Source organism: Antechinus flavipes, chromosome X (assembly GCF_016432865.1).
Source record: "Antechinus flavipes isolate AdamAnt ecotype Samford, QLD, Australia chromosome X, AdamAnt_v2, whole genome shotgun sequence".
Classification (NCBI taxonomy): Eukaryota; Metazoa; Chordata; class Mammalia; order Dasyuromorphia; family Dasyuridae; genus Antechinus; species Antechinus flavipes.
The window spans coordinates 82837809-82975745 of NC_067404.1; the positions used below are offsets into that span (position 1 = coordinate 82837809).

At 51.9% G+C, this 137937-nt stretch overlaps 6 protein-coding genes across 16 annotated transcripts; 3 read left to right on the top strand and 3 right to left on the bottom strand.

Moving 5' to 3' along the window:
- Positions 1 to 1295: 1295 nt before the first annotated feature.
- On the bottom strand, positions 1296 to 21282 carry NLGN3 (neuroligin 3). 4 transcript variants are annotated; one of them, XM_051967973.1, is made up of 9 exons: positions 21128 to 21282; positions 18606 to 19258; positions 16901 to 16960; positions 13836 to 13895; positions 12065 to 12214; positions 8437 to 8622; positions 5534 to 6323; positions 2541 to 4959; positions 1296 to 1513 (listed from the first exon to the last, which is right to left on the bottom strand). In XM_051967973.1, exons 2-8 carry the CDS (start codon positions 19060 to 19062, stop codon positions 4113 to 4115), a joined length of 2550 nt encoding a protein of 849 aa, XP_051823933.1. In that variant the 5' UTR covers positions 19063 to 19258; positions 21128 to 21282; the 3' UTR covers positions 1296 to 1513; positions 2541 to 4112. The 4 variants fall into 4 exon arrangements, with proteins under 4 accessions (XP_051823933.1, XP_051823934.1, XP_051823935.1 ...); XM_051967974.1 differs by lacking the exon at positions 21128 to 21282 and adding an exon at positions 20467 to 20716; XM_051967975.1 differs by lacking the exon at positions 16901 to 16960.
- A 1999-nt stretch (positions 21283 to 23281) lies between these two features.
- MED12 (mediator complex subunit 12) lies at positions 23282 to 47365 on the bottom strand. 8 transcript variants are annotated; one of them, XM_051969357.1, is made up of 44 exons: positions 47186 to 47365; positions 46733 to 46837; positions 45496 to 45687; positions 44831 to 44990; positions 44539 to 44711; positions 44334 to 44444; positions 43957 to 44211; positions 43504 to 43650; positions 43271 to 43370; positions 43045 to 43181; positions 42497 to 42628; positions 42087 to 42213; positions 41239 to 41468; positions 41034 to 41114; positions 40742 to 40912; positions 40448 to 40592; positions 37667 to 37785; positions 37339 to 37482; positions 36636 to 36799; positions 36386 to 36517; positions 36037 to 36267; positions 35781 to 35925; positions 35510 to 35630; positions 35195 to 35296; positions 34397 to 34510; positions 33833 to 33999; positions 33523 to 33702; positions 32301 to 32372; positions 31792 to 31928; positions 31477 to 31638; positions 31126 to 31237; positions 30891 to 30980; positions 30402 to 30511; positions 29949 to 30084; positions 29663 to 29824; positions 28778 to 29152; positions 28493 to 28640; positions 28061 to 28266; positions 27799 to 27876; positions 27496 to 27713; positions 24497 to 24728; positions 23992 to 24156; positions 23765 to 23846; positions 23282 to 23507 (listed from the first exon to the last, which is right to left on the bottom strand). In XM_051969357.1, exons 1-44 carry the CDS (start codon positions 47282 to 47284, stop codon positions 23464 to 23466), a joined length of 6513 nt encoding a protein of 2170 aa, XP_051825317.1. In that variant the 5' UTR covers positions 47285 to 47365; the 3' UTR covers positions 23282 to 23463. The 8 variants fall into 8 exon arrangements, with proteins under 8 accessions (XP_051825317.1, XP_051825316.1, XP_051825315.1 ...); XM_051969356.1 differs by having other exon boundaries at positions 24055 to 24159; XM_051969355.1 differs by having other exon boundaries at positions 23992 to 24159.
- Positions 47366 to 57203: 9838 nt separating this feature from the next.
- Positions 57204 to 60432, top strand: IL2RG (interleukin 2 receptor subunit gamma). The gene is made up of 8 exons (XM_051968379.1): positions 57204 to 57359; positions 57585 to 57696; positions 57865 to 58028; positions 58221 to 58360; positions 58996 to 59158; positions 59364 to 59460; positions 59630 to 59711; positions 60021 to 60432. The coding sequence occupies exons 1-8, from the start codon at positions 57230 to 57232 to the stop codon at positions 60207 to 60209; spliced, it is 1077 nt and encodes a 358-aa protein (XP_051824339.1). The 5' UTR covers positions 57204 to 57229; the 3' UTR covers positions 60210 to 60432.
- Positions 60433 to 60778: 346 nt separating this feature from the next.
- On the top strand, positions 60779 to 63544 carry CXHXorf65 (chromosome X CXorf65 homolog). Its single transcript, XM_051968704.1, has 6 exons — positions 60779 to 60966; positions 61391 to 61477; positions 61629 to 61763; positions 62225 to 62293; positions 62991 to 63097; positions 63293 to 63544. Exons 1-6 carry the CDS (start codon positions 60942 to 60944, stop codon positions 63416 to 63418), a joined length of 549 nt encoding a protein of 182 aa, XP_051824664.1. The 5' UTR covers positions 60779 to 60941; the 3' UTR covers positions 63419 to 63544.
- Positions 63545 to 64245: 701 nt separating this feature from the next.
- Positions 64246 to 74113, bottom strand: FOXO4 (forkhead box O4). Its single transcript, XM_051967880.1, has 4 exons — positions 73497 to 74113; positions 73142 to 73262; positions 66102 to 67245; positions 64246 to 65829 (listed from the first exon to the last, which is right to left on the bottom strand). Exons 1-3 carry the CDS (start codon positions 73673 to 73675, stop codon positions 66112 to 66114), a joined length of 1434 nt encoding a protein of 477 aa, XP_051823840.1. The 5' UTR covers positions 73676 to 74113; the 3' UTR covers positions 64246 to 65829; positions 66102 to 66111.
- A 26471-nt stretch (positions 74114 to 100584) lies between these two features.
- On the top strand, positions 100585 to 109543 carry SNX12 (sorting nexin 12). Its single transcript, XM_051967900.1, has 5 exons — positions 100585 to 100835; positions 101793 to 102086; positions 106031 to 106126; positions 106572 to 106696; positions 107792 to 109543. Exons 2-5 carry the CDS (start codon positions 101922 to 101924, stop codon positions 107892 to 107894), a joined length of 489 nt encoding a protein of 162 aa, XP_051823860.1. The 5' UTR covers positions 100585 to 100835; positions 101793 to 101921; the 3' UTR covers positions 107895 to 109543.
- The last annotated feature ends 28394 nt before the right edge of the window (positions 109544 to 137937 follow it).

Genomic DNA, 137937 nt, shown 5'->3' on the forward strand with positions numbered 1-137937 from the left:
CAGCTCCGGTCTCTCCCAGAGCCAGGCTACTTTGCACACCGACATCAGAGCAACCTTCCTAAAGGCAGCAAGGCTCTGATCCAATAAGAGAACATCTGTAAAGCACTCAGTGTGGGACTGGGCACACATAGTAGGTGCTCAGGAAGCCCTTGTCTCTCACGTTTCCCCTCTCCCGGGCCCCATCCCCTGCCACTAGATGAAACCTGGACTCCTTAGCATGACCTTCAAGGCAGCAGGCCTCCATTTCTTTTTCAGGCCCATCCTTCACTGTTGTGAAACATGACCTCCCACTCTCAAGGAGAGCAGGTGGGGAGGCTGTGACCTCCTCCCCTCCATCTCTATGCTCCTGCTGACTCCCTAACTGGTGTTCTCCTCTTTTATCTCCACTGACCTGAATCTGATCCATTGTTCAATTCAATTCCGGGATGGCTGGATTGCCCAAGGGCCCTCCCAGCTCCCGGATACTGCCATTCGGTGACTGCCAGCTCAGCTCCTGCCTGGGCCCAGGAAGAGCTCAGGAGGGCGGGGTCAGCCCCGTTTGAGGGATTAGGAAACTGAGGCTCGTAAGGTCCATGAGTACACACGCAGACACAACACACACACAAAGACACACAGGCGTGTGTGTGTATACAGTGATACAGATAGACACAGAAACAGACGCACAACACACACACAGACACTGAGACAAACACACAGAGCCTAACACACACAGAGACACACATGTATACACATAGATACAGACACACAGAGACACAGACACACAAACACTAAGATACAGACACACTCAGACAACAATACAGACACACAGACACTAACACACATATATACACACAGACGCATACACAGACACTGAGACATATATACACACAGAGACACACACATACACTAAGACACCTTTCTACACAATAGAGACACAAGATACACACAGAGGCACATACACACACACACACACACACACACACACACACACACAGACGCACACACACACAGCACATGACAACCAGGGGCTCCTTAGCTGGCTCTCAGAGCCTCAAGCATCATTTAAACCAGCCTGTTTCACAGCTCTGGTCTCTGATTCTGCTGCTAGCGTGGCCGTGGCCAGCGCCTCCCGGCATCAAATGAATTCTGGGACGGCAGACTTGGTCTAGGCCATCCAGTGGCACTAAGGTCACACTTCTCAAGTGCAGCCTCTTGCAATTTCCAACAGCCATATGGGCCATCCCTCTGCCTCCAGGCAAGCAAATATCTTTGCCTTTTTGGTCTACCCCAAAGACTCATCCCTCTCAACATCAGCAAATGGTTTGTTTTCTTTTATTGTTTGTTTTTTGTATCCCCAGCTTCCATCTGTCCCCTGAGAGACCTCAGTTCCGGCCTTACACAGAGAACCAGAATGAACAAAAGGGGTTAATGACATCCTGGCCCTTTTTTCCTTCGGTCCTGGCTCCTCCTCTTCTCTGGCCCCTCCTTCCTTCGAGTCTTTCTTACAAGGAGATGACCAAGAGTAGCTGAAACACTTAAAAAAAATATAAAACCGGTATCAGATATGGTGGGGTGGCTTGTATGAGACATCTGAGAAAAGGTCTGACCTCCAGGGTCTCGAGCCCTGGGGCTCAAGCCTTGTACCCAGCGGCTGAAGGAAGCGCCTTCCCCACTCTGGGATTCGGCTTCCTGCTCTAGAACACGAGAGCGTTAGGGGTGCAGGCGGCTAAAGTGCAGAAGGACGGACCCCACCGAGGCAGGACGGACCCCACCGAGGCAGAACACCGCGTACGTTAGCAGGGAGCTCCCTCTATCAAGGGTTCCTCCTTAACTCTTTTTCTTTGCTCTAAAAGCAAGCTGGATTGTGACACAGAGCCCAGAAATGATTGCTAGACCCCTCAGAGGCGCCAGAACCCTCTTTCAGATAACCGATGGGGGTTAGAGTAGCTGAGTTCCGGAACTCCCCTTGAATTCCGACAACATCCCACGGGGCTTTCCAGGCTCCCACCATGGTCCTATTCCTCTAACCCCACAGCCATCCAAGGTCTCTGTGGGAATAAAGTCATGGACAGTCGCTACCAGCGCCTTCCACACGCGGCCTGTTCTAACAACAGATTCGAATGTGGCACTTAGTACGGTGCCTGACACAGAATGGGTCTTTCTCACTCGCCTGGTTCCACGTGTGCCAGCGTGTCTTTTATGGCCTTGGCCCAGATAGATGGAGACAGATTTGGGTCCCCGGCCCTTTTGCCACCTTCTGTTTCTACCCACGAGGTGTTTGGACCCGAAGGTCCATTCTCTGGGCTTGTTGAGTCACTTGACCCAGTGTCAGGGGTAGAGTCAGAGTGTCGCCAGAATTCTCTTCCTAGTTTTGAGGAGGGGAAGTAACTAGGATAGGCCCTCGGGGCCTTAGGGTACAATCTCTGGGGGCCAAGGCACTTGGGCAATTCCTTCAAATAGGAAGCTGCTAGCTGGACTAGGAGGCCGCCCAGGGATGCTTCCCACAACACACCAACACACACACACACACACACACACACACACACACACCAGGGACGGACCTGGATTCTCTCACGGCTCACTTCAATGATGATCTGAGAGTGCTTTGGGGGTCGCCCATCTTGAGAAGCTTTCAGGAAGCTTGCCTCAGGTGCCACAAAAGCCAAGTCACTAGAGACCCCTGCACCATCCATTCCCCGGGGCCAATGGCTGTTTCAAAGATCATTCCGGGGACCCCCAAACCTTCTCCGATTCAGTTTCCCGGACCAGGGGGCATGTCTGTATGGAAGCCAACAGCCCCCATCCCATCCAGTCTCCCGAGGAGGACTCGCTCTCTGGCTGGGAGCTGCATGGCTATTCTGACCCAACTGTGGCCAGGGGCGAACCTGAGGGCAAGCCAGGGTGCCCAGCTGGGAGGAAGTCAGGTGGTCCCGCCCACCTCCACCAGGGGGGAAGCGTACATGGTTTTGGGTTTTGGTTTTTGCCATTTCAGGGCCCAACACCTGAGGGAATGGCAGTGCCGTGAGGGATCGAACAGTCTGGCGGGAAGGGCAGAGGAGGTCCAAGGCACGGGAGGCCCGGTGCTGGGGGTGAGCTTGGGGGCTGCTGTAGCAGGGCCTGTACAAGGGACACAGGTTGGGAGCGCTAACCGGAGTTTTTATTTTTATATCAAGACACCGTGTTTAAAATCTGTACAAAGAACAAACTCCAGGGGTTTCCATTAGTGTTTTAAGAACTAATTTCTTTTCTTTTTTTTCTTTTTTCTTTTTTTTTTAAAAAGTCTTTTTGAAAGAGAAATGACACAAAAGAGACTCTGAAAAGAAAAAGGGGGCAAGCTCCTAACAGCAGTAGCCCAAGGGTGGGGAAGGGCAGCACCCCAGAGTGCACTCGAGTGGCGGGACGAGCGAAGGTGGGAGGGTGCGGGCAGGCCCTAGCATAGTCACCCGGGGCCTGGTACCAGGGTGAAAGCTGCACCCCCTCCAAGCAGCCCCTTCCCAGCGGCCCCCGGGGCAGGCCTAGGCGAGGGTTGACCTGAACTATGCCAGGGGCCAGGCAACTCATCCCCTTCCCTTCCTCTTTCTGGCCCACGGTATTCGTTGGGTCCCGTTCTGCTTAAAGAACCCTGCTCCCTGGTCTCTGGCTATGTGAGCGATGGGGGATTGAGGGGAAGGAGCCTTTCCTTCCCTTCTCTGCCTTTCCCGGGGAGAAGAAAGCACTTATTCAAAAATGAAAAATAAAAATAAAGACAAAATCCACCAAGATCCAGAACAGCCCCAGTGGGAGGGAGAAGGATCCCAAGTCTGGGGTTGGCTGGGGAGGGGAGAGAGGAAAGCGGGGGGGGAGGGAGGAGGGGGGCCAAGGGCTGGCCAGCACCAGGGACAGGTACCTGCCGCTTCCCACCGCCCCAGGGGTGCTGACTCCCCGGGGCCGCTGAGGGCTTTCTCCTTTGAAGAGTCCATTCGTGTTTCATTCTGGATATGTGTTTGTACATGGGGGTGTCTGCGGTTGTGCATGGGGGGGGGGTCTGCTCTGTGCGCGTGTGTATCTGTGGGGTGGGGTGTATGGGTGTGTGCACAGATGGGGCCTGGGGAGGGGGAAGCAGGGCCGGGCCGGGCAGAAGCTCCGGGGGAGAGCTATACCCGCGTGGTGGAGTGTGAGTGGGGCAACCCGGTGCTGTTGAAGCCAGAAGCGAAGGTGTTATAGGGGTGCAGCGTCTGCAACCCCACCAAGGAGTTGGGGATCATGGTGATGGTGTTGGGAGTCATGAGGGGGATGTCGTCGGGAGAACGTCGCAGTGTCAGGGTATAGTCAGGGAGGGCACTGAGGCGGAGTGGGTCGTGGCTGGGCGGGCCCTCGCACTCATGGTGCGAGGGGCCCAGCTGGAGGGCTGCCAGCTCCTCCTCGGGGGCCGCTCCCATCTCCCCAGGACCCCCGGGGCCCCGCTGGGGACTGGGCTGCCGCAGGGGCTCCTGCCGCCTCTTGTCCTTGCGGTAGTAGAGGGCGGCGAAGGCCAGCACGTTGAGGAAGAGGAGGGAGGCCCCCACGGCGATGGTGACGCTCAGCTCCGTGGAGTAGTCCCGAGGGTTCTCCACCAGAAGCGGCCCTGCGTCCTGGTCCCCGTTCCAGGCCCCCTGGGCGTTCTCGTTGCTGTAGGCCGGGGAGATGGCGGGCCGCTTGGTGCTCCAGGCCTTGCCATTGGGACGCCGGGTGATGTGGGAGCTGTGGGTGGTGTCCGGGGGCGGCACTTTGGTGGTGGTGGACGTGTAGTGGAACATGTCGTGCAGGTTGTACAGGTGGGGCACCAGGTGCTTCCAGAAGGCCACCTTGGTGGCCCGGTAGTGGTCACGGACCCGGGGTTTCAGCCCAATGTGAAGATACAGCTGGTCCCGGGGGTTATACTTGGACCAGGCCACCTCCTCGAAGCGGTTGGCCTTGGTATGGATGAATTTGGTGTCCTGGGGGACGGGCTTGTTGGGGTCCCTGAAATACCGTACGGAAATCGGGGGTCATCGCCCTGCCTTGGGAAGGGGAGTATGGTGGATGAAGGGGGCTCGGCGGCGTCCAACATCCCTCACATCCTCCCGGTGGTTCTTCTTGTCTCCCGGTCCCGGGGCCCCCACTGATGCCAGCTCCTTCCAACATCCCTCGGCCCCATGGCTCTCCTCTCCCCCCCGCCCTCCCCGGCCCTGAGCCCCGGACGGCTGCTGTCCCACCCAGCACTCTGAGACGCCGGAGAGACGTCGCTTTGGTTTTCCCCACGCGGGGATACGCTCACGCACGGCAGTGCCTCGGCAACCCCTGGGTGCGTAGGGGCCCCCCCCCATCCCCACCTCGCCCGGTCCCTAGTTCTGCCGGCCCCCCCTCAAGCCCTCTCGCACCCCCAAGTCAGAGCCACCCCCACACCCCCACAGGCGTCTCTATCAAAAAAAAGGAAATGCCCCCAAATGAGAAGAACAGATGGTGGGCGGGAGTGACTCTGGAGGTGGGAGGAGACAGATGACAGAGGGGAAACATGCTGGGGTCCTAACGGGGCGGGGACCGGACAGCTCCTCACCCGGTCTTGGCAAAGTTGGTCCAGTAGGTCATGACGACGGCACTGAGCATGACGTCGTTCTTGGAGAAGTTGCAGGGGAAGAGGTCCGTGGGGCCCACCATGGGGATGCCGAAGACGTAGGGCACCTCATCCCCGTGGGCCGCGTCGGACCAAGCTGGCTTCATGAGGCTCTGGCAGTGGTGGTAGAAGGCGTAGAAATAGGTGGGCGAGCCGTAGCGGGCGTGCAGGTCGGCCGTCACCACGGAGGGCTCGACCCACTGGTGGTCGGTGAAAAGGGCCACCAGGGTTTTGCGGCGGGTCTCGGGGTTGTCCCGGTCTGCCCAGTCAGTGTACATGAATTTGATGGTCTCCCGAAGGGTATCCTTGCCCTCCGGGTAGCCGTACAGGTTGTCCACAAAGTTGGAGACGGAGTAGTCGAAGTCGGTGCCCGAGACCCCGTCCTCAGGGTCCACCACAGCCTCCACGAACTTGAGTCCCTCTCCCTGGTTGACGCCCAGCATGATGTCATAGTTGAGGAACTCGCCCTGCTCCATAAGGATCTCGGGGTCATCGGGGATCACGTCCCCGTCGATCACGGGACCGAAGGCCACGTGGTAGCGAGCCGGCTGGATGTCCTGTTCCACCAACTCTTTGGCACTCTTCTGGCGTAGGCAATCCACCATGTCCACGGTGTCCAGCACGTTGCACCCCACCTTGTCCGCCAGCAGGCTGGTGTATTTGACTGGCTGGTAGTTGACCGCCCAGCTGGAGAGGGCCGAACCACTCTGGATGATGGCCCTCTGGAAGAGCCCTGCGGGGGACAGGCAGCACGTGGTCAGAGCTTCCCAGCGGGCCGGCCCAGACTACCGAGGCTCTACGTGCTCCCCAGAGCCCCCTCCTCGACCCCACCGTGCCCGCGGGCTCTCGTGCATCGTTATCGTGGCCGGGCCGGCAGCGATGGGGGCACGTGACCGAGACTGTCCTCCATCTACTACGCCAGGAGGCTGCTAGAGCGCTAAGGGCGCATAAGGAACACTTGACCCTCTTCGTCCTCGTGCGGCTGTCTGGTTTTCTCTTCTCTGTCCTCTGGCTGGCCGCATCTCAGGCTGGCCGCGTCTCTGGCTAGCTCGGTCTCGGGCTGGCCGCGTCTCTGGCTAGCTCGGTCTCGGGCTGGCCGCGTCTCTGGCTAGCTCGGTCTCTGGCTATCCCTGTCTCTGGCTGACCGCGTCTCCGGCCGTCCCCGTCTCCGAGGGCGTCCCTGGCCGGCGTCTCTCTGCCTCTGTGTGTCTCCATCCCTATCTCTGGCTGTCTCTGTCTCTCCTCTCCGCCCCCACTCCCCTTGGCTTCCTTCCTCGCTTCCTGCCCAGCTGGGCCCAGCTCTCTGCCAAAGCACCACCAGGGAACTGGCTCTTGCATGACAAAGGGGCCTTTCTCTTGAGAGGCCAGAAACAAGTACTAGGAAAGAAGCACCACATACTCTGGGAGGTTCCAGGAGAGCCTGGTAGGCCCAAAGCCCCGAGGTCACTGGGTCTCCAGAAAACACACCCACCGAGGCTGGAAGACCTCGATGTTGGGAAAAGGACCTTCTGTCCCACTAAAAGGGCCTCATCATGCTCTCTTACACCCAAGAGAAAGGAGACCACGCCCTGCAAAGAAGGCTGATTTGCCCTCTCGGAGCAGGAGGGTGGAATTCCCCCCTCCTCCCCCCGGACCCCAACCCAGGACTTCCCCCAAAAAGGGCTTCCCTGGGTGCAGGGATCTTCCTCGGATCGCTTTCTCTGATTCAGATCCCCTCCCAAAGCCGCATCTCGGGACATAAGTTATCGCTGGGGAGGCCCAAGAGAACGGAAGGCTGTTTCCCAATGCACGGGGAACAGAAAGGGTCACAAGCCCCTCTCTTGTTACCCCTCCACAGCCACAGAGAGCCTGAGACCCGGCTTCCCTCACGGGAGCCCTCCTGGGTTAGAGGCCACAAGAAAGCAGAGCCCCGGAATTCTTAGGTAACGGAAAGAGAGTCCGGTTCCTCTCTCCAAGAGCCAGGCCGGGGAGGTCCATGGACACAGTTGCGGGTGCTGTGCCCCGTTTTCTACCTCAAGGACTTTTGCTGGGGGAGATCGGGCTCCCAGAGACACTGGGGGATGCCCCCAAGTCAGATACAGAAGACTTCCCCCTCTCAGAAATAAGAGATTCTCACTAATGGAACAGCTGGATGGCAGCTGAGAACAGCAGGCCAAGTCCTGCAGGGCTAGGAAGGGAAACTGAGTCGCAGATACATGACCACTATAGCCTTCATCCTTTAAGCAAAGCAACTTTTCCATGATTTCCTACATGTGGGAAAACTCCCAGTGTGGAAACTCCCTCCAATGAGGCAGATCAAAAAAGTCTCTGACTTGTTTTCCTGGAAAGCTGCAAGAGCAATGAGGGGGGAAGAGTTTGCCCTGAGCTGCAGGCGGTAAAGAGCAGACTGGGCCAGCCACCGACCGAGAGAGACCCTGTGACCACTGGGCAACACTGCCAGAGGAAAGGACAGGGGAGGGGAAGGCAAAGGAAAGACTAAAGGAGAGAAATTTACCTCATGGCATCTGACTAGCTCAAGAGAATGTGGGTGTCTGGGGTCTCTGGCCCCCAGTTTGATGGAAAGATCCCACGTCCCCAGAGGATTTCGCTTCAGACGTGAATGACCTCTGATCTCCAGAAGGAGAGTTTCTTCCGCTTCGAAAAGAAGCCCCCTCCACTCCACCTTGAGACTCGTCTCCTCCCAGAGAATGTCTCCCAACCTCTGGGGCTCTCCTCTCCCGCCCGGTGGGACAGGCACTTGTGGCCAAGGCCTCCGGTCTCAGAGGGGCCGTGGGAGCAACTGCCTGTGGAGAAGGCGGGCCTGTGCCCCATCCCCGCATATCCCACACTCCTGAGGAACTACTTACCCTCAGAGTGATGGGACAGCGTCAGGAGGCTGACACAGGAGGCCCCAATGCCGGAACCAAACACAGTGATGCGACGAGGGTCTCCGCCAAAGAAGGCGATGTTCTCACTCACCCAGCGGAGGGCCTGAATCTGGTCCAGGAGCCCATAGTTTCCCTTGGCAGCCTGGTCCCCGGTGCTCAGGAAACCTAGGCCCAACAGAACGGGTGAGAAGAGTGGAGGTCGTCGGCTGGGAGAGCTGGGGCGCGGCCCAAGAGAGCCACACGAGTTCGGCGTCTGGCTCTCCCTCCCTCTCCGACACCCAGAGCGCGGCTCCCTTTTCTCGAGGACTGGCATCATTATGGGAAAGCGGGGGCTGATGTCTCTCACCTGAAATGTCTACCTTACGGCGGGAGCCTCGCTCCCTCCCCGCCCTGGGAGAGCATCCACCTCAGACCCAACTCGGGGCAAGGGACTCAAGTGCCCCGGAGCTCCTGGTGTGAACAGCAGTGGCGGCCATCCCTGGGAGCCTCCCCCCACCACCCTTCGGTCCTTGAGTCTCAGCAGAGCCTCTGGGAGGCAGGGGCCAAACAGCCCCAAGACCTTCCATCTCTGCTCCTACTGTGGATCTCATCCTGAGGGATTTGGTTGAAACCCTCTTGGTCTGATAGAGGAAGGAAAGTGTCATTGCTTTGGAAACCTGTTACCATGGAAACAGGTCTTCCCGCCCACCCACTGGGATTTGCTGCTGAGGAGACATGTCACCATGGAGACCACCTTCCCACCCACCTGCTGGGATTTGCTGCTGTAGAGCCACATTGCCATGGCAACGCCCTTCCCACCCACCTGCCGGCTATCCCAGAGAAAGGACCTACCTAGCCCACTCCCAGCCTTCCCTGCCACTGACCATGGGGCAGCCCTCTGACTGTTTTCCTATTGGGGCCTCTGCCCATCCTTAGCCCTGAGTCCCAGAAGGGGGCCTTGGCCCACGCAAACCACCTGGAAACCATGGGAGGGAGGTGCCTCAACTCCTGAGTGGACCCCAAAGGACTCCCGGAGTCCCTCTCTTTATCCATCCTAAATGGGCCTGGGCAGCTACACAGGGGTCAGCATGTCCTCTACAGAGAGGCTGAGTTCAGCTTCAGGGTGGAGATGGGGAAGACAAGGAATTCTGGGAAACAGGAGGACCTGAGGCCGAAAGAGAGCCCTGGGTCTTTGCCTTGCCCCAGCCCCTCCAATGACCACACCCCCGGCTCCTCCAGTGCTAACCACGGGGTGCTCCTGTCTCTCCCTGCCTGCTCACCTCTGCCACTCAGTCCTCCCCTCTCCCTTTCTCTCATCTGGGCTGCTGTCAGCCACGTCTGCCCTAATGAGCACAAGGAGCCTATCTCGGGTCCTCAAAGGCTGCCCCCCCCCCGGGCCAGCAACAGAGTGGAAGGTCTGTGGACTGGAGCGTTGCTACCCTCTGGCCGATGTCCCCCTGGCTCCCGTGCGACCAACGATTTCTAAAGGAGAGAGCCCCATGAAGGAAAGGTAGGAAAGCCTACCCCAGCCTGTTGTGGACACAAACATACAAACCTGCAGCTTGGGGCAAAAGTCAGCCAGCACAGGGCCAGTGGGTACACCACTAGCCTGGGCAACTCAGCAGCCCAGGGATCAGAGCTGATCCAGCAAGGTTTCGGGAGGAGGGTCAATGTCAAATGTCCTCCGCCCCTGTCCTTCCCGGCCCGAGGCCAAGGCCACAGCCCCTAGGGAGTCGGCCAAGACAGCCGTGGGCATCGAGACTAGGCACCCGTTCTTTATAGGCTCTCTCTTGGCCAAACGGAGTGTTGAGGAGGGGAGGGGAGAGTGTTAGATTCTGACGTTCTGAACAAAAGCCCCCCCCAGAGCAACCTTCACTCAGCGTGTCCTCTACCCTCCTACCGGAGTCCCCCCAATCACCCGGGGACTTGGAAGCTGCCTTTGAGGGCTGCGTCTAAGCCCTGCAGGGCCAAGGAGCAGCTTACGGTGAATCGCTTGCTCGGGCCTAGCGCTCCCTGCCCACCTTGTCCAGCTCCAGAGACGCTACCTGAACCGGCCTAGTGGGCCCTGTGCACCGGCGGAGGTTGGAGGGATGAGGGGTGTGGGGAGCGAGGTTTAGGCCGGACACGGGCAAAGACTCCCTAACCGTTCGAGCTCTGGCACAGAGTCTCCCTTGCCTGTTGTTTCAGGTGACCCCTGTTTGGGCTTTCGAGCAGAGGCTGGAGGATCCCCTGCAGGGTTCAGGGGTCTTGTTCCAGTTCTGCTGGCCCGGATGGCCCTGAGGTTCCAGACATCCCCCACGCTTTCCCCCACAGTTCAGGCCCAAACCAGAGTGGGGATGGAAGGGACAGAGGAGGCGGCGGTGGCAGCGGCGGCAGTGTGTGTGTGGGGGGAAGCCTCTGGCTTCAGGCCCAGATCCAGCCCTTGGCCTGATTTCTTCCAGTCCTCAGGGAAAGATTGTTTCTGGTTACAGTTGATACAGAAACTTCTCCCCCTAGTGGGTTGCTCAGACTATCCCACTCGAGAAAGGAGCCCCTAAACCAGTGTGACAGGGATCCACAGAACCGTTTCTACATGAACCCATGGAACCATTTCTACCATGAACCCATGGAACCGTTTTTACATGAACCCACCGAACCATTTTCAACAGAGGCCCTGACTCGGCAAGAGCGCCTTCTGAAAAAATCCATGTGGCCTGTGCCCCAGGACCTACTCCTTCAAGCAAGTTCCCACAGTGCCTTCCCATATCCAGAGAAAGCCATCTGAGAGCCCCCATTTCAAAGGGAGTGGGGGAGCCAAGGGGGCATTCTCCCTAGGCAGCAGAGCAACTTGGGCCCACTTCAGTCTTTTGTCCTCTCTTTATTCCTACTGGGCCCTCCTGCTCTCTCCTTCCTCAGTTGCCCATGCTGGGAAAAGCAAGGAGAAGAATGGACATCCAGCAGTGACTTCTGAGGTTCTCTCAATTCCGACCGGAGGCCCGGACTTCCGGGGATCCTGCAGGGCCTGTTCTGGTTCCAACCCTTTGATCCTCCCACTTTGCTTTCCCTCCCAATATCCCCCTACTTTGTCTTCCTGCCCCAACTCGACTGGTCACGCTACAGGCTATGGGGCTGAGCTCTGAAGTAGCAGGAGCTCACCATGGGCCCAGGGAGTCGCACACAGGCCTAGGACTAGCAAACCAGGCACTCAAATGAACCAAGATGCTCTGTGCCCTTCTGCCCAGCCCTGGAGCACCGGCACCCGAGGGAGCGGCCCCTCAGACGCTGGGGATGCCCGGAGCAGGGCACTCGCACGCTACCTCCCTTAGCCATGAGGACGGTCACTCCCAGGGGTGAGAGACACAGAGAGAAGCGGACGGGTGACCCGGCGGACGGAACACATACAGTGGAATCCCAGAAGGAAGGAAGCCTGGGGGAAGGGAGCCTCAGCAGGACAGGGCTTGGGACCCCACCCCCAGCTCCATTAACCTGGGACCAGAGATGAGGTACAGAGTTGGCCCCCAGTTTCCCAGGGTCACCAAGGCCCAGAGCGGCCTGGTCCGGTCACGGCACGGCCAACGGCACCACGGGGGTGGTCTCCCACCCCGGCCCACTAGCTCAGACCACTGAGCGTTCACCCCGCTTGCCATACCTAGCACCCCAACCCGGTAGTTGAGGGTGATGACGATCACATTGCCGTAGCTGGCGAGGACGCTGCCATCGATCATGTTGCCTGTGCCCTCCATGTAGGAGCCCCCGTGGATATAGACCATGACTGGCTTGGCCCCGCTGTCCCGGATGTCTGCAAGGAGAAGAGGTGAGACAGAGGCTGGGGGCGTGGGGCCTTCTGCTCGTCCCCCCCCCACCCAGCCCACCATCCCAGGAGAGGCTGGGCAGGGAGAAGGCGGCCAAGCGATCCCAGGTGCCAGGACACCACGGCCATCCCAAGGGCAGGACTCAGGGCTCCGGTGGCAGCCGGAGACGCAAAGACAGCTTGACTCTGGTCTCGGTGGTTTTATGGGAAGGGAAATGAGTTTCCCAAGGGCTCACTTAGTGCTTTCTTGTCGAGGGCTAAAGGCACCACCAGGCACGGATGCCTGGCGGTGGGCTGGGGCAAGGGGTTAGGGCTACAGCCTCCCCTCCATGGAGTCCACACCCTGGCACTCAAGGGTCCTGGGACCTGACACGGCTTTAGGGAGGGTCCGGGGAGCCTCACGACTCCCGAGACCAGACCGGTCACATGGAAACATGTGGCCGCCCCACCCCCCTCCCACCCAGTGCAGACAGAGACAAGTGGGGGAGCACGAGGGGAAAAGAAAGGGGGCTGAGGGGACTGGGGAAGGGGGGAGCTTGCTTCTCTTGGGCCCAGGGCCCCCGTGCCTGCGCACGCGCCCTGGAGGAAGGTGGACAGTCTAGAGGTTGGGACCAAGGGGGAGACACCCGCTCCCGACCCAGCCCAGGCCGTGCTGGTGCCGGTGCCAACGGTGAGCAGCCCCTGCTGAGCTCCAGGCCTCCTTAGCTGCCGCCATCCCTCGGCAAGGAAGGCCACGCCCTTAGGAGGCTGTGGGTGCTCAGGGAGGGCCCCCTGGAGACACGTGAGGGGGTGAGGCGGGGCACTCACCCCAATGGGGAGATGGACCGACTGAGCGACGGGTGGGTAGCGTGTGTCACCCGGGGCACTCTGGTGCGAGGCCCGGGGATCTTGCGTCTCCCAACCCCACCCCCGGCAGACAAGCTCCGAGCCCCGGTCTCAGCCTGCCGTTTAGCTGGCCAGGTTCCGGACCCCATCCGGCCCGCCTCTCTGGCATGGGGAGGCTAGGGAGCAGCGATCCCGGTTCAGCCCATCTCTGGTATCCTTCGGGACCCAACCCGCGACCCTAGAGTCCTCATTGTCCATCTCCTGTGGCTGGCTGCCCAGCCCAGGGCCACTTTCCCTAGAGCCCCTGATCTTGGGGCGACAGCCACTTCGCCAGTCTTTCCCCGTGCCCCTATGTCTCAGATATTCCTGCCGTCTTCCCCGTGGCTCATCAGGGGTGGGGAGTGCCCAGCCCCCACCCGCCCGGCCTCGGGGGGCTGCTGCCCACCTGAGAGAATCCCACAAATCCGTCCCCTTCGGCATCATGGGCACGCCGAGGGGGGCTGTGTTCCGCAGAGCTCTGCTCTCGGTTCCATCCCAAGCGGCTGCCCCTGCTGCCCAGGAGCGCCCCCCAGCCCTGGCCCGGCCGTAGGCCCCTGACGCCACCCGGGGCCCCTGACGGTGATGGGCGAACAGACCAACCGCCTTGTGCAGGAACGGAAAGACCCCAACGGACGAACGGACGGATGGACGGACAGACAGACAGACAGCCGGGGCTTCTCCCCGGCCAGAGGGGGAAGGGCTCTGTGCCATGCACCAGCCTCCGCGCCCTGCAGCCCCCAAATACCTTCGTCTTCGTCCCCTTCATTATCCGCTAAGTCCTCGCCCTGTTTCTTAGCACCGGATCCTGGGGACCAGACACGCACGGGGAGACACAACAGCACAGAACAGAGAACAAAACAGAGAGAGAATTCAAACACAGCACGAGCACCGTGTGGCCCAGCTGGCCGGCTCCGGACCGGGCCCGGGCCAGCGGGAGGGAAGGTGGTACTGGGGGGAGTGGGGAAACTGAGGCCTGATACTCCGCGGGGAGTGGGGGGTGGGGGAAGGCGCTGGCGCAGGTCTCCTCCTCTGTCCTGGGCATCTCCCTGCCCGGCCCCGTCCTCCCATCTCAAGGCCCGAGAAGGAGGGTTACATCCTGGCCTAGGGACAAGCAGAGCCGAGAGGCCCGGGCCCGGGAGCTGGGGACGCTAACGTGAAACACCAATGCCTCGTCCCTGTGCCGCAGAAATGGACTTTGGAGGTGGGACCCCCCGACCAAGCCCTCCTTGAGATTCCACAGCCCTCCTCGGGACCTGGGGGAGCCCATTCCTGGTGACCCCAAGAAGGACTCCTGCTCTCTGGCCATGGCGGTCTCTCAAGAAAGAGCACCCCGGAAGGTACCCCTGGCCAGGGTACAAAATGCTGGGAAGCCTATTCATCGTGGGACAACGGAGGGAATTCTGAGGGCTTCCCCTCTTGTCGGCCCATCCTCACATGCCCTCTCTCCCTCGACCGGCCCCGATTCTGCCGTCTCAACTTTCCCTGTGGCCACTGCTCAGAACGGGGGCTGTGCCCAGTAAGACCTGGGCGAGGAGGCCGAGCCTAGAGGGAGGAGCCACCTCAGGCTGCCCTAGCTGTCCGGCCTCGTAGCACTGACCCAGAGATCCAATGGGAAAAGGGGACTGGCCTGAGCCCCCGAGCAGAGCGTCACCCGGCCAAGGGGAAATGACTGTCAGATGTCGCCCAGACTTGGTGCCTAGGGCTCCGTGGACGGGCGGCCCTTCCCGAGCCAAACGCTCGCCAAGCCCATGAAGGGCCACCCTTCTGCTGCCTGTGTTCCTATGCTTAAGGAAAGGGCCAGGTCCCCACCCACGGAACCCTTCACTGCACCGGCTGAAGCGATCCCCAAGGCCAGAGCTGTTGTAGAGGACCAGCAGGGATGGAGGGATGTCCTCGTGCCGGGCTTTCTCCTGGCACCTGGGGGCCCTCTTGGGATCACTCCTGGGGATGGGCTCCCCCAGAAGCCATAATATTCCTTCTTTGAAAGGGATCTCTTGCCCTTCCCAAATTGTCTTTTCTCCAGCCCTTACGGGGACTGTTCTGGTAAGAACAAAACACCGGCTGAACTTTGGTGCGTGAGAAAATGAGATCTAGAACATCAGTGCCCAGAGTGCCCTTCAGCCTAAGCCAGAGATCCCCCTCCTCATCACTGCTCGGGGCCAACTTCCCCTGGCTCGTCAGAAGCAGCTCGAGGCCAGGGCCTGGACTTTCCAAGGATCAAAATGCTCCCAGAGGGCTTCAGTTAGAGTAGGCCCTGACCTGGACAGAGCCCCCAAACCTGGAGATTGGGGGCGCCTCTCAGGATGGCTCCCAGGTCAGCATCGGGCCCCTGTGAGACAGAGGGCCAGAGCCCAAGCTGCTGCTCTGCCTGCATGGCTGCTACCCGAGGAGGGCAACCTCACTCCTCCTCAAGAATTGGGCTGTGTGGGAAGGATTCAGCTACAGAGCTCAGCAAAGGAGGTTGAGGGGGAGGAGGGAGGCGCAGACCCGAGGAGACAAGGAGCACTGAGGGCTCTGGGGGGGTCAAGGGGCAAGCTGACCAGGAGGGTCACAAATACATTGAGAGCTAGAAAGGGCCTTCGAGGCCATTGCATCCAATGCCCTCGAGACTACTGAGCCCCAGAGAGGTCAATGGGCTGGCCTCAGATCACAAAGCAACTAAGGGCTCAAGGGAATGCTCGTTCCCCTGCATCATGCTGCGGGCTCCAGAGTGCCCATTGTGCCTGGATAGCGGATATCTCTAGAATGCATATTGTGCCCCCCCACCAGCTAGATAAGGAGGGGGCCAGGAGGAACCTCCTCCCAGCACTCAGCCTCTGCCCTTGTTTCCACTCACAGGGGAGAGAGGAGGCAAAGGGTGAGGGTTTGGCCTTATCCTGGGAGAAATCGAGGCCTGCTATATGGAGTGACCCCTGGGGGCTCTGAGGGAGCCCTTGTCCTCTTCTGGATTTCAGTAAAGGAGTGGGTGGACTCCATGGTCATTAAGGGCCCTTCCTGCTGTCAACTCCCCAAGTCTAGCAGGCAGGCCAGCCAGCCCATGGCTCTGGGTGCCCCCCGCTAGTCCTAAGCTCTCTAACTGGCCCGCCTGGAGGCCGCCCTCAAAGCTGCCTGGCGGGGAGAGGGGAAATGAGGAGGGAAGGGAGAGGGAGCCGGGGTTGGGGGACAAGGGGGGCCAGAGATCCCGAGAACAGAATCACCGCCGTGTCGTGGAGAGCACTGCCCTCAGACCACTGGCCAGGAACCAGGAGGCCTGGGTTCTCAGCTGGGCTCGGCCACTTCTTTGCTGTGCGCCTTAGTTTCCTCATTGATAAGTGGGCACGTCACCACCCACCTGACCTCCTTCTGGGAGGTCGTGAGGAGCCGTCTGGATAATGGCGGAGGGAAGAAGGAGCAGGGTTCAGAGGGGAAGAGGGGAGATCTCAGTGGCAAGTTCTCAGAGCAAAGCTGGCCCCTTCCTCACTGACACCCAGAGCTGCCTACCGGACCTGGCTGGGGGTGAGGGGGTCGGGAAGGTGACAGGTTTGAGCCTCCGGCTCCATCCCGCGGCCTGCAAGGAGGCCATAGCCGGGTGGCCACGGGGAGGAGGCGGAGCCACTCCTTCTGCCTGCCATCCCCCGTCAGGCTCCCCGAAGGGCCTCTCCCTGGGAAGCCCCGGACCCCCAGAGAGGCGAGGAAGGTGGAGTGCTCACTTCCCCTGGCAGCCTGGGCCAGGCAGCTTGAAGGCCGGGTCCTTGGGGGCGCGGGCGGGCGGGCGGGCGGCCGGGCCTCCCCATCTCTGTCTCTCTCCCTCCCGGCCGGCTCGCTACCTACCTCCTTTCCTACAAATTTTCTTGTTGGGTTTTCGGGCGCATTCCTTGGAAATCCGCTTTACTGTAAAATGAATAAAAAACTAAAAAATAACAGGAGGCCTCAGGCCGGGGGCATGCACCCCCCACCCCCCCGGAGCCTCTGGGCAGGCGGGCACGCGCCGGCGAGCCTGGCCCGCCGTCTCCTTGGCACTGCCACTTACCTGAGGGTGACCCCGTGAGCCGGGGTGGGGGTCACTTAGTCGGAGGACGCACCTAAGCGCTGCCTGCAGGGGGCCGACCCCCACCCCACTGATACCCCGCCCCCCCAGCCCCAGCCAGTGCCTCTTGGGGCAAATGGGGGGGGGTTGGGGGGAAGGCCTCGGTCGAGCCGGCATCCTCCCGAGGGCGGCCGTCGGTGGTGACCCTTGCTTCCCCGAAGCCCCCCCCCCCCAGCACGGCTCCAGGGCCCAGCCCGGTCACCATTCCCGGGCCCTGGCCAGCCTCCCCCACCCCAGGGCCCTGCCACTCTCCCGCACGAGGGAGCCGGCCGATGCCAAGGGAGGAGGGAGGGGCCGGGGGGAGAAAGGCTGATGAAGGGAAGGAGGAGATGGGGAAGAGAGGAGCGGGACCCAAGCAGTGATGGCGAGAAGCATCTGCACACAGCTAGCGAGTCATGCTGCAGGGCACACACGGGCATGCTGGCCTCCAACACAGAAGGGCGGGTACCCAGGCGGCATGGGAGAGGGCACAAGGGGAGCAGGGATGGGAGGAGGTGGAAGCGGAGGGGGAGGGGGAGGAGGGAGAAAGGGAGAGAGGAGGGAGAGAAGGGAAAGGGAGGGAAGAAGAGGAGGGAGGGTGGAAGGGAGAAGAGGAGTGGGGAGGAAGGGAGAGAGAAAGAGAAAGGGGAGGAGGGAGGGAAAGGAGAGGGGGGAAGAGGAAGAGAGGGAGGGGAGGAGTGGGAAGAGGAGGAGGGAGAAGAGGAAGGGGGAAGAAGGGGAGGGGGGAAGGAGGAAGAGGGAGGAAGGAAAGGAGGAGGGGGAAGAGGGAGAAGGAGGGAGAGAATAAGGAGGGAGGAGGAAGGGGGAGGGAGAGAGGGACAGGGAGGAGGAAGGGGAGGAGGGAGAAAGGCACAGGGAGGGAAGAGGAGGAGGGAAGAGAGGGAGGGGGAGGAAGAAGAGGGGGAGGAGGGGGGAGAAGGGAGAAAGGGAGAGGAAGAGGAGGAAGAATGGGAGGAGAGAGGGAGAGGGAGGAAGGGGAGGAGGGAGAAAGGGAGGGGGGAAGAGGAGGAAGAAGGGGAGGAGAAAGGAGAGAGATGGGGGAAGAGGAAGTGAGGGAGGAGGGAGAGAAGAGGAAGGAGAGAGGAAGGGGGAAGGAAGAAGAGAAGGGAGGACGAGGGAGGGGGAGGAAGAGGAGGGGGGAGAAAGAAGAAGAAAGGGGAGGAGGGAGAGGGCAGGGGAAGAGGAGGAGGAAGAGGAAGAGAAAGAGAAGGAGGGGGAAGAGGGAGAAAAGAAGAGAGGGAGGGGAGGAGAAAAGAGAGATGGGGGAAGAGGAGGAGGAGAAGGAGGAGGGAGAGAAGAGGAAGAGAAGGAGGAGGGAGAAGGAGAGGAAAAGGAGGAGGGAGAGGGCAGGGAGAGGAGAAAGGAAGAAGGAGGGAGAGGAAGAGGAAGTGGAGGAAGAAGGAAGAAGGGGAGGGAGGGGAGAGCAGTGCCAGGGCTGGCCACACTCACCATCCTCTGTGGGCACATAGACGTTCAGATAGAGGCAATCCTCATTGGGTTCCTGGATGTAGGTGGCCACGATGTCGAGATTGGCAGTGAACCACACGGGCAACATGACCTCAGGCACAGCTGTGTGAATGTTCTGAGGGCACACCGGGGGAAAGTGCGTGGCATTCCGGATGCCTGACCAAGATGGGGGCGGCTCAGGGGGCAGGAAGCGTTTCTCGCCAATCGGGGGGGCTGCATAGGGCACCCCCAGGTACTGGTCAACGGGTCCCAGGATCTCACTGGGCAGGGGCACCCGGGAACCCCTCAGCTTCCCAAAGTGGGTATTAACCGTGGGCGCCGGGGCCTGGGCGCCGGCCCTCAGCACCAAGCTGAGGATCCACAAGGCAAGGCACAGGCTCCGGCCGGCTGGGGGCTCGGGGCTCGGGGGCGGCGAGAGTGGACAAAGGCGTAGCCACATGTTCTGGGCAGGGGGGCTGGCGGAGAGCGGCCTCTGGGGTCACGGAACTGGCCCACTAGGCGAGCCCCTCATAGCTGAGCTGCGTGAGCCTCAGAGCTAAGCCCCTGAGGGACACCCCGTGGGTACCAGCACCGAGCAGGCAGGTCCTCCGGGCTCTGCTCCTTCAGAGAGGGGAGACCCTAAGGGCTCGATGAGCCTGTGGAGAGAAGGGGGCGGGAATCAGCCGAGATAAGCTCGGTAGGGCTGGGGGATGGACTCCGTGGACCCACGGGGGCGGGGGCAGCCTCAGAAGGAGCCCTCCCGGGACTGTTCCCAGGCAGCTCCCCAACATCTCCTCCCGACTTGGAGGCCGGGCGTCCCAGGGAACTGAGGCGGGATGATGAAAGCCCTGGCACCCAAAGCAGAGGGATAGCTCCCGCGAGCTACCTGAAGCCATAGAAGGAAGGGCTTGCGGACACTTACATAAGGGGGGGGGGGGGGAGTCTGGTCCCGGCTGGGCATGTCTGTGCACACAAAGCTGTAACTTACGGGATCAGAAGTCCCCAACAGATCTTTGCCCAGCTGAAAAAGGGTGGGATTGTCCAGAGCGCTTCAGGGAAACTGAGGCCCGGGATGTGAGTCTGAGCCGCTGCACTAGACCCCCCCAGCCCCCACCCCCAGTCGGCGGTCCCAGCCCATCTCCCCACCAGAGCCAGCCCCAGGAGGTGGTCACCCACGGCTCCTTCCATGTGTCTCCTGTTAATTCTGTCTCTGCCCCTGTGGGGTGGGCATTTCGTCTCCCGTTTACAGGGAGTGCCAGGGCTGAGCCCGAAAGGCTCCTGCCAAATGCCCTGACGCCCAATCAGTGTAAATCAGCGAGAGGAAAAGGGGCCCTCGCCGTGCCATGTGGCTTGAAGAGACAGGTAGACGAGGGGTGTACGAACCAAGGGAATGGTGGACACAAAGGTAGGGTCGCACACCCCCCAAACACACACACACATATACACACCTCACACCCCCCAAACACACACATACACACACACAAACACACATCCCACACCCCCCAAACACACACACCTTACAAACACACAACTTACACCCCCTGCACACAAACACACACACACACCTTACAAACACACACAACATACTCCCCTATACACAAACACACACACACCTCACACCCCCCAAACACACACACACACACACCTTACAAACACACACAACATACACCCCCTACACACACACCCCACACCCCCCAAACACACACACACTTTGGAGACAGCCCAGCGTGACTGGCACACATCTCTTCCGTACACACAGAGGCGCTCTCTCCCCGGTGACAAACACGCTCAGCCTCCAGCCCACCCGATCCGCGCCGCCCCCCCCCCACCTCCCCAGCTTCTCCCGCCATCCATCCCGGCTTACAGGGGTGGCCCCTTTAAGAGCGAGCCGAAGGGGTACAGAAGGGAGCCTGGGAACGCCCGGCAAGCATCGGCGACGAGAGGGGAATGCGAAAGTGTCTGGGGGGGGGAGAGCGGGCGCTGGCTGACAGGGGGCAGGCAGGCAATGTCATCGAGGGGAGGAGTGCCGGGCCAGGGGCCCGGGCGGGAAGGGAGACCGAGGCACGGGGCACGGGGCAGGAGGAACCGAGCAAGAGGGCGGACAGACGGGCCGGGGGGCGGTTGGGGGGGGGGGGGCGGGCGGCAGCTGAGCTCACACAATCCCCCATTCAGCGTCGCCATGGCAACCTCCGGGCACAGACCGCTCATTCACGCGGCTCCTCCGCCAGGGCGACCCCCATTAACCCCCTCGGCGCCGCGCCCCATCATCGAGGTCCCCCCGCCCTTGGGCGGGCTCCGTTAACCCCCTGGGCGCCGCCACCGACCCGCCCCCAACGAAGTCAGGCGACCCCCAAACGCCCTTTGGGTCCCGGGCCAAGAAAGGGGGATGGAAGCGACGGGGACCCCGAAAGGGGGCTGCGGGATGGGGGGCTGCGGGCCGGGGGGCTGCGGGATGATGGGGGGGGCACCGTGCTGGTGACGGCTCTGCGGGGCGTGGGGGGTGGGGGGGGCCGCAGCAGCCTCACCTCTCGCCCGGGCAGGGCTACACGCGGAGCGGCCATGGCGATCGCCGTGGTGGAGGCGGAGCGGCTGCGGGTGGCTGCTGCAGCGGCGGCGCCGGGGCCTCCGAGGCTGCCGCTTGGGCTCCGCAGCCCAGTCCCCGCCGATCCTTTCGCCGGCAGCCTGGCTGTGCCCGCGCACCGCGGGGGCGCGCGGCGCGTGGGGGCGGGCGGGGGGCGCGCGGCGCTGGGGGGGGGGCGGGGTCCCCGCCATTAACTCCTTGGGTGCCGGGCCGCCTTCCCGCCACGCCCTCCCACCGCGGGAGCGGAGAGAAACTGAGGCCCATCTTGGTGCCCAGAGCAGTCCCCGCTGTTGTCCGCTAGCCCTTTGCCTACTTGGCCCGACGCTCTGTGGCCCGTGGGGGAAGGAAGGAGTGAAGGAACGAATGAAGGCTGGGTCTCCCCTCCTCTGGCTCTGGCCATGTTTCCTGGTGCCCTGGGGAGTCCTGCTCAGTCTCCTGTTCTGTCCCATTATCCATCCATCCCCATCCAGCTATCCCTTGTCCATCCATCCAGCTATCCACCCACCCAGCATCCATCCATCCTCATCCAGCTATCCAGCATCCCTCCCCCTGTCCATCTATCCAGCCAGCCAGCCAGCACCTATCCATCCATGTTCATTCAGCTATCCAGCATCTATCCCCCTGTCCATCTATCCAGCACCCATCCATCCATGCTCATTCAGCTATCCAGCATCCATCCACCCCCCTGTCCATCTATCCATCCATCCATCCATGCTCATTTAGCTATCCAGCATCCATCCATTCCCATCCAGCTATCTAGCATCCATCCACCCCCCTGTCCATCTAACCATCCATCCATCCATGCTCATTTAGCTATCCAGCATCCATCCATTCCCATCCAGCTATCTAGCATCCATCCATCCCCCTGTCCATCTATCCACCCATCCAGCTATCCCTGTACCAAGCATCCATCCATCCAGTTGTCTACCCACTCAGCATCCATCCATCCGCTAGTCAAGATGGAAGTCCTGCTGACCTCCAAATCACTCTGAGCCCACCATTTCCAAGCTGACCTTCCGTCTCCCAACAAGTCCAGGATGTTGGCCCACAACAGGGATGGAAGGCTGTACCCGTTCACAAGTACCTGGTGCTCCAGAGGGCAGACACTACCCCACCCCTCCCACCTTGTGTACACTGCTTTTTTCTGAGATGCTCCCAAAGGGTCATGTGATCTCCATGAGTGACGACTACCGATTCCTAAATCTTGTCTTTTTCAATGATTCCAGTGCGGGATCTGAGTCTTCCCCTCCGGTCACCCAACCCTTCCCATTAGTGTGGGTCGGCTCTGAGATATGGATGGTGTTTGCTCACTCAAGGTCATTTCCCAAAGGTGCCATCAGCCCTAGCCCACCATCCCCGGGCCTTGGGGCTGGCTGGGGACTCATCGGGGAAAGAGGCCGAGATGTGGCAGGCTGGGTGGCTACCATGGCGGCCTGCTTCTGGCCCCATCTAGCTCTCCCCTCGCTTCTGTGCACACAAACCAGGTCTAGCCTCAATGAAGCCGTTAGCCCATGGCCACGGCTCAGGAGGGCATCACAAAACGTGACCATGAGATCCATCCACCAACAGAAGCCAGTCTGCCTCTCATTTGGGGACCGCCACGGCCCCTGCTGGGCCAGGCCTCTCAGAACCTCCTGCCTCGTGGTGGCTCTATAAGACTTGAGCCTTGGGCCCTGTGGGCCTCTGCCCACCCTAGACTTACACAGGGCAGATCTCTACTCCCTTTTAAGAGGTTGTTGGGCAGGCCGAGGGCCATTCCTCAGCTGGGGAAGAACATGGGCTTGGACTTAGTAAGTCCTGGCTCTGAATTCTGCTCCAGACACAGTATGGTTCTGACCAAGTCACTTAACCCTTCTGCCCCTTCCCTCCTCTGAAAAATAAAGAGCTTGGGCTTGCCGGCTCCCTAAGGTTCAGTTTGAAATCTCTGATTCTACGGGCAAGGGAAAGACCCGAACGGGCCAAAGGCCTGGGCGCCGGGCTCAGTGACAACGGCCCCTTGGGGACCAGGTCCCGGGTCGTGTGTTCCGTGACTCTCACGTCTTCTGCGGAGCCCCAGTCCCCCGTCCCGCCCCAACAAACACAGAGCCTGAACACTCCCTTTGCAAAGAGGCGCTGTGTATTGGGTGCTGAGCCAGCCCCGGATGTCTGTATAAATAGCGTACAAAACCTGACAGTGCGGCAGCCTCATCTTAACAAAAATACTAAAAACTCATTAAAAATGGAGGCCGAGGAAGGGGCCAGGGCAGGGCGGGCAGCTCTGGGGGCAGCTCTTCGGATGGCTTAGTAGCGTCCAAACATGTTGGTGTTGGGCTGAGGCTGGGTATCTGCAGAGATGAGAGATGATCGGGGCTGGGGCACTGGGGGGGCACCAAAGGGGGCAGAGGATCAAGGGGGCATGGGGGGCAGAGGCTGAGGGACACAAGCTGGGGGGACACCGAGGGGGGAAAAAACTTGGGGGGCACGGGGGGGGCAGAGGCTCAGGGGACAGCGGGGGGCACCAAGGGGGCGTGCCTGACTTCTCTCCCGCCCCCCCACCAGGGGGCCTGTCCCTATAACCCAAGGCCAGGGTGGGATGGCTTACTGGAGAGCTGCTGCTGCAGTTGTCGGACCAGTGCCGCCGTCTGCTGCTGCTGCTGGGTCTGCTGGAGGCCCTGCCGCTGGAACTGAGGGGCGGCAGAGAGATGCCCATCACGCGAGTCCTCCCCGATCCTCCTGCTGCCCGGCACTTGGCATTCCCCGGCCTCTGGCCCACGCCTCCTCCCGAGCTTCCCCCCCGCTCCTCCCTGGCCCTGTCCCTGTCCCACTCACAATGGGCTGCATGCCCAGCCCGGGCGGCTGTCCCTGAGCCTGGGGCTGTGGCACGGCGGCTACCTGGGGCTGCGGCTGCGGCTGGGGCGGCGGGGGTGCAGCCTGCTGCTGTTGCTGCTGCTGCTGCTGCTGTTGCTGTTGCTGCTGCTGCTGCTGCTGCTGCTGCTGCTACAGGGACAGAGAGAGGAGCCATGATTGACATGGATTTGGGGGCTGAGGGGAGAGGGCCAAGTGAAAGGGAGTAGATGGGGAGCTGGGGAGGAATCTCCATTTGCCCTTCACTGGGGCTTTTGAGAGTGCCTAACGGGTAGTTCCTTGGGGACTCCCTCTTCCCAGAACCCCTAGGGAGCCTAGCCAGGACCTATGGGCCACTCTTTGAGCCTCAAAGCCCTGGCCCTCCTTCATCCTGGGGGGTAGGATGGGGTAGAGATAAGTTGCTAAGATCAAGGTCCCCACAGATTCAGCTGAAAGCCTAGGCCTGAGGCCAGTCCCAGCGCCCACTCACCCTCAGTATCTGCTGCTGCTGCTGCTGCTGCCGAATGTGGTACTGCTGCTGCTGTTGCTGCTGTTGTTGCTGTTGCTGCTGCTGTTGCTGTTGCTGCTGCTGCTGTTGCTGTTGCTGCTGCTGCTGCTCAGGCAGGATGGGGCTGGGCCGGACCCCAGTGGGGACCCCCTGAGCACTCAAGGGGGTCATGGTCCCCATCATAGATGTTTGCTGTAGTGACTGGTGGGCAAACCTGCAGGGTAGAGAGCCAAGGAGAGGAAAAGGCTATGGTCGCCTTAAACCCAAAGGACTTCCAGGGTCAATTTATCCATCCCCCTGTCTCCCAGAAGCAGTCTTTCTGGCCTCAGACAGAGCAGCCTCTTGCTCTTAAGAGACCTCCAGGGGGAGAGAGAGACTGCATTCTGGCACCTCTGCATTGTCTGCCTGCCTTTCCACACAATTCTTCCCAGTGGCCGGCTGCAGCCGGTTTTGTGTCTGAGCTTGGGGGCCTGGGGGGGGGGGGGGGGGGCGGGGACCGGGGAGAGGGGTGAGGAAAGCAGGCCTTGAGAGTAGAGGCTGTGCACACATGGGAAGGGACGTTCATCAAGCCCTTTTCTGGGGGGCCTTTTCCCAACCCCTCCTCCTTCTTCCTCTCTCCTTTCCAGACTAAGGAGCAGGAGGTTTTCACTTCATTTCCAGCCCTCCCATGTATGCTCTTTCTTTGGCTCTTCTTCCTTCTGCCTCTCCTCTGACTGCCCCCCTCCCCACCAGGCCCAGCCATTAGCCTTTTGCTCTTGCCTCCAACCCTTTCTCTCCCTTAGAGGACTCGGCTATTTCCCAGCCTTCAACAGTCATCCCTACAGCGACCAGTCCCGAAATGCCCAGCCCTGCGGCATCAAGCTTGTGCACATACCCCGGTTCTTGCCTCCCGGTTTCCCCCCAAATAACCCCCTATCCCCAACTTATTGGCCGGCCCTTCAGAGGCCTGCCAGTAGAAGCTAGCTCCCTCCTTCCCTCCTCACAGGAGAACGGGGCCAAGCTACAGGACAGCCAGGTTCACTGTTGACCACAGGCCCTCTGGGGGTCCGGGCACTGACGTATGCCGGCAATAGGACTCAGAAGCGTCCAAAATGCTTTGGAAAAGGCAAAGCGAGCTCAATGCAAGCGGTCACTCTCCACCTCCGAGCAGCCGCCGTTTCTGTTAATGGGCCTCCTGGGCCTGAAAGGTCCCGTTCTCCTCAGCTTTCAGCCATCGAAGCCTTGGTGTCCTGTCTAGTTCTCAAAATCAGCTCTCCTTTTTCCATATCCGCCGCTGCCCCAACTAGTCCAGATTGTCACCCTTTCCCTTTGGGCTCAATATGGCAGCTTCCTAGAGCTGCATCCCCCCCCCCCCCCCCAGCCACTGTCATCCTCTTTTTCCCATCAGCCCTCTTATGCGTTACTGCTGGCACATTAATGTTCCTAAATTACTTATTTCTTCAGGTCATCACCCTCATCAAAAACTTCTTATGGCTCCCTTTTTCCTCCTGGATCAGGTCCAAATACTCAAGGATGGCCTTCAAGGCCTTCAATCAAGAGTCTGTCTCTCAACTCTCCCCGAGACAATCCCTACCACCAATTTACAGCCAATTGCTCGCTGCCTACCGCCCCTCTCCCCGCTGTGGCCTCCAGCGGGACGGTCACCATCTCTAGATGATAATGCCCACCATCTTCTCCTCCATGCTGCCCTACTGTCAGCCAGATGCCACCCGTCCTCAGCCCTCCCAGGCTGCTCCAGGCCACATTACTGACACAGCATGGAACACCGGAGAGAGCTCCGGGTCAGGAGGCCCAGGTGGGGTGGCATCCCAACCTCAGTGCCTACCTGCCAGTATGGCCCCGGGCAAGTCCCCTAACATAGCTGGACCTCAATTTCCTCCTCTCCTGGAGGCTTCCCTCTAGCATGTCCTTCATGCCGGATAGCCCCAGTTCCCAGACTCTCGGCTTTTTCCTTCCCTGCACTGGGCCGGGCCCACGAGGTTCCTGGACTTTGTGGCTCCCCACTGGGATCTGGCCACTAGACTTAGTGGGGGCAGAGGGTTCACTTGCTTTCCTGTGTCCAGTGAAGTTGGTCTTCTTGGACTCACTGAGGCTAGGGTCCACTCTGAACCTACTCCTCTCTTTTGAGAGACAGTGTGGTGCAGCATAAGGACCCGAAGGCTTGGAATCAGGCTCCAATCCTGCCATGGTCCTCAGGGAGGCCATGGTTGAGAGGCTTCCTTCCCTTTTGAGGTCCACGCTTTCTTCATCTGAAAAATGGGGCCCGGGATGCCTCCCTCTCTCCCAGATGCTCTGACAGTGATCAATGGGGACGGTCGTGGGCGTCGTTAGATTCCTGCCATCACAGTGGCAGCTTGGACCGGGTGCTGCTGCCCAATCCGAGGGTGACTGGCTCAAGGCCTCCCCACGCCTGTACTCCAGCTGGCCCCCTTTTCCTTTCCCTTTCTGATCCAGAACACCCCCAAGTTCTTGGGGCTGGGGCCCTGCTCCTGGGGAGAGTCCGGGCAACCTTCAAACTCCCCACCCAAAGGCACGTCCAGGTTGGTATCTTTGCCCTAGTCTAGGTGGCATGGCCTCTGAGGGCAGGGACTGGGCCGGAGTTGTGCCCAATCTCATCCCAGTGCTGACCTAGCAGCGTACAGGCCTGGGTGGACACTGGCTCACATGTGTGCGTGCGTGCACACGCACAGGCACACACAAGCACACACACACACACACACACACCCTTCACAGCTCTCTAAGTCAAGAAACTCTTGGGCCATCAGCAGACTGCATGACCCCGGAGGCCCCTTTGAACTCTCAGACCCTGGGGGCGGAGGGCACATGAAGTTTATTGGAACTTTAAGGCCCACGACTGGAAGTCCCGAGACTGCGCATACACACGTTCCTAAGCCAAAAGGACCTCTGCTGTCAGGGGCACCCCCACCTTACCCACTTTTTCCCGGCCCCCGGTTGGGAGCCCCCGTCAATCCCCTAGCTACCTTTGAGTGGTGGGCAGTCCGTGCCCATAGCCTGGGGCCTGCTGGTGCACATAGCCACTGGGCCTCTGCTGGAGGTGGCGGGCAGGGTCCACGAGAGTGGGGTTGGCAGCAGGATGAGGGCTCTGATAGGGCTGGCTGGAGTAGCTGGGGGGCACCATCGTGCCTGCCGGCCCGGTGTGCTGCTGCAGTCCGATGTGGGAACCATAGGGAGTGTACCCCTGGAGAGGAGGGCGAGATGGGTCATGGCCCAGAATACTCCCCTCTCGTTGGTCCCCTGGTCCCTCCTTCCTCTTCCTGCCTTACCTGGGAGGCCTGCAGTGAGCCATAGGAGGAATTCGGGGTCATCTGGCGAACGGGTGGCTGGCCTAACATCCCCTGACTCTGGAAGGGGAAAGAACATGGAGCTTTGACCTGCTGCCCCTTCCCTTTCCCCACTCCAATCCCCTCCTTTCCAAGCTTCTTTACACACGGTTCAACGTCCCGTCTGGATGGAGCTGGGACGGCTCGGGGCCCGTTCCAAAGCCCTCCCCGGCCCACGGACGCCTCCCCCTCACACCCTTCTCACCAGCTTGGCCTGGAGTTGCTGACGTAGGAGTTGGCCCTGCGGCACCGGAGGCTGCTGTTGCCTGTACACAGGTGTCTTGTAGGAAGGGTCGATGCTGATGACCCCAGTTATGGGTGAAGGCAACACCCCCGAGTATGATGGCCGGGTCTGGAGCTTGGGTACTGGCATCCTTACTGGACGATATGTGGTATCCAGGCGAGGGCCCCCTGGCAAGGAGAAGAGCACACAGACGTATGCCCAGGGTTCTACTGGGGGTGGCGCGAGCAAACCGCAGCGGCCGACCACTTGGGCTCTCTGGCCTTTGCCTCCCCTTCTCTTGGGCTCCAGGGCCAGGCAGCTCCCAATTCTACCAAGGGCAGGCAGGGGGCGGCCAGACAGCCCGCCAAAAGGCCCCATTCGGCCAGCTGCCATCGCCCCGAGGCCGGCACTCACCCGCAGGCAGAGGTTGGTTCTGGGTGTAGAGTGTCACGGGTGTCTGAGGGTAGCCAAAGCGAGAGATGGAGCTCCCGGGGGCGTGATGCAGGAGATCAGTAGGTACCGGAACGTAGGAGCCGCTGCGTCCTGGGCCCAGCCCGTAGTCCTGTATGTGGCAGAGGAGAAGAGAGAGGTGGGATGAGGGGATGGAGAAGAGCCTGAAACCACGACACTAGATTGTTTCGTGGTTTAAATGCCTCCCTCGCCTCCCCAAAGATCCTGGCCCTGGGCCCCCAGCCTGACCTCAGTCTTGTTGGCTGCCTGAGGACGCTTCTTGCTCTTGGGGGGCTTCTTCTTGCGCTCCTCTGTGCTGGGGGGAGCCGGCCCAGTCTTGTCAGGCTTGGGGGGCTCAGGGGCCTTCTTGTCTGGCTCCAGGAGGACCGGGGCAGGTGGCTCCTCATCCTCTGGGGGCAGTGGCAATGGCTCCAAGTAGTAGGACCGGGGCCGAGGTCGAAGGTGGGTATGGTAGAGCAAGAGGCGCTGCTGCTCCTCCCCCCTTGCCACCCGCCGGTCCACACGCACTGTCCCGAACCAGCCCCAGGACAGAGGGGCTGAGGGTTTCAGTCCTTCAAAGAGATCCCAGGGTGAGATCTTCTGCTTGGTGGAGACTTGGAGGCCCTGCCCAGACAGAAATACAATGCGGGTGAAACCCCAGAAACCCAGGGCATACCAAGGGGCAGAAAGCCGGTGGCTACGGGAAAGGTGGACACGAGGCTACAGAAGTGGGCGGAAGTGGATGAGAAAACGTGTCTGCCCGTAACAGGAACCTCTTGCTCCGTGGGCACTTAGGAGATGCCTGCTGAATGGAACGTTCCCTTCCATCTTGTGAGATGTGGCCCAGAACCAGGCTGGCAGCCATCCCTGGCCGGCTACGGCGAGGGTTGGGACGCAACTCACCTCGAGCAAGGGAGCTTGTGTGGGCCGCAGAGGGGGATGGACAGAGTGCCCAGATGTGGTGGGGAAAATGGGAGAGCGAGGGCGGGGGTGGGGGTGGGGGTGGGGGTGACTGCCATTCCAAGCAAGCACTGAGGACACTGGGAAAGAGCCGGCAAGAGTGTCCCACGGAGGCCAAGGCCAAGCAGGGGCTCATGGCCAGGGCGGGGGCACATGAAAGGGAGTGGGACGTGCCTCCTTCTTGAAGATGGAATCAAAGCCGGCGATCTTATTGCCTTTGGTGTCAATTAGGGAGCCCTGAGGCTCGCAGGTGATGACGTCCCGCGTTTGCTTGGGCAGCGGCAGGAGCTGGCGGACCTTCTCCAGACTGTCTGACTGGCGTTCCCCCAACTCCTTCTGCAGGCGTGAGAAAAGCCAGAAGGGCACGGGGTCAGGAAGCAACCGGCCCCCGAGAGCCGGACCCAATGGCTTGGGGCGCTGCAGCCGAAGCCCAAGCCCAAGGTTCTGGACCCCCACTCACCCGTAATTTCTTCACCAAATTCATGTATGCCCGTTTGTTTTCCTCCATGCTTCCCTGAGAGATGCTGGACATGTCCGCGGCCAGCGTTCCATTGATCAGCACGCTCAGCATGTCCAGCACGGTGGTGAAGAGCTCGCTGTGGGAGGGGGCAGTACACACACACGCACACGCACACGCACACGCACACGCACACGCACGACACACACACACACAGAGCCAGACAAGGGGGGCACAGGGGCAGGATTAGCACAAGGCCCCTGCCAGAATCGCTGCAGTACCACCGGGGGGTCCCAGGGTCAAGGTGTCCGTGGAAGTCAGAAGGGCCCCTCACTCCCTCCCGGCTCAGCACTGGCACAGAGCAGCAGCTCAGAGGGTGCTTGGGGGCAATCGGGCCCGGCGGGCATCAGACCAGGGCCATTGGGCACAAGGGCCGGGACTGGGGGGAGCTATTACTTGTTGGATTGCATATCCACAGTGCCGCTGATGATGATCTCCAGGAGCAGGACTGCCCACTCAGTTGTCTGCTGGGTGCTTCTCTGGACCGTGTCAAACATGCCCCCGACCTGCCGGGCAAAATCTGATTGAGATGGCGGGCCCTCCCTGGCGGTGGGTTCGAGGCACAACATGTAGTCTTGACTCCGCCCCAGCCTGGCTGTCCCATCTAGAGAATAAGGGAGCGGGGGTGGGGGAGTGGGGGGGAGGGGAACGGACGGGGGGAAGGGCCTAGCAGATGCCTAAGTAGCCTCACTGTGCCCTGCATCACGTGGGCAGCACCCGACCTGGGCTCGAGCCTGCCAGCCCCTGCCAAACTAGCCCAGTATGCCAGCCCACCCTCTGCCCCACTTGGGGGCAGCTCATGTTCCAGTCTGCCAGGGCTCCTGCTCCCTCAGTGTGAGTTCCAGCCCTGAGCCTTGGCCCCAAGCCCTGGCCCCCAGAGCTCACCAGGTTAAGCCTCAGCTTCAGGGCCTCATGCATCAGCTGCTTGGGCTTGCAGTTATCCAAGTATTGGTCATCCCGCCAGTTGTTAACGATCTAGGAAAAAGTCAAGGAGAGCCCCGCCATCGTGGAACAAGCGGGCAGGCAGAGGCCACCCCCGGGAAGCACGCCATGCGCCCCCCTGCCCCTCAAGCCGCCCATGGGCAGCAGGCTTGGGCCCACTCTGGGTCGGCGTGCGTACCTGGTGCACCTGGCTGTAGAGGGAGGTCAGGAGGCCCTCCCGCTGCTCATCTTGCCCTTTCAGACAAGTCAGCACCAGCGACAAGAAGGGCTGCTGGCTCAGCAGAGACATGCTAGTGGAAGAAACAGGGGGGACGAGGGAAGGACAAGGGAACAGAGGCTGCTGATGGGGCCCTGCGGCTCCCGGGGCTCCCTGGCACAGCTCCCTCCTCAGAGCTGCTGGGCCAGGTCCGTCCCCTCATCTCATCCCCGACCCAGCTGCCAGCCCTGGATCAGTTCCCTTTAATCTCCTCCAGCCCAGGGCCATCCCTGGAGCCCCCCACCCCCCTCCCACCCCCGGTCACCCGCTCACCTCTTCTGCTTCTGCCGGTCCCGTTCCTTTCGGGAGGAGGAGCCCAGGTGCTGCCCCTTCTCCAACTCTTCCCCAGCAGCTTTGAGCACGTGGCCTTGCACGGAGGTGGGCAGCTTGGCAATGAGCGGGGCCACTAGCCACACCCCGGAGCGCTCCAGGGAGCTGGGGCGGGGGGAGGAAGGCAGATATGGCTGCGGTGGGTCGGGGCGAGAGGAATGTGGCGCACAGGGCCGGCAGGGATCCCCCTCCCCCCCCCGGGCAGCCGTGCCAGGATCTTCCTGGGGTGGTCTGGGGCCCGAAAGGCTTTTCCCCCACCTGAGTACAGGCTTAGCCTTGTTGTTGCTGGGGGGCACCGTGGTGGCGGGGCCTCCTGCGGCTGCCCCCGTCTCCGCCGACTGCTGGAAAACCTCAATGGTGGCCTTGGCAATGTTCTCCAGGAGGGAGTTCATCTCCTGGGGAGGACGAGGGGGATGGGAGGGCTACATAGCCAGCTGGAGGCGCAGGAGGGCAGATGGTGGGAGGTGATGGCAGGGGTGGAGGAGGAGGAGGGCAGATGGCAGGGTGGGGGACAGGACTCCATTGGAAATCCTGCCCTCCAGCGTGTCCATTTTCTCCACCGCCCCCCCCTGCTCTCAGCCTGGCCTCCCCACCTAGATCACCAGGCCCCAAAGCCAACACGCCTCGGGCCCGAGCCCCACTCGTGCCCATCAGCCCCCCGTTTCTGTCCTCTCCCCTCCCCCTTTACCTCTCCCAGACCAGAAACCCTGGAGTTACCTCCCCCACAGGTGAGGGCAGGAAGGGGGAAACAGTGCTTCATCACTCACATTGTTGGGAGTCTGTTTGATCATGAGCTGCAGCTCCAAGGAGGACTGCCGCATGGTCCACTGGTCCAGATTCTGCAAGACAGGCCCAGGCCCAGCCCCACACCCCGGCCTCATTAGCCTCGGGCCTCCTCCTCCGGAACCCGGGCCTCCCACCAGTCCCTTCCCAGGAGCCTCACCCCCCTTCAGTCACAAACTTCCAAGTCTCAAGGGCAACGTGGGGAGATTGCAATCTGCCTTCGGTACTCACTCAGCTTTGTGAACGCTCGATCTAGCCTCAGTTTCCTCGTCGATGAAATGGGGCCTACATAAAAACTACCAAACCTCACGGGCTTTTACTGAAGTCAGGCTATTATAAAACCCTAAAGTCAGACCCAAATGGCAGCTGGTCTTGGTAAAGGGACCCAGAGGAGTGATCTCTTCTGCTCCTTCAGATAGAACAGCAGTAAACAGACAGATAAACCCAGCAGCGCCATGAGGAGGGACCGAAAGTGGGCCAGGAGACCCAAGCTGCGATCCCCACTCTGACCGGTCACTTGACCTCTACACATCTCAAGTTTCCTCATTTGTAAAGTGGGGATAACACTTGCAGTTCTATCTCGGAGGGGGAACACCGATGAATTGGGTTGGGTCAAACAGTGCATTCACTCTGGGCATCCCGTGGCTGATGAGCTGTGTCAGGCCCAGAGTAGAAGGGGGAGCTGGAAGCGTACTTATCACAGCCCATATTTAAGCCACTGGGGTAGGGGTGGGGGGTCAAGTCCAGGGGACAGTACCAGCCCTGCCTGGACCAGGGACAGCCTGAGGCAGTGTGATCCTGGGCGAGCCACGGTAGCTCTGTGCCCACCTGAGCTTCCTCAATTGGAGAATGGGGACAAAAAGATGAAACAAAATTGGCGCTCACTCGCACAGCTACTGTGTGTGTGTGATCCCTATCAGCCCTGTGTCTGAGGGCGCAAATGGCCTCTGTGTCAGCGTGACATGTGGGATGTAAGGCCACGCCAGAGCCCGCTCACTCGCTGAACACGGTGGTCCCTCATGGAGGATGTGCCGCTGAGCCCTGTCGGGCCCCCTCCCCGGCATGGACGTCCTCCTCAGGCCAGGTGAGCCGCTTGCCCCTCAGCCTTGCTCTGCCCCTCCCCTCAGCCCCCATTGGCCCTTCCGCTCCTTCCAGGGGCACGGCCCGCTCTCCTGGCCCAGCACCTCGGCTGCCCCTCTCCTCTACCTGGAGAATCCGCTTAATGCGTTGCCGCTGGGGGTTGTCCCCGTCCTCGTTGTCCAGAAGCCGATGCGGGTAGCAGATGAGCTGCATGAGGCGCTGGGCCTGGGCGCTGCTCAGCACGGGGTCCTGGAGGTCATTACTGTCTTCACACAGGGATTTGAGGCAGCGTTCTCCTACCCACTCCTGGAGAAGAAAAGTCGGGGGGTGGGGAGTGGGGAAAGAAATGGTCATGGGGGGCGCAGAACCAAACGAAAAAACAATGAGTCAGAGGATGAACCGTCGGATGGGCCAAGGCCTAAAGGGTGGCACTGACCTGCTGGCAGATACTGCGCAGGACGTACTTGGCGTAAACATCCAGACTGGCCGTCTCCACCGAGAAGCTTCGACCCCCGGGCCTCCGGCCACCCCCGCCCTCCTCCTCGGGAAGCTCGTCCGCCCCTCCTGCCAGGGTGAAGCCCGAACCCTTCAGCTCAGCGTCTCCTAGGGACCCGGAGAGAGGAAGGAACAAGGTGGTCAGGCCAGAACACGGGCAAAAAAGGAAGGGATGTCCCCTCCCCTTTACCTGCCCTGGCTCCCCTTCGGCCTCCCCAAAGTGGCTGCCCTGCAGAACAGGCCTCAACCAGGGGCCCCAGCACTAATTTTGGAAAACTTTCTGATGAGCCGATTTCAATCAATGGGACTTGTCTGTAATTCTACAGGTTTCATTTTATGATTTCCAAGAAGGCAAGAAGGCAAGAAGGCGGGTGCATGGCCCACCCCAAACCCGACTGTCTGAGGGGGTCCGTGACGACGTGCTGGGCTCTGGGGGTGCCAAGACCAGCCTCTGAGGCTCAGCTGGGCCCGCAGCCATGCTCCCCATGCCGCCCCTGGCCCCTACCGAGCACAAACACGGCCTTGAGCACGGCAAACACAGCACCATCCACGATGCGGTTCTGGGAGGCCGCCAACAGGTGCCGATCGCAGGAGGAGCGGATCCCGACGGCGGGCTTGTCTGCGGAGAGAAGGCTAGTCAATCTGAGAAGCAGTGACCAACCAAGTGCCCACTGTGTGCCAGGCCTTGAGAATATACAGAAACAAAACCAGGTCCTGTCCTCAAGAACCTTATGGTCTATCAGGGGAGACACCTAAGGGAGGCCAAATATGTGCCAGGGCAGTGGCAGAAGCTGGAGAACACCAACAGGTGGGGAAGGGCCACGCCTTGGGCCTGGCAGAGCTGAGGAGTCCCAGGGCGAGGGGGAAACAGCACATGCCAATGGGGAAATGCACGAAGAGGGGACTAATGGGAAATGGGCCTTGCAAAAGCAGAGTGGAAACTCGAGGGGGTTCACATCAGAGGGATTGTTCAGTTGGTTTCCTGTAACTCTGTGTGACCTCTTATGGGGTTCTCCCAGTAAGACACTGGAGGAGTCTGACATTTTCTTCTCTGGCTCATTTTACAGATGAGGAAACTGAGGCAGACAGGATGAAGTGACTTGACTAGCTAGTAAGTATCTGGGGCCAGATCTGAAAACAGTACTCCCGACTCAAGACACAGCACTCTGTACCTCACACCAGGGAACACCCAGCCGCCCTCATGACGGAACAGGATGGAACAAAGGAACAAAGGCAGTGGGATGCGCCAGGGTGCCATCCCCAAAGCCTTAGCTAGCAAAGCCCAGCAGTCAGGCCCACTTACTGCCATCGGCCTGGCAGGGGTTGAGTTGAGGCGTCTTAAAAAGATGAAGCAGGATTCGGCAGGTGAGGCGGGCACCCGGTTCGGAGTCCTGTTCACTGCAAGCTGGTGGGACAAAGCAACACTGAACTGAGGAAAAGGCCGGAGCACCCCAATTGGAGGGGAGGGCAGGGGCCGCTGGGGCCGCAGGCTGTGGAAGCAGGGCAGGGCAATGAAGGGCACGGGGAATCCAGGAGCCAGGAAGCTAGTTCCCGGGGGTTTGGCAGGAGAGATCTGGCCTCAAAGGCCGTGGGGAGGACCTCTGGGCTGCTTAGTTACCAGCATTGAGCAGTGAGGGGATGGCTGCACAGCGGATGAGGTCCTCTAGGAGCAGGCACTGCCGGGCGATGAGGATGGCAACAAAGGTGGCGAGGGAGTCGTGAAAGGACAGGTCACTGACCTGGGAAAGGAAGGGGAGCTCAGTGACCCAAAGTGACGGAAGAGCCAGGCCTGGCTGGTCACCCCGCTCTGGTCCCTTACCAGGCTTAGCTAATCTCTCTAGGCCCCCACCAGGCTTAGCTAGTTGTCCCCTCTGGCCCCCCAGACTCACATCCACATTGCAGAGGAGGTCATTGAAGCCACAGGTGCCATTATTAGAGGAGCAGCACAAGGCCTTGAGTACCCCGAGCCACTCGGCACTCAGGGCCTTGCAGTAACCGGTCAGTTCGGCACACAGGATGGCAATGTCGTTCACCCTGGGGAAGAGGGATGTTCCTTGAGAAAGGTCGGGGTTCCCCCTTCTTCCCCGAAGCAGCCCCCAAGCTCCCCAGAATGTCTAAACGGGGCACCCCAGGCCCAGGCCATACCGGTCGGGGTCGTGGTGGCCCACGCAGACATGCATGAGAGCATTGCACACAAAGCTGTATCTGTTGGCAGGGTTCTCGCTGAGGCTCTTGCCCAGCCCAGTATAGTAGGTGAAGGTGTGTGCCGCTGGGTTCTCCAGCGTGTCGATCATGAACTCGGGGGCCCACCGCATGTTTGACTCTGAGGGCTCCACGTTGCAGTAGATGGTGTTCTTCACCTTGGAGCAAAAATCACTGGGGGGGTAGGGGACAAGAAGAGGAGGAGAGAGCCAAGGTGAGGGAGACCTGGGAAAGAGAGGGATGGGGCCTGGGCCCAGGAAGCCCACCCCAGGCTGGACAGGTTCTCTCTCACCTGAAGAGCTCCCCAAACTTGCTCTTTAGGTGGCTGCAGGAGGTATAAAGATCATATAGGTAGGCTAGGATGCAGCGCTCTGCAGAGGAGCCATCTGACCGGTTCATGCCGTGCTTCACCACCCCGCAAAGGCTGATGGGAACGAGAGGGGAAAGCAGGGTTAGCTCACGAGAGTGCTCTGGTGTTGCGGCCCGGGGCGAGAGGCGAGGGGGCCCCCGGCCTAAGGACAGTCCCGATCCTCTCGGCTTACCCCTCGAAGACCTGCGCCATCTGGTCCTGGTTGAGGATGAGGCAGGCGTGGTAGTGCCTCAGCACGGCTACGATACACAGGCACAGGCTGGTGGTGTAGCTGCCCACGAGGTCGGAGGACTTGAGAAGCAGTTCTGCCTCCACCACACTCAGTTCGTTCAGCAACTGCCAATACAGGGCAGGGAGGAGTTGAGAGGAAGGCCCCAGCTACCCTGTTGATGCCCTATGCCCTCTCCCCAGACAGAGTCTGACTGGGATCCTGGACTCCTCAGCCCGCGACTGCCATTCCCCAGTGACCGGGGATGCAGGGACCACCTCCAGGGGAGGCTTCTCCCTGGCGACCCTGTCGGGGAGAAGGAGGGGGGCCTTCGGCCCCTCCCTCTCCTCATGTGGGGATCGTCAGCGAGTCACAAAGCACCAGGGGGAGGTGGCGTGGCAGCCTTCGAGCGAGAAGCCCAGGGTCCCAGTCCTGACTCTGCCACTCCCTTCCTAGCTGCTCGACCTCGGCCAGGTCCAGGGCCTGCGATCTGGAGTGAGATCACCACCACCTACCTCAGTCGCTCGGGAGGAAAGCGCTTTGGGAAAGCTAAGAGCTGGGAGGAGCGAGAGCCACCTGGGCTCCCGGCGCTCTCCGTGCCTTGGACCTGGCCAGGCCTGCTGCACGTGACCTCTTGCCCTCCAGCCCGCCCGCCCCAACTCCCCACCTGGATAGCAAAGTCGATGAGGCCACTGATGCTGAGTGAATATTCCATGAGGTCGAAAATGAACTGTACGTGCTGTACCAGGGGCAGGTGGTATGACATGCCAAGGGCAAAGCTTGTGATCTGCTCCAGAACATTCCGGGAGACCTGGGGAGGGCAGGGCAATGAGGCTGAGCGGCTGAGCTGACAAGCACCGGGACACGGGGGGAGGCGCCAGGGAGCTTCGGCTTGCTCGAAAGAAAAGAAAAGAGGCAAAAGGAAGAGCCGGGAGGATGGAAATGAGTGTGAGGAGCAGGCCTCGAGGTGTCGTGGCCCGGCCTGGGGCCCATACCTGCGCCGTGACTTGGTGCTGGTCATAATGGGACAGGTGCTGAAACTTGGAGAAGATGTCCTCCGCTGTGGGGAAGGCTTCGGGCCGACTCCGTCTCCTCTTCTGCCCGTCTTCCCCACCTGGGAGGAGAAGGGACAGACAGTCAAGGGGCAGAACACAGTCCAAGGGAGGCCCTGGGCAGCATCCGGGGCCCGTTTTGGATACGGTGGACACCGGAAACGTTGACGGCCGAGAGGTGGGCGACGGCTTTCAAGGAACGGGTGCTAATGGAAGGACACGAAAGAGGTCACAATGGAAGAAATACGATCGATAGTCATCTTAAAAAAAAAAGAGTTGACTAATCCGAGAACCACAAAGGGTCCTCAAGTACCCCCTCCCATCCCCTGACCAAGCACAGCCAACGGGGCAGAGGTGGGCCAGCTCGTAGTGGGAGGGGCCTCAGGAAGGTGCAATGGCAGAGACTTGATTATCCCGGAAGACAATCAGAGAGTGGGCAAGAGAAACTGCCAACTGACCCATCCCATCATGAATCGAGAGACGGACTTCTGGGGAGGCCCGGAGCGGACAAGTGTCCCATCTGTGACCAGAGGGAGCCACAGACAGACCAGGAGCCACTGAAGGAGAAGTGACCGGGTCACCAGAATGGAATGGAATATACCCATGGGATGAGTGAGAAGGAATGTGGAGAACTCCGAGGCACATGGGAGGATCGGAACAGATCGAGAACAGGGCCAAGAAGGCCGAGGCCAGAGCACATCACGCACCAGGAGAGGGACAAAGTAAAAAGGCAAGCTGCTCCACAACTGCCCCCCCCCCATCCCCAGCAGCCCTCCCCACCAGCTACAGTTGAAGAGTGGCCTCCCACGAATAATATACAATTTAACTATTCCTGCTTTCTCAAAGGGAACTTTGGAAGGGAGCCGAGGAGATGTAGCGACTGGGTCCCAAGAAAATGCAGTGCTCTGCCTTTTGGAGGTTATTTGTTTCTCTAATCACAAGAAAAATGAATAGATAGGGAGGCAACAGCCTCCAGGAAATGTACTCCTCTGAGGGGAACCTTCTGTCCCGAACCTCCCCAAGGACCTAACTGTTCCTCCTAGGGACCCAACAACCTCCCAGATTCCAAACTTCTCCCAGGGACCCAACTGAACCTCTTAGGGACCCAACTGAATCTCCTAGGACCCAGCTTCTCCTCTCAGGGATCCAACTGAACCTCCCAGGGACCCAATTGAACCTCCCAGGGACCAGCTTCTCCTTTCAGGGACTCAACTGAACCTCTTAGGGACTCAACTGAACCTCCCAGGGACCAGCTTCTCCTTTCAGGGACTCAACTGAACCTCTTAGGGACCCAACTGAACCTCCCAGGGACCAACTTCTCCTCTCAGGGACTCAACTGAACCTCCCAGGGACTCAACTGTTCCTTCTAGGGACTCAACTGAACCTCCCAGGGACCAGCTTCTCCTCTCAGGGACCCAACTGAACCACTTAGGGACCCAACTGAACCTCCCAGGAACCAGCTTCTCCTCTCAGGGACTCAACTGAACCTCTTAGGGACCCAACTGAACCTCCCAGGGACTCAACTGTTCCTTCTAGGGACTCAACTGAACCTCCCAGGGACCAGCTTCTCCTCTCAGGGACCCAACTGAACCACTTAGGGACCCAACTGAACCTCCCAGGAACCAGCTTCTCCTCTCAGGGACTCAACTGAACCTCTTAGGGACCCAACTGAACCTCCCAGGGACCAGCTTCTCCTCTCAGGGACTCAACTGAACCTCTTAGGGACCCAACTGAACCTCCCAGGGACCAACTTCTCCTCTCAGGGACTCAACTGAACCTCCCAGGGACTCAACTGTTCCTTCTAGGGACTCAACTGAACCTCCCAGGGACCAGCTTCTCCTCTCAGGGACCCAACTGAACCACTTAGGGACCCAACTGAACCTCCCAGGAACCAGCTTCTCCTCTCAGGGACTCAACTGAACCTCTTAGGGACCCAACTGAACCTCCCAGGGACTCAACTGTTCCTTCTAGGGACTCAACTGAACCTCCCAGGGACCAGCTTCTCCTCTCAGGGACCCAACTGAACCACTTAGGGACCCAACTGAACCTCCCAGGAACCAGCTTCTCCTCTCAGGGACTCAACTGAACCTCTTAGGGACCCAACTGAACCTCCCAGGGACCAGCTTCTCCTCTCAGGGACTCAACTGAACCTCTTAGGGACCCAACTGAACCTCCCAGGGACCAGCTTCTCCTCTCAGGGACCCAACTGAACCTCTTAGGGACCCAAATGAACCTCCCAGGGACCAGCTTCTCCTCTCAGGGACTCAACTGAACCTCCCAGGGACTAGCCTCTCCTCTCAGGGACCCAAATGAACCTCCCAGAGACCCAACTGAACCTCTTAGGGATATAGCTGAACCTGCCAGAGACCAGCTTCTCCTCCCAGGGACCCAACTGAACCTCTTAGGGACCCAAATGAACCTCCCAGGGACCAGCTTCTCCTCTCAAGGACCCAACTGAACCTCTCAGGGCCCCAACTGAACTCTCAGGGACCCAATTGAACCTCTCAGGGACCCAACTGAACCTCCCACGGACCAGCTTCTCCTCCCAGTGACCCAGCTTCTCCTCTCAAGGACCCAGCTAAACAGGGGAATGAGAAGGGATGTTTCAGGGGGCCTGCAGCTCTTCCTGAAGGTTCTTAATCAGGAGCCCTGACTCTTGAGAGGTCCCTGTCTTGGGGAAGATGACAAAGCAAGCTGCTTCAAGGGCCTTGCCGCCTCGCTCACCCGTCTCTGCCGTGCCCTTGCGATTCAGCACTTTCAGGATGTCCTTGGTAATCTTCTTGATGGCATGGCGGGCATCATCTCTCTGCTTTCCCACCCCGAACAGGACCACCAGTCGCTGGTTGCACTCGTGGCTGCATGACTCCTCCTGCACGGTCCCAAAAGTCCAGTCAGACTCACCCAACCCAGCCCTGAGGCCACCCTCGATCACGGTCAAGCAGATGAATTCCGGGCTCTTGCCTACCCAGCCCACCCCCAGGCACATAAGGAGAACAGCAGGAGGTAGCAGGCGGGTACCTGGGGGATGGGGAAGTGGGTAGCATACTGCACGTGGCGTGGCTGCTCATAGAGGACGCCCAAGGTGCCCTCCACTTTCTCCTTTAGTAGTGGTTTCATCTCTTTTTCACCATCTGGTTTCTCAGGGGATGGGCTGCCTTTCCCCTCACAATGCATTGTAGGAGAGAACATCTGAGGAAAGATGAGAGGACACATCTGGAGATGAGGAGGAAGGCCTGGGGAGAGAGAAGAGCCAAGCGTAGGGGAAGAAGAGCGGGGGAGCAGACCCCGCCACGACTGGAGCCCGACTTACTGGGAAGTCGGGCTTCTCCATGTCCTCAAAGAGTGTGCTGGATCCAGGGTCGATGTCCATAGACTCGGAGAGTCCGGGATCCTGAGGACATAAGCGGATGCAGCCCGTGAGGGTGAGCACTTCCTTACCGCCCTGCTTCCAGGGGCACGTGAACAGATTCCAGGGGCAGCAGCCAAGGCCACAAAGCACGCGAGAGCTCACTCACCTCTAGCTTGCTGCTGCTACTGCCTTCGGTGTCCTTCCGCTCAGGGTCATCCGGGGGGTCATCGAAGGGAGAGGGTGGGCGGGGCCCCGGGGCTCCAAAGGCCAGGTCGCCTCGGGAAATGAGGGTGCAGGTGTAGATGTTGTGGGAGAAGACATCATGGCGGATCAGCTCACAGAACAGGAGCACCAGGTTGAAGAACTCCACTCTCTCGCTTTCGCTTCTCGGATCAGCTGCAGAGACATAACAGGGTGAAGAGGAGGAGGCCCAAGGACAGAGGCGATGGGGAAACGAGGCCGGGCAGACAGCACCCAGCCGGCCCTGCCCAATGCTGCCGTTGGATCCACATCCAACAGGCAAAGTTCACCATCACGCAGACAGCTGGCCTTGGTTTCTGGGAGACTCCAAGCATTCCCCTACATGGGTCTTTCTCAAGTGAAATTTCAAATGATAATATGTATCTCCTGAATGCCAGGTACTGCTAAGCACAGCACAAATGTGGTTTTCTCATGATCTCTATTTGACACACAGGGAAACTGAGGCAGACAGAGCTAAAGTCATTTGCCCAGGGTCCCAGAGGACCTGGGATTCCATGGCTAAATATGAATTCGGGTATTCCCAATTTCCAGCCCGGGGCTCTATCCACTGAACCCTCTAGCCACCCCCAAATGCTACCTGCAGACAACACAGCTGTCTTCTCAGGGTTGCCTGTTGCCCTGGCAGCTCGGCTCAGGCCTAGCCAAGATACTCGACGGAGAGGCCGCCAGCCTGGCCCTGGCTCCAGAGGCCTGAGCATCAGCTCTTTGGGGGGGAGGAGAGAGGAGCAGCTGCCAGGGGGCAGCCATTCTTACTCAGCATGGGCGCCTGCGTGTCCAAGAACTGCAGCAGGACATCCTGGAAGATGGGAGCAGTCGGGGCAGACAGGGAGCCTGACGAGATGGAGCCCTTCTCGTCCACCGCCTCGGTCTCTCCACAGCGCTGCCAAGGGGGATGAGAGGGAGGGGATCTCTGGAGCCCCAGTTCTCACCCTCAATTCAGACTCCCCCAACAATTCGCTTCAGCCTCCACCTTGCAGTACTGCTCTCTTCCCCTGGCTCTCTCTGACCTGCATTATTCCTTCATCCTAGACTTCCCCCTCCCTGGGCCCCCCAACTCCAGCTCTGATTAATCTTTGCCCTCTTAGACTTTCACCACTGACTCCAACTTGGGCCCAACTCCCTCGCCCTCAACCAGTTTTGTTGTCTCTTTCCTCCCTTCTGACCTCTGCCTCGATCTCGGCCTGTCTCTTCTCCAAGAGCTTGGCGACGACCATAGCCCGGTGGCGGCCAGAACGCTTGCAGCTGACAGCCCATTCACACAGAAGCGCTACCACAGCATCGTCATCAGGGGAGATCTGGGAACCAGGGAGCCGGAGCCAGAAGAAGGAGAGAAAGAAGCAAGGGAACGCTCATTAAGCACCCGCTAGGCATTGGGCACCATGCTAAGGTCTTCACTGGTTTCCTCACAGGAGCCTCACAACAACCCTAAGCAGTGGGCACTGTGATGACCCTGTTTTACAGTTAAAGAAACTGAGGCAAACCGAGTGACTAGATCACACAGATAGCAGATGGCAGGGAACCAAATTTAGGTCTTCTTGCCTTGAGGCCCCACGCCACCCAGCCACCAGACAGAGAAGAGTCAGTGGTCGGCACCGGCTTGGGCCCGGTAACACCGAGTCTGCAGACAAACAGCAGCCAGTTTCATGGATCACCACTCCATTCATTCCTCTGTGGTCCAGGCCCCCTCGAGCCCCGGCTCCGGGCTGCCTACCTCGTGGCCATCTTTACTGGGCCCTAATCCAAAGATGCGATTACACAAAGAGTCCAGGGAGTTGCTGAAATCGGAACGCTCAAAGCTGTGGCTGTCCAGCACTTCCAAAGTGTGAAGCACACGGCCTATGGTGAACCCTGCAAAGGAGGCGGTAGATTGAAAGGGTGCCCCCCGACACTGTGTGTCCCCACCCACTTGGGCCCCACCCACACATGAAGGGACCTACCTGCCGTCGTCTCTTGGCATTTATCAAAGGACCAGCGAACTTCAACGGCCTGGCCCCGTTCCTTGATCTGCTGTTCGATTTCTCGTAACTTTGCCCGGACCTGCGCCAAGAGAGAGGTGGCGGTGGACATGGAAGCCACGGTTCCCCGGACGGCCAAGAGGAGCAGCACCGGGAGGGGTCACTGGCAGGGAGGGTGGTGTCTCCCCCAGAGCCCGCTCTACCAGTTAGAGTACCTGCTGAGTGAAGGCTGAGTTGCCACCGGGCATAGGCAAGTTGGAGGGAGCGATGGGCAGGTGGTCAAGAGGCGAGCCAGTCTTAATCCTGCTGTCGGTCAGTGAGTAGTGCCAGACGAGGGCGCTGGGGCAGCAGAGTAGGATGCTCTGGGAGACAAGCCGATGGAAAGGGCCAGTTACTGGGAGTCTCTTTTCAAGACAAGCCCAAACCTGTCGGGATCCTGCCTGGCACCAGTCCTGCCACTTCCAATATGGAGAGTGGGCAGTTGAGCAGGGGGAGGCCTCCTTTCCTCCTCTACCTTCCCCTCCCACCCACCCCTGCTACATTCCTTTGGCTTGGGACCCCAGGACACCAATCTGGGCTGGAGGCCTGACTCCTAACCCCAGTGAGTCATGCGCCCTAGCCAACCCCCAGAGGCAGCCCCTAAAGGCTCGCCACGGTTCTGCACTCACCTGAAGGATGCAGCTGAGCCCAAAAACCAGAGGTCGATGCTGGGGACACTGAAGCAATTCCCCAAAAGGTGTGGAGGGTTGGCTGCCAGCTGGGGGTTGAGGAGCAGGAGTCGGGGGCAATGTGCCGCCGGGCTGAGTGGCGAGCACGTGGCCAGGGTGGCCACTCACACCATCCAACTGGAGGGCCAGTCTCCGAGTGCAAAAATAGGCAAGCCGTCGAGAGAGGTACGCAGACTGAACAAACTCCCCTGAGTACTGTGGAGAGGACATGGCACTCAGAACCACCCGAGTCTCGGCCTCTCCCTTCAGCCCGACCCCTCGCACCCAAGGCCTTTAGCTTCCTTCCCACTCCCAAATCTCAGGCTCTGGGGCCTCACCCGCAGCAACAGAGGCAGCAAGAGCTTAAGCAGCTCATCCTCTCCAGGCCGGATTTTCTCAAAACACTCAAGGACCCAAGTCAGGAATTCATGCCGGTCCAGCATCCCGTCCTGAAAGTACGGGGGCAGAAGGAACGTCAGGGCCTGCTAGGTTCAGGCTAGACCCGGGGCCCCCGCACACTCAGTCCATCCCAATTCCTACTACCTGGAACATGAACATGGCCAGCTTCTCATTGTAGTCCCACTGCCGAAGGGCTGTCTCCACCTCGTGGGGGAGGGACCCTGAGGCAGAAACGCAGCTTCCAGGCCCTGGCCGGTAGAACTCGGCCATCTTCTGCAGCTGCTCCCACAGATACTTGGTGATGATCTGGGTCCACTCTGGAAGTGGGATGGATAAAGGGACATTTGGAGTCAAGAAAGCCAGGTGGGGAGGTTGGGGGGAGTTGTCATAAAGGGGCTGGAGGGGGTGCCTGTGCTCTGACTTTGGCATTACTCACCCATGAAGGGGTCAATGACGTGCTTCTTCTTGACCTTGGTCTCAGTGATTGCCGCATAGTAGGCACAAGTCATCTTGATGAGCCAGGCAGCCCTCATCACGGGTACCGTGTACTTGGCCAAATAGCCAAACACTTCCTCCTTCTTCCCAAAGATGGGCACCTATGTGTGAATGCCAAAGCGACCGTGAGAATCCTAATGCTGCTGCCATGGAAGCCATTCTCCAGTCAACTGAATTGAGTCCCTCTGCTCTTGGGACTAGCTACAAAATTGGAGGTTATCCCTCCCTTCAAGGCCTTCCCGTGTTCTCTTAGGGGACACACAATAATAACAGGCTTATCAGAGAAGGGAGCACCAAGAACACACAGAACATGGCCACAGTGTACCCAAGGAGCGGGCTCTGAAGGACACAAGAGATTCCTAGGGAGCACCTCCGGGCCTGGGGAACTGATCACGCATAAAAGGCAGGAAGACAGGAGATAGGTTGACGTGTGGGAGAAAAGGCAGAGGAGGCTAGTTTGGTGGCAACAAAGAGGACAGGAAGGGAAGCAGTGAGAATAGGGGGGGCCCCGAGTCAGCCCGGGACAAGGTGGGAACGGCAAGGGGGGGGGGGGGGAGCCGGCAGCTGGGAGCCAGGCCTACGGGGCCCTAGAAAGCAGGGCCTTACCTTTTTGGCTAAGTGTGTGAGTGGTTTGGTGCCAGCCAAGTCCGTGAACCATGCGTGGATGGCACTCTGGGACCGAGCGGTGACCAGCCAAAAGTTATCTTTCTGATTCACCTGGGGCTTTCGGCGCCCTGTATCCGGGAGAGTATTACAGCGAAGCTTCTCCGCGATGATGCTGCTGAAGTTGGAGCTGATCTGAGGGGGGAGGGAGAAGGAAGCACTTGGTCCAGAGGGCCCCAGCCAGCCCCCTTGGCAGATGGGGCAGCAGGCATACTTCAGTGCAGCCCACTTCTCCCAGGGGCCAGTGTTACCCACCAGCCCGGTTACCACCCCTCCTTTCTTTGGAGGCCAGTGGGAATGGGTTAGAAATCAGCTGGGGAGGTTAGCTGGGAGAGCTGGCTGGTTAAGGGGCGTCCCTGGGAGAAATGGTTAGAGGGGGGGGCTAAATGGTTTGCTGGGGGACTCCCTCTAGGGCTAGAGGCAAGGTGGGGAGGCTAACTGAGAACTTGCCGGAGGAATTAGCTGAGAAGAATTAAGTGGGGGGCCTAGCTGAGGAGAACCCAAGTGGGGGACTAGTTGAAGAGAAATAAGTGGGGGGCCTAGCTGAGGAGAACTAAGGGGGAGACTAGCTGAGGAGAACTAAGTGGGGGGATTAGCTAAGAATTAAGTAGGGGGAATTAGCTGAGGAGAACTAAGTGGGGGACTAGCTGAGAACTAAGTAGGAAGGGAATAGTTGAGGAGAACTAAGTGGGGGGAAATAACTTTGGAGAATTAAGTGGGGGGACTAAGAACTAAGTTGGGGGGGCTAGCTGAATCCTAAGTACTGAGAATTAGCAGAGAAGAACTAAGTGGGAGGAGGAAACTAGTTGAGAACTAGCTGAGAACTAAGTGGAGAGGACAAGTTGAGGAGAACTAAAAGGGATTAGCTGAGGAGAACTAAGTGGGAGGGGACTAATTGGGGAGAATTAAAGAGGAGGACTAGTTGAGAACTAAGTGGGGAGGACTAGTTGGGGAGAACTAAGGGGACTAGCTGAGGAGAACTAAGTGGGAGGGGACTAGTAGAGGAGAATTAAGTGAGGACTAGTTGAGGAGAACTAAGTGGGGAGGGACTAGTTGAGAACTAAGTGGGGGGGGAGGGAACCAGCAGCTGAGAGCTCGCTAGGGGCTGTGGGAGGCAGCGGCGGGAATATGGGCGTGGGGGGGTGGTGCTGATCGAGCCCCTCCCGGCCCCGCGGCTCACCTTGGCCGGATTGAAGTTGACATTCTTGGCGCTGCCGTGCTCATCCCCGGACACGGCAGGCTGGTTGTTAAAGCCTTGCTTCACGTTCAGGGCGGTCAGCTCGTCCTGAGGGAGAAGGGGGGCCCTTGAGCTATCAGCGCTCCGGCTCCGGCGAGGGAGGGGAAGGGGGGGCCTCGCTGACAGTTGGTGACAGTTAACGGCCGGCCGGCCGCCGGTCCCCAACTCTCCTGGGGGAGGGGAGCCCGGCCGGCCAACTTTGGCGGGGCGCCGCGGGCAGGGCCCGCGGCATCCTCCCGGACCCGGCGGACTAGGGACGGCGGGAGGGCCCCCCCCCCATCGCCCTCGAGTCCCCTCCCCTCCTCCTTTCTCCCTCCCTTCCCCTCCCCCTTCCTCTCCTCAGCCCCCTCCCCTCCCCCCCCGCCCCCGGGCCGAGCCGGGCCGGGCCGCGCGCACCTCCTTCTGTTTGGGGTCCTGAGGGTAGACATCGGGCGGGCCCAGCCGCGGCCGCTTCAGTGGCCGGTGCTCGTAGCTCAGGATGCCGAAGGCCGCCATCTTGGCCGGTAGCCCCAAGCAGCAGCGGCGCCGGCTGGGCCCGGCCCGGAGTGAGGAAAGCGAACGAGAGACGACTGAGGGCCGAGAGCGGAAGGGGGCGGGGGTAGGGGCGGGCGAGGGCGGGGAGGGGGCGGGCCCATAGCGGAGGCGGGTCAAGAGGCGGGCCCATGCTCTTGGGGGCGGAGCCGGAAACGGGCCAGCGGTCTGGGCCGGCCAAGCCGGAGAGCAGCTTGGGATCCTGGAGCCACGTGCGCCTGGTCGCCAGCTCCCGGCCCCCGTATCCCCACCCCAGTCGCCTGTACCCCCTTCCCTCAGTTCCTTCGGCCGTCCGGCCGCCCGCCTGTCCGAGGGCACCTACCTGCTCTCCAGCCACTTGCCGTCCCTTCTGCCTCCTGAGCCGCTTCACAATTTCGTCACCTGTCTAATACGGCCCGGGGCGGAGGCCAGGGGAGAGTGCCTCCGGGGCTGCTACGTGCCCGGTTAACCCCGTTACCCAGGAACCCCACTTATGCTATCACTAGTACCACAGGGTCCTCATTGGCTAACGACCCAAGGGACCTCAGAGGTCACTAAGGGCACCGCCTCATTTTACGCATGCTCTTTTCTACTTTCCATTCGAGGAGTCCCTGCTCCGTGCTCAAAGTGCCCCCCCTTCCCACCCCGCCCATCCCCCGTCAGTGCGCCTTCCTAGCTCGACGTACTAAACCGAGCAATAAACAGCCCCTGCCTTCAGGGAGTTTATGATTTAGTAAGACACTGCAGGTGGCTAGAGAAGTATTTGTGAAGCAAGTTAGAAAATGGTTGCAGAGGGAGGGAGTGACCGAAATTTTCCGGAGGAAGGACTCCGGTCTAGCTAGGAAGGTCAAAGAATCCATGCTCGCTCCAGCAGTCCCTAAGCGTACTAAATACGAGGCTGAGTGGCGAACTAAATGCTATGGGGAGCCAGCTCTCCTGGAGGGGAGGGGGGGAGCCACAGAGCCCACCCGAGCTCCGGAGCAGCGCTCCTAGAGGCGACGTCCTCAGATACAAAACAATAGCAACTATCTATAAAGTTTATAGAAAGTATCGATGGCGATCTAATGTAAAGAGACAGGGAGACCTGCCTTCGAGTCTAGCTTCAAACGCTTCCTCAGGCTATGCGACCTTGGGCACGTCATCGCGACCTCTGCCTCCCTCTGTTTCCTCAGCTGTAAAACGGGAATAATAACCCCGCTCCCAAGGTGGTCGTGAGGACCCAGTGCCAGTTGTAAAATGCCTGGCGCATGAAAAGCGCTATATAGAACGGTAATTGCTGCGGGACAGAGGCGCTCAAGCCGCCGCCGGGCTCGGATTTGAGTTCGGAAGGGGCTTAGAGGTTGATTCTGAAAGGCAAAAAGGGAAAGGGAATGGCTTCGGAGCACCGGGGACAGGGGGCAGGCCACGGAAGGTCCGGCCCGATCGTCTAGAAAGGAAGAGGTTTCCAATCTGTCGCGTAGTTTTGTCGAGGGTCCCTCTCCACCCCCACCCCCCACCTTCTCTATTTTGTTCACAGATCCTTTAGGAGGGAGGGAGAGAGGACTTGGGGCCGGGGGGCGGGGAGACGATGGAGCAAGCATCTGCACTTCACGTATATCATCATCTCCTTGGCTCCCTCCAGTCGCCCGGGAGGCGAACGTATCTCGTGTGAAAATAAAATCCGTCCAAAACAATTTCAATAAATCGAAAGAACGTCCTGTGTGAGCAAAGGCGAGTGAGCCAGGCTTCCTGCTCAAAGGCCAGAGCGGGGGACCGGACTTTTGTCTAAAAAGGGAGGCGGGAGGCAGAGAAACAATCTGCCGGCGGCTCAGTGGGCGAGCAGCGGGCAGCACCTTTCGGTGCCCAGCAGGGTGTTAAGCGCTGAGAATGAGACAAAGAAGGGCCAAAACTGCGTTTGCCCTCGAGGAACTCCCCGCTTAAGTTAAAGCCTCCGAAGGGAAGGGAAGGGCTTTCAAAGGCCGCCGAGCCAGGCGCCGTTTTGTTTTTGTTTCTTTCCTAGAGGCAATAGAGACCTACCGGCAGAGCTTGGGGAGAAAGGAAGAGATTTGCTTTAACCCAGGCTTTGGGCCTGAAAATGACTCTGCCAGCTCGGAGCGGGGAGCGAGCAGAGCCTGAAGAAGTCTGGCAGCCTTATTAAGGAAGGCCGCGTCAGCGTGGAGCTGCTGGGAGTGGAGGCTAGGGGGCCGTTTGAAAGCAGCTGGGTGGGGAGGTTTATTTGAACAGACTTGGACGCTAATTATAAATGGACTGGGGCGGGGGGGGGGGGGGGGGGGGGGGGGGGGAAGGGGAACGGGGAAGAGGCAGGCTGACTGAAACTCTAACAATAGCTAACATTTATAGGGCATCGGGGTGGCTAGGTGGCGCTGCTGTTGGGCCAGTGTCGAGAAGACCTCAATTCAAATCTGGTCTCAGACACTTCCTAGCTGCATGCGCTTTATTTAGCCCGTTTGACTCAGTTTCCTCATCTGTGAACTGAGCTGGAAAAAGAAATTCAAAATCAAATCCTGGTTTTAGCAGGAGAATCCCCAAAGGGCTAGAGATGAGTCCGATGCGATTGAAAAGACTCAACAACAAAAACGGGACATAAAAGAAAGTCAGAACCAGAAAGGGATGATTAAAAAAAGAAAGAAAAAAGGACACATAGACTGTACACCTTTCTGGAGAACAATCTGGAACCATACTCAAAGGGCTATGAAATTGTGCATAATCTCAGCCCTCCTAATACTACTACTAGGTCTACATCACAAAGAGATCAAAAAGGGGGGTAAGGACCCATCCATTCAAAAATGTTTAGAGCGACTCTCGGTGGTGGCCAAGAACTGGAAACTGAGGAGATGGCCATTCATTGGGGAATAACTCAACAGGTCGAGGTCTATGATTTCGAAGAGACACTATTTTGCTAGAAGAAATGAGTAGCTTTCTGTTATTGTCTGCTGGCGTTTTTGTTTTTCTTCCCAGGTTATTTTTTACTTTCTTTCTAAATCCAATTTTTCTCCCACAGCAAGACAACTGTATAAACATGTATACATAGATTGTATTTAACATACATGTGAATGGGACTACCTGCCATCTAGGGGAGGGGGAGGGAGGGAAGGAAGGAGGGGAAAAATGGGAACAGAAGGTTTTGCAAGGGTCAATGCTGAAAAATTACCCATGCGTATGTTTTGTCAATAAAAAGCTATTTTAAAAAATGATGAGTAGGATGGCTTCAGGAAAACAGGGGAACATTTCTATGAATTGATACAAAGTTAGGCGAGCAGAGCCAGGAAATACTGTACACAGTCATGGCAATATAGTAACAATCCAACTGTGAATGACTTCGTTAATCTGATTGATAAAATGATCCAAAACGATTCCAAAGGCTACATGGTGGGAAATGCTACCCACTTCCGCACCTACAACTATTGAACTTGGAGACGAGCATATTTTTCTACTTTTTTTTGGCAACATGGCCGATCTAGAAATAGGTTTTGCATTTTCTCACACGTTTAATTGAGCTCACTTTTTTTGTCTTTGAGATGGATGGGGAGGGACAGGAGGAAGGGAAAGAATTTGGAACTCAGGGGGAAAAATTGTTCAAAGTAAATAAATTATAAACAAATTTCAAAAATTGGGGGAAGACATTTCTGGGAAGGGCATGTCAATCAATTGATTTGTGATCTCATTCACTACCCTTGAAATCTCCCAGACCAAACGCGTCCTGGCCATCACTCCTGTATCTCTGGTGTTCCCCTTCCCATTACAACGTAAATTCCTTGAGGGCTGTCTCTTTGGCACTTAGCACAGTACCTGGCGCACAGTAGGTGCTGTACTATAAGTAAAAATACTTATAGTACTTTTTTCATTCCCTCACTCATTTATAAATGTAGATGGGGAATAAGGGGTAAGGGATGTGGGAGTCCCAAGAATTGGGGATGGTTGTGAACAGGTTGAATCTGGAATCCACCAAGGGTAGTGAGGAAAGTAGGTGGGAGCCACATGGTGAATTTACCCATGAATTCTGAGTAAAGAATGGCTTCATTCAGCAAGCTAAGGTCAGCTCCTGAACGTTTCTGAGTAGGGTAAGAAAATGGTCAGATCTGTAAGAAGACTCTCTTGGCAGTCCTGTGGAGACTAGATTGGCCAGGGTGGAGAATGAAAACAGGGAGACCACTTTGGAGACTATTCCGACAATCCAAGAACGAATGGAAAGAAGAGGACAAATGTAAGAGGCGTTAAGGAGGTGGAATTTATAAGCCTCTTAAATAACTGATGGAAGAAGGCAAGATAGGAGGGAAAGAGAATCAAAGTCCAACAGGCATTTTGGTCATGAAGAAATGGCTTGAGAGGGAGCAAAAGGGAGCTGGAGAGATCTGAATTGGGGACTTAGTTGAGCAGGGGTGACACTTGAACTTATGGAAACTGGAACAGTCCACTAACACCACTAAGGGAGGGATAGGGAGCTTGAGGGATCACTCCTTTTTCTAAAAGTCCCAGAAGATCCCTATTGCCACTCAGTAGACCAAAAATAGAAACTGAAAAGGAGCTATATGGTAGAGAGGGTCAGCTCTACCTAAGGCAATGTGGAAGCAAGCTTGCTTGGGAAGAGAGACCATGTGATTTGTTTGGAATAGATAATATAGAAATGTGTTTAAAAGGATCGCACATATTTAACTTAGATTGCTTGCTCTCTTGGGGAGGGAGGAAGTAAGGAAAGGAAGGAGGAAAATTTGGGACACAAAGTTTTACAAAAAATGAATGTTGGCCTGAGTGGCTGCCCATAAGTTGGGGAACGGCTGACTAAGTGATGGTCTATGAATGTTATGGAACATTATTGTTCTGTAAGAAACAACCAGCAGGAGGATTTCAGAGAGGCCTGGAGAGACTTACGTGGACTGATGCTGAGGAAAGTGACCAGAACCGGGAGATCATTATACACGGCAACAAGAAGACTGTATGATGATCAATTCTGAAGGACGTGGCTCTCTTCAACATTGAGATTATTCAAACCAGTTCCTCTTGTTCAGCGATGAAGAGAACCATCTACACCGAAAGAGAGAACCCTGGGAACAGAGGGTGGAACATAGTATAGCATTCTCACTCTCTCTGTTATTATTTGCTCGCATTTTGTTTCTTTTTTCTCAGTTTTTCTTTTTCTTCCTTCTTGATCTGATTTTTCTTGCGCAACCGGATGGCTTTGTGATATGTATACACGTATTGGATCTGGCATGTGTTTTGGCATATTTGGCATGTATTGGATTGCCTGCCAGATGTGGGAGGGGATGGGGGGAAGAAGGGGAAAATTTGCGGCAGGGGATTATGTAGGGGTCAATGTTGGAAAAATTACCCATACGTATGATTTGTGAATAAAAACCCTTAATAAAAAAAAAAAAGAAAGAAAGAAACAATCAGCAGGATGACCTCAGAGAAGCCTAGAGAGAGACTTATATGAACTGATTCTGAGTGAAGTGAGCAGAACCAGGAGATCATTGCCCACGGCAACAAGACTACAATGATCAAGTATGATGGAAGTGGCTCTCTTTAACAATGAGATGATTCAGACCAGTTCCAATGATCTTGTGATAAAAGAGAGCCATTTGCACCAGAAGAGAGGATTGTGGGAAGTGAGTGTGGTTCACAACATAGCATTTCCACTCTTTTTGTTATTTTGCTCACATTTTATTTTCTTTTTCATTCTTTTCTGATCTGATTTGATTTTTCTTGTGCAGCAAGATAATTGTATAAATATGTATGCAGATATTGGATTTCACATATATTTATACCGTGTTTAACATAAAAAATGAATATTGACAACAATCTTTACGGGTATTTGGAAAAAAGAAAATACTATTGTTTGAAATATATAGACTGGAAAGGTTGTCAGCTTTTGTAAATGGGTATGGCCGCTAAGCAGCTGAAAGTTTAAGACTGGAGGGAGCTCGGGGAAAGAGATCAGACAGTTTAGAGATAGCTATTTGGGAACTGACTACACTGAAGAAGGAAATGGCAAACTACTCCAATATCTTAGCCAAGAAAACCCCGAATGGGGTCACAAAGAGTAGGACACTACTCAAAATCAACTGAGCATTTCTATGCAATATGTAGTATGAGCGGCTAGGTGGCACTGCAGTGGATGGAGTGCTGGCAGGCCTGGAGTCAGAAAGGCCTAAATTCAAATTTGACCTCAGATACTTCCTACCTATGTGACCCTGAGCAAATCTCTTCAGCCTGTCTGCCTCAGTTTCCTCATCTGTCCAATGAGCTGGAGAAGGGAATGGCAAACTGCTCTAGGATCTTTGCCGAGAAGACCCCAAATGGGGTCATAAAAAGTCAGACAGGACTGAAATGACTGAAAAACAACATAGGAGAAAGTGCTGCTCTTGGAGTCAAAGGACTTGAATTTGAATCTCAATAACATTGTGGCTTTGGATAAGTCACTTACTTTCACTGGTGTTTAAGCCAGAGGCCACAGGCTTCATCTGTAAAAATGAATTTCGGAGTGCTTATTCTGTGCCCAGCACAGTGCTGGAGACTCCCTCCCCCCCCCCAAAAAAAAAAAAGTTTAAAAATTGATTTAAAAAATGATTCTTTCTCCATCTGTGGAAATATAAGCAGATCCTCTTCCCCAAGCAGTTAACCTAATTCCCTTCTATTTACCAAATTTGGGATTTCTCTTCATCATCTGGTAATTACATTGGAGCTGTTTGCACTGGATATTGCCTTGTTGTCTCAAAAGGCCTGTATTCTTCCCAACTGTAATCCTGATTGCTTTTCTGTTGGTTGATGACATCAGAGTCCTGAATTTGTAAAGTCTCTCTGGCTGTAACCTCAGCTGCTATCATGCCCCACCTGTCCTTTGATTGATACTTTGGAGCTGGGCCTTGCCTCTCCTTCCTCTGGGTCAATATACATTTAGAGGCCCAGTGAAAGCCTTGATTACATTTTGGACATGGGGTTTTGGGTTTTCTCTCACCCTGTCTTCTCACTCTATCTCCATTTCTACATTGGACTCTTAGATGTCCAACTTTTCCACACTGAAAACATCGACGAGTTTCTGTAGAATTCCTTTGCCAAGAAGGACTTTGTCTTTCCATGTTCATCATAGTTTGGGCATAATAGGCATTTGTGCCCACTGTGGCACAGCGTCTATCTCCTCTAAAGAAGCATCTTTGTCTAGCCCCCATATAATTCTTTTGCAAACCTCATTGGCATTTTCCTTAGCCAAATGTCTAGTCATTATTTCTGTGGCAGCATTATCTCCAATGGTTCTTATTACAGCTGTTTGTAAACGTCCCACAAAATCTGCAAAAGGTTCATTGGGACCTTGCTCTATTTTTGTGAAAGCATTATTTCCATCTTTCTGTCCAGGGAGAGAATTCCAAGCTTTTATTGCAGCCTTAGAAATTTGCTCATACACTGGCACAAGAACTAATGGACAATGGATTGCTTATGGACTATTTCTAGGACTTAGGGACATGTGTAAATTTTCAGGTTGATTTATGTTGTTACATTACTACTAGCCTGTGTTATATTGCTATGTGCTTATGTAAATTATGTATAATGCCTCCCATATTGATGGATTTATGTATACCATGTATATCTGTTACAAAGTTCTGGCCCATATTGATGGATTTATGTGTACCCCTTCAGAAACCCACTAATCTGATTTGATTTCCTATTTCCTTTGGTGTTTTCATCTCCCTTCCTGAGATGTCAGGGAAGGCGGGATCACCTTTTAGGTGGGGTTCTCACCTCCTTGAGAAATCAGGGAGGTCATGACCATCCTATGTTCCAAAACAAAAGAAAGGGGGAGATGTTGGAATCCTTACAAACTGCTAACTAATTAGAGTTGATCTAATCTTACAAGAAGATGTTTTGAGCAGAACCTGAAACAAGGTACTAAGTAGAACTAATTAGTACAATGCTTGTGTTTGCACCTTTACTCATTGGAGTTCACAAGTATGCCAGCTTCACAAAGTAAACTTTGTAACTTTGGGAATTCACACCTCCCTTAAAGCTCTTAGGGCCAGAGAGCACTATGGGAGAAAACCCATAATCCCTCTCTCTCGTATCCCACAATTCCTCCCTCTTGTATAAAAGAAACAGACAGAGGCTCTCGATGAGATTTCAGCAGAATTACACCAGAAGCCCTCTCTCCGAGGCAAGAAGGAATATTTTCCACTTGGCCGGCTGGTGGTGGAAGAAGAGTTTTCAGAGGAAGAAGCGACAAGTCGAGAGTTCAGTGGACAACCAGATCTCACACCACTGTGGTAGGTGGCTGGGCACCTGCGCGCCCCCCACTGAGACCAAGCTGGTCTGAAAGACTCACCAGAAACCTAGCCGAGCCCCAAGTGAAGGAGACAAGAGATTCATTCCATCTCTGTGTTGGTTGGAGGCTGAAGAAAGCAGAGGCAGAGGCTGAAGGACAGAACCTTTGGATTTGGCGACATTCGGAGGCAGCTCTTGGAACCAAGCAGAGAGATAGACCTCTAAGCTAACCGGGCTATATTGGAGATAATAAAAGATCTGAACTTTTATCACCTGGCTGTGCTTTGAGAAGAAAAAGCTCACCACACCCTGGGGCAGCTAGGTGGCGCAGTGGATAGAGCACCAGCCCTGAAGTCAGGAGGACCTGAGTTCAAATCTAACATCGGACACTTAACACTTCCTAGCTGTGTGACCCTGGGCAACTTACTTAATCCCAATCGCCTCAGCAAAATAAATAAATAAAAATAAATAAAATGGAAAAAAAATATGGTCCCTGCTGTCAAGGAGCTCACATACTAATAGGGGAGACAGCATGCAAAAAAAAAAAAAAAAATCATACATAATAATACTTCCCATTTATATAATATTTTCTGTGTGTCTAGCATCTGCTAAGCCCTTTACAATTATGATTCATTTGATCCTCACAACAGCCCTGGGAAGTAGGTGCTATTATAATTTCCACTTTAAAGATGAGGAAACTGAGGCAGAAGGAGTGACTTGTGGGGAGGGGGGGTGTCACACAGCTCGAAAGTATCCGAGGTTGGATTTGAACTCCTAACTCCAGGCCCAGCACTGTATCTACTGTGCCACCTCATTTCCCCTTAAGCAAGAGGTAGAGGCAATCTGGCAAGGGGCTAGAAGACTGGAAATAGCCTCCTGCAGAAGATGTAGTTTGAGTTGTCTTGAAGGAAGCTGGGGAAACTAGGAGAAATCCAAGAGGGAGGACATTTCAGGGACAGTGCTCCCCAGGAAAGCTGCACAAAGGGGAGAAGGAATTGACTTGGGGAAAGCCAGCTAATGGGGAAATGCTGAGGAAGTCACTGGCAGATGGATAGCGAGGCTTCCTGAGCAGCAGGGCCCCAAGTGAGATTGTAGCTAGTAGAGAACAACCGCCAAAGGCCTCGACTTCCGAAGCAGGAGGCTTGAGTACCACCTCCGACACCAATCTGATGGCAATCACATCTCTAAATCTTAGTGAGGCGGGGCTAGATAAGGACCATGACAGTTAATCAGGTTTTGAGATGGAGGGGGAGTGGAAGGATGGATGGAACAGAGCCAGAAGTGGCTTAGTGACCTAAAAGGAACAGGTGAGATGAAGGAACATAAGGAACAGGTGAGATCCAAGGACCCAAGTTGCTGTGGAAGGTTTCAGGGTGCCGGCTTCCGCCAGGTCCTTTATCTTTATGGGGTTGGGGGTCCATTCTTCCACAATCCAGCCAGAGACAGGACTGGGTCCCTGACTCCCAAACCAATTCTAGCCTCTCTTTATAGCGTGCCCCGGCCACCTCCTCCCCTCCGACTCTTCCGGGGGAAGGTTTCTGTGACACAGTTCTCTAACTCTGGGTCACTCTGCAGGGTCCTATGGTAGAGGTAAGCCCAGGCCCTCAGGTTATTTCCACCGGAAGCTGTAATAGGAGGAAGTGGGTGGGTGGTGAGGGGCCCTGAGCTTCTGATGAAGAGAGAATGAAAGTGAAGTTCAGATTTCAGTCAAAACAGTCAGCCAGCCCGAGAATGCTCCTGTTCCTGGTACTGCAGGGGGTGGCCGTGGGCTTGGGCACCCCCGCTCCCCAGAGGAGCCAGGACACTCTGGCTGGTGAGGAGGGATGGGACCTGGATGAGGTAGAAGAGAGATGGAAAGAGAAGGGAGGGGAATCAGAGCCAGGTACCCCAACTGGATGGGCCTGTGAGCTTCCAGGGGATGGAGGGGGGAGCAAGATGGGCAGAAAGGAGCCCCTTTCCTCAGACGTTCTCCCACTCCGGCGGTTGCTTGGGTTTCCCCTCTTTGATTTCAACCTCGATTTCTTCCTGATGTCCACAGCCCTCACAACCCTCCCCAAGGTAGAGTGCTGGGTCTTCAATGTGGAATTTATGAATTGTACCTGGGATAGTAGCTCTGGACCCCAGTCTACCAACTTGACCCTCTACTACTGGTATGAAGGGAGATGGGGATGAGAGAGGGAGGCGGGGGAGAAGGGGATGATCCGGGAGCCCGGGGCCTCGTGGGAAACACTGGCGAGCAGCCTCCCAGTTGGCCCAGAGGAGTCCAGTTCGGCCGAGGGGGTTCTGAAGTCCTGAGCCTCTCTCTTGGTTTCCCTCAGGTACAGGGATCCACCCAAGGAGTGTAGCCACTACTTGTTTACCGGGGCCCTCACTTCAGGCTGTTGGTTTGGCAGCAAGGATATTCATATCTATGAAAACTTCAACGTGGAACTCCGGGCTCCTGGTAGACATTTCAAGCAGGAAATGAAACTTCAGGATTTGGGTATGAGGGCAGGGGAGAGGGGGTTTGGACGGAGGCTTGGGGGAGAGTATTTCTTTTTTCCTATAATGCTCTAGGAACTGGCGTGAGAAAGAGAGAGTGGTTCACAAGGGATCAGGGCCAGATATAAGGAGGGACAAGGTCACTAGGGGAATGGGAGGGTAACTTGATCCCATCCACATGCCCTTCCTCCAGTGATCCCTTGGGCTCCTGACAACTTGACAGTGTACAGTGAGAATGACTCACAGCTGGAGCTCCACTGGACCAGCAGTTACAAGGCTACGTGCCTGCAGCACCTGGTACAATATAGGAGTAACATTGACTCCGATTGGATGGTGAGTACAGGGGTTGGTGGGAGGGGGGCTGTGAGGATGGTCATTGAGCCCATTATAGGGGGCTCTGCCCCCGGCGACGCTTGCCTCTCCCCTGCTTCCAGCTCTTCTTCTGTCTGCTCTCAGGCCCCACACCGTGTCTCATAATATGGGAGGTTGAGTCTTGGATGACCATTAGAGGAACCACAGCTAGGGATTAGCCTGGGACAAAGTCATCCGGATGGTGTCACCAGACCCCGGACGGAGAGGGGGGCAAGGAAAGGAAAGTAGGGACCCCGGCACCCAGAGGCTCGAGGTTTCCTAAGGGAGAGAGGGAGGTGGCACGGCGCATGGGAAGGAGCACCAATTCTGGAGGCAGAGGACCTGCCTTCCGATCCTCATCCTCCAGATTTGCGCAAGCCCCTTCCCTTCTCTGCCTTTCGGTTTCTCCGTCAGGAAGACCACAGGGCTGGCCCAGACACCCCACTCAGCTCCTTGACTGTGGCTCTCAATTTCCTGTTCTGGGAGCCTATCACAATAGACTGAGTACAGAGAGAGGGAGCTGAGGAAGGGGCCGCTCACTAGGGGGCATCCTCCCCTTGGCGCTCCTCTCCTTTCTGGCCTCATTTCTCTGGCCTCTTCCTCCAACACCCCCCCAGGAACAATACGTACACCAGAGGCAGCAGTTCGGCTTGCCCAGTGTAGACGAGCACAAACTTTACAAGTTCCGGGTCCGAAGCCGCTTCAGTCCTTACTGTGGCAATGCCCAGCAGTGGAGTCAGTGGAGCCCCACGGTCCTCTGGGGGGGCAGAAGTCCGAGGGGTAAAGCTCTCCCACTCCAAGCTCTCCCTCCCTCTACTCCCTAACCCCTGTCCTCTTCCCTTTGCCACATCATCTGACCTTGTCCTGGGCTGTTCTGACAAATCCCCATGTTGGTGTGGGAGGACGGTACAGAGGGGAGCTGGGGGGGGGGCTCAGGACCCTTGATGAGAGGTGTCCCATGAGCTCCTTTCTTTGGGTGCCTTAGAGCAGCCCTCCCTGCCCATGCTGGAGACCGTGTTGGTGCCCCTCGGCCTTCTGATTGGCTTCATCCTTCTCATCACCATGCTCACGCGGCTGGAGCGGTGAGACTTGGGGAGTGGGGGGAGGAGGGCACAGCCGGAAAGAGGTCCCTGGTAGCTGGGCCGGCTCCTGGAAGGTGGGGGCTTGATGGCACAGGTCCTGCCTGGACTTGTTGCCCAAGGGGCCCTTGCAGGACCTTGACGCTCCCGCCCCTCATCTGTCCCCTCTCAGGGTGTGGGTGATCCTGATGCCCCGAATCCCCAACCTCAAGAGCCTAGATGATTTGTTTACCACGCACCAGGGGAACTTCTCGGTGAGAACATGCACACAGGCTGCTCCTGTGCACATAGAAAACAACTGTGTCTGTGTGTATGTGTATGTGTGTGTTGTATACGTGTGTGCGTGTGTGTGCTGAGGGTGACCGCACTAGCTGGCAAATGTGGCCCAGCTACTAGGGGTGGGGGCCCAGAGGAGCCCAGTGAATCTGGGAGGGGGGACTGGAATAACCTGGAGGCTCCCCGCCCTCCCCTCTTCTCAGCTGTGAGAACCTTCTCTGTGCTCCCCTCACCCCCCACCCCATTCCATAAGCTGACCTCCAACCTCAGCGCCTCTCTGCTCTTAGACTTGGAGCGGTGTGTCCAAGGGGCTGGCCGAAAGTCTGCAGCCAGACTACACTGAGAAGCTCTGTCACGTGAGTGAGCTCCCCCCGAAGGCAGGAGCCCAAGCCGAAGGGCCCGGGGACTCCCCATGCAGCCAGCACAGCCCTTATTGGGCCCCTCCGCCAAGCTACAGCCCGGACCCTGAACCCTGAGGCGGGATTCGCAGACCCCGGCGGTCACCGGCCAGGCTCTGGCCTGGGGAGGATGTTCTTTCCCTCCTCCTGCCGCGTCTCCTCTTTGGGAGCTCCCCTCTCTGTCCTGGCTGTCCTGAACCCTGCCCCCCCCCCAGCTCTTCCTCTAGGGGTTCTACCTCTCTCCTCCCTGCTATTGCCGGATCAATAAAAAAATAATAATAAAGTTTCAGTTCATGAGAAACAGGAATGTTTGTGGTGTACGTGTGGGTGGAGGGGGACATGGGGGGGGGGAGATGCCGACCGGGCCCAGACCAGAGGACAAATTGTGCTCCCAGACAGTGAAGATTAATGGGATGGGGGGTGGGGGGAGCAGGTCCAAAGGGACGCTTCTGTCGGAGCCTTTTCTGGCCACTCTGGGAGCCAGCCTCCAGCGAGCCCGGCCCCTGGCGAGCTCTGATCTCAGCCCCCACCCGAGTTGCTCCCCTGTCAATAGGAGCACAGGAGCACACATGCCCTCTCTCATCATCTCTGCCTGACCTCATAATCACTGGGAACCCTGGGCCCCACCCATGATCCTGCTGCTTAACCACCAGGGCCTCCACTAGCCAGCCCACCTCTGCCCCTGGCCAGTTTTTGGTGTCTATCTGCATCCCGACATTCTGCTCCCTGCCCCTGCCCGTGTTCCGCAGACGTGAGGTTCTGTATGGCTCTTTGACCCCTTGTGGCAGGTGGAAAGTCAGGCTAAAGAGCATGTTCATTTGCATCAAACATGGAGGTAAGGGGTGGGAGCCAGGGGGCGAGCTCCAGGGGCCTGTGAGGAGAGGCCCTGACAGTCCCTTAGCTGGGGCTCGGGGGCCCTGACAGTCCCTTAGCTGGGGCTCGGGGGCCCTGACAGTCCCTTAACTAGAGCTCAGAGGACCCCACAACTTACCCGGGGACTTCCCAGCCATCTGAGCTTCCCCACGACCTTGTATGCTTTCTGTAAGTTAGGGGAGGGCAGCCCGGTCTCACTCCCGTACTCGAGAGGCCTAGTGTCCTGCTGTCCCATGGCTGGCAAAGGGACTTGAGTGTGGGCAGGGCCGAAGTCTCTGAGCTCAGCTCCATCTTCCTCTCACCTCCTGGGCTCGGTCGCCTCCCACCCCCCACCCCCCCATCGCCCCAGGGCTCACATGTCTTTGCCGCTCCTGTGTGTGTTCCAGATAACCAGCAATTTCTGGTCAACACCAACTGCTCAATCTTGCTATTGCTGCATTATATCCGAAATAAAGTGGGTCTGCAGGATACAGGTAAGGGGTCAGCAGCTGGGGCCGGGCACCGGACAGAACCCCTTCAGACCCATCCCCGACACAACCCCGGGCCCCGCAGGGAGCCCCTGTTTGCCCCGGGATGCCCGCTCCTTTGTTCACTCTCTGAAGTCTCCCTGGGATCTTCTCACAGAACTCATTGACCTTTGCGATGAGGCTGGGACTCTGAAACTATTGTTTCTGGTAAAGTTTCCTGGGGAATCAGCCACCAAGTTCCTCCAAGCCAGGAGCGCCTACTACGTTTGCAAAGTGGAACGTGGGTTACCAGGTAGGACCTTAGTGGTAGCCCCTAGACAGATTAAAGTTCCCCTCCCCCCCACTAGGGCCTTCTCTACCATCTGCCCTGGGACCATCCCCCAGAGGCCTAATCCAAAAGGTGGTCCCAGAACCAAAGGAGCTCTGGGTGGAGTTTCCGGTGGGATCTCTGCTGCTCTTGAGCCAGGCCCTCACTGTTCCGGCCCTGTTTCTTCATCGGGATTTAGACTAGATGACCTCAGGACTCCTCCCTGGCTCTCAGCTCAGGGTGGTTTGATGTTTCGGAGGACCTCAAGAGAGGCTAGGGTCCTCCCTACTCCCATTCCAGCCCCCATCTTGAGGAGAAGCCATAAATGTAGGGGAGCTTCTGGACCAAGAGGGAAAAGGGGGAGGGGATTCCAACGGAATCCGAAAGTTTGAGAGCTTGACTGGGCTAGGGCTTCCTTGGGGGGTAGCTCAGACCTCTCTTTGCAGGGACCCGAAATGAAAACGCCTACAGAGCCTTTGTGCCCTTGCTGAAGGAGCCAGAGCAAGAGTTATTGGGTATGAAGCATGATGGGGCGAGGAGGGCAGCACGGGATGATAATCTGAACAGGGGGAAAGAAGGGGGTGTGCTGAGGATGAGGCGAGGGGTTGCATGGGGGGTCCAAGAAGAGGACTAGGGCCAGGCCCCCTGTAGACACAGATGCTCTAAAATACTTGAATAGCCCCCGGACTCCTCCTAAGGGCACCCAGGTCCCAGGGACACAGCTGCAGCTCAGGAAGGGACCCCTGGGCAGGGGGAGTTAGGCCATGCTAAGTGCCTTGAAGGTGGAAGGGGAAGACTGGCCAGAGGAGTTAAGACCGAACCGGCTATTTCTGTGGGTGTTGTGAGCTAGGGCCCATGTGGGCCAGCTTCCCAACCTTTAGCGTTGCCATTTTTTCTCCCTCTCTGTCCCCTTTACATCCCCGTTCTCATGGTTATGGGCAAGGCTACGTCTGACAGTCACTGGGCCGCAGAGTGGGCCTCTGCCCCTGTTCCTTGTGGGTAATTAGAGAAAGCCAGGGTTTAGATATGTTCCCAACAGTTTTTGCTGGCGCTGGACAGTGAGGCTATTGTCCATTCCAGGCCAAGGTGGAGAAGGTCCAATGACAGAGGGCACTGACTAGGCTGGGAAGGGCATCACTGAGTCCTAGTAACCAGAAGGAGGATAGGACATATCATTGAGCGGGGCACTCAAGTTTCATTTCCTGGGCCCAGATGCCCTTAAATCACAGTGTGACTATCTGGAAAAGAGTCGAATAAAGATGCTCCGTGGTCAGGACGCTAAGAAAATCACTCCTATAGACTCTTACATGAACATTCAGGTGAGACTCACTGGCCCCGCTCACTCACAACCCTTCCCCTGAGCCCTGCCCCCGGGGCCTGCTGGCCACGGCCCTTCCGGGCTGCACCTCCTTTCTAAGCTGGGCCCTTCCCTGCACTGCCACAGCCATTTTCTCCAGCTGAGAGCATCCCCCTTCATGGGCAGGCTTAATAACCACTTCCCCCTCCCCATCTAGACTAAAAATATAGGACGGATGGGAGCGCCAGGAACAGTAGAAGAAGAGACAGCCACTCGAAGGGGAGGTTCTTCACTTACCAAGACTAAACCTGAAGCTGCTGGAAAGAAAGATAAACATCGCTAAGTTAATCAATAAAGGGTGGAGTGGAGGGTAGCGTAGGGATGCCTCAGCGGGCCTTCCTTGCTAGCTTGGTACTGGCTGGGCCTGTTACAAGTTTGTGTTCCTGTGGAACTCATGGGGCTCATGGCGGGGCTGTGAGCTCCATAATGCGTCTGATGTGGGAGGTGGGGGCCATGGGAATAGACATCGAATGTACCATACAAAGCAGCCCCAAGTCCCACCCTCCTATGCCCCGGATGAGATCACATTTATAGCAGGCCCGGGTTCAGTTCCGGCAGGCACCCTTTAAAAAGGGCCAGTGGCAATCAATATCTAGAAAGGGAGACCAAGGCAGTCGAGGGACCTGCCATAGCATCCAGGGACCGTGGCCGTGTGACCTTGACGCTGTTGATGTGAGCGTGGATGGAGAATTCACCATTCAGAGGGAGCCGGGGCCTACTGGTAGGGAGCTGCTGTGGGTTCTGAATGAGAAAGCTTTCTAACGTGAACTCGGTCACCCAACTATGGGACAAGGTGCCTTGGGAGGCCTTCCTGCCAGAATTAATGGGTCTTTAAGGTTCTTTCCAACACCTGCTGGGGTCGCGGCCCCCTTGACGGGATGAGGACAGAGTTGGCCCTAGAAGGTAGGGGAGAAGAGGGCCAGCCTCCACGGGTGTCCAAAGATAGAGCGTGAGGGTGAGGCAGCAGAGGCTTGCTCGAGGCCCTGGCGTGTGCCCTGGTCACACTTAGCTCCCCCGGCACAACTCTCCTTTCCTCTCCTGGCCACATTCTGCAGCCATTCCGTCCCAGCTCTCCCAGGTGGGCAAGGAGGCAGCAGAAAGCTGGGCCACTTCTAGATATTTAGCTATTTATTTATTTCTTTATGTTTCCATTTATTTATTTATTTATGTCTCCATTTATTTAATTTAATCATTTGACACACTTTCTCACTTGGATCTAGTACATACATACATTGACACAATCTGGGCAGGACCCAGGACACGATGGGAACCCACAGCAGGGAAGGGCGGGGGACTGTGCTGAGGGAGCTGGGGGAGGAGCTGGCCAGGGCTCTGAGGAGTGAGGTCTCTGGACACCCACCCGAGTCATCCCCCAACTGTCGGTGGTGTTTGGTGTCGGTGGTGGCGTTGGTGGTGGCGGCGGCGGCGGTGGCGGGAGCAGGAGCAGGAGCAGCAGCAACAATGGCGGCGGCGGCAGCAGCAGCAGCAGCAACGGCGGTGGCAGTGCTGAATCCAGTGCCCAGGCCGGAGCTCCCAGGGCTGGAGGCTGCCCCTGGAAGCGGGGCACTTCGGCTCCTTCCTTCTCCAAACACGTGGGGGATCCTTCCCTAAGCCACCACAGGCCTCCCCCCCCCCCCCACAGCCCCCTGGGCCTTCCTGGGATTGGCTTCTCCCCGGGGAGACCAGGCCGGTCCATCTTCCTGCAGTTCCTCTCCCCCTTTTTTCCCTGGGGCTTGCCAGGGACTGCCTCTCCTTCCCTAGCATCCGGATGTGTCTGTCTGTCTGTCTGTCTGCCGTCTGTAGTGTTTGCCTTGTGTCACGATTATAAAGCCTTCACAAAGAAAAGCGATCCCCCCCAATCCCTAGCACCTTGCCTCTCTGTTAAAATCTCTATACTTGTGTTTATATATCGTAAAAAGTTTATAAAAAGCTTTTAGGTTATCTGCAGCTTTCCAAAGAGTTGCCTTGGCCTGGCTGGCTACTCCACGGCTCAGGCTTGGGCCCTCCTCTGTCCCTGCCCCCACCCACCCCCTGTTCGGGGGGTCACTGCATAAAAAAAAAAAAAAAAAACAGGTCCTGGCTGACCGTGGCCGGTCCGGCTCGGCTGAGCGAGTGAGCGGAGCGAGCGAACGAGGGAGGGGCGAGCGAGCTCAGCCCAGCGTAGTGGGGCTCAGCCCGGCTGAATTTAGCTTAGCTCGGTCCGGCCTAGCCCGCCGGTCCAGCCCGGCCCGGCCCAGCCTGCCTGGATAAAGCTCTCTACAAAAGGTCCTGCTCCCAAAGGCAGGGGTAAGGCCACTAGCGGCTTCACATTCCCAGGAGCACTGCCTGCCCCGGCAGCAGCCCCAAAGCCTTTGGGGGAGTGTGTGTGTATATGCGTGGTGAGTGTGTGTGTGTGTGTCGGCGCCCGGGGACGCTCTTATGGGGGGGGCAGGGGGAAGGGAACAGAGGCAGAGGGTGGCTCCTGGGAGGGGGGAGGGGGGCCTTAGCCCCTGTTGGCACAGTGAGAATAACCCCCTCCCTCCCACCCCTCAGATACCCCTTGAAAGCAGTTGGACATGTAGAAGTCCCCCACGCCTGGACCTGAGGGGCTCTGGTCCCGGGGGAGGGACCAAGGGTAGGAAGGAAGAGGGGACATTCTCAGCTCCTTCTTGGGGGTAGGGGCAGGGGAAGGAGCTCCCAGCTCCGGTCGGGGACCTGTTGAAAGAGAGACAAAGACAGAAATGGAAGGGTGAGAGAGAAGGCCACCTGGGGCCCTGTGGACCATGTGGACGAGTACCACTGCCCTCTGGGAGGAGAGAAAGACAGGAAGCCGCCGTTCCCCGCCCCTCCCCCTTCCCCGCCCCTCCCCCTTCCCCTCCCCTCCTGCCCCACCGCCTTCCTCTCCCCACCCCTTCCTTTCCCTACCTCCTCCTCCTTCCCCCCGTCCAAGCTAGTCCCTGCACCAGCTGGCCGTTGGGTTCTCCTACCTGGTCAGACTTAGCTGGGGACCCACGAATGGGTAGAGGGCTGGGAGCTGTTAGGATAACTGGGGGCTCCCGAACCAGGCTCAAAGTTGAAATCCAACCCTTCCCCCCCATCCACTAGGTCGCTGATGATGTGATCCATGTCACACTCCAGGTTCTCTATGTACACGTCGAGGTCCAGGTCCTGGGGCATTTGGTCTTGGTCTGTAGCTTCGTCAGAGAGGGGGGGCCCCGTGGGCTCGGGGGCCTTCGGGACGGGAGTGCTTTCCATGCCCACAGGCGGTGCCATCAAGGCAAGGGCAGGAGGCAGAGGGCCGGGGCCTTGGCTCTCCAAGGGCTTGGGGCCCAGGCTGACTCCTGGGGGCAGTGGGCTGGAAGCAGGCAGCCCCCCGGGCAGAAGAAGGGCTGAGGGTTGGGGCAGGATGGGATCCACTTGGGTCATAAGGATATCGGTGGAGGAGGGGGAGTCAGAGGTGAGCAGGGCCTCCAGAGTCTGGGAGCCGGAGAAGCGCCCTTCCCCAGGTGGCAGAGCCCCCTCGGATGGGCCAAACAGGGGCCCGGTAAAGGCGGCTGGGGGCCCGGAGCCCCCAGCGGACTGCAGGGAGAAGCCCGAGGCGGCACCCTGGGGCAAGAGGGGCCTCGGGGTGGTGAGGTTGAGCCCATCCAGAAGCTCCAGCTCCTCGTTGACTGTGGGGGGCACGTTGCCCGGGTAAGCGAGTGAGGCCAGCACCTCCTCCTCGGCCACCCCTCCTTCGGGCTCGGGTCCCAGTCCTGTCCCCATGGGGGACAGTCGGGCACTGGCCATGCTGGCGTTGGAGCTGCTGCGTGGGCGGAAGGCCGTCCACACCTCGGAATCATCCGGGCTTCTAGGGCTGGGGCTGCCGGGCCATTTGGGGTAGTAGGCCCCAGGGCTGCCGGGGCCCGGGCCCTCGGCCCCCTCGGGCAACGTGGCCGTCTTCTTCTTGGAGGCCTTGACCCGGCCTCGGGTCAGCTTGCTGTTGTTGTCCATGGAGGCCGCCCTCCTGCGTGGGGCCTTCCCACTCCTGCCGCCCTCGGGGTTCAGCATCCACCAAGAGCTCTTGCCCGTGGCCTCGTTGTGGACCTTGATGAACTTGCTGTGCAGGGAGAGATTGTGCCGGATCGAATTCTGTAGGGACACAAAAAGGGGCGGTGGGGGGTGGGGCGGTGGTCAGGAACCAGGCTCCCGAGGCGACTGGCCCGCTCCCAGCTCTGCTGACTGCGATATGATGGGATCCCTGGGGAGGCTGGGAGCTAACCCTAAGATCCTCCCTTCCCGGGCCACCCGGCCAGCTGGCCTGGCCCAGCCCAACCCGGCACAGAATGTTCTCATACCTGGCCCCTAGAAGCTCCAAGTGCTCTCTGCCCCTAATTCCCCTTCCCACGCTCGGGGGCCGAGCGGAACGGGGAAGGCTGATGCAGCACATTAGAGGAGGACACGGAGTTTCTGGACCAGCAGACCGTTCCGCTGGCCCACTCCTCCAGCGCACGTTTCAGGGGACTTTCGGGGGCGAGGACATACCGAGGGGCCAGCGGTGTGCCGAAGCGGAAACTTCGGCAGGCCGCGACCGCTCCCCGGGCGGCTGGCTGATGCCCCTGGGCCTCCGTCACAGCCTCAGTTTCCTCCTCTGTCGAATCGGGAGAATCTTGCCCATGACGTAAGCCCTTAAGGGGCTCGTGCCGGCCCCCAGCATTCTCCTCTCAGACATTCTTCCCCAGATGCTGTGGCAGATGGCGGCAAAGCAGGGTTTGGTGCTCTTGGAAGGAGAATTAACATTCCAAACCAAACAGCTGCTATTTACTAGCTAAGGAGCTTTAAGCGAGTCCCTTCTTTTGGGACCCTGGGGGAGCCGGAGAACGGGTGGGCGGGCCGCCCCCTAAGATCCCATCCACCTCGACATCTTCTCCGGTGACCCGAAGGGTGCCGGGAAGGCAGTGGTGGGCGCGCACCTGAAGCACTGCCGGTCGAGGCGGGATTGGGAAGGGAGGCCTAAGGGTGAATCGGGGTCCAGCTCTGCACATGACCCAGCCGGGTGACCTCCTCTCCCTCAGGCGGAGGCCCAGTCCCCATTCAGAGAAGAGGGGGAATCGTACTTGGGCCCCGGGTTGTCGTTAAGGCCGACGCGCCCATGTCAGCTGCTCTGCCAAGCTGGCACTCAAGTGAGACTGCCTGTCATCACTTTCATTAAAGAAATGAAGGCAGGGAGGGATGAACTTTGAAAAGAAGGGGCAGCTCGGAGGAACAGATACAGGATGGGCCATGCGGCCCATCCCAGCCATGTGACCCTGAGTAGATCACTTCATCTGTCATCGTCCCAGGCAACTCTGAGCCAGATTTACAGATGGCTGGCTGACGAGTTAGTGGAGGGAATGTCTATACCAGGAGAGGAGGAGAAGGAGGAAAGGGGGGAGGAATAGGAGAAGCAAGAGAAGGAGAGAGAGGGGAGGAGGAAGAAAAAGGAGAAATGAGAGGACAGAGGAGGAGGAGGAAGAAAAAGGAGGAGAAACGAGAGAAGGAGAGAGAGGAGGAGGAGGAAGAAAAAGGAGGAGAAATGAGAGAGGGAGGAGGAGGAAAAAAAGGAGGAGAAACAAGAGGAGAGAGGAGGAGGAGGAAGAAAAAGGAGGAGAAATGAGAGAAGGACAGAGGAGGAGAAAGAAAAAGGAGGAGAAATGAGAGAGGGAGGAGGAAGAAAAAGGAGGAGAAATGAGAGAGAGAGAGGAGGAGGAGGAAGAAAAAGGAGGAAGAAAAAGGAGGAGAAACAAGAGGGGAGGAGGAGGAAGAAAAAGGAGGAGAAACGAGAGAAAGAGAGAGAGGAGGAGGAAGAAAAAGGAGGAGAAATGAGAGGAGAGAGGAGGAGGAGGAAGAAAAAGGAGGAGAAATGAGAGGACAGAGGAAGAGGAAAAAAAGGAGGAAGAAAAAGGAAGAGAAATGAAAGAGGGGAGGAGGAGGAAGAAAAAGGAGGAGAAATGAGAGGAGAGGAGGAGGAGGAAGAAAAAGGAGAAACAAGAGGAGAGAGAAGAGGAAGAGGACCCTGGAGAGGGAGGAGGAGGAGGAAGAGAAGCAGCAGCCACTTCCAGAGGGGATGGACACAATCCTACAATCCTACAGCTTTCCAAAAGTCCCATGAAGTACAACATTAATCCCAAGGCTGAGCCAGTTCAATCTTGAGCCTGCTCTCCAAATCAGGATTCAGAACTACCTCAAGCCAGGATCTCATAATCGCTAAGATTTCTAACTCATTCACAGACACCTACTATGTGCCAGGCACTGGGCAAAGCATTTTATAAATTTGCGCTCTCAGATCATCCTCCCAATAACCTTGTACTCCCATTTTACAGAGGAGGAAACGGAGGCAAACAGGGTAAGGTGACCTGCCCAGGGTCACACAGCTACCAAATGGCTGAGGTTCCACTTGAACTCAGGCCTTCCTGCCTCTGGGATCAGGTGGCATCTCTCAGGGCTCTAGTCTACAAGAGCATATTGGGATGGCTAAGCCCCCTGCCAAAGACCTGCTTCTCTTGCCTCCCGTTTCCTCCTGTTTGCCCCTTCCACGTGGCCCTCGGGCCGCCTGGGCCAGTTTCTGTGGCCATCCCAGCCTTTTCCCAGTCTCGCCGTTCTCCTGTGTGTAAAGCTCTGCCTTCTCTCCATGTTTCATCCCAAGGCTCACCTCCTCCTTGAATACCCTCCCTGTGTGTGTGTACTCTGGGGAAGTGACTGCTGGGAGCCCCAAGCCAGCCTTCCAGGCCAGCCGGCCCACACAATTGGGCACTTCATGGCTGCTTGCTGGAGCTTTCCCCTCCAAGGTCGGCCTCCACCTCTCCTGTGTGGATCTGGCATGAATGTGCTCGGTTATTTTCATCGCGTCCGGCTCATCCGCTCCAATTGAAGGCAGAGTCTGCTCTGGCCTTTGGGGGGCCTTTGGGGAGCCCAGCTCGCAGCTCAGGGCCTGGCACACAGTATGCCCCTAATACAGGCTCGTCCACCAATAACCAATCATTCGGTGACTTCCAGGCTTTTGTCCCCAACTAGATAGGAAGCTCCCTGAGGCTGAGCCCTTCCCCTAGTTCTTCCTCCTGGGACTGAGCCCTTCCCCAACTTCTTCCTCCTGGGGCTGGGCCCTTCCCCTAGTTCTTCCTCCCTTTGGTGGGTCTGTCCAGCTGCACATCAAAGGCCAAATGCGAGCCATTTCTCTCATCTCGGCTGATTGGCTAATTTTCTTTTCCTGGGTGATGGGGAGGGGAGAGGAAGAGATCCCTGGGGTTCCATCAGTTTCTAGGTGCCCCATCCCAGCTCTGCCAAGACTGATGTCAAGACTGGGAGTCAAGGAGGGAGAGCCTTTCCACAACCCCTCCCCAAGTCAGTTTCATCCAGGTCTTCTAATCCAATTCTCTCACTTGGCAGTTGGGGAAAGTGAGACAAGTGGGGGGGGAGGGGAGGAGAAGGAACTTGCTTAGTTCCCACTTCACAGACTGAAGAGGCAGCACCAACTGGAACTGAGAGAAGCCTCGAGAGCCCTTCCTGGGAAGGGCATGACCTTGACCTTGACCTGTACCCACAATATTCCACCAGACTTGAACCCCCAACTTGGTCAAGAATCCTAAAGCTCTCGGTGGCTCACTTTCCTCCTCTGTAAAAATCACAGGAGGACTTGCAGAAACTCAGGGGTCCCACGGAGCAGCCTTTTCCTCATCCAACCCTTTCCAAGTAGCCAAAATTAGAGGCTCGATTTTAAAGATAAGGAAACTGAGGCTCAAAGAGGGGGCCCTTTCCCAGGCTTCTAGAGGGAGAAAGCGTCAGAGCTGGACCTTGCGGGCACTCGGGATTAAAACTAGGCAAGTTCCCTCCAGCTCCAAGGATCTGAAATTCTGTTGCCCCAGGACATGGAGACTCTGGGTGTGGGGGAGGGGCCCAGAAGGGCTTCACGCCGGAGCCCTGTTCCCCTAGCCTTCAGCCTGCCTCATGACTGCTTGCTTCACTGATGAGATGGCTTTTTTTTTTTTTTTTTACTTTTTTTCCCATGTTCCTTTTGGGGATACTAGGGTGAGGGCACCAGTGCTGCCATGGCCACCCTGATACTGACTGACGTCATCTGAGAAACCCCCCCCTCCCTCCCCGCACCTCCTCAGCCAGGCTAGGCTCTTAGCAACACGCACCACAAAGCTGAAGATTCTGGGTGAGGGCAGAATGAACCCTGGGCTGGTCACCGGACCCCACGCTCCCTCCAGCCTCTCGGCCCATCCTTTCCTCCCCTCTGGCTCTCCCAAGAGCCAGCTGCCTGAGGAGGCCACGGCCTGACCCTCCCTGTGGCCCCAGAAACACACGTCTCCTCCAAAGTGGGCGCGGGCAGCCTGATCCCCCGGGATCCCATGGGACCCTCCCGGGCTCCAGACTGGGGGAACCTAGTGGTGGGACTGGCCATCCCGGAGTCGGGAAAAGCTGAGCTCCAGCCCCAGGCGACACTTAGCCGGCTGAGTGGGGGCCGATGGCTCGCCCTCCTGGACCTGAGCTTTCTCATGTGTCGGAGAGCCACCACCCCTGGGGTGTCTATGTCACAGAGCTGCTGTGATGTTCACAGGAGCTCATGTTGGTAAGGAGCTCAGGAAATGTCACTTATCCTTATGATCAAATTGGGTGGCAGCCAAAGAAGCCAGTTTCAGCTCCCCCTCCCCATCTGTGCCCCCCCCCGGGGGGGGCTCAGTCTTCCTATGGCAGGTGGGATGGTAGGGCCATCTTGGGCTGGGAGCCCCTCACCCCTCAGCTGGAGAAAGAGGAGAAACCCCTTCAAGCCTGAGCAGTCAGCAACCAGTGGCCCTTCCCAGACTCCACGGCAGGTCATGTGAGAAGAGCAGTGATCTGTTTGGGGGTGCAGACTAGGCTACCTGAGAGGGGGGCTGGTCGGATAAGCCCAGCCTTTCAGTCTACCAGCACTTGCAGCACTGATCAGCCTCGCACTGAGTAGGCCTTCAACCTTAGGGACCGGACCTGAGTCTCTATCTCCTATGCCCAGGAGCTGGTGATTAGCCTGCCCTTTGTGCCAGCTGCAGGTGCAGGCTGCCACAGCTGGTTGGGAAGGGGGGGTATCCAGGCAAACGCCTGTCATGGTGGCAGTGACAGCAGCGGCAGCGGAGGGAACCTTGGAGAAATCCACACCACACCACTACCCCCACTTCCCCTCCACCCCCCTCTTTCAGGGCTGTAGCCCAATTAAGCCTCGGGAGCCTCAGTTTCCAGGCCTTCTCTAGGGAGGCGCCCCCCTCATTCCTTATGAGGAGAAACCCTGCTGCTCAACCCCTTCCCCCCCCATCATTCTGTACTGATGCTAAGATACCGTGCCTCAAGGTAACAACCTAGAATTTGAGACCTAGAAGGGCCCTTCCCCATCATCGCATGGATGAATGGGCGGCGAGCCCCTCCGCTGGCGTGCCCGGGACAGTTCAGGCAAAGGCCCGACCGGGCGGCAGCCCCGGGCACAACAGGTGGTGCCCGCAGTGCCGCCTCCCCAGGGGCTCTCCTCGGCCCCGGAGGGGCTGCGATCTTTGCCTGCCTGGCTTCTCCCCCTCGGGCCCTTCCTCTGCTGAGCCCCCGAACGGATTTCCCTCTCTGCCACCTCCCCCCTCGGCCCCCCCTCTCGGGCCCCCTCCTCACCAGGGCCAAAAGAGCTCTGCAGCAGCACGTCCCCACCGAGGCAGCGGCAACGGCGGCAGCGGCGGCGGCGGCAGAAGGAGGGCAGGGCAGGGCAGGGGAGGGGAGGGGACGGCAGGGGAGGGGACGGCAGGGAAGGAGAGGGGAGGGCAGCGCAGGGCAGCCGTCGCCCCCGTCCGCCCGGCTTTGCCCGCCTGTCCGGGGCTGCGAGGCAGGGGAGGGGATGTAAGGACGCCCTCCCCGTCGGTGCGGTGCGGCACGGGGGCCAGGACTGGGCTGCGGCACACAGCTGGCAGGGGGTGGGGGGGTGAGGTGGGGGGGTAGGGGGGAGAGGAGAGAAGGCGAGGGGAGGAGAAGCTGGGGGGGGGGGGGGACGCACTACCTTCCATCCGGCGGAGCTGTTGCTGTCGCCCTTGTCCTTGAAGTAAGGCACGGAGCGGACCATCCACTCGTAGATCTGGGCCAGTGTCAGCCGCTTCTCGGGGGCGCTCTCAATGGCCTGGCTAATGAGCTCGGCGTACGACTGGTTCCCCCAGGCGTTCCGGCGGGAGCCACCCTTGCGGGGCCCCGTGGCGGCAGCGGCGACGACGGCGGCGGCGGTGGCAGCGGCGGCGGCGGTGGCAGTGGCGGCGACGGCCCCGACGGGGGCCCCTAGGCGGCCGGCGGCTCCGGGACCCCCGCCGGGCTCGGGCAGCGGCGGCCGCGGCGGCGGCGGCGGCGGCGGCAGTAGCAGCAGCGGCGGCAGCGGCGGCCCCGCTTCAGGCCGCCCCTCGCGCCCCAGAGTCGCGGGCTCGGGCCGGGGAAGGGGCCATGTGCACGAGCGGGGCCGGCTCTGGGGCTCAAAATCGGGGTCGACGTCCAGCGCGCGCGCCGTCCCCGGCCCGGGCTCCCCATCCCGCTGGCCGCCGGACTCCATGCGTGGTGGGGCTGGCCTCGCTCGGGGGGCTCAGCACTCCGGGGGGCCGGCCCGGGGGGCGGCAGCAGGGGTGAAGGGGGCCCGGGGCTCCCGGCCCATCCCTCCTCCTCCTCCTGCTCCTGCTCCTGCTCCTGCTCCTCCTCTTCCTCCCCTCGGCGGATCGGTGGCTCCGGCCGGCTGGCCGGCCACGAGGGGGGCGCCTGCTGCCTCTGCTGCCCCGGCTGCCCCTGCTGCCCCGGCTGCCTCTGCTGCTGTGGCGGCGGCGGCGGCGCCCCGGGGGCTCCTCCCCAGACGTGCCTGCAAGGCTGCTAGTCCCTGGAGTCTGCCCGGGCCCGGGCCACTCTCAGCCAGCCTCTCTTCCCACTGCTGCCGCCGCCGCCGCCGCCTCCTCCTCCCCGGGGCACCGAGTCACGCATGGCATGGCTCTTCTTACCCCCTCCCCCGGCCGGCCCCCACTCGCCCCTCCCCCCGCCCGCCCGCGCCGGCCCCCGCCCGGCCCGGCCCTCGGGCCTCGGCCCCTCCGCCCCGGACCCGCGCCCTGAGCACCCCGCGCCCCCCAGCCCGCCTTCCCCTTTTGTTTTGATCCCACAAGCAGCACCCCCAGCCTGACGTCTCTGTTTACCACTCGCCCGAGGGGCCCTTCGCGCATGCTCTCTCCGGGACTCCTCCCGGGTGCTAAGGGCGGTGTACTACAATTCCCAGCGTGCTCCAGGGCCACGGTCCGGCTGGGCCCGCCCCGCCCCGCTCCTCCGCGCCCCTCCCCTCCCTGCCAGTCCTAGCCTAACTGGGCCGGACGGGCAGCTGTGGAGGAGGCCGAAGCTCAGCAGGAAACCTCCTGTGTGCTTGGGCGGCCTCTCCTCCTCCCGACCCCCTTCAGCCTCGCTTCAGAGGTGCGAGAGTTGCCAAGGGTGGACTGGCGAGTTAGGATCCGCGAGTCCATTCCTTTCATTTGGCAGGCAGGGAAACTGAGGCTCCGAGGGCCGAAGCCAGTCTCCCAGAGTCAAGCAGAGGCTCGAGGACTCGTGGGCAGAAGCGGGCTTTGAGCCCAGCGCCCTTGCCTCCAACCCCTGGGCCCTATACCATAAGTGCCAGCTGCCCACGAATGGCCATGCTCTTGCGGCCACTTTGCTGGCACTGGCACGAAGGAGCTTAAAGAAGGCCCTTGGGCATCGTCCAGCCCACTCCTTCAGGGGACTCGAGGGTGAGGTGGGCCCAGAGTCATTCTGTGACTTGCTTGAAAGTGGCAGCTTAGCCACCTGCAAATGCAAAACTCCCTGCTCCAGGAAGCCACCATTGCTTCCGAGCCTTGCCACTCACTGTCTAGGAGCCCTCAGCCAAGTCACCGACTCCCCGGAGCTCGGCTTCTTCCCTCAGACCAGCTGACCTCCGAGGGCTCATCCACTGCCAAATACATCAAGTCTACATTTTGTTAGGACCCAAAAGACATCTCCCAAACCACACAAACCAAACTCGTTCCAAAATCCCATTGTCATTTGTCAATAGTGGACAGAAAGGGGGGCTGGTCTATCTGTCGGCTGGAACCCTTATCTCAGAGGCTTCAGACTGGGCTGCTGAGCTTGGAGAGCGTATATATTGGGTCCCCTGGGCATCCCTTCATCCAAGTCTTCCCATCTTTATTCATGTCCTTGTTACAGTATTTGTCTTCTTGATGGCTCAGACATATTCCAAGATAGTTCTGTCATTCCTCAGTCAATATTTCCTTTCCAGGGTTTTGTTATCCCAAATAACACCCCGGAAAACTTTGGGACGGCCGGGGGTGACAACCCAGTAGCTTTGGTTGCAGAGTTCCAAATGATTTTCCAGAAACAAATGATAGTGTCCAGCTCCTCCATGTTGTGAAACTTCAGGAAGTAGTTTACTTTCTGGGATGCCTTGACTTCTTCACTACTCACTTGGCTTTCAGACCTTCCCATGACCTTATCGTGGTCTCTATAAGGTCCCCAGCAGCCTCTCATTGGACAGATCCCATAGTCTTTGTTCCGGTCTTCATCCTTTTTTGACTTCCCTGTAGCACTTAGCAGTTTCAGTTGTTCCTTCTCCTAGATCTCCTCTCTGACTCTGACTAGGAGCCGCCCCCCCCCCCCCAACTCCTAGTTCACTTCCTATTGCTCCTTCATGGGTTGCCAAGCCTTCCAAGCCTTTAAGTTGGTTCTTCCCCAAGAGTCTTCTCCTCTCTTGATTCTTCCTCCTGGGTGACCTCCTTCACTTCCATGAGCCTGCAGCAATACCCTGATCTCACTTCAGATTCAGAACTTCATCTCCAGCTACCCAAAGCTGGAGCCATGTCTACCTGGATGTCCCACCTATAGCGCAAATTTAGCACCCCTGAGACCAGGCTGAGCATCTTTCCTCAGACACCTATGGCTACTCAATATATTTTTTTTATGGGAGCCATCCATATTCAAACTATTATACAGGTTGGCATCCAGCAATGCTCGTTGCCAACCACTTGTATTTATCCATTCACAGAGACTCTCGGTGGTGGAAGAGACCTCAGAAGCTGTCGAGTCCCATGTTGTCACCAAGAACCTACAATCTGACCTTCAAGTGGTCATCCAGCCTCTGCTTGAAGAGTCCCAGGGAAAGGGGGGCTCCATCAGCTCCTGAGACAGCCACCCACTTGGGGATAGCATTGATTGGGAGGGAGTTTCTCCTAACCTCCAGCCTAAATCGCTTCTTCTCAACTTCCCCATTGCTCCCCCTCTGTCCACCGGGCCAAGGAGAACAAAACCGATCCCTCTTCCGCATGAGAGCCCTTCAGATACTTGAAGAGAGCTCCCATGTTGCCTCTGAGACTTCTCCAGGCCAATATATCCTTTTTGTTTGTTCAGTCGCATTCAGTCATGTGGCCCCATTTGAATTTTCCTGGGTAAGATACTGAAGTGCTTAGCCATTCCCTTCACCTCATTTTACAGATGAGGAAACTGAGGTAAACAGAGTTAACTGACTTGCCCATAGTAATAAACATCCAAGTGTCTTACTTACTGAGTGAGTGTCTTACTCCATTGTAGTGTCTGAGACCAATCAGATTTGAACTCATGAAGATGAGTCTTCCTGATTCCAAACCCAGTTCTCGATCCACCACGCGACCACCTAGCTGCCCCAGTTCCTTCTACCAATACAGCGTGGACTCAAGGTCCTTCCCCATCCTGGTTGTTCTCCTCAAAAAACTTGCCGGCTTATCAATGTCCTACCTAAAACATAGTACCCAGAACCGAAGACTTGAACGACTCCATTTGGGGGCCAGCCAGAGCACTCTGTCATCCAGTGTTCTAGCTTTGTGACATCTGCAAATTTGATGAGCCTGCCATCTGTGCCTTTATCAAGAAGAATAAAACACAGAGAGCCCTCCATGGAACACTCAACTGTAGATCTCTCTCCATAACATATAGCCATTAATAATAACTGTTCTTTGCCTCTGGCTACTCAACTAGCTCCCAAATTCAAGTCTCACGTAGCCCACTTATCTCCCTTTTCCCCTGGAAATAGCATGAGAAAGTTGGTCAAGTGCTCTGCTGAAATATAGGCAATTATATCGGCCCCCATTCTACCAACTTCATCACCATTGAGAAAAGGTTGTAAGGTTAATCTGCCATGATCTAATCTTGGGGGCTTTGGGGGATCACTGCTTCTTTTTGTAGATGGTCACTAACTAGCCTTATAATGATGAATGTGTTCGGGGATGCCCACCGGCATGTAATATTCTGACTCCATTCTCGTTCCTTCTGTTGAAATTTACCTTTCTGCCATCCTCCCACCCTCTGCTGAGCTCTACAATTTCTCACTGACCAGTAGCTGGCTTAGCAATCATATCTGGCAAGTCTTTCGGCAACCTGGGCTGGTCCCTTGCTATCTATTGCCTTACTTATCTTGAGCATCAACTCCCTCTTAGCCATTTTTGTTCTGTCTTTTCCAGTCCAATGATCCTTCTTGGGTCTCTCTCTCTCTCTCTCAATTTTTAACACATTTTTTATTTGTCTTTTCTCTTTCATCAGTTATTGCCCTCTCGACCACTACAAGCAGTAATTCCCCCCCACATTTCCTGGATGTTCCTATCTCCCCCCCACACACACCCCCACTAAACATTTTGAAGAGGACCACTGGCTTACTCTTGTGTGCTGTGCTTAGTTTTCCACACTCTGAGCTTTGAATCCAGCCAGAGCGATTCCTACGGAGTCCTGGCTTTCAGTTTCTGCACACGACTCTTGAAAATCTGAGTTCCTTGGTGAATTTCTTGTCTATCAGGAAGCTTTTATCACTGTCCCGGTGAAAGTTGATAAGGATCAGGAACTGAGGTGGGGGCCGTGGGAGTGGCCAGAAGGGGATCTGTTGATGCTGCTTGATATGAAATCACCAAAGATAGTACAACTAAAAAGTCCTGCAACTGGAGGCATGAGCTGGTCAGACTGGGCAGTACTTCAAAGCACACTGGGAGCAAATTAGAGCTGCAATCTTGTTACTGTCGAAGACAGTAACCATGTGGAGAGACATGGTTGAGAGAGCTAGCTAATAAGTAAGAGTGGTAGGATGCTTTCTGAGTACTCCAGGCTGGGGTCTGGCCATAACAAATTAGAATGAACATTTCTCTGGTGGTCTAAACTTTGTAAAGGCTCTACCTTATCACAGTCTCCTAAAGGACAGAATGCAAGGATTATCTTTATTTTACAGATGAATAAAAGGTTCAAGAAGATCAAGTGACCTATCAAGGAACACATCACTGGGAAGGGGTCTGGATTGGGAACCAGAGAATTGGTATGGAAATCCTCATTTGGCCACTTACCACCTACTTGGGTCTGGGCCCTACCTGTAACATGAGGGGTCTGGAATTCCCAACTTCTAAGATTTCTCCCAGCTCTAAATCAATGTTCCTCAGTGTCTGGGACAGGACCATAGATTTAAAATTTCAAGGAACACTGAAGAGCACTTCACTATGGAAGATTTGAAACCAGCTCTCCTGGTTCCCTACCTAGCATGCTAGTCACTATCCCACTCATGAAAAGAATCATTACTTTGGCTGGTTTTAAAAACTTGATTTTTTATTTAGGAATCTATTTACCAAAGGAAAATCAGGAATTATATGAGCAAAATGACAAAACACTTTCCACACAAATAAAGTCAGATTTAAATAATTGGAAAAAATTAAGTGCTCTTGGATAGGCCGAGCAAATATAATAAAAATGATAATACTCCCTAAACTAATCTATTTATTTAGCGCTATACCAATCAGACTCCCAAGAAACTATCTTAATGACTTAGAAAAAATAACAACAAAATTCATCTGGAAGAACAAAAGGTCAAGACTTTCAAGGGAACTAATAAAAGAAAAATCAAATGAAGGTGACCTAGCTGTACCTGATCTAAAACTATATTATAAAGCAGCAGTCACCAAAACCATTTGGTATTGGCTAAGAAATAGATTAGTTGATCAGTGGAATAGTTTAGGTTCACAAGACAGAATGGTCAACTACAGCAATCTAGTGTTTGACAAACCCAAAGATCCCCACTTTTGGGATAAGAATTCATTATTTGACAAAAACTGCTGGGAAAACTGGGAATTAGTATGGCAGAAACTAGGCATGGACCCACACTTAACACCGTACACCAAGATAAGATCAAAACGGGTCCATGATTTAGGCATAAAGAATGAGATTATAAATAAATTAGAGGAACATAGGATAGTTTACCTCTCAGACCTGTGGAGGAGGAAGGAATTTGTGACCAAAGAAGAACTAGAGATCATTATTGATCACAAAATAGAAAATTTTGATTGTATCAAATTAAAAGCCCTTTGTACAAACAAAACGAATGCAAACAAGATTAGAAGGAAAGCAACAATCTGGGAAAACATTTTTACAGTTAAAGGTTCTGATAAAGGTCTCTTCTCCAAAATATATAGAGAGTTGACTTTAATTTATAAGAAATCAAGCCATTCTCCAATTGATAAATGGTCAAAGGATATGAACAGACAATTTTGAGAGGATGAAATTGAAACTATTTCCACTCATATGAAAGAGTGTTCCAAATCACTATTGATCAGAGAAATGCAAATGAAGACAGCTCTGAGATACCACTACACACCTGTCAGATTGGCTAAGATGACAGGAAAAAATAATGATGAATGTTGGAGGGGATGCGGGAAAACTGGGACATTGATGCATCGTTGGTGGAGTTATAAACGAATCCAACCATTCTGGAGAGCAATCTGGAATTATGCCCAAAAAGTTATCAAACTGTGCATACCCTTTGATCCAGCAGTGCTACTACTGGGCTTATAAACCAAAGAGAAACTAAAGAAAGGAAAGGACCTGTATGTGCCAAAATGTTTGTGACAGCCTTCTTTGTAGTGGCTAGAAACTGGAAAATGAATGGAGAATCAATTGGAGAATGGTTGGGTAAATTGTGATATATGAATGTGATGGAATATTATTGTTCTGTAAGGAATGACCAGCAGGAGGAATACAGAGAGGCTTGGAGAGACTTACAGGAACTGATACTGAGTGAAATGAGCAGAACCAGGAGATCATTATACACCTCAACAACGATATCATATGAGGAGGTATTCTGATGGAAGTGGATTTCTTCGACAAAGAGAAGATCTAATTCAGTTCCAATTGATCAAGGATGGACAGAAGCAGCTACACCCAGAGAAGAAACACTGGGAAATGAATGTGGACTACTTGCATTTCTGTTTTTCTTCCCGGGTTATTTTTACCTTCTGAATCCAATTCTTCCTGTGCAACAAGAGAACTGTTCGGTTCTGCACACACATATTGTATCTAGGATATACAGTGACATATTTAACATGTATAAGACTGCTTGCCATGTGGGGGAGGGAGTGAAGGGAGGGAGGGGAAAAATCGGAACAGAAGTGAGTGCAAGGGATAATGTTGTAAAAAATTACCCTGGCATAGTTCTGTCAATAAAAAGTTATAATAAAAAAAATTTAAAAAGAAAAAAAAAAACTTGATTCTTCCAGCTGAACACTTTCTAACCTTTAAAGTACTATGGAGGAGATACCAAAACTCTTAGAGCAGTAGGTATACCAAAAACAAAACAGTTTTGTTGAGCTTGGGAAGGGGACCCCAAAAGTTTGGGGTCACAGACCGGTGTCCCGAGGTATCTCCAAAGAATCTGCAGGCTTGAACCCCTTTCCTAGTCAAGGGGAAGAGTTTGATTGTAATTGTAATGCCATTACAAACCGGGTAAATTCCCAAATAAATTAGCAAAAAAACAGAAGCAAGGAGACCTCTTTATCCAGCTTTCCATCATTGATGTGCTAATTCTATGGCCCAGAGATAGGGCCAGGGAGTGGTCTCTGAAATTTGGTTCTCACTGACCAGATTATCAATCAGCAATGAATTGAGGAATGGGCTATTCAGAATCAGATTGTTATTCTTAGACTGGGAATGTGGGAAGTCCCTGAGGCAGACTCCCAAACCAGAATATTTAGGATTACTGATTTATTGTTAGAACAGAAGGGCTCCCCCTCCCCCCTTTGCACAAAATCATTGCTCTATTCCATCAGTTTGAAGCTATCAAAGATTTTTGAAACTTGGTTGGGGGGAATATCTTGTATCATTGTACCGGTATCATCACTATCATGGGTATTATTTGCCCTAGGGGTAATCAGTTCCTAAGGTGACTCTTCACCCTAACCAAACTCACAAGTGACTGAGTTTTAAATTCAAAATGTTGCTTTCTTCCGTTACCTTGAGAAATCAGATTGCCAGGTGGCCTGGAATCTGTGTGTGTGTGTGTGTGTGTGTGTGTGTGTGGTATGTGTGTATCAGTTGATCAGCACATTCCCTTCCCAAACTGTCTGTTTCTGAAAGGAAATCAGGATCAGAAAGGAGCTTGGGGAGTACTGAATCACAGCAAAGGAAACTGGATGGTCTGCAAGGATAATGACATCAAGCCCGCCCCACCTGCTGAGGGCATCTCCGCAGGGCCACACAGGCTGCCTCTGCTCTAGAGGGGCTCCCAAGACTCCTGAACAGCCACCAAAGCTTCCTGGTCGGCCCCCCGCCTTTTTCCAGCGTCCTTCCAACTGAGCAACCCCCTTGCTGTTCGCATATGTCATTGACATGTTACAAATGTCCAAGATTACTGCTTATCTCTGCCAAGTCTCATTTAGCGTGGTAAAGGTTGGGAGCCTCCCCAGGCTGCTGGGGAGAGCAAACCTTGAGAGATATACTCTGGCCACACATTGACAATCATATTGGGGAGGGGGGGGCTCGGTTTGTTTACCTCGTCCATTTGGGATTATTTTCTCAAGTTCACAAGGGAACCTTTTTGGGGGAGATTGCCCCTCTGTTCTGGGACTTGTTAGAAGGCTCATGCAAAGGCTTCTGAGAGCCACATCTGAACAGGCAATCTAGCCCAGGGAGATGAAAGGGGGTAGTAAAGGGACCCCCCACAAAGGCAGTGTCGGACTTCTCCATGGGGCCCCTGACTCCTCAGCTCCTATTCGTGTATCCCTTGGCTATTCTGGTCTTATTTCATGAAGTGACATTTCTGGAAACAAATTTTACCCAGGATAAAAACAATATTAAGTGCAACTAGGTCCCGCAAAGCTATGCAAGGTCACCCTGTAACTCCCAATCCAAACTTGGCAGAACACAATCTGCAACAGGTTCTCAAGGGTGTTCTTCACCCCCCATCCCATTAGATTAAATTGGTCCTTGAAAAAGATACATGTGAGTTCCATAATGATCTTTTGTACTGCTATCTCATGTGTCTATGTAGAGAAGAAACAAGTGTTTGCAAGGCCAGTGAAATTAAGATATACAGGAACAAAGATGTTTTTACTCACCCCGGCCATGGCAAAGAAAAGACAGGGATGGGGGGCAATGGTATTTAACTGTTCTGTATTTTGAAAAATAAACATGAACTGCTGATCAGGGGAAGGGTCTTCTTTCCTCTCTATCACTTGTTCACTTCTAAAAAGGTGGTTTTTTTCCATGGGACGGGGAGATTTGGGTTCATGTCTTTCCACTCCCTCAGAGTATGTTGACTCCTGCTTTCTCTTTCTGAGGACTGAGAGACTCAGAAAATGTTTTCGCTTTTTCTGTGGAAGCAAGAGTTCTAAGGCACTGCCACTGGAAGTGCTTTAGCAGGGAGGAGCCCGGTAAGATTGACCTACCAGGAAGTCACCTGGGATAGATATCTTTCTGGTCTCCAGCCTCTATTTCCAGAGATGCCCTCCCAGCATGCTGCAGCCTTCCCTTCAGGGTCTGTGTAGTCAGTCTCTCTGTGGGTAGATTTCATTTCCATCTTGCCAACCTTTTCCTCTCATGAATCTATTCATTCACCTATTCTTTTCCTGTAATTCCCTAGCTCTCTCCTAAAAGGAAATAATAGGATTCTAGATCTTGAGCTGGAAGGGACTCCAGAGGTTCCCTCCCACCCTCATACAGATGATAAACTGAGGCCCAAGGAGGTTAAGGGATCTGTGTAAAATCACAATGGCAGGAAGTGTCAGAAGGAAAATTGGAACTCAGGTCTTCTGATTCTAGTGAGGGTCCCTTCCACTAAGCCACAACACCTCCTCTAAGTACAAACCTGCTTTCAAAAGAAGTCTTGCAAAATTATGAGTTGTTGGCTCTAGTCCAGCAACGGATCCCATGGCCAAAGTAAAAAGAGCCTGAGTTCCGAGACTCTTGGGAGTTCTGAGACTCTTGGGAGTTCTGAGACTCTTGGGATATACGTCAAAGCAGCTAACACATACTCAGCTGAAGTCTTGCTAAGTTTTTGCTCTGTCCTTAAGCCACTGACATCATGCAGCAAGAAGGCTCCTGCTCAGGACAGACATCAAAGTGGACACCGTCCAGTGGGGCCCCTGGAAAGCCCCGATCATGCACGCTGGGCAGGGCTGCTGAAGCAGAGCCTCTTGGTCCAGGACAACTGATCAGAACGAAGAAATCCTCAAATCAGCCAATCTTTCTAAAGCAAGTTCCCAAAGGGCTCTCAGTAGGTTATTCAATGGGACTTTTCAACATCCTCGGATGAGAGATATTAGGGACATGATCATCCCCATTTAAAGTTGGAGGAAACAGCTTCAGAGAGATTCACTGACTTGCTCGGGGTCACATAGTTAGGCAATATCTGAGGTAGGGCTTGCCAGCCTGTGAGTCTCCCACTACGCTCTTCTTCCATAAACCCGGCTGACATTGTGGTGGTCTGAATTTTAGGGCTTGAACCTCAAAGACCATCCAAGGGTCAGGGCCAGTCAGGGAAGAAGGGTTCAGGGGGTCTCAGGTGGGAGAGCCGAGGCAGGCTCTCCCTTCACCCCCGTAGCCTGTTCTACAGCTCATCCCATCACGTATTGGGTTCTCACTTTCTGTATGTGCCTGTGTGCCGGTTATTGCCTAATATGGAAGGAGCAGGATACAAGCAGCCCGAGATGGGGAAGGGGAGACTTAGGATCAATCCTCACCGTAGTTCCCAAGTGACAGGGAACAGTTGGTGCTGTCCACACTGAAACATGTCTTCCTCTCCCCAGACATGAATTGAGGTAGGCAACAAAGGAGAAATTGGGACATTCAGGTTTGACTTTTGTCCCAGATAGGGTGGAGTCGTCCTGCTTGGACAAATCATACACTTAGCCCCGGCTTGGGAATGACTTACCTGACTGATGGGGCCAGGAATATCTAAGGCTCCTTTCTCTTATCACCCTAAAACAGCTTAAACTTTGTGGCACGTGGGCCACATCCTTCCTTTCCTCCAAACCTCAACCGAATCTGGTCAGCTGGACCGGTAGAAACCTTGTCCAGTTGGGGGGGGGGCGCCAGAGGTAGATGTGGAGATCCAAAGCCATGAAATACCAGGTCCCCAAATACATTCGGGGTTCCAGGGGTTGGATGGCAGCTACCTAATTTAGAACTGCTTGGAAGAGAAGAGGAAGCCATCGTCTAGTGAAAGATAGACTTCCAGTTGCTGCTTGGGAGGGTAGGATGTGTACCTCTGATGTGTAGTGTTTAGGAGACAGGGTAGTGTGTGGGATGGGTGATTCTGGGGCCCTTTCCAGTGCAATAGGTCTTGCTTTTCAGCCACATAGGTCTCCCCGGTCACCTCAATGAAATTAAGAAAGAGCCTTTCTGTCCCAGAGCTGGAACAACCACTCCCAGGAAAGTTGTAGATCTGGCTAGGTAACTATCAGAGGGTGTGATCTGATTAGAAAGCGAGGGCTAGGGTCTGTGGGGAGGGGAAGTGGCTTGCTGAAGCGGCAGCAGATCTGTTTGGTGTTCATAAATAGCAAGGGTTGGGAATGTTCTCCAGAGGCTGAGGTACTCAGCTTCAGGACAAGCCAATTTCCAAAAAGTAAAGCTTTCGGGTCCCTGAGCCTCAGTTTCCTCAAATCAAAATGAGGGGGGTGGGGATGGGTTAGAGAAGCTTCAGATGGCCTTCTAGCTCTAAAATCCTATAGAATCTGCAGAGTCCATAGCTAGAGATCCTAAAATCTAGGTGATTCTTTATAAGAAATGGGAGATTCTGAAAAGCAAAAGCTCTGGCTGTACACTGACCAGCAATCTAAACGAGAACAAAGAAACCAATGTTGCCACACAGGATGCTCTCTGATGAAATAAATTTAGGGGATTTTATCGGGGGGAAAATCGAAGGAAGGACACATAACCAAAGATGAAGTCGGAAGAGTAAGCAGAATATGTTGGGAGAATGTCAAGAATGCCAGAGCCAGAAGTACCTGAAGCTCCAGAACAAGGATTAAAGAAAACAAAAAGGGCTTTTTTACCTCCTGGAAGAAGAATGGAGGGAGAGGCCATCTCCAGGGAGGTAAGAAGGTTCAGTGTTACCAAATGTCAGGGAAGGCAGATGTGCTTAACCAGTTCAGCCTTCCCCAAAAGAACAGTTTTAATGGATAACTTTTAGCTTAAGTTTCCTCAACCTATAACTGATGTTCAAATATAGGGGTGGGGAAAAAAAAGCAAAGAAGAAATGAGACTCATGAGAGGAAGAACAAGTGAAAACCTATAAAGAAGTCAAAGGAAAGCAGCATTAACAAAACCCACTTTTTTTTTCTTTTTTTTTATTATTATAGCTTTTTATTTACAAGACATATGCATGGGTCATTTTTCGGCATTGACGATTGCAAGACCTTTTGTTCCAATTTTCCCCTCCTTCCCCCCACCCCTTCCCCCAGATGGCAGGTTGACCAATACACGTTAAATATGTTAAAGTATAAATTAAATACAATATATGTATACATAAAACCCACTTTTTTAAAACCTCGAGTTAGTAAACAACCCAAAAGAATGGCTGTGAATGACCATCCACACGATTCTTGTCTTTTCTTCTTGCTAGATTGGTAACCAAAAAAAGGCTGGGGAGGAAAGCTGTGTATGAACTCTAACAGAATAAGCCCAACATTGCCACTGTCTTGACCATGAACTTTGTTACTGTTTGCTGTGGTCTTCATTTTTCCTCCTTCTCGGAGTCAGTCAGCACTGTGTGTTCTCTTCAGATTTGGCTTCCCGTGCTATTTTGTATTTCTTGGATCCCTCCTTACTTGTACCAGGAGAAGAATGTCACATTACAATCGATTTAACCATTCCCCAGTAGATAAGGCAACCTAGTTTGTTTCTAGTTTTGTTTCTTTTGCTATTACAAATAATGTTACCAGGGCCAGTTTTATACAGATGAGTCTTTGACTTCCGTGGGGTATAGGGCGTGAGTGGAAAAGTGGAACAAATACCTGACTGCAAAGGTATGGATGTTTTTGTAACTAGTTAGGTGGGATCTCACTTTCTTTCAGTGAGAGTCATGGTTTCCCTGCTTGAAAGAGAAGCAGAGATAACCTTAAGGGAGCAATCAACCAAATTAGGTAGAAGAGACAGCCTAAAGATGCTCCAAGTGAATTCAGTTCTTGAGGACAGCAGGAACTAGAGTTGAAAATACACATGAATACTGAGCAATCTTTGAGGATTGGTTCTGGAAGGTTCAAGACAGCTAAATAGTAGACTGATTTCCAAAGGTGGGAGAGGTGGGGGGGGGGGGAGTAGAGCCTGGCAACTACATATTAGTTACTTTGACATTGCTGCCTAGCAAAGTACTGGCCCAGATGATTAAATAGATGCTTTTTGAGCGTTTAAAATAAAATGTAGGGATCACCTAAAGCTAATGTGAATTTTAATAAGATTGGGTCTTGCCAAGCTAACCTCTTGTTATTTTTGGCTAGGTTTATCAAGGTCATTTGATGAAAAGGAGGGGGGGGGGGGATTCTATGAATATAGTGTTTCCTTGAGACCAGCAAAGCACAACCTTTAACCCACATCCTTCAATCTTTGGTCTTTCCAGATTCCTTATTCTTGTTGGTCTCAAACGAATTATAAGATTTCCTTGTAGTAATACATTAACATTTATTTAACCATTCTCCCGTTATTAGATATTTCAGTTGCCTTTTTTTTTTTTTTAATAGCACCGTGTGTTGCTAGGAGAATTGTCAAGCAGATTTTTTTTTTGGTTTGATAAAGAAAAATAAGAGATTGGAAAAAATATTTGTGGCAAATATAACAGAGCAGTTGATATCTAATAGATATAAGAAAACATTAAAAAGCCACAGTGATAATTCCCAGTTCACTATGAATACGTGGTCGAAGGATATGAGTAAATTATTTTCAAAAGGGGGAAGCATGAGCTGCTAATAATCATTTGAAAAGAAATGACCGATCTCAATAATAATCAAATAGCTGCCAAGTAGCCACCATCAGAAACGTCCGACATGGTGATTTGTTTTGTTTAGCTGCGTTTTCTTTATTGTAAGGAAGGAACATTGGGAAGAGACGTCAATATTTTTCACAAGAGCATCAACAAAATATTTTTAAAACTACCTGGTGCTGGATGAAAAATAGAAAAGCCAATCAGATGAAGAGATTAGATAAGCACAATTTAGAGGAAGGAAAACAGACGTGGGGTCTAGTCTTTGTTCACCTCGAGATCAGAAAATACTGAGGGAAATAGTTGAAAAAGACTTATCTTTACTCAAAATGATTTTCAGGGAAATTAGAAGGTCATTTAGAGAAAAATTGGTTTCACTGAGCACTGACACTCCGTACCACAATAGATTCCAAAAAGGATAAACGAGGCACATATAAAAAGGCATCTTATGAATTGTTCCCTCTTTTTTTAAATTAAAGCTTTCTATCTTCAAAACATATGCACGGATAATTTTTCAACATTGACCCTTGCAAAGCCTTGTGTTCGAAATTTCTCCTCCTTCCCCCTTACTCCCTCCCCTAGATGGCGAGCAATCCAATATATATTATATGTGTTAAAATATATGTTAAATCCAATATATGTAAACATATTTATACAATTATCTTGTTGCATAAGAAAAATCACATCAAAAAGGAAAGAGAATGAGTGAGAAAACAAAAAGTGAGCAAACAACAACAAAAAGAGTGAGAATGTTATGTTGTGGTCCACGCTCAGTTGCCACAGGCCTCTCTCTGGGTATAGATGGCTCTCTTCATCACAAGATCATTGGAACGGGCCTCAAACATCTCCTTGTTAGAAAGAGTCAGGTCCATCAGAATCGATCATCATATAATATGAGGCATATTATAATATAATATAACATAATATAATATAAAGCATATCAGGAGAACTGAAGGTTGTGTTTCATACGGCTCAGTGGTTAGCACAGTGCCTGACCCCTAGTAAGTGCTCAAAGAAAGCTAATTTAACTGTGTTCTTGCATAGTAATAGGAAGTTGTTGGTTTTATATGGGAGGATTATGTTGGAGATTAGGGGAAAGGTGAGTATAATAATGGATAATAGAAGTGAAGTATTTAATAAATAGTTAATTACTTTTATTTGGAATTGCACCAAAATTTTTGGTTCCTAATCAGTGTTTATTGACTGACTAGAAATCCATGACCAGCCACAGCACTGAGAATTCAATCAAAGCCTAAATTGACCACTTTGAACATGTAAAAAGGAAAAGCTTTGGCACAATCCACCTAGAATGAGAAGAAAAGATAAGGAATTGGGGTGGGGGCACACAGAATGTTTTGGATAAAAATCAGACACCCCAAATCTCTAAGGAATTGACCCAGATCTTTAAGATTGAGAACTATTACTCAATGATCAAAGAACATGAACAAATAGTTCTCTTAAAAAAAAAAGAAAGAAAAGAAAGAAAGAAACATAAACCACCAATAACCATCTTTAAAAGTGCCTCAAATGACTATAATCAGAGAAATGCAAATAACAAAAACTGAGTTTTGAATCACCCAGCCGTTCGGGGAATGAAGAAACAAATGGTCATACATGAATACGATGGAATAGTGTTGCACCATAAGAAATGATAAATATGAGGAGATCAGAAAAACCTGGGCAGACTTCTACGAACTGCTAAAGACTGAGGTAAGTTAAACCAGAAGAATAATGTACACAATGACTACAGTGTAAATGGAAAGACCAATAAAATGAAACCGAAGGCTGTATAATTAGAATGACTAATCTTGGCCCAGAGAAGAAATGAGAAAATGCAGCTCTCTCTTTTAAAGTGGAGGAGGAAGGGGCTATGGATGTAGAATATTGCTGTCAAATATGGTAAACGAACTGGTTGGTTTCACTGAACTGCTCTGTGTGTGTGTGTGTGTGTGTGTGTGTGTGTGTGTGTGTGTTTTAATGTGTGATATAAAAAACAGCTTGACAGGTAGGGGAGAGGAAGGCATACATTTGGAATTCGATATAAAAATGTGAAGGTGATATACAAAGCTTGATAAAAGTAGATAAAAGAAACCCCATGCTTTTCAAATTGGGGAAGATGGTAAAAGATGGAAAAAGTCCTTGTTGATGGGAATGCAGGAAAGAGAAATGCTGAATTCATTGCTGATGGAGCTGTGAATTAGTCTAATCATTTTGAAAAAATATTGGAAAGATTCAAGAAAAGTTGTGACATTATTCATACTCTTTCACACAATCATCTTGTGTTTATACCCCATGGAGGCTATTGACAACAAAAAAAGACCTACCTGTGGGAAAATATTTTTAACAGTACCATTTGTCATTGATTTAGGTATTGATTGGATGGCAGAGCTCCCTTGAAACGCTGTATTCTTCAATTCTTTTCCCAGAGGTACCTAGTGCAGAAGCTTACCAGGGCCCACTCAAAATTGACTAAAGAGACGATTACGAACTGTTTGCTGTATTTAACCCTCAGAAATGTTTGACACAACAATTCAGGCCTGGCTTTCCCATGTGTGCTGATCATCTGGACTCAACAAGAGTCATGGAAAAAATGGTGATAATATGAATTAATGCTAAAAGTGTGTTCTGCATACATTCTTCCCTGGAGAGCAGGTTGTTAAACACTTACCAGCACACTCCTACACCTATAGGTTATTCAAAATCATGGCGTGGGTTGTTCTCCTCTCTGGTCGGATGACTTTTGGAGTGCTGTTTTTTTGTTCTGGGTGTCACAATTTAAGAGAGATTCTGAGAAACTGATCACAGGAGGTGGTCACAAGTAAGCGTCTGGAAAACCGGTCATATGAAATCCTTCAACGAACTAGGGATATTTATTTCATCACAGAGTTGGAGGAACCCTTAGAGATCACCTAATTATCTAGGAACATCTGGGTGGCTTGTACCGGGTGAGCTAGAGGAACATCTGGATAGGGAGAATCTTTACTCACGGTTAGGTTAGAAGGCAGCAACAGATTGATTAATAAGAAGATAAACTCCCTGAGGGTAGAGTTGTTCCACTGGGTCATTCTCCTCTCCCCCTCAGCCCGCATCTCTAGTACTTTGTTAATTTTATTTTAAATAGTATTTTATTTTCCCAAGTAAAGACACGTAAAGACAATTTTTAGCATTCATTTTTAAAAAAAAATTATTACAACTTTTTATTTACAAGACATATGCATGGGTAATTTTTCAGTATTGACCCTTGCAAAACCTTCTGTTCCAACTTTTCCCTTCTTTCCCCCCACCCCCTCCCCTAATTTGCAGATAGTCCCATATATGTTAAATATGTTAAAGCGTATGTCAAATACAATATATGTATTCACATTTCTACAGTTCTCTTGCTGCACAAGAAAAATCGGATTTAGAAAGAAGGTAAAAAATAACCTGGGAAGAAAAACCAAAATGCAAGCAAACAACAACAGAAAGAGTGGAAAGGCTATGTTGTGGTTCACACTCATTTCCCAGAGTTCTTTCGCTGGGTGTAGCTGGTTCTGTTCCTCACTGATCAATTGGAACTGATTTGATTCATCTCATCGTTGAAGAGAGCCACGATTATCAGTATTGATCCTCCTATAGTATTGTTGTTGCCGTATACAGTGATCTCCTGTTTCTGCTCACTTCCCTCAGCATCAGTTCTGTAATTCTCTCCAGGTCTTTCTGAAATCTTCCCGCTGGTCATTTCTTACCGAACAATAATATTCCATAACATTCATATAGCACAGTTTACTCAGCCATTCTCCAAGTGAGGGGCATCCATTCCATTTCCAGTTTCTAGCCACTACGAAAAGGGCTGCCACAAACATTTTTTTAGCACTCATTTTTACAAGATTTTAAGTTTCAAATTTTTCTCCTTCTCTCCCCTCCCCTTTTCCTAAAATGATAAGCAATTTGATATAAGTTCTATTACTTTGATCATCTTAGTCAATGTTTGTTTAATTGAATTTGAGTCCAGAATCTGAACATGGAGGTTCCAGAGAATTTGGAATCAAAAGATGGGGAGTTGGCTATTGATTAGAGAAATGAAAATTAAAACAAGTCTGAGGTACCACCTCACATTTTCCAGATTGGCTAAGATGTCAGAAGAAGATAATGATGAATGTTGGAGGGGATGTGGGAAAACTGGGACACTGATGCATTGTTGGTGTGGTTGTGAACGGATCCAGCCGTTCCAGAGAGCAATTTATAACTCTGCTCAAAGGGCTATAAAACTGTGCATACGGTACCTCTCACTACTGGGTCTGTGTCCCAAAAAGATCATAAAAGAGGGGAAAGGACCCACACGTACAAAAATGTAGCAGCTCTTTTTGTAGTAGCAAGGAACTAGAAACTGAGTGGATGCCCATCAATTGGGGAATGGCTGAACAAGTTGTGGTATATGAATGTGATGCAATATTATTGTTCAGTAAGAAATGATCAGCAGGATGATTTCAGAAAAGCCTGAACGGACTTACATGAATTAATGCTGAGCAAAGTGAGCAGAACCAGGAGAATATCGTATGGAGTAACAACAACATTATGTGATGATCAACTATGGTGGACTTGTCTTTTCAGCAATTTGGTGATCCAAGACAATTCCAATAGACTCGGAATGGAAAATTCTGCATCCAGAGTTTTGGAAACTGAATGTGGATCAAAACATAGCGTTTTCACCTTTTTGCTTGTTTGTTTTTTCTTTCTTTTTGTTGCTTCTTCTTTGGGCCTAATTTTTCTTGCACAACATGACAACTATGGAAATTTGTTTTTACAAGATTGCAGATATTTAATCTATATCAGATCGCTTGTTGTCTTGGGCGGGGAGGGGGTGAGGGAGGGAGAAAAATCTGGAATACAAAGTCTTACAAAAATGAATGTTGAAAACTATCTTCACAAGTATTTAAAGAAATAAAATACTGAGAACAAAAAGAGTGGGCTATTGGGCAGTTAGGTAATGCTCCAGTGGCTAGAGCCCTGCGTCTGGAATCAGGAAGACATCTTCCTGAATACAAATCTATCCCCAGACTGGACGGCCCTGTAAATCTCTTCACCCTCTCTGCCTCCATTTCCTCACCTGTCAAATGAGCTGGAGAAGGAAATGGCAACCCAATCCATAATCTTTAGCAAGAAAACCCCACAGAGGGTCCCACAAGACTGAATTGACCGCCTAGCAAATGAGGAGTGGGAGGTCCTGCACCTAGAGGAGCCTGCTAACTGTGGCAAGTGTGGGGCTCAACCTTCCAAGTCACTTAAGTAAGTGCCAGAGTGGAGCTTGCCTCCAAGCTGGCAGGAAGGTCACTTGGAACTCCCACTGGCGAGGAGCCTGGCAGTGGGAAGCAAGATCAAGAATCCATAAGTGCCCGATGACACTATTGATGTAGAGTTGGAACGATTATGGCATAGAAGTCCTAGAGAAGGGTTTCCTGCCTTGGTTGGGAAGGACTTTCTAAGGCTCCTGCTAGCTTCAAGGACTCTCCCTTGAAGCCAGCCCCGCATCAGTTAACATGGGGCGGGATGGAAATATAAGAGTGTTCTTGTCCTTGAGGAGGGCAGGGGTCCACCTCACACACACCAAACAACTAGAGAATCATCGGGCAGATACTTTGAGGGCCGAGTGGAGTCTTGTCAAAACCCAGTGGCTCCTGGCATCAGAATATCTAGGATTAAGTCTGGGTTCTGCTGCTTCCAAGCCACATGGGCAAGTGACTACCTTTCTGTGCCTCAGTTTCTTTTTTTCTCTCAATAGTATTTTATTTCCCCGATACATGTAAAGATACTTTTCAAACTTTTTTTTTATTATAGCTTTTTATTTACAAAGCATACGCATGGGTAATTTTTCAGCACTGACCCTGGCAAAACCTTCTGTTCCAACTTTTCTCCTCCTTCTCCCCACCCCCTCCCCTAGCTGGCAGGTAGTCCCATATATGTTAAATATGTTAAACTATAAAAACATTTATTTTGAACAGTACTGCATTTGTCCAAATATATGCAAAGATGGTTTCCAACATTCACCTTTGCAAAACCTCGCGTTCCAATTTTTTCTCCCTCCTCTCCCCCTCCCCTTTCCCAAGACAGCAAGCAATTCAGTGTAGGTTAATATCAGCATTCATTTTTGTTAGACTTTGTGTTTGAAATTTTTCTCCCTCCCTTTCTCGCCTCTCCCCTCCCCGAGACAACAAGCAATCCTATATAGGTAAAATACGTGCTGTCCTTTTAAGCCTATTTCCATATTTGTCATGTTGTGCAAGAAAAATTAGACTGAAAAGGAGAAAACCACGAGAAAGAAAACAAACAAAAAGGGTGAAAATAGCACGCTTCAGTCCTCATCCACTTTCCATGGTTCTCTCTCTCTGGATGCAGATATGTGCCTCAGTTTCTCCATCTGTGAACTAAAGGGGCTACAATCTAGATCAGGAGTTAATTTTTGCTATGGCATGGACCCCCTTCTCAGGTTTTTAAAAGCCTAAAATAAAATATATGGGATTACAAAATATATAGGATACAAAGGATTATAATACAATCACAATGATAAAATACAAACCCATGATATTGGAAAATCGTTATTAAAGTAGGTTTGTTTGGCCCCTCACTTATGAGGCTCTGCTCTAGTTTAGTTTGTGATCCCAGATAACGCCAAAGGATAGCCCCCCGTGTGACTTGTCCCTGGACCAGTCCCATCATCTGTCACCGTCCAAGGCTCCGAGAGCCGGCAGCTTGCTTAGGGTCACCCTCTCAGCTCTTAGTAGAGGCAAGGCTTGAACCTCTATTTTCCTGTGTCTAAGACTAGCACTATAGTGCCCCTAGAATTCAATGCCTCTTTACATGGTCTCTGTGTGTGTGTGTGTGTGTGTGTGTGTGTGTGTGTGTGTGTAATTTTTAGCACTCAATGACTGCCTTCTTTCAGCAGTGTGGTTCCTGCCCCAATGAGTGACTGAAGAAAGGAAACAAGCATTTACTAAGTAAGTGTCTACTTTGTGCCCGACGACTTCTAAATACATTTCATTTGATTATCACAACAACCCTGAGATTATCCCTGTTTTACAGTTGTGGAAACTGAGACAAACAGGGCTAATAAATCAGGAAGTGTCTGATGCTATATTTGAACTTGGTCCTTTCTGACTCGAGGCCCAGAGCTCTGTGTGCTGTGCCCACCTAGCTGCCTCAAAGAATAGGTTCCCACTTTTGCCACATCCTGAGGGCGCTTGAGCAGGGAAGGGAGGATGAAATCTCGGTTAATAAGATCTGGATGATGCAGAATGGGCAATTATGAAATCTCCCCCGACCATTTTTAAGCACAGGGAAATAAGATGACTTCTGATCTTCCTGAGGAACACAAATGATCCTGGAACTCTGGCTCTGTCAACACCAAGAAAAAGGTCCCAACTGGCACTGATGCCCTCAGCGAGTCCCTCCTAAATTCACTTGGCTTGGTTGTTTCCCCTCACTAGAGCACCTTCTTTACTCCTGACTTCAGCATCCTACTTTAGGAGAGAGGAATTGCCATCCTGGAGCTGAGATGACCTAATTGGGGAGGAGGGGGGTGAATGAATGAGTGAAAACTTTCCTGACTCACTTATCATGCCATCTACCAGAAAACCATGGCTTAGCCAGGGTGCCAACTGAACATTGGAATGCCTATATCATTCCTCCTCCCCACTGCAGCCTCCCACTTCTTGCTCTAGCCATGGGGAAAGTAAACAAATCGATTTTACCATCGCTTCTGGACTGTGCCCGACAACTGGCTGCCTCTTTGGGTTTCCTTTATATCCCTGGGGATGGGCAGAGCCAACTCCTTTTCCTGACCCTCTGTCCCTTATGTGTTGCCTCCCTTTATTAGAATGTAAACTTCTTCATGAAAAAATTAATTTGCCTGTAAGTTCCATGAATTAGGGAACAGTTTATGACCAAACAAGGGATAGGGAGAATGAATCCTGGGAAGCAAAATGCATCATTTTGATTACATGAAATTAAAAAGGTTTTGCCCAAACAAAACCAAGGCAGCCAAAATTAGGAGGAAGGTAGGAAACTTGGGGGAAATTTTCACATCAAGTTTTTCTGATCAAAGCCTCATTTTTCAAATATATCCAGAACTGAGTCAAATTTATAAAAATAAAAGCCATTCCTCGATTGAGAAATGGTCAAAGGATATGAAGAGGCACTTTTGAGAAGAAATCAAATATTTGAAAAAATGGTTCTAAATCACTATTGATTAGATTTTGTTGTTGTTGTTGTTTTAATGGTATTTTATTTTTCCAAATACATGCAAAGATAGTTTTCAACATTCACCTATTTTTATTTTATTTTATTTTTTACTCAACTGTTTTTTTTTTTATTCAAGCTTTTTATTTACAAAACTTATGCATACGTAATTTTTCAACACTGACCCTTGCAAAGCCTTCTGTTCCAAATTATCTTCTCCTTCCACTCATCCCCTCCCCTAGATGGCAGGTATTTAACATGTTAAATATGTTAAAATAGACAACATTCACTTTTGTAGAACTTTGTGTTCCAAATTTTTCCCTTTCCTCCCCCCTCCCCAAGACAGCGAGTAATCTGAAGTAGATTACACGAGTCATTATTAATTAGAGAAATGCAAATTAAAACAGCCCTGAGGTAGCACCTCACACCTATCAGATTGGCTAACGTGATAGAAAGGGAAAATGACAAATGCTGGAGGGAATGTGAAAAAATTGGGACACTGACCAAAGATGAACTAGAGACCATTACTGATCACAGAATAGAAAATTTCGATTACATCAAATTAAAAAGCCTTTGTACAAATAAAACTAATGCAAACAAGATTAGAAGGGAAGCAACAAACTGGGAAAACATTTTCACAGTTAAAGGTTCTGATAAAGGCCTCATTTCCAAAATATATAGAGAACTGACTCAAATTTATAAGAATCAAGCCATTCTCCAATTGATAAATGGTCAAAGGATATGAACAGACAATTTTCAGAGGATGAGATTGAAACTATTACCACTCATATGAAAGAGTGTTCCAAATCATTATTGATCAGAGAAATGCAAATTAAGACAACTCTGAGATACCACTACACACCTGTCAGATTGGCTAAGATGACAGGAAAAAATAATGATGAATGTTGGAGGGGATGCGGGAAAACTGGGACACTAATGCATTGTTGGTGGAGTTGTGAACGAATCCAACCATTCTGGAGAGCAATCTGGAATTATGCCCAAAAAATTATCAAAATGTGCATATCCTTTGATCCAGCAGTGTTTCTATTGGGCTTATATCCCAAAGAAATACTAAAGAAGGGAAAGGGACCTGTATGTGCCAAAATGTTTGTAGCAGCCCTGTTTGTAGTGGCTAGAAACTGGAAAATGAATGGATGCCCATCAATTGGAGAATGGCTGGGTAAATTGTGGTATATGAATGTTATGGAATATTATTGTTCTGTAAGAAATGACCAGCAGGATGAATACAGAGAGGCTTGGAGAGACCTACATGAACTGATGCTAAGTGAAATGAGCAGAACCAGGAGATCATTATACACTTCGACAACGATATTGTATGAGGACATATTTTGATGGAAGTGGATTTCTTTGACAAAGAGACCTGAGTTTCAATTGATAAATGACGGACAAAAGCAGCTACACCCAAAGAAAGAACACTGGGAAACGAATGTGAACTATCTGCATTTTTGTTTTTCTTCCGGATTATTTATACCTTCTGAATCCAATTCTCCCTACGCAACAAGAGAACTGTTCGGTTCTGCAAACATATATTGTATCTAGGATATACTGCAACATATCCAACATATAAAGGACTGCTTGCCATCTAGGGAGGGGGTGGAGGGAGGGAGGGGAAAAAAATCGGAACAGAAATGAGTGTCAATATAATGTAATTATTAAATAAAAAATTAAAAAAAAAAAAGAAAAAGAAAAAATTGGGACACTAATGCACTGCTGGTGGAATTGTGAATCGGTCCAACTATTCTGGAAAACAATTTGGATCTATACCAAAAGGGCTATTGTTGTTTTTGCCGTTGAATCATTTTCAGTCATGTTCAACCCTTGGTGCCTCCATTTGGGTTTTCTTGGCAAAGATATCGGAGCGCTTTGCCATTTCTTTCTCCAGTTTATTTTGCAGATGAGGAAAATCAGCCAAACAGGGTTTAATGACTTGCCCAGGGTCACACACCTGGTAAGTGTCTGAAGCCGGGTTTGACTCAGTAAAATGAGTATTTCTAATTCCAAATCCGATGCTCTATCCACTTGGACACCTAAGTTTCCTCAAAAGGCTATAACACCATGCATAGCCTTGGACCTAGCAATGGGTACCACTTTTAGGTCTGTTATCTCAAAGAAATCAGGGGAAAGAATTAAGGGGAAAGGACCTGTAAGTACAAAACTATTTCTAGCAGCTCTTTTTGTGGTGGCAAAAAAAAAAAATTGAAATTGAGGAGATGCCCATCAGTTGGGGAATAGCTGAACAAGTGGTATATGATTGTGAAGGAATACTATAAGAAATGAATGGGATGGTTTCAGAAAATCCTGGAAATGCTTATGTGAACTGATGCAAAGTGAGGTGAAATATTGTACACAGTAACATCAATATTGTAATAATGATCAACGGTGAAAGACTTAGCCACTTTCAGCAATACACTGAGCCAAAAGACCCATGGTTAAAAAACCAACAAAACAAATGCTCTCCACCTCCAGATAGAGAACTAAGGAACTCTTGAGTGCAGATCAAAGTGCATATATCTAATAACTTTATTTTTCTTGCTTTTGGGGGGGGGTGCAACATGGCTGATATAGAAATGTTTTATATGATTTCACATGTATAATTGATATATTGCTCGCCTTTTCAATGGGGGTAGGGGCAGAAGGGAGGGAGAGAATTTAAAACTCAAAATGGAAAAAAAATATATTGAAAATCAAGTTTAAAAAAAAAAAAAAGAACATAAGCTCCTTGAGGGCAGGGACTACCTCACTTTTGTCTTTGTATCCCTACAGCTTAGCATGGTTCTTGGCACACTGGAGGTACTTAATATGCATTCATTTATTTTTTGTTTGTATCAGTGAAGATTATATATACAGTTTATTTATTTAAAAAGAATTTTGATTTACTCTGCTTTTAGATCAGCTACATGTTCTCTTCAAAAATTTAACTCTCTCCCCCCCCCCAATTTACAAGCACTTTTGTCCTCCCACCCTCCCCTGGGGTAACCCCCACCTCCATCAAAACCTTGTAACAAATATTCACGGTCCAATAAAATCCATCCAAATATCGCCCATTTCCAAACATGTATTTTATATATCATTCTTCACCTCGAGTCTATCATCTCTCCGTAAGGAAGTGAGTATTCCTGGGAATGGACCGTGTAGGCCATTAAGACTTTGAAAGTTGATTGTTTTGGCAATGCTGTTTCTCTATAAATTGTCCTCCCGCTTCTGCTCACTTCATTCTGCACCGGTTCATACCAGACAAGTCTGCCCAGGTTTCTCTAAAACCATACCTTTTGCCATTTTAAGGGCATAATTATATTTTATTTTAATCATATACCAGAGTCTGTTTAGCCATTTCCCAGCCCCCTTGGGAGTTTTTAGTTCTTCGCTCTATCACTATAACTCTTTTTTTTTCTGCATGTGCTCCTTTTCTGTTGATTGTTAAGAGGATCTAAACCTACCAGTGGTTTTAGGCAGTTTATTGTATTTAGGGATCTGGTGTCAAATTGCTTTCTAGAGTGGTGACAGCTCCAACTACGGTCCATCCACGTGCCTGTTTCCCGACACCTCCGACATTTGTCAATTTCCCTTTTTGGTCACCTGTGCTAATCTGACAGGTAGGAGGAAAACCTTGAAGCTGTTCTAATGCACGTTTTTCGAATCATTAATGACTTGGAGCCTTCTCACACATAATAATAGCCGCCATTTATATAGTACCTACTAGACACAGGCGCTATGCTAAGTTCTTTGTAAATATTATCTCGGATGATCTTCACGACAACTATTATGATTCCCTTTGGGGGATGGTTATACATTGTATATGTATATATATATATATATATATATATATATATATATATATATATATATATATATTTAATCTTTCCTTATGAATCACGTTGGGAGAGACAAATCAGAACAATAGGGCAAAACCACAAGAAAAACAAAACAGAAGAAAAAGTGGGGGAAAAGTGAACAAAGCACGTGCTGATTTCTATTCAGTCTCTATAGTTCTCGGTCTGGACGCGGATGGCATTCTCCCTCCAAAGTTTATTGGGATTGCTTTGGCTCACTGAACCGCTGAGATGAATGAAGTCCGTCCAAGTTGATCATCCCCCAATCTCGCTGTTACTGTGTACAATGCATTCCTGGTTCTACTTGCTTTGCTCAGTACCAGTTCCTGTAAATCTTTCCAGGCCTTTCTGAAATCAACTTCTCATTTTTTGTAGCACATATTCCATTACTTTCCATGTACCACAACTTATTCAGCCATTCCCCAAATGATGGGCACCTACTCAATTTCCAATTCTTTGCCAGCACAAAAAGAACCGCTAGAAATATTTTGGCATATGTAGGTCCTTTCCCCTCTTTTATGATTTATTTGGGGTACAGAGCCAATAGTGAGACTGCTGGATCAAAGGGTATGCATGGTTTTCTAGCCCTTTGGGCACAATACCAAATTGCTCTCCGGAACGGTCGGGTCAGTTCACAACTCCATCAACAATGTATCAGTGTCCCAGTTTTCCCACATCCCCTCCAACATTTAGCATTCTCTTTTCCTCTTAACCAATCTGCGAAGTGTGAGGTGGTACCTCAGTATGATCTTAATTTGCATTCCTCTATTTAATAGGGACTTATGATTCCCATTTTACAGATAAGGAAAGTGAGGCAAAGAAGGGTAAAGTGATTTGCTTAAGGTCACACATTACTTGTCTGAGGCAAGATTTGAACTTCGTCCTATTCATTCCAAGTCCAACCCTAAACCACCCAGCTTGGATCTACCGGGTTTCTGGTTTGTGGCTCCAACACGAATGCGGCTACAAAGATTTGGGTGGTTATTGGGGTCTATCTCTTCATCACTAACCCCCTTCGGGCAGCGAATTTCCATTTTAAGCCTCCTTTGTAATCGGAGATCTTTCGGGATTAGCTGGAGGGGGAGGGGGACAACTTCCCTTCTCCCGGAAGGCGCAAATATTGGGAGAAGGGGCGGGCACTTAGTCCTAAAGCAGCCGAAGCACCCCTTCCGGGATTGTCCCCAGGGCTGGAAGAGTCCTTACAAAGCGTTTTCTCTAATCTGATTCTCCCATTAACAGCGGACCAACCTTTCTAAAGCGAAGCCAAGTTGGCAAATTGCATTATATATAATACATTATCTTCTTTTGGGACTCACAACCACCCAACCGGGAGGCTTACAAGTTTCCGGCAAACAGGAGACCAGAGGCAGAAAGTGACCCAGCCAAGATCACCCAGCAAATAGCAAGTAAGCCTCGAGCCTTTGTGAACCAGTTGGGGGCTCCACAAAAGAATCGGGAACGTTATGGTGAATTTGTCTTTCACGTGCTGCCCGCAGGCGGGCACACAGTCTCTTCTTAGACGGGTGGCTCTAGGAGTGGGGGCAGGTGGTGGGTCTTCTGCACGAAAAAGAAATGGAGTCACCTAAACTTTCCCGAATGGCTCTCATACTTTGGGAATCCCAAGGAGCAAAAACCCGGCTCCGGCCCTCAAAGGGTTTCCCTTCGGGTTTTATCTGTCCTTCCGGGCAGCCCATCGGCAGGGGAGACCGCTCCTTCCGGGGTCTCCCGCTGCCTTCGTGCACCACACTTAGTTTGGCATGCAGTAGGCGCTCAAACAAGGAGCGTGGGTCTGCAGTCCGGGCTGGAGGGGAAGGGTGCGCCACGTGGATCGGCCGGCTCGGCCGGACCTCAGGGGGAGGCGGGGTCGGAGCGGGCCGGTCACCTACGTGACCTTGGCCAAGATCCTCGCTCTCCCGGGGCCTCGGCGCTCAGCTCGGAGACTCAATGACCGAGCAGGGTTAACTGTGCTTCCGGGGCCACGCCTGCCCCGGGTTGGGGGGGGGGGCGCCTCGCTGTGCGGTCTGGGGTGACAGAAGGGCGGGGAACAGGATTGAGCTGGACTCTCAAGGAGTTTGGAGAGGTGGGTGGGGAAGTGCGGGGTGGGGATGGGGAAAGGAGAAGTGCGTGGTAGGGGCGGAGCGGGGCACTGTGCCTAGAGGAGCCCCGCGCTCTGGATAAGGCCTATTTAATAGCGGTCGGAGGGCGGCGACTACTCGGCATTCAGGGCGCCGGGCCCGGGGCTTGGGCGGAGCTTGCGCGCCGTCGCCGGAGCCCGGAGCCAAGAGGGCGAATTGGTTGGCCGATCGGCTAGTCAGTCGGGCAGCGGGGTGGGCGGGGCTAACTTCCTCCTCCTCCCTCCTCAGATCTCCTCCCACTCCCCCACGTTCCGCCCCCCGCCCCCTCTTGTCCTCCCCCCGCCCTTCTCCCCCCGCACCCCCCCACCCCCCCCGCTGGGCCGCTCGGGCTCGCGCGCTGGGAGCGGGTGCGGAAAGATGTCGGACGCGGCTGTGGCGGACACTCGGCGCCTTAACTCGAAGCCTCAGGACCTGACGGACGCCTACGGGCCGCCAAGCAACTTCTTGGAGATCGACATCTTCAACCCGCAGACAGTGGGCGTGGGTCGAGCGCGCTTCACCACATACGAGGTCCGGATGCGGGTAAGTGAGCGGGGCTCGGGGTGCGGGCCCGGGGAGGGGAGGGGGAGGGGGAGCGGCCCCGCGCGCGCCCGGCCCCGCGCGCGCGCACCTTCAGGGGCGGGGCGAGGAGGGGCCTCGAGACCGTCCTCCCTCCCCCGGCCCTGCCCTCCCCTCCCCTCTCCGGGCGCGAGCCGAAAGCCTCCAGCGGGCACGAGCATGGTCCCTGGGCGCCGCCCGCTGCGCGCACGCGATGGAGCCGGGGGAGGGGAAGAGGAGGGAGCCGGGGAGGGGGAGAGGGTTCGGGAAGGGGCGTCAGACAGAGCCTTCTAGCCGCATCTTTGTAACCCCGCCGATTCCCCCTCTCCTTGCCGGTCTCCCTAGTGATGGGCCCCTTGGGCCTGAGGCTTTGGGCCGAGTTGGGGCCCCCATTGGGAAGGCAGGAGAAAGCGAGTCCCCTGCAAGCACCCAAAGGTGGGGACTCAGAGTTTGGGAGAGCCCCGACGGCGTGGTGATGGGTGCCAGGGGCCGGGAGCGGCTCAGAAAGTTTGGGGCCACGCCATCTTTCTGCACCCATCTCCCAAAGGCCTTTGTCGGGCCTGAAGGCCTTTGCACACCTCAGTCTCCTCCCGGGGCCCACCAGTTAGGAGAAGGCTCTCTCCTGGGCCTTGTGGCCTGGAACCCTTCAGTTTCTACCTGGAAATGGGGCAGCAAGCAGGCCCCGAAGGGTTAAGGGACAGGCCCAAGCACACCCCTCCCCCCCCCCCCCCATTGGAAATCGATCCATTCCCTGGGCCCTCTCTCAGTCTGGAAGGAGGCAGACCACGTCCAAAGAGCCCAGCCCAGCACTCTGAGCTCCTCAGTGGTCTGGTCGGTCTTCCAAAGCCTTCCAGATCAATGCTCAGGGAAAGGAAGGGTGGAAGGGTAGACTAATGGAGTGCTACAGCCATTGAGAAGCACCCCTGCCAAGGGAAGTGTGAACATTAAGTTCCTCAACAGACCGAAAATAGATTGGATGCATTTTTCCTAGGGATGAGAAACAGCTTTGAGTGAGCCTGGGACACGGCCTTGTGAATTTGTGACTAGGACTTCTTTTTTTTTTTTTTTTTTTTTTTTCATCCTGTGATTTAGTGAGTGCTTTGATTCTCAAAAGAGAAGAGTATTTCAGGGATATGTTGTAAATAACTCTTTGTCCAGCCCTGGTTGGGAGGAGGAAACTCTCCCTTATGGAGTCTCCTTGACTAGACTTGGGAAAAACCAACACTAACAACTAAGCAGTGTGTAAAAGCTTACTATTCACTTTATTTTCATCAGTCCTTCCCACTCTTTGCAGCATGAGGGGCTTACAGTGTAAACTTTTATTCCAATTCTTGGTTTATAGAATGGTGATTTCTAGATTTTTGGGCTCATGGCTGCCAAAGCCCTTGTAATTTTGTAAATTCAATTTTATTTTTAGTTATTTTGTAGTTATAGATATTTATAGTCATAGTAACTATATTGACAGTTATTTTATTTTTAGTTGTTTTCAGTTCCAAATTCTCTCCCTCCACCCAGAGAGAAAACAAGAAAAATAAACCTTACAAAAATGTGTAGTCAAGCAAAATAAATGCCTGCATTAGCCACGTCCAAACAAAATCCGGCCCTCTGAGTCCCTCAGCTGTCCGTCTGGAGGGGGGCAGTGAGTTTCATCATGTGTCCCTTCTTTCATCGCTAGCTGGCCTCCATTATGGCGAGCAGAGTTTGGTCTCTACAGTATTGTTGTTACTGTATAACTTGTTCTCCAGGTTCCGCAAAGCCTTCCTCATTTCACTGAACTCTTGACTTTTTTGGAGGACTTATACTTTGCAAGGTATTTGATTTTAGGTGACTTTTAGGGCCCTTTGACAAAGAAAGGCAACTCCAAAAGCAGAGTTTTGCTCCTGCCTTCCTCTTAGTAAATAGCTGGATGTTTCTGCCTTCATTCCTCCTCTTTGGTCCGGGAAGGAACCTTAGATTTTAGTCCCGGAAAGGGCTTTTTATGAAATTTTATGCATAAGGAAGGCCAGAGAAATGGCAAGCCACATCCACTCAGGCCAAATCCAGTTTTCTATCTAGTCCTCTCTGATTCCTCTGAGGAGGAATTTCTTGGGGACCAGGCAGAGTCAGGAGAACCCCTGCAAAGCTTCCTGCCACGCACGAGTCCGCCCAGAACCCCGGTTGCTCTGGCTTGTACTTTAGGGAATGGAAGTTGTGGAAAGCCCATTCTCCCATGGATTTGGGTTTTGTGTCTCTCCTTGCCCTTGGCTTCTCTGGAGGACGTCCCTGCCCTGGGCAGCTGGCAGTTCCGAGTAGGAAGCATCCCTACTGAAACAAAACCCGGGAGTTGGTTTTTGACATCTGCTTGGTGGGGTAGTGACCCTTTCTTTAACAGGGAGGCCAGGCGATGTCATTTCTGAGGCAGAGGAAGCTCCCTGGTGACCGGCGTGATTCTCCTGCCGGCACCTCTTATGGCAGGGTAATATTCAGGAATCTGTGGGGATTTCTCGCTCATCCTCACCGAGAAGGTTCAGGAGAAGGATTTGACCGTGGCCCTGGCGCTCGCTCATTTGTCCTCAGAGCGTTCCTGGGGAGAAAAGGTGAAAATAGTGAAATAATGCTTTAGCCAAGCCTCCTTCCTACTCTGTGCCCTGGGCCCTGAGGTAGCACCTTCATGGCTCGAAGCTGGCCTGAGCTTCCATTTTGGATGACTCAGGAGAAGGCAGCCTTAAGCCTCCCGGATTCTAAAGCCCTTTTTTAGTAGCATGTCAGCTAAGAAGAAGGGGAGCCGTTCCAGCTATTGGGGGCTAGGAAAAAGGGATGGAAACGAACTCTTCTCACTTCCACAGTTGCTGGGAAACACAACTGCTCTCATGTAGCTATTCCTACTCTCTGCCTGTGACAGTCACCCAGCCGGGGGTGCCACAGTGCACAGAGAGAGGAAGGCCTGAATTCAGATGCAGACTCCGAATTGTGTGAATCTGGGCAAGTCACTTCATCTCTGGCTGCCTCAGTTTCCTCAACTCTTGCATGAGGCTAATAGCAGTGCCTCCTTCTTATGGTTGTGATAAAGATCAAATAAAATCACATTGCTAAAGTGTTAGCTTACTGTGCCAGCACACATAAGTGCTTAAGAAATGCTTATTTCCTTCCTTCAGCCATAGCCGTCCATTTACCTCAAGATCCCTGAGGGGCTTTTGAATGGTTCGGATCTCAGACCGAGCTGGTTGGTATTGGGGAACAACCTAGAGAAAACTCGTTTGCCGGGCCCTTATTTCTCATGAAGTTTTCAGAGCAGGGAAGAATCGTGGCTAAATTGTTATCGAGGGCATGGCGTCCTCAGTCAGGCAAGCTAGTTTTGAACGCCCGCTGTGTCTTCAGCAGTACTGTAAGTGTCGTCAAAGCTACCCAGGATTAGAGCTATGTTCTCCAGCATCTAGGGACTTACTGTGTTATTGGGGAGGTTACCACATGTCACAGCGGTGAAAGGGTTACAACACTGTATTGTACAAGGGTTCAATTGGTTGGCAGGGCCTAAATAGTGTCAGAATTAATTCCAAAGAACTCGACCAAGGAGTTTGAGGAGCCTAGGGCGGGGGCGGGGGGGTGGGTCTGGGGGAGATGGATTGGGAGAACATTGATGGGTGGCAGGGTTTGGGATAGGGTGGGGAGGGTGTAATGTTGTAGAGTTTGCATTCCTGTTCCATTCAGGGGATTTCTAAGGCAAGAGTAGGGTCCAAGTTGAGCAGGGACGAGGGTTAGCATTTCTGCTCTAGCGTCCCGAGACGGGCCAGGAACACAAATCTGACCAGACCCCATTCCTCTTAGAACCTGCCTGCGAGGTTGTAAGGGATGGGTGGGTCTGGACTGTCACTGAGAGGCTGTAAGGGACGGGCAGCTTTGGGCTGTCAGTTCCTTCCTCCTCCCCTCTTTCATTCCTCCTTTCCCTACAGACAAACCTACCCATCTTCAAGCTGAAGGAGTCATGTGTGCGGCGACGCTACAGTGACTTTGAGTGGCTAAAGAATGAACTGGAGCGGGACAGTAAGGTGTGGCCACCCCCCACCCCACCTCTGTGGGAAGCAAGCCCGGGAAGGGATTAGGAGGGGTGGGCACAGCCCGACAGCACCGCGGAATGCTTCAAGGGGGTCACATCAGATAGATCACCTTTAAAAGGGGCTGGGGGCCAGGCCCACATAGGCTCAAGAAGGGTCAGCTAAACACATGGATGTTAAATCTGAAACCGATTATTAAAGAAAAGTAAGCATGTTGGGGCCCACTCTCAGATGTTTTGACGTCCTACCATGCAGGGCAGCCCTGCCCTCCCACAGAAAGCCTTAGTGCCAGTGTCAGAACAAACCACGGGCCAGTATGGCTCGCTTGGGGCGCTTGTGTTCTTAGTTCTCCTGAGCTACTGCTTGGGGGACATGGGGGCTCTGCCCCAATCTGCTCTTTCCCATCCTCCAGTGGTTGATGTTTGGGGTCTGCCCACAGATTGTAGTGCCACCGCTGCCTGGGAAAGCCTTGAAGAGGCAGCTCCCCTTCCGAGGAGACGAAGGCATCTTTGAGGAGTCCTTCATCGAGGAGAGGAGGCAGGGCCTCGAACAGTTTATTAACAAGTGAGCTTGTTGGGATACAGGGGATCCCCGAGGTGTATTGGAGTTCTGGACCAGAGCTGTGGCTGTCCCCAAAGAATTCGGAGGCTTTGATAAATTCTAATTTGAGAGACCAAGTTTTATTGTAATTGTAACGTCAATTAAAGCAGGCTGAGTTCCAAGACAGGGAGATAGCAAAGAGCACAGAGCAAGGAGACAAATTTCTGGGGAAAACCGTTAGAGGTGCACTTGGGGAGTACAGAACAAAGAACAGAGCCGGGGGAATGACATCACGGGACCGGGGTTCGCACCATCGGTGGGAAGTTTGGTCGTGGGGGCTGACGACAACCCCCTTCCTTCTCTCACAAAAGTGAGAGACGCTCATTGTTCGGGTCCAGGTGCGAGATGGCAGCCGGACTCTTGGGCGACAAACCAGCTGCCCCCGGAGGCTAGCTTGCTGGAGTAAAAGTATCAGGCCCAGCTCCCTTTCTTTCACACACGTTCTCCAAGCTTGTGCCCCGTCACTCCTGAGAGCTACATTCCCAGGGGGACTTCATCATTTCCCAAGGCCAAATGGCCTGGGGTTTCTACTACCTACTGGGGGTCTGTGTTCTCAACTACTACTGGGGTCTCCACTCCATCATTCCCAAGGCCAGGTAGCCTGAGGTTATTACTCCATCATTCCTAAGGGCTGTCCCACATCGGGCTGGTGTCCTGAGGGCTCTGGCTGCTACTCTGCCATCCCCTTCCTCTGCCCCATCTTTTACAATGAGTCCTCTGTTATAGTGTTAGCTCTGGTGTAGGTCGAACTGACAGTGTGGTCATCTCATCCATGGGGAAGACTGAGCGCCATGTTCCAGGCTCTGTCATCCCTTGATCCTCTGCGGCTTAGCTATGTCTGTGCACCTGCTTCCCCCCACCTTGCCCCACGAGGAGCGAGGCTAGGCTGTAGCTGGTTCTGGTAAAGCAGAGGCTTCAGAGCCACTGGGGTCCATACCGCAGCCCAGGTGAGGCCCGGTGCTGGGCCCGGCCGCCTCTGCCCTGCTCTTGGTCTTTAACGCTCTTTCCGGTTCTCTCTGGCCTTAAACACTGACTTCGGCCGTCTCGGTTCCCTTACAGAATCGCCGGGCACCCATTGGCTCAGAATGAGCGCTGCCTACACATGTTCCTGCAGGAGGAGACGATCGACAGGAACTACGTCCCTGGGAAGGTGCGCCAATAGGAAAGCCCTCTGGCCACCTGCCTTCCGCCTTCCTGGCAAAATGACACTGATTTTTACACTAAGCCTCTCTCTCTCTTGATCTGCAGTGGCTGTCGTCCCCCGGCCTGTCTGTCTGCCATCGTTCTCCCTGGCACTTGGCCATACTGTGGGCACTCTTCTAAGATCCTCCTCTCTAAAGAGAGGTGGGAAGCTGCGGGCAGAGGTCCTGGGCTTTTAGGGGGAGGGGTCAGGAATTGGACTGAAAGGCACTTGTTTGGGCTTCCTCTTGGGCAACAAGGCTAGCCTGGGGGGCTGGTGCTTCAGTGGCACTAGGCCAAACAGGTCAGCGATGCTGTGAGTCTAAGGGAGGTTCCCCACTCCAAAGTTTAACCTGGAACTCTGAGCAGGGAGCACCCCTGCCCCTTCTACCTGCATGGAACCTTCCTTTTGCCCTGTAGTGGGATGGGAGACTCCCGTGGGCTCTCCCAATTTTCTCTCTTCCTCTCCCCACTTCTCTCTACATTTTCTTGGTTCCCTTTCCCACTCTTATGTTGCTATCTGGGGCAGTCATCAACCTGAAAGCCAAGCAGCCAGGCCCGTGGATTCGCTGGGCCTGTCGTTACTTAGGTGCCTCAGAGTCGCTAGAGACTTCTGGGGAAGCAGAGAGGTCCCCGCTGGCTTTCTGCCACTCTCAGGGCCCCTAGCTGCTTCCCGGGCCTGGCTGGCTTTTCACTGTCTGTCCTTAATTGAGCAGCGAGGGTCAGCAGCCCTTTTCCTGAACCTGGTAGAAGCGTGGGTTGCCTTGCACAGTTGGTGGCTCATGGGCGATGGTGCAGAGTGAGAACGGTTTCTCGTCTCCGAGACTCCCAGTGGCCAAAAAGGACACCCTCCTACTCTCCTTCCTCTCCGAAATCTCACGCCACTTTTTGTTCCCAAAGGGCAGAGCTACTTGAACGGATAATGTAGTCTGACTTCCAGCAAGCACTTTGAGCTGGTAAATGGGGCTGAGGGCAAAAACTTGTCATCCTCGCCCCCGCTTTGGTCACAGGGTCATTGAGCTTTCTGTACCTGGTTCTTCACGGACCACCGGTGGTTCCTCTAGAAGCTGGCCTGGGGCTGGGAGCTGGCTTGGGAGTTGCCCTAGCCTTTAGTACAAAGCAGCTTCCAGGAGCTACCCTGGGCACCGGGCTGAAATGCAGCCTGTTGTCTGGCCCCAGAGTAGGAAGCATCAATAGGAGGACCTTCCCTGGATCCCTTCAGAAACCTAGGCTCCCCATCATAGTAAGATGTCAAGGGAAGGGAGGGCTAGCCTGATCTGGGGAGGGAGGATTGGGTCCCGGCTTGGGATCGGGAGCTTGTCTGGAGTCCAAAGTGCCCCCAGGACAGAGGTCGGCTCTAGTTAGTGAGGCTGTGCCCAGGAGCAGCTCCCAGAGAGAGGCTCTGTTTCCTTTCCCACCTTGCTAATGTTGTTGTTGTTGTTGAACTATCTGCTTCCTTTTTTGAGCTGTAGCTTCTGGTCTGTATTTTTTAAGACATTCCTTCAGCATGCACCAGTGCTGAGAGTCTGATGCCCCATCTCTGCTGTGTATATATCCTACCTTGGGAGTTCCGAACTTCTGTCAGACGATGTCATATCCAACTTCTGTTCATATTAAACCACTGTGAAGCAAGCCTCTTTTGTCCTCCTTTTTTGTTTTGGGGCGCCTTAAAAGCAGGGAAACGCCTAGCAAGCCAGAGTTGGGGTTTGTAAACGCCACGCCCTGCCGACCCATCGACACATTCACCTGTCGGCGTCTGCAGTGGCATCTGCCGCCAGGAAGAGGAGGAAGCTCTCTTTATGGTGTGGACAATCCTTAGCAAATTGGGTTTTTTTTTTCCAGGGTGGGGTGGGGAGAAGAAAAATAAGGGATTTGTGCTAATCTACATAGTCCTGTGCTCTTTGCTTAATAGGCCTTTTTAAAAAATAGCTTTTTATTGACGGAACATAGGCATGGGTAATTTTTCAACATTGACCCTTGCAAACACTTCTGTTCCCACTTTTCCCCTCCTTCCCCCCACCCCCTCCCTTAGCTGGCAGGCAGTCCCATCCATGTTAAATATGTTATAGTATATGTTAAATCCAACATATGTGTACATATTTATACAGTTCTCTTGCTGCGCAAGAAAAATCAGATGCTTAATAGGCTTTTAACATAGTTGAGGGGGTTATTTTGGGGTTGGGAGGGATAGACAAGTAAGTAACGAGGCAGGTATTGCAACCTCAATGGGAGAGACTTCTATGAGTTCAAGCTGTCCAGCGAGGAATGGGCTGTCTCAGACTAGAATGAGGGTTTTAGGGCAAGGGGGGGATCTGAGCGGAGGCAGGATGACCGCTTCCAGAACATCCTTCATGTCCGTGAAGCACTAGGTGCTCCCTGAGGCTCATTCCATCCAGACAGCCTCACAGTTGAGTTGAGAATCAACTCATGAGTGAATTTAGATCGCTGATAAGCCTGAAATAGGGAGGTTTCATAGAGTCCTAAGTTCTGAGCTGGATAGGGCCCTGAAGCTCAGTGAGTCCATTCACAGTTGAGGACCACTCAAGTGGTAAGCATCTCAGCTAGAGTCTGAACCTGGAGCTTCTGGAGTCCAAGTGGAAGCTGTTTTTGCTGCGTTGCTATTCCTACAGCAGGAATCGGATATTGAAAAGAACCTTGAGATGAAGAGGCTGAAAGGCAACGCAGTTTAAAGGAAGAAGTAGAGAGACCTGAGTGCAAATCCTGCTCTGGTCTGTCCCGAGTAGACCACTTCCCCTTTCTGAGGATTGTTTTGGCCCTTCCGCACTGCGTAAATGTCAGTGGCGTCGTAGAGGGAAAGGACCCGCTAAAGATAAGACTGAGTAGTATCCGCAGTCACCCATGCTACTTTTGGCCAAGTCCCTAGAGAAGAGGCATTGTCACTTAACTTCTGGCCTAGTGATACGGCCCCCAGGCGAGTGGCAGTCGGCACCTGAAGCCTGTCTTCTGCTCTTCATTCCACTGGCCTCCTGAGAGCACGTTGCCTCTCTCACAACAACTCAGAGGCTTGTGGGATCGAATTAAGGTCTAGCATCGATACCATGTCATCTAAGTGCCAGCCGGCCCCTGTCACCCCGGGGTGAAGAAATGATCTGGTGCCGACAACCAAGGCAGTTGGCACTGGAAGGAAATAAGCAGTTATGAGATGTCGGTTAGATGCCCGAGACCCGGAGAGGATGGCTAGCCTTGTCCTTCCTGGGTCTAGGTGGGCTTGTCCAAGGGCTGGGGGGAGGAGGAAGAAGGAGAAGCTGAGCGCCATGGAGGATGCTAGCAGGTATTTGTTGGATTGTGGAGACATTTGGTCACATGACCAAAGACCCCGGCATCCCAAAGCTGCTCTTCTTCCTTTTCTCACTTTCTACTTCTGGGGCCCTTTCGGTCTCACTCCAGCCATTCTGGATCGTCTCCAAGGATCATTGACTCTGCCAGAAGGGGCCTTAGCGCCTTTCGGATTATCTCTTCCACTCTCGCTTTACAAATAAACTACTCATATCTCAGTTGAGCCCAAACCTAAATCCCTCCTCAGTCACTGGGCCCATGCCACCTTCCCCCTCCCTACTGTCATCACCAAAGCTTGCCATTCACTATATGATTAAAGCCAGCACTTATGGATCACTAGTAAGGTTTACAAAGCACTTGACACATGCTATCTCACCTGATCTTTACAGCCAAAGAGGTAGGTGCTTGTAGTTGAGGAAACTGAGGCAGAAGTAGAGTGACTTGCCCAGAGTCACGTGCAGGATTTGAATTCACATCTTCCTGACACCCAATTCACAATCTAGTAAGACTCTTTGCTCTCACATTGCGTCCCTCTTTCTTGTTTAATGCCTTACCTGAAGAAAGCCAATGTTGCTTTCATATATGGTTTTTTTTTTTTTTCCTTAAAGCTTTTTATTGACAAAACATATGCATGGGGAATTTGTCAACACTGACCCTTGCAAACACTTCTGTTCTGACTTTTCCCCTCCTTCCCTCCCCCCCGCCCCACGATGGCAGGTAGTCCAATACGTGATAAGATATATGTTAAATCCAATATATATTATACATATTTATACAGTTTTTACTGTATATTTATATACTGTAAATACTGAATATTTACACAGTTAATTAATACACATTATACTATTTATGCAGTTGTCTTCCTACACAAGAAAAATTGGATTTAGAAATAAGGTAAAAATAACCTGGGAAGGAAAACAAAAACGCAGACAATAACAGAAAGAGTGGAAATGTTATGTTGTGGTCCACACGATGAGTCAGTTTTTCATGCTCCTTGCTATTGGAAAGGGGCTGATGGCTAGAATAAAAAGAATTAGTTGCTTTGGAAGTGGGTTTTCCTCTAAAAATGGGAAGTGGGACCTGAGGAGATGTCTGGTGTTCTGGGATTTTGGAACGCTTCGAAGAAAATCATGTTATTGGCCATCTGTAAGTTGAACGCGGGTCTTGATGCTGATGAGGGCACCAAAAAGTGACCAAGTACTGACTGTAACTGTTCGGTCTATCCCCTGGAATTGATGCTCCTTTCCTGGTTTCACTTCACTTCATCTGCCCCTTTCCCAATGGTCAGGGTCACTTTGAAAGCCAGTTTGGGCACCGGCTCTGGCCTCTTTACCCAACTTAGTGTGGAAGTGGAAGTGGGGCTGGCTGCTCAGGTACCGCACTCTGTCTTGAGCATCTCTCTCTGGTACTACCCAAGAAACATTCGGGCCTCCCGGCCTGAATCCTGTCATCTCAACCTCCCTCAGCATCAATCTAGGGCTGTCTGCAGCTAGAAAATTACAGGAGCCAGCCTGGTATCCAGCCAACCCCGGGGGTAAGGCTGGAAGGAAACATCCGTGGCCCAAGCCTTTCTTGAGGTTCGCTACTCACGCTGAGCTCATAGAGCGGAACTGGCGGATGGGAGAGCTGTGCTTGACTTCAAAGATCAGGGCACCATGGGGTCGGCTTTCTGATCGGCTACTGGGATGTCTTTGATTCGTCCTTGAGGGCTATAGCAGGAAAGTACTAAGAACCAGAACTCGGTGCTCGGAGAGAAAGAACAGTGGAAGCTGGGAAGGGAATGAAAGAGGACATGGGGGGCTTCTGAGAGTACTGAGCTGGGACCCAGGCCATTTAGATTGTGGTTCTCTGTGTGCCTCAGTTTCCCCTTTCCTGTCTGAGATGTGCTCCTGGCCTTGATTTGAGTGGTAAGATGGACCAAGAAGAGATTAAAGGTCCGAGGGATCTAAGAAGTTAGTGGGCTCCTACGGGCCTGGGCCCCAGGGTGGGATGCCTCCTGCTGCACCCTTCATGCCACTCCGAAACACTGACTCCCGATTAGCTGCCTTCCCTGTCGAGCACTAACTTGGGGGCCAGACCACATCCTTGAAAGCAAAAGAGGCTGGTTGACCTGGAGAGAGACCCAACTTGTTGGCAGTGTACTAAAAGTCAGGAAAGCCATCATCTTTGCTCAGATAAGTTGGGGTGTGAACCCCAATGGTGGAAGCTGGAGGGGGCTTCCATTCTCCAATAAGATGGTGAGCATGGGCGGATTTGAATTACGACTGCTGGCCCCGGGCCTCGTGACTCGGGCCGTAGCTCCACCTAACCTCCGATAGGATATAAGCGGGACCCCAGCTGGGTTTGGAAAGTAGACCCTGAATCACCAGATCTGCCCCCTTGGGAGCAGCTGCACAGACAGACCTGCCTGCGCCAAGTGCCTCTGGTTGTTTGTATAAAAACAACCTGTCTCATGTATAAAGAACAATATGAGTCGATCCCCAATTGAGAAATGGTCAAAAGATAGGAACGAGCAGTTATATGATAAAGAGATCAAGGCTACGGTCATGAAAAAATGCTCTAAATGATCATTGATTACAGAAACACAAAGTCAAACAACTTTGAGCTGAGCCATCATCTTGTACCTATCAGATTGGTTAAAATGCTAGCAGGAGAAAATGGCAAATGTTGGAGGGGATGAGGGGAAAATGAGATGCCAATACATTATTAGTGGAACTGAGAACTGATCCAACCATTTTGGAGAGCAATCTAGAATTATACCCCAAGAGTTATCCAACATGGAAAAATAAAATACTATAGAATAAATAGAATGAAAAAATAAATAAAAATACTACAGAATAAAAAAATTTAAAAAGAAAACAAAGGATAAACAATAACAATATTTGTAGGAGAACACTCCCTAATTTTTTGCATAAATCATTGGTTTTTTTTACAGTGACCTATTAAATGTCTGCTTTGAACTAAAAAAAAATCTTTTTATGTCATGCTGTGTACGTGGTAAAGGCTTTTGTTGGGTTTTGGGTTTTGGTCTCTATATTTAAGTTCAAAATGAAATAAAAAGAAGAAAGAAAAAAATCAATCTTCCAGTTGAAGGCCTCAGTAGAACCAAATGAAACTTTGAAGGTTCTCCTTAGACAGTCGATGAGCATTGATTGTGCCTGGCACTGTATCCTCACACAATAGAAATAAATAGTGAGGCAAAACCAGTTCCTGCCCTCAAGGAGCTCCCAGTCTAATGGAGGAGACAACTTGCAACCAGCCGTGTACAAGCAAGACCAGGACACGCTAAAGCATCAAGGGAGGACGAGCACTAGCATGCTGGCAGATCAGGAAAGGCCCAAGGGGATTCCCCAGCTTGCCTTCCCAGAAGCCCAGGCTCTGCAAGATTCCACTACGGAGATGACTTTGTACAGTGATCCTTGAAGTCTGTGGCCTAATGTTCACTCAAAGTAAAGTGTTTGCCAGTGTTAGGGACCGGGCAGAGTCCAAACAAAAGGATTTCCTGTTGATGGAGAGAGTCAATTCTGTAGGCTTTAGGTTTGCAAAGTGCTAGGATCGGCTTCTCTCATTTGATCTTCTCAACAACACTGAGAGGTAGGGGCTATTATTATCCCCATTTTACTGATAGAGAAACTGAGGCTGAGAGGAATTAAGTGACTCGCTCAGGGTCACACAGCTAGCAAGTATCTGAGGCAGGATTTGAACTCCGGGCTCCCAGCAACTCACCAAGGAGGCTCACTGGCTCAGTGGCTAGAGTGCTGGGCTTGGAGTCAGAAACAACTACTCCAGTATCTTTGTCAAGAAAACCCCATGGACAGGATGGTCCACAGGTCATGACGAGTCAGACTGGACAGATCAGTCACAACAAAGTGATGTCACTTCTGCTCACTCTACAACTTTGTGGTAATAGACCTTTCTCAAGGAAATTCACAGCAGTGCAAAGGAGTGTTTTATCTGTTGGAATCAGCAAGATTCAAATTCAAAATCCGGCCTCGAGCGCATGTGACCCTGGGCAAATCATTGACTTCTGTGCCTCAGTTTCTTCAACTGCAAAATGAGAATTAAATTAAATGCTAAGCTACATAGTGGCTGGTACATAGTAGAGGCTTCTTTCTTTTTTATCATTTAAAAAATTTATTCATTTTTGATATTTTCTTTTTTTTTTCTCCCTCCATCCCTTCACCACTTCCCAAGATGGCAATCTATCTGATATAGGTTATATATACAGTCTTGTTGATAAGTCATGTTGTGAAAGAAGAATCAGAACAAAAGGGAAAAACCACAAGCAAGAAAAAACCACAAAAAAGCTCAAAACAGTTTGCTTCAATCTGCATTCAGACTCCCCGGTTCTTCCTCTGGATGTGGATGATATTTTCCATATCGATCTTTGGAATTGCCTTGGATCATTGTACTGCTGAGAAGAGCAAAGTCTATCAATATCCAATGTTGCTGTTGCTGTCTGTACAACGTTCTGGTTCTACTCACTTCACTCAGCATCAGTTCTTGTAAGTCCAGGCTTTTTGCAATCAGCCCACCCATCATTTCTTACAGAACATTAATATTCCATTCCATTTATATACCGTGATTTGTTTAGCCAGTGGCCAATTAATGGGTGTCCCCTCAGTTTCCAATTCTTTGCCACCACAAAGAGAGCTACATATAAAGATTTTTGTACACGCCGGGGGGGGGGGGGTCCTTTTCCCTTTTTTAGGATTTGTTTGGGATACAGACCTAGTAGAGGTATTGCTGGGTCAAAGGGTATACACAGTTTAATAGTCCTTTGGGCATAGTTCCAGACTGTTCCCCAGAACGGTTGGGTCAGTTCACAACTCCACCAGATATGCTTTACTGTCCCAGTTTTCCCATATCCCCTCCAACATTTATCATTTCTTTTCCTGTCATTTTAGCCAATCTGAGAGGTGTGAAGTGGTACCTCAGAGTTGTTTTAATTTGCCTTTCTCTAATCAATAGTGATGTAGAGCATTTTTTCATTTGGCTTTAATCTCATCTGAAAATTGTTATGCATTCAGACTCCATATTGTTTCTCTGGAAGTGATCAGCATTTTTCACCCAGAGTCCTTTGTAACTGTCTCGGATCAGGGTAGTGCTAAGAAGAGTCAATCGTCACGCCGGGATCTTTGCCAAGAAAATCCCAGATGTCATCACAAAGAGTTGAAGAACTGAAAAACGACTGAATGACAACGGTTATTTATATATTATATTCCTCTACCCCCTCCCCAATTAGAATGAGTACTCTTTGAGGACTTGGACCGTTCTTGCCTTTTTCGGTGCCCCCAGAACTTAGCACAGGGCCCTGCCCGTATGACAATTCATAGTCAAACTAGGCTATCAGTTCCCTTCCTTTGCAACACTCAACTTTCAGTCATTTGTAGCTTATTTAGGAAGTGGCTTATGTGCCAAGGGTAGAAGGAAAGAAAACCGATTAGAAGATCTTTGGAAAAAAGAGGGAGGAAGGGCTCAGGGTCACTAGGAACATAATGACTGGGAACATAAAGCTGAGGAGAAGTGTTAGATAGGAGAGGTAAAGTACAGTATCATGCATTTTTAAGAATGTTTTCTTTTTATTATGAACTTAATTATTTTTTATTAAAGCTTTTTATTTACAAAGTATATGCATAGATAATTTTTCCAACATTGACCCTTGCATAACCTTTTGTTGCAAATTTTCCCATCCTTCCCCCCCCCTTCCCCTAGGTGGCAAGTAGTCCAATATGTTAAAATACATGTTAGATCCAATATATGTATACATATTTATATGGTTATCTGGTTGCACAAGAAAAATCAGATCAAGAAGGAAGAAAAAGAAAAACTGAGAAAACAAAATGCAAGCAAATACTAGCAGAGAGAGTGAGAATGCTATGGTGTGGTCCATACTCTGTTCCCATGGTCCTCTCTCTGGGTGTGGATGGCTCTCTTCATCCACTGAGCAAGTAGAACTGTTTTGAATCATCTCACTGTTGAGGAGAGCCATGTCCATCAGAATGGATCATCATATAGTCTTCTTGTTGCCGTGTACAATGATCTCCTGGTTCTGCTCGCTTCCCTCAGCATCAGTTCTTTTAAGTCTCTTCAGGTCTCTCTGAAACCCTCCTGCTGGTCGTTTCTTACAGAACAATCCTATTCCATAACATTCATATACCACAATTTACTCAGCCATTCTCTAACTGAGGGGCAGCCACTCAGTTTCTAGTTTCTTGCCACTACAAAAAGGGCTGCCACAAACATTTTTGCCATGTGGGTCCCTTTCCTTCCCTTAAGATCTCTTTGAGATATAAATCCAGTAGTAACACTGCTGAATCAAAAGGTGTGCAGTTTGATAACTTTTTGAGCATAGTTCCAAATTGCTCTCCAGAAGGGTTGGATCTGATGAACTTAATTCTATATTCTATCTATATATATATATATATATATATAAAATGAACAAAAAGGGAGTTCTATGCAAAAACTTGACATTTTGAAGTTTGTATTAAATTGAACAAAGAGCAATGTTCTGTGTCTACTCTGTAATGTCTTTGCTTGCTTGGTTTATTTATTTTTTCCTATTTTACTGATGCTTTGCCTCTTTTTTCCTTCTCTTGTTCCCCACTAACTCACTCCCCTCACCGAGACAAGTGGCTTCCTTTAGAATAAGTCAAGATAGAATCATAAGTTAAGTTAGAATAAGTGAAGCAAAACAAATAGCGTCCATGTTGAAAATACAAGTTGTCTCATTATAAATAAATTGGAAGAGCATAGAATAGTTTACCTCTCAGACCTGTGGAAGAGGAAGGAATTTATGACCAAAGAAGAACTAGAGATCATTATTGATGACAAAATAGAGAATTTTGATTATATCAAATTGAAAAGATTTTGTACAAACAAAACTAATGCAGACAAGATTAGAAGGGAAGCAATAAACTGGGAAAATATTTTCCATTTAAGGGTTCTGATAAAGAACTCCAGGTTATCTCCTTGTCACGATGAGGTATTAAAGAAGGAATTTTGTTACTACTGTGTTACATATTTAACATACGGTGAAAAAACCAAGCATAACACAGAATCACGGTTCGTATAAGATCCTCTCTTCCCTTCCTTGCATTTTGAAATTTTCATGTTTGTTGATAGTTTTTTTTAAAGGAAATTAAAAAACCCAGTGGGGTGTTAGTATGCCTGTCCTCCTACTCCCCCTTTAACACTTGTCATTTTCAGCTTTTGCCATCTTTCCCGGAATGTTTTCAGCTGTATTTCTCTTATTCTGAGGGATGTGGGGCACCCTTTCATGTACTTGTTAAAAAGTTCTATTTCATCATTTAGAACTGCTTTTGCCCTTTCTCTGTCCGCCTACATATTCCAGATCCCAGGGAGAACGATTCTAGCTTGTTAAGTCATCTGATTAGCTTGGACGTCAGATCTCACTCAGAGATATTTGGTACAACTCCCCCCCCCCTTCTTCCCCCCACCCAGTTATCTGCTTCTAATTCTGTCTTGATTTTTGCTATTGAAACTTTTATCTCAAAGTACTTGAAATTGTCCATTTTCTCTTCAATGTCTGATTCTGTCACTTGTTTACCTGAGAATTCTCCCCTTTGCCATGCTTATAAAAGATGCTCCTGTTTCTTCTCCTCTTGTTTGTAATATGACCTTCTTGTGATATATGAGGTAAGATGGTTTAAAGAGTTCTTAGTCTATGGGTGATGAACTCGTTTTTTAAAAAAAATATTCAATTAGCATTCATTAAATGCTTCCTTTGTGCCAGGCCTTGTGCCAAGATCTGGGAATACAAAAGGAGGCAAGAGCCAGTTCCTACCTAGAGAAGCTCACGATCCAACAGGGGAGACACTAGGCAAATTACAAGCTATAGAATAGGATGAATAGGGGATCATCACCAGATGGCAGGCACCAGCACGAAGGGGGAAGCAGAAGGCTTTCTGTAGAAGAGGGTATTTTATCTGGGACTTGAAGGAAGCTGGAAGGGAAGGAGAAATCAGGAGGGAGAAAGTGGAAGAGTTTGGGGAAGGGGGGTAGAGAGACTCCTGGAAAATATTTGGATTAGGAAGATAAAATGACAGGAACAGCCCTATGTCACTGCATCACAGGATATCTGGAAAGCTAGTAAGGGGCCACATTAGAAAGGTTTTGATTTTTTAAAAATATGCTAGAGGATCTTCTATGTGTTCCCAGAGGTGTTAGGGAGCTACTGACTTGGTTGAATGGAGGAGGAGACAGTATAACATGGTCAGACCTGAGATTTAGGAAAATCAATTTGGGGGAAGCTAGGGAACTCAGTGGATAGAGATTGAGATCTGGCGTTGCTTGATTCTCTTTCTTCCTCCTTTTCCCCCTTATTTCCTTTCAGGTTCTTTTTTAATCTCCTCTCCCTCCAGATGAAGTTATTATTTTGTATAATTGGTGGTTTAGCATTAAATCTGTAAAGTCATTTAGTTATCATTTTTTATTTTATCGGTACAGCTCAACCATGAACAATTCACTTCTCTCCAATTATTTAAGTTTTCATTTCTTTCTGTAAAGAATGTTTTGCAGTTATATTGATATAGATCTTGAGTGTGTTTTTGGTAGGTTGATTCTCAAATATCTTTACCCATTTTGCAGATTTTTCTGAATGGAATCCCCACCCCCACCCCCATTGCTTCTTAACTAGGTTTTGTTAGTGTTCTTTAGAAAAACTGATCATTTTATTTCTTTCCATCGAAAGGAGATTTAAATTGAAAGGCCAGGTCCATGAAGTCTTCCTTGATTCCTCCCTCCTCACCCTTCCACCAGGCTGGAATAAATCATTTCCCAGTAACTTTAGTTTCTTAAGTTCCTCTCCCTCCAAATGAGGAAATCGAAGTAAATGACCAATCAGGTGCAATCCTTAGGGCATGCTCATTTTCTTAGCAATCTCAATGGTTCTCTCAACTCCAGTTAGCAAATTCCCTGTTAGCTATTCCTTCCCTGATATTTCACACTACTCATTCATCTAACGAATTATTCATAGAGTATTTGCTATGGGCCAAATACTAGAGCTACAAAGATGAATGCCACATGGCCCCTGGCCTGAAGGAGCTTTTGATCTGAGAGTAAGGGGAAGACTCAGGGTTTGAAGTATTAGGACCATTACTTGGCACTTTTTGTGTCCCTATTGGCTAGTATGAGGATACAAAGAAAGGCAGGATATGGGATTTGAAGGAGGCAGGGCAAGCCAGGAGACAGTAAAGAGGAGGGAAAAGGAAGGAGGGAATGGAGAGAAATAGCCTGGGGGTTCCAATCAGCACAAATTTATTGTCACCTAGGCACTTGTAAATTGTATGATTCTGATCCTGCCTTGGTTGAAGAGAAACAGATTCAGTGTGTTGAGTTTCCACCATTAAAAATAATCCAGTCCATGTTGGAAAAATTACCCATGCATATGCTATGTAAATAAAGAGCTTTAATAAAACAGATAGATAGGTGAACAAATAAATAAATAAGCAAGCAAACAGATAAATAAACAAACAAACAAACAAACAAATAAATAAATGGGATAGGACAAAGATAGGGTTGAAAAACTGGAAAAAAAAAATAATCCATTCCCTCCTTCTGGCCCCAGTCACCCTTGATGTGACTCTACCTCCTCCACTCCAGAATATCTTATCTTTGGTGGAAGTCCCAGAATATGTAATAAGTAGCTCTTTCTAAATGGAGTTTATATGTATCTCTCTAATGTAAACTCCTTCACTCCAAGGCTTTTCCTCGAATCATTCCAAGAGAGTTCAGGAGTTAGGTCTCCCCCAGCCTTTGTCCCTAACTATAATCCCAAAGTGAACCTTAATGCCAAAAGGGCTCCCTAGAGACGGAGGAGTGGAGAGGATAGGAGCCAGCTTCTTGGCTTAGTCTGATCCGACACAAAAGGAGGGAGGGGGTGCCTTTCTGTAACCCTTTGGTACAGAGAAATGATAGACCAGGAGTCTGGGAAGAGGCTTCATGTATTGGGGATACCCTAAAGGCTTTGGGACATGAGGAAAACCAGGGTTCATTCAAACCCCAGCAGCACTCATTAAAGCTCTAGCTGGGACGTCGAAACAGTTGAGACCCTGCCTCCCTTTATCCAGGCTGGCCCTGCCACCTGGAATGCCGCCCCCCTCCTTTCCTCTGCCTCTTAAAATTCCAGGCCCCCTCCGGGCCCAGAATCCTTCCATGAAGGCTTTGCGGCTCTCTCACCCTGTTGCTGCTCAACTGTCCTTTACCCTCGAATGACTTGGTGATTATCGTGCAGAGATTTTCTTCTCACTTCTCTGTGGACATATTAGAGCAAGGCTGGAGGGCTGGACTCTTGGGCTTTTTATGTTTGGAGCCCAGGAGCCTATCCCTGTGCCCGGTACGTGGGGAGGGCTAAGGACTGGGCCTGGCATCTCATGGACGAGCCCTAGAGGACTTTACCCTTTACCCACACAGGGTAGTACCTTCTCTCCAACTGACTTAGTTTTAAGACAGAGAGAAACTGGCCCAGAGTCCTAAAACCAGTAGGTGCTAGAGGCAGGCCGAGTACACTTAATGGATGAAAAACTGAGCTTAATAAGTATCCATTCTTGAATTACTTTGAATTGACCCACAGTCCCCGGCCTCCTGTGGCTTAAAGTCTAAAAGAGAAATAAGATGTAGCCATAGCTCCTATCCAGTAATGAAGGAAGGGAGCAAATCTACTTTAAAGCAAAACTGTATGACCCTGAGGAAGTCCCTTCACTTTATTGTGCCTCAATTTCCTCATCTGCAAAGTGGAAATGGGAATATTTACCCTAGCTACCTCTCTGGGCTATTGTTAGAAAAGAGAGTGCTCTGTGATGGGTGACGGAAGCTTCCTGGAGGAGGAAGCCCTTTGAATTGAGCTTTAAAAATGGGTATAATTTCTACCCTGTTTAACATGGTAGATTGGATTACTTGTCATCTAAGGGAAAGGGAAGGGGAGGGGAAATTGGAACACAGGGTTTTGCAAGGATTAATGTTGAAGGATTATCCACGCATATGTTTTTGAAAAATAAAAAGCTTTAAAATAAAATAAAACAAATAAAATAAAATTTTTTTAAATGAATAAATAAATCAATAAAAGATGGGTCTAGGGCAGTTGGGTGGTACAGTGGATAGAGTGCTGGCCTGGAGTCTGAAAGACTATTTTTCCTGAGTCCAAATCCAGCCTCAGACACGTCCTAGCTGTGTGACCCTAGGGAAGTCACTTCACCCTGTTAACTCAGTTTCCTCATCTGTGAAAAAGGAAATGGCCAACCAGTCCAATATCTCTTTCAAGAAAGCCCCAAACGGGGTCATGGTCAATCAGACGTGACTGAACAATAACAAAAGAATGCACGGACCAAAGGACAAGGCAATTTCAGGCAAAGGGGACCTGTGTGTGTGTGTGGGGAACAAAGACAGAGGTGTGCTTGCTTGTGAGGAAGGAAACCAGCATTTCTAAAGCTCTCAATCTGTGCTGAGCACTTTACAGATGTTGCTCTCATTTGATCCTCACCACAACCTCAGGAGGTGGGGGCTATTATTATCCTCATTTCACAGACTAGGAAACTGAGGCAGGCAGCGGTTGAGGAGGAAGGCAAATCTGCTCAGTTTTGGACATGGTGAGTTGGAAGTGCTGGGGGCCATTGAGGTAGAAATGGGAACCCAGAGCTCCAAAGTGGGGTTGGGGAGATAGTGAGTTGGGGAGAAGGAAAAAAAAAAGATTGTAGAAAAGACTAGCTGGGCAACCTTGAGGAGCCATGGCCCTCAGACAGGAGAAGCTCTGGGCCAGTCTTATTCTTTAGCAAGACTAGCAAGGTGGTGGGAATTGGGGTGCCCCCATGCCATAGAGTTGTGGGGAATCGCGTCATTCTCATACACAGTCCTCCTCAGTTCTTTGTAGGACAGACTGTGCATGTTTGCTGATGTTTGTTGAGCTCAGAATAATGGAAAAGGACATTTTGTTAGTGTCTCTCCTGAGTGGAGCTTTTAGGAAACTAGAGATTCTAAGAAGTGGAGGTGAGGCAAGAGATGGCGCCCCTGGGAGCATGGGGGCTCTTGGAAGGTTGGAGATTATCCATTTTGCATTTCATAACATTCTCTATTTCTTGTTTAGTTCCAAATTCTTCCTTCTGACATATCTGACAGGTAACCTACTCCTTGTTCTCCTACTGCACTTATTGTATCACTCTTTATGTTTAAATCAGGTACCCGTTTCAACCTTATCTCAGTATAGGGTATGAGCTGTTGGTCTGTGCCTGGTTTCCGCCATAATGTTTTCCAGTTTTCCCAGCAGTTCTTGTCAAATAGTTTTTAATCTTAGAAGTTGGAGTCTTTGGGTTTTATCAAACAGTAAATTATAGTCCCTGACCACCGTTATCTTGTATGTCTAATCTATTCTGCTGATCCACCACTCTCTTTCTTTCTTTTTTTTTTCTATGACAAGAACAGAAATTTAATCTGCCCCCCCCACCCCCCCCCACCCCACCCCCGCCATGGGGACATGCTCACTGATTCATTGAAATAGTGACCAGAGATGTAAAGGATTTACCCCCACTGAGTTTACTTTCTTCAGCACTCTTATTTTTTAGCCAGTACCAGATAATTTTGATGATTGCCGCTTTATAATATAGTTTGAAATCTGCTAAGTCTGAGGGCAGGGTTTGTCTTTTTTCCCCCCTCTTATTGTCAGCGCTTGTTGTTCAGTGGGGTTTTCTTGGCAGAGATATTGGAGTGCTAGGCCATTTCCTTTTCCAGCTCATTTTACAGATGAGGAGACTGAGGTGGACAGAGTTAAGTGACGTGCCCAAGGTCACACAGCTAGGAAATGTCCGAGACCAGATTTGGACTCATGAAAAGTCTTCTAGACTCCAGGTCTGGTGCTCTATCCAACGCAGTACTACCTAGCGGCCTCTGGGCAGTGAAGATATCGATTAGAGACTGCCATCTCAAGGAGGAGAGATAGAGATGGGGGGGGGGGGGGCTAGACATGTTTGTAGGCAGTGGAGAAGGAGCCAGTGGAAAGGGGGAGATTGAAGATAAATTGAGAGATCTGGCTAAGGTCAACACCTCTACACTCCCAAGTGATCCAATTCCCTCCCATTTCCTCCAGCAGGTCACCCTCCCCGTCATCCCGACTCTCTCAATTTATCTTTAATCTCCCTCTTTCCGGCTCCTCTCCCACTGCCTACAAACATGTCCACATGCTTGGCCAGGAGAAGGGCCACTCCTTCATGGGAGACTGAGGTGAAGAAGAAGAGAGAGTGGGGGATGCAAAACACCCCTAAGTCCAGCTTGAAACCAGAGTCAAATGTAACTGGAAAAGACCAAACCATAGAAATAAAGAGCCAATCAAAAATAATGTTAATACATGTATTGGACTACCTGCCATCTAAGGGGAAGGAGGGAGAAGGAAGGAAAAATTTGGAACAGAAAATTTTGCAAGGGTCATTGTTGAAAAATCACCCCTGCATAGGTTTTGTAAATTTGTATTTAATAATAAATTAATTAATAATAATTTAAAACAAACAAACAAATAAATAATGAGCTTTGATAAAATAAAAAGAGAAATAATAATGTTACTATATAGTTTGACCCCACTACTTACAGAACTTTCCTTTCTGGGTAGCAGTATGGATGAGGATGATCAGTTTGCCTTCCTCTTCTTTGCCTCTGCCTCAGGGCCTAGTGCGATGTTTGGTACTTACTTACCAGCCATTTAGGAACTGGTTTCGAATTCACCATGGGGATTCTACCATAGGAAGGTCTCCACTCTTGGATTCTGCTCTGGGTTCTCTCTGAGCTCTCCTTGAAGGGGACCCGGTGGCCCACTCCTTTCACCCTCACACCCCCCACAGAAGGGTTCATATCATCTCCGTCAGCAGGGAAGAGAGAACTGTCATTCTGAAATCTATCGGCCTAAATTCAAATCCTACTGCTGACACTTCATATGGGACTTTGGCCAAATCATCCCCCCCTCTCCGGGCCTCAGTTTCCTAATCCATAAAACAAAGGAGCTGGGCTACCTGACCTCTGTTGTCCCTTCTATCTCTGGATCTATAATCTGAGAAGGAGAAATTTAATAGTCTGCAGAGGAACTCGGGGGTTGTCAGATGAGAGGAACAGAGCTGGGGGCCAGTGTCCAGGACCAAGGAGACATCCTGTTACTTTCCCCCACTCCCTCTAAATTCCCTCTTAATCCTTGGAGTTTTGGTAGTTGTAGGGGTGGGTTAGAAACATCCTAGGGCGATGTGTGGGAGGGAATTAGGAGCAATCCCTCCTCCTGACCCAAGCCATTTGGAGAGAGTGGTTTGGCAGCTAACCCCGAAAAGGCTGGAGGAGCCATTAGTGCTCAATGGTTTCTCCCCACACCCCAGGAATCAAAGACCTCCTCCCAGAGGGGGATCCAGCCTGGAATTCCCCCTCTGCCTAGCCCACCTCCCAGCCTAGCCTTTCTCTTTTTTTCTCTGCCATCTGGTGAAGAAATCTATGGACTCCTCAGAAACAGGTGTTTAAATGAAGCAGAAAATCAAATCCAGAGGGATTGTAAAGGAATTCAGTTCTGTTGAAATAACAAAAAAAAATGATCAAGGTTATCCAAATATATTTTTTCAAGTTCAAGGACTCCAGGTTAAGAAGCTCTGCCTGTTTAGTTTCTCTCTGTCTGCCTTTCTCTGTACTTGTTACTCCCAGAGGTTCAATTATCATCTCCTACCCAGATGTTTTCCCAATCTAGGTTCATCCAGCTCTCAACTCTCTCCCAAAGCCAGTACCCAATCACCATCTACCTGCTAGACATCTCTATCTGCTCTCAGCTTCAGGTTTCCTCTAAACTTCTCCCTTTCTCCACTTATCTCCCTTCTAAACTTCTCTCTTTCTGTCCCAGGAGCCGCCATCCTTCTGGGCACTCAGGGTCAGAGCCGGAAATGCTAGCCAGGGTGTTGGCTAAGGGGTCTTCTGCAGTCTCTCCTTAATACTGTCTTAAGTACAACTAGATTGCTTGGACCCTTGGCCTTCCAAATGGCGTTCAAAGACAGAGAGAAAAGAACTGGAGATCAGCAGGAGGGAGAAGCAGCCGGACTTCATAGGCAGTAGTGGAGAGCACCTGGGCCAAGTCTAGCCTTTCAGCCTGACCTTGGCATTCCCTCTCAGCCCCCAGCCCCCCAAAAACAGCCCCACTCAAATGGCTACCTTTAGTTTGAAAGTACTGTAAAGACTCCTCAGTTTAGTATGGCGAGATTTTATCTTCTTGGGTCAAAGGTTACTGCAGATAGCTACCGCTGCCATTCATTAAAATTAATTAGTTAAAAATTAATTATTAATTAATTAAAAATTAAATTAAATGCTCGCTCCTTGGAAGGAAAGATCTGGCAAATCTGGCCAGCAGGCTGAAAAGCAGAAGCGGAGCTTTTCCAATGAAGGTCGCTATAATCCAAAGTATGGTTTTTCCAATGGCAACATATGGCCGTTGGAAGAGAGAGTTAGACTTTAAGGCAAGTTGAATGTTGCAGAATCCATGCTTCTGAACTCTCCGAACTTTGGAGAGTTCCTTGGACAGTGAGGAGATCAAATAAATCAGTACTTGGAGAGATTAATTCAGGCTGTTCACTAGAAGCTCAAATACTGAAGTTTTGACCACATAATGAGAAGTTGGGACTCATTGGGAAAGATCCCGATGTTGGGAAAGATTGAAGGCAAAAGGAGGAAGGGACGGCACAGGTGACATGGACAGATGGTGTCATGGAAACAATGAACTTGAGAATTGGAAACTGAGCAGCTGCCCATCAATTGGAGAAGGGCTGAATAATTATTGGTCTATGAATGTGATGGAATATTTTTGTTCCGTAAGAAACAACCAGCGGGATGAGTTCAGAGAGGCCTGGAGAGACTTACATGATTCTGAGTGAAGAGAACAGAACCAGGGGAACATTGGACACAGCAACAAGATTGTGATGATCAATTCTGATGGATGTGGCTCTTCAACAATGAGACAATTCAAGCCAATTCCAGTAGACTTGAGATGGGGAGAACCATCTGCATCCAGAGAAGGGACTGTGGGGACTGAATGTAGACGAAAGCAGAGTATTTTCACTTTGTTGTTATTGTTGTTTGCTTGCTTGTTTTTTTCTTTCTCGTTTTTTCTCCTTTGTGATCTGATTTTTCTTGTGCAGCATGATCAGTGTGGAAATATGGTTAGAAGAATTGCACGTGTTCGACATATTGGATTGCTTGGGGAGAGAGAAAAAAAATTGAAACGCAAGGTTTTGCAGGGATGAATGTTGAAAATGATCTTTGCGTGTGTTTTGAAAAATAAAAGGCTATTAAAAAAAATAATGAACTTAGACTTTGGGAGCAAGTGGAGGACAGAAGGGCCTGGTGTATTATGCTTCATGGGATCATGAGGAATTGGACATGACTGGATGACTGAACAAACTTCAGCTCCTTTCCGCAGCATGGAGTTCTCGCACCAGCCCCATGCGTGATCAAGTCTCCTATAGTACTTCTCCCTCCCCTTGGCCCTACTGCTCCCTTGTCAGCACCGCCCTGTGGTCTCTCCTTTATTGCTAAACTTCTTAAGCAAGTAGTTTATCCCACTTTTGGCTTTGCGATCTTGTCATGCTACCGTCCAATGTGAGCTTCCTTGTGTCCTGTTCTAGGTGAGAAGCCTTCCAGTCAGAACCGGAGGCTACAACCACCCAAGGGGGCCAGCCATGCTTCCTGGGAACTTCCTTCTTTAAGGCCAGACTCTCTTGACTTTGGCAGATCCACTTTAGAGGGAGGAACTGGGTAAGATTGAACCTGTTCCAGGTTTAGCTCCAGCGCTGAGGGCAAGGCAAAAAGGATTTTAGTAGGCCTCCAGCACATTTGGGTAACCTTCTCAGATGAACTTTTAGGAGCATGGAAAAGAGCTTAAAAAGATCCATGCACATGGATGGGTCACGCAGTCGGTACCATTGTGGGCAACTTCCCCAGTCTCTATGATCCATTGGAGTTTCCAGAAGGTACCTGAAGGTGGTGTCACAGTATCCAGAGCACGGGGGCCTGGAGCTCAAATGTAGCCTCAGATATGAACTGGTTGTGTGACCCTGGGTGAGGCACTGAACCTTCATCTGCCTCAGTTTCCTCAATTGTAAAATGGGGTTCATAATAACAATGGGGTTATTGTGAGGATCAAGTGATAGAATAATTGGGTTCTGTCAAGTGATTCTGTCAAGTGACAGAATAATTGAAGTGCTCAGCATATAGAAGATATAGAAATACTATTGTTGGTACATGATTCTGCATTCCCAAGTAGGGAATGGACATACGTTTAGGGCTGAAGGGAAGGGCGAGGCGCTAAGGCAGTAGACGTGTCGGTATTTTCCCTCCTCTAACTTTGTTTCCTTCTTTCGCTTGTCTCTTTGCTCCACTGACTCCAGGGACACAGAGTTAGATGTGGAGTAGGAAGGGGGAGTTTCCATTTCTGAACCTCAGTGGAGGAGCCCACATAGTTTCCCGGGGGCAAGGCCAGGATAGGCTTCCCTTCCCTCCTTCCCAGTTTTGTTTCCTCCTTCTCTTTTCTTCCAAGGATTAACAACCTGCTGGTTAGCCACCCCAGAGTCTCAGCACAGATGAGCAAGAAGAAAAGGACCATACGTAACTGCCACAGATCAGAGACGTGTGGGTACCCACCGACATCCATTTCTACTAGGTCTGTGTCTAGGATGTTCCCCGTCTAGCCACAGCTCACTAGCTGAAGGAAGTCTCTGTGGGCAAGTCCTTTACATAGGTCTTGGAAGTAAGGCTTTGAGGAAATGGTCATCGGCTTGAATGCCCTTATTGAAATTGAGATCCCTCCCCCAGTTGTGAGCTGGAGGTCAATGGATCCCGCTAATCCTGCTCCAGGTGGACCAGGCCAGGATCCCTTCTGCCTCCTGCCTAGAGCACTGTGGGGGATCTGCCTGCCTCTCCTCTCCCTGCTCTAGTCTATCCACCACAGATCTGCCAAAGAGATTCCCCTAAAGTGCAGGTGTCGTCCCCCCCCCCCTGCACTCTGCAATTCAATGACACTGACCTTGCTGTTCTGTCTCCTGACTCCAGGCATTTCCCCTGGCTGTCCCCAGACCTGGAATGCTCTCCCACCTCTAAGCTTCCTTGGCTCCCTTCAGATCTCAGCTCAAAGACCACTGAAAGAAGTTTTCCCAGCCTCCTCAGTCTTAGTGCCTTCTCTCCGAGCTTGCCTCCCATTTTCCCTATCACGTGTGTACCTGGTTGTTTGCTTCTTGGCTCCCTCATTAGTCTAGGAGCTCCCTGACGGCAGGAACTGCCTTTTTCCTTTCTTCCTATCTCCAGCCCTTAACACACTATTTAGTGGGTGCTTCTTGGCTTGACTTGACTAGACCTGTAGAGTTTGATGAGAATGATGGCTGGACAGCCATCCAGAACTGGCTGTTAGCAAAGTGGCCCTAGTAAGAGAGATTAGATAGCATCATTAAAGAAATGGCCAATTAGACTTTGCTTAATTATTAAAAACAAACAGTCCCTTCCCAATCAGGAGGTGATAATGAGAACAGAAACCTAGGTACTATTTGGCGGTAAACGTGGAGTAGTGGAAGCCATGCTGGATTAAGTAAGGCGCACACTGACAAATCACGTGATTCTGCACGAGTCCCTTAGCTTCTCTGTGACTCAGTTTCCTTATGTGTAAAATGGAAACAAAGATATTTGCACGACCTACTTGCCTACCAGGATTGCTGTGAAAATAGCATTTTGTGAACTCCAAAGCAAATGTAAGTTGTTATTATAGTACAAAATAACCAAACGAAGGTTAGCATATAATACAAGATGGACTCCGTGTTGCCCTGCCCGGCTCTTGCCTGCGTGTGCTCACTGGTATGGCAGAATAGAAAAGAGAAAGGATTCAGTTCTTAACTCAGCATCAGAAACACATAGATTCAAAGAAAGAGCCTTCTTCCATGACTCAACAGATGATCTTCCTCACTTGTTGTGGCCAGATCTACCTCCTGTGTGATGACTACCTCTCTGGGAATGAAATCTATTCCTGCCTCTCCCCTAGCCCAAAAGAAAGATCTCCACTCTGGCCCAGCCTCCCGGAACCTAGATTTTATGGCAATAAGTTTCCAAATGGTCCTTCCAGTCTCCCTTCCCGCTAAGCCACTGCTGGAGGCATGATGGCCAAATCACCCAGCAAACTCTGAGCAATCCCCTGCTAACAGTCTTCTGCACTTGGCAGGTAGGCCCTTTCCAGAGGCCCTTCTGCATTAAAAGAAGCTTCTCTCCCAGGAATAAGATGGTGGTTCTCCCTTTCTGCTCTGACAACGTCAGACTTCAGCTGGAATTGCTGTTTGGCTGCGGGTACCACTGTTTAAGGAGGGCACGGAGAAGTTGGACAAGGTTCAGTGGAGGACAAGCAGGCTGGTGAAGGCCTTCAGGCTAGGTCAAAGGAGGATCCCTGGAAGAAAAGGGTGTACTTAACCTGGAAAAGAGAAAATTGTTCTGGGGGGAGGGGGTGGGGTGTGTGTGTATATGTGTATGTGTGTGTGTATGTGGAATGAGAGCTATTCTGCAATGGAAGATGGATTGACCTTGTTCTGGCTGACTGGAGAAGGCAGAACCAGAAGCTTGGAGGCAGATTCAGGCTTGACTTTAGCAAGAACTGCCCACAGATGAGAGCTGGCTGAGAGTGGAGCGGGTCGGCTGCCTCTGGAGGTAATTGGCTCCCACTCGCTGGGAAGTTGGGCTAGTAATTTGCCACGTATGTTCCAGTGGGGGATTATTTTGGGGTAGGTGATGGAGTAGGTCAAAAATGAGGTCCCTTCCAATTCCCAGATTCCATTATCTTGTGATCTGGCCTCTTATCTACCTTTCCAGCCTTCTTATGTATTAATTACTTCCATTATATATTAGCCCAGTGCCTGGCCCATAGAAAATCTCCAATAAATGCTTTCTCCACCTAGCTCTTTCTCTTCAGCCTCTCTCCACTCCAGCCAAACTGAGGTAGTAGCTCTTGCCTATACTTGGCAGCCCATCCCCTGTCTCTGCCTTTGCCCAGACTGTTTGTTCCCTGGGCCTTGAATACACTCCCTCCTCACTTATTTCTCACAGAATTCCTGAGCTCAGGCCTTCGTTCCTTGAGCCTTTCCTGATCTCACTAGTTCTTAGAACCCTCCTATAGATTACCTTGCACTTACTTATTTAGGGGTTATATCCTTTCAGACTGTACCCTCTCCCCGGGTCAGAATGGAAGGTTCTTGGTGGCTGACGTGTTTCTCCAATCCTTCCCTCCTTCCCTTTGTATATCTAGAATTTCTATTTCCTTACCTGTCTTTGATATTTGGGACTTGGGAAATATTGGGTGTGAGAACTTCCTCCTTCTACAGCCCACATAGGAAATAAGGTAGCCTGAGTCACCTAGAGGTAAAGTGGCTTGCCACTAGTTGGTAAGTGAGAGCAAAGGGATTTGGCCCAGGTGTTCTGGACCCCAAGCCTAACCATCAGGTTGCTTTGGCTTAGTATGTGGTGAATACTTCCTGTTGAATGAAATGATGACGTATCAGAGCAGGGATTCAGCAGCAGCAGATGATGGATAGACCCTAGAGGGTATATATATAAAGGGGGGAGAATTATGAGAAAACATGGGGACTGATGAGATTAATTGCTCTTGGTGGTTTGGCACTCCCCCCCTGCCCATTGATGCCCTTTGGATTTCCATCATGGTTTCTGGAGATACTTCCTTTTCTTACTCTCCTATCCCCAAGGGAAGGAACCTTTGCATGAATAAGAGAAACAGTTGTGAACTAAAACCTCTCACCTAACAATTTCTTCTGGCCTGAGAGTTGCAGGATCCCGCCCCCACCCCCATCCCCACCACACACACACACACACACACACACACACACACACACCCTCTCTAGAAGAAGACATATTTTTTAAAAAACCAATTTTTGGCTTTAAAATGACTTTGAATAATTTTTAAAAATTCACATTCATCTTCTTTGCTTTTGAAGCTAAAGGGTCCAACCAATGTATACTTCATTTGGAACTAACCCTAACTCTTTTCCCAGCCCGAGTTTAGCTTAAGTCTCTCCTAGTTGGAGAATTGTACCATCCATTTCTTTTCACTCTAGACACAGGATTTTGTAATAATAATAATGATAATAATAATAATAATAATGTAGCCCTCTTCCAAGCCTGAGTTTAGTTTAAATCTCTAGTTGGGGAGTTGTACAATCCATTTCTTTTCACTCTATACAAAGGATTTAATAATAATAATAATGTAACTGTCTTCCCAGCTGAGTTTAGCTTAAGTCTCTCCTTGTTGGAGAGATGTATGATCCACTTCTTTTCACTCTAGAAACAGGATTTTATAATAATAATAATAATAATAATAAAATGAAATAAAAAGTCTATTAAATATGTTGGTTTGGGCCTGTCCTCAGTCACCAATTCTTCTTTCAAGATTTCAGTTATTTTGATTTAGGAGGAAACTGAGATTCCAATTGGGAAAGGGCCAGAAGCACAATTCAAATCCAGGTCCTCCAACTCCAAATCCAGAGCCTTTCCCCCCATACCACACCCCGCTTCTTTGGCTAAGTGCTAACTCTAAAGGTTGCCTAAGGAGTGATGTGGAAAAAGCAGTCCCAGAACATGTGAAGGAAGGTGGCCAGTTTGACCAGAATAGAGGAGTTTAGGTAGAGAAATATTAGGAGACAAAGTCAGCGGGAAGGAAGCTGGGGTCAGATCAGAGAGGGGCATTTAAATTTTGCTCTGTAGGCAATGGGGAGCCACTGAGGATGTTTGAATACAGAAAACGGCACCATGAAATAGGTTCTGGAATTTATGTCAGTATATAGGGGATGAGAGACTGCCTCAATCCATTCATGACCAAAAACTATGATCCTGGTGCAGTTCTCAAAAAAAGAGATGTTAGTTATCGATGAGCATAGGGAACAAACAACTCCAAATCATGAATAAGAGAAATGCAAATTCAAACAACTCTGAGGTTTCACCTCATATCCATCCATCAGCTTGGCAAATAGGACAAAAAGTCAGAATGGTTAACACGTGAGGGGCCGTGGGAGACAGCAGGCTAATTTTAGGTGGGGCTGTAAATTGATCCAAGCATTCAGAAAAAAATTTGGAAGCGTATCAGAAAAGTCGCTAAATTGTACAAACCCTTTGATGCTGATATACTACAATGAAATACGTGGCTAGTGGTGGATAGGAGATCAAGGCACAGAGAAAAGTTCCAGAGATATTTGGGGCAGTGTGTGTGTGTGTGTGTGTGTGTGTGTGTGTGTGTGTGAGACAGAGACAGAGACAGAGACACAGAGAGACAGAAACAGAGACAGAGAGACAGAGACAGAGACAGAGAAAAAGAGATAGAGAGACACAGAGAAAGAGAGACATGAAGAAAACAAGGAATCAGAAGCAAAGAAGGTATCATTCTGAGTGAGAAATAGTGAAATAAATTGTGGTATCTGAATATAAAGCAATAGTTTTGTTCTGTTAGAAGTGACGGGGTAGCATGATCTAGGGTAGGTCTCTAAGTGGCCTTGGGGTCAGGAAAACCTAGTTTCTCTGACATGTACTGTCCATGTGACCCTGGGTTAGTCACTTAACCTCTCCCAGACTCCCAGATTATTGCTAGTGTGCGCTGGTTGAGGAAGTTTCTTTGTTGGCAGGCCCCTATGCCAAAGAAATAAGTAAAAGATCTGGAAAAGTGAGAATGAATTGCTTACTGTGTGCTAGGCTAGTCGGACAAAATCGAGACGGTCCCTGTCATCGAGGACGCTACATTCTATGGGGGCTCAAGGAATCCAGCGAGTGCACAGATCACTGAAGGGAGAAAATATTAATGACAATTTCAGAAGGGTGAAAAAGGATCATTGCACGTGGGCAGTGAGGGGAACATCTATTCAGTGAGGAACTGGGAAGAACAGGAGTGAATGATGCTCCTAAGAAATTGGATGATAGGAGGAGAAGATGGTTTGCTCACCTGATAAAGGAGATGGATGACAGAGGGATAGACAGGGGGATCTGCCGTACCCTTGGGACATCAGAGGAAATCAAAGAAAACTTCTAGCTCGTTGGGTAGGTTCCTTGTATTAAATATATGAAGGATGCCCAGGATGGGCAGGCATGGATGAGTTGCAGTCTGCGTCACCGGCAGGAACGTCCAAATCAGCGAGATCATAGATCCGTGAGGGCGTCTGGGTATGACCCGGGAACCGGCACCAAAGCTGCCTCCAAAGTTTTAAGACTGTCTTTTCAGCAATGAGGTGATTCGGGCCAATTCCCATAGACTTGGGATGGAGAGGGCCATCTACATCCAGGGAGAGGACTGTGGGAAGTGAGTGTAGATCACAGCATGAGATTTTCACCTTTTATGTTTTGTTCACTTACTTGGATTTTCTCTCATTTCCCCCCCCCCCCCCCCGTTTTTCTTGTGCAGCGTGATAAATTGGAAATATGTTGAGAAGAATCACACATGTTTAACCTGTATTGAATTACTTGCAGTCTAGAGAGGGGGGCAGGAGGAGAGAGAGGGAGACAAATTTGAATACAAAGTTTTGCAATGGCGAATGTTGAAAACTATTTTTGCATGCATTTTGAAAAGTAAAAGGCTATTATATAAAAACAACAACAAAATTTTAAGGCTGGGTAAAGAGAAAGATTACGACAACAAAAAGAAGAATGTCAGAAAGGGGAGCCACTTTGGGAGGGATGAGTTCACTTTTAGAAGTGTTGAAGTTGAATTGACTACTGGGAGACACCTGGATAGAATGGCCAAGTGGTTGGAAAGACAGAACAAGGATATCGGAGAGAAGTCCGGCTGCAAAGAGATGATCACTGAAACAAAGGGACTAGATTGTCCTCCAAAGGAAAGTGTGTTGAGAAAGGAAATCAAAAGCCCAAGGACAGCTTTGAGGGATTCTTACATTTCAAGTTGGAGAAGAGGAAGGGCAGTAATCAAAAGAGACAATCAAAGAGATATCACAGAACTCAAAGGAGAATGTTTTCAGAAGGAAGGGTAAAACAGTGGTGCCAGAGGACAAAGGATGAAGTGGACTTTCTTCACCAGCCCTGAAATCTGGACAATCTGAGTTCAAATCTGCTCTTAGACACTTAACTCTTCCTAGCTGTGTGACCCTGGGCAAGTCATTTAGTCTCAATCGCCTCAGCAAAAATAATAATAATAATAATAATAATAATAAAGACCAAATGAACTTTCTTCCCCTTCACTGTGGGATTGGGCAGGAACCACAGGTAATGAATGAAAGTTGCAGATTCTGACTTGTTCAGGCCTCACGCTTTAGATTTTGTTTGATTTTTTTTTCTTATAAAAGAGGCTCCTTGTGAAAGTTTTTTTTTTTTTTTTGGAGGGGGGAGAGAAGAGTAAAGAACAAAAGACATCAATCAACCTTAAAAAAAGAGGGGGTCAGATAGTATGAATTCTATGGCAAAGTCAAAGAGCAAAGGCTACTCGGTTAATGGCCCTCTCCCTTCCAAAGGAGCCGGGCAATTCTATTTCATTGAGTTCAGTTTAGTTACCAGGAAAGGAAGCAAGAACCCAACTATAGAGATCCAACCACCTCCTTCCCACTGATTTCAATATACTGGTCACTGAATAGTGAAACAAAACCAAAAAATTAGGAGAAAAACACGCTTGCTGCCATAAGGGGAACTCATGGATGACTAATTTATTAGGAGCTCATTGAAGGAGTAAAATAAATATGCATGTGGGTAAAGAGGAAACTGGATATAATCTATTTCCAAACACTTTTGATTAAATTAGTACATCAAAAGCCATTACAAAGCAAATTGAATTACCACGGGATTGAGTCCCCGGATAGAGAATTGGCAGGCATGGCTCCCGAAAGCTGTGGGAGTTTGTACTGAGATGGCCAATAAAATGCTGAATGAACTGAGGAAGATCCCAATTAGTTCAAAGGAGGCTTAGAGATCAGCCACTCTACCTCTCTCATTCTGGAGATCAAGAAAGAGGATCAGAGAGGAGAAGAAGCTGGCTTGAAGCTCCCCAGGGAGTAAGTGGCAGAGCCAGGTCATCCAACAAGAGATCCTGAGCTCCTGTCACAGTACCAGTGTCCTTCAAGTAGTTCTGCTTATTAAATAAACTATGTTTAATGGAGCTAGAGACATTCCAGACAAGGGTCACTAAAGTAGTCTGGGGAAGAGAGAGGTTCTAGTATGAATGAGGACAGACAAAAAGAGGAAACTGCTTCAGTTCGGAAAGGCTGAGGAAAGATGGGATGAAATCTATGAAGGAAAAAAGGACACGAGCATGTGTTAAGTGCTTAGCACTGTGTTCAGTGCTGGAGATAGAATTATAACCCAAAAGAAAGACAGTCTGCCCTCAAGAAGCTTACAGGGGAGAAGACTACACACCAAAGGGAGCTGAAATTCGAGGAGGAACCTGATGGGGCAGGATTGGGAAGACCAGAGAAGGTTAAGAACAGGGGCTGAGAAGAAAAAGAAGCTTGAAAAGAGAATTATGAAGATGAATAAGTATATTCACTAAATTTGAGAATCTTATAATACCCAAATATGGGCAGAGGCTTTCATCAATCAGTATATCGTGTGCCAGGCTGGCATTTACTAGCATGGTTCATGAATTAAAAAGGAGAGAAGTCAAAGATTTCCAGAGGATATTGAAGTCACATGCTTCTTTATGATGAATGCATTCTTCAGAAACACTAAACTTGGGAAGCACCAAAAATGTCACAAGGAATAAAATCAGTGCTATTCTGAAGGAAATGACTTGGGAGCATTATGGGAGTCATTTCTGAATCAGCTGTCTTTGTGCAATCAGAATGTCGGCTTGTTAAAGTAAAGATCGATATCGAGACCCAAGAAGAAAGGCTAAAAATGAGATGTTATGGTCTGCAGTTGAGGCACCTCCAACCTGACCCGTTTAAACAAATGGTCACTGCAAATAAATAAATAAACAAATAAATAAAGGAAAAATAAATTTTAAAACATACATCATCACAGACTGTAACCATCTTCTAATATGTAATTCATACGTCATTGGTGGAGGGACTGGGGGAAAACAGGTGCAGCAGCAATGCACACGATTGAAGCTGTGGATTGGTTTCAATATTCTAGAAAATAGTTTGGAACTCTATTCCCAAGAACACCAAACAGTGCCTACCCTTTGACCCGAGAAAACCACTACTAGGCCGCTACCCCCAAAAAGATTAACAAAAAGAGTTTAAAAAGGACATCTAGTTCCAGTAGCTCGTTTTGTTGTGACAAAAAACTAAACTTAAGGAGGTGCTTATCTGTTGTGGAATGGCTGAATAAAGTATAGTGTATGAACCTAATGAGATAATATTGTGTCAATAGAAATGGCAAAAGGGATGGTTTCCCTGAAACCTGAGGAGACTTATTTTATTTGAACTGACATAGGTAGATCCAGGAGAACAATTCAAATACAATAAGATTATTGTCAAGATAAAACAATTTTGAAAGACTTAAGAACTCTAGTCCATGTCATTGCCAACTGCAATTCCAGAAGCGCAGGAAGCATCCTACTCACTTCCTGACGAGAAATCATGAACTCAAGAGACATATGGTACATTTTTGGACTTGACCAATAGGTGGATTTACTTTGCTTGATTGTGCATATGTGTTATAATGGTTTGGTTTTTCTTCTTTTTTAATTTGGAGGGCTGTAGAGAGCCGGAACTCAGAGAAAAGTATACTTGAAACAAAGATACTTA

What these genes read in the sequence shown, in the direction of transcription:
- NLGN3 (XM_051967973.1), bottom strand. Translation starts at nt 19,062, where the DNA reads ATGTGGCTACGCCTTTGTCCACTCTCGCCGCCCCCGAGCCCCGAGCCC. An exon ending in GAAAATTTGTAGGAAAGGAG is followed by an intron (nt 13,896 to 16,900) that starts GTAGGTAGCGAG and finishes TCTGGTCCCCAG; the next exon opens with GATCCGGTGCTAAGAAACAG. An exon ending in ACCAACTTTGCCAAGACCGG is followed by an intron (nt 4,960 to 5,533) that starts GTGAGGAGCTGT and finishes ACGGTATTTCAG; the next exon opens with GGACCCCAACAAGCCCGTCC.
- MED12 (XM_051969350.1), bottom strand. Translation starts at nt 47,284, where the DNA reads ATGGCGGCCTTCGGCATCCTGAGCTACGAGCACCGGCCACTGAAGCGG. An exon ending in CCAGTAAAGATGGCCACGAG is followed by an intron (nt 42,629 to 43,044) that starts GTAGGCAGCCCG and finishes CCTGGTTCCCAG; the next exon opens with ATCTCCCCTGATGACGATGC. An exon ending in ATGGCGCAGGTCTTCGAGGG is followed by an intron (nt 36,518 to 36,635) that starts GTAAGCCGAGAG and finishes CGTTCCCATCAG; the next exon opens with CCTTTGCGGGGTGGTGAAGC.
- SNX12 (XM_051967900.1), top strand. Translation starts at nt 101,922, where the DNA reads ATGTCGGACGCGGCTGTGGCGGACACTCGGCGCCTTAACTCGAAGCCT. An exon ending in AACTGGAGCGGGACAGTAAG is followed by an intron (nt 106,127 to 106,571) that starts GTGTGGCCACCC and finishes GTCTGCCCACAG; the next exon opens with ATTGTAGTGCCACCGCTGCC. An exon ending in CTCGAACAGTTTATTAACAA is followed by an intron (nt 106,697 to 107,791) that starts GTGAGCTTGTTG and finishes GTTCCCTTACAG; the next exon opens with AATCGCCGGGCACCCATTGG.
- IL2RG (XM_051968379.1), top strand. Translation starts at nt 57,230, where the DNA reads ATGAAAGTGAAGTTCAGATTTCAGTCAAAACAGTCAGCCAGCCCGAGA. An exon ending in AATGAAACTTCAGGATTTGG is followed by an intron (nt 58,029 to 58,220) that starts GTATGAGGGCAG and finishes CCCTTCCTCCAG; the next exon opens with TGATCCCTTGGGCTCCTGAC. An exon ending in ATGCTCACGCGGCTGGAGCG is followed by an intron (nt 59,461 to 59,629) that starts GTGAGACTTGGG and finishes GTCCCCTCTCAG; the next exon opens with GGTGTGGGTGATCCTGATGC.
- CXHXorf65 (XM_051968704.1), top strand. Translation starts at nt 60,942, where the DNA reads ATGTTCATTTGCATCAAACATGGAG. An exon ending in CATTTGCATCAAACATGGAG is followed by an intron (nt 60,967 to 61,390) that starts GTAAGGGGTGGG and finishes TGTGTGTTCCAG; the next exon opens with ATAACCAGCAATTTCTGGTC. An exon ending in GCCAGAGCAAGAGTTATTGG is followed by an intron (nt 62,294 to 62,990) that starts GTATGAAGCATG and finishes TCCTGGGCCCAG; the next exon opens with ATGCCCTTAAATCACAGTGT.
- FOXO4 (XM_051967880.1), bottom strand. Translation starts at nt 73,675, where the DNA reads ATGGAGTCCGGCGGCCAGCGGGATGGGGAGCCCGGGCCGGGGACGGCG. An exon ending in GCGGGGCCGCCGCTGCCGCC is followed by an intron (nt 73,263 to 73,496) that starts GCTGCTGCTACT and finishes CGAGCTCATTAG; the next exon opens with CCAGGCCATTGAGAGCGCCC. An exon ending in ACAGCTCCGCCGGATGGAAG is followed by an intron (nt 67,246 to 73,141) that starts GTAGTGCGTCCC and finishes GTGTCCCTACAG; the next exon opens with AATTCGATCCGGCACAATCT.